Here is a 144,179-nt window from a genome sequence, read left to right on the forward strand (position 1 = left end):
GGGTATTTACCCGTCGTCCATATTGCCGCCATTTTTCAGGATCCATCCGCGACCCAGTTGCCGTTGCCGGCGGGTACTCGGTATGGGTCCGCTCTGATGGCGATATCCGTCTCCCACAGATCATGCAGATGGGTGGACTCGTGCAGCTTTGGGCCTTATGACCTTCAGCGCCGCATCGCTTACACAGTTTGCGCCTGTCGGGGCCTTTGCAGTCCCACGACTTGTATCCTGGTTCCAGATACCTGAAGCAAACCTCTGGTGGCTCGTGGAATGTCAGGTTACATACACACCAACCTACCTTTATGTTCCCTTTCTTAACGGACTTTTCGACGTCCGCCACAGGTAGCTGAACCAAAGCTATCGGTGTCCCTGCTGGCCCTTTCCGTAGCATAACGGCTGCGGTGGCCACATGCACATCGCACTGTTGCCGCAGTGCCGTGACGAGGTCTTCCACTTCGGTGATCTCATCAAAGTCCTTAACCTTCAGAGTCGCCTCATGTGTAAGAGCCCTCACCTGCTCACCCTCACCAAGGACCTCTTCTGCCAGCCTCTTGTAGGCGGCGCCCTTGTGTTCCTTCTCGCGCTTCAGCTCCAGGATCATCTCGCCCGTACGAGTACGTCTAATATTGCGTACGACGGCTCTAAGACCCTCAAGCTTGGCGTCGCATCGCATCGTCTTCAGAACGTCCGAGTATTTGGACTGTTCCGTCTTGATGACGATCGCGTCGCCTTTCTCACGCTTGGCACCTGCCCTGCTACGCCTTGGCTCTGCGTCTTGCACTACTACCGGCGGATTCACCTTCTTCTTCCTCTTCCGCTCTACCTTCGTCCAAGGGGGGTCCCCCCTTGGATCACCCTGCTCTCTGGCTGCTGAGGGCCCGCCAGCGGTCGCAACCCCTTGTTCCCATCGTTCCGGGACGGGCCAGCCTTTTCAGGCCCACCCTTCCCAGCTTTCCGGGAACCCTGGCTGGGGTCCGACCTTCTGGCATTGTTACCGACTTTCTGGGTAATTATTCGCCTGACTTTGCGGGCACCGCCAGGCACTTCCTCGCCTGACGGCTGTCTCGCCCACTTCTGAGAGTACTTGCCCCGTTTGTCGCGAGCAGTCGCTTCCGCCTATTTCGGACTTCCTGCGAAGGAGAAGGCCTCCGTTTGAGTAAACTTCGGCACTTTCTCCTTTGCAGGCTCCGCTGCAGCAGCAGTCAGTAACGCAAGTCCGCGTGCTCCTGCTTGGCCTCGTCAATCGACACCCTAAGTCGAAGCAAGGCCGTTTTCAGGTCCTTGCTTATATTCGACTTAGTGGACGCAAAGCCGATGATTTTGCCAAGCTGCTGCTCAGCCACCTCTATTGCGGACCGTCCTTTGTTTTCTTGGTTGACGGCCCTCAGCAACCACGTTCCGTCCATAACCTCCACCGGCTGGCTTGCCGGGAAGTGGACCGGAGCTCCCACGCTTGAGCTGCGTACGCAGCTCCCAGTGCCTACCTCCTCGCTCCTCCTTGTCGGAGACCTCATCAACCCGCTTCTTGCGAAGGGGTTGATCGCACCACTACTTCCACCTATGTTTTGATTTTTATTTGTTTTATTCATGATTACATTCCACGAGTCGCACGGGAAAGAATGTCCACCACGCCAGGGCCCTGCATTAACGTCGGAAAGTCGCCTCTGTTTGGGCACATCTGCGCATAGCCATTCTGAACGTGTCAGGGCTAGCCTCGTTGGCCGCCTTTATGGCTACCGTCGAGATACCGTACTGCTATCCCAGATCATCTTCCGTCGTCTTTCACCTAAAGTAAATGAGTTCGTGGGAAGTTACCAAGCCGGTTTCATCGACGGCCGGTCGACAACGGACCAGATCTTCACCGTACGGCAAATCCTCCAGAAATGCCGTGAATACCAGATCCCAACGCATCACCTGTTCATCGACTTCAAAGCGGTATACGACAGTATCGACCGCACAGAGCTATGGAAAATTATGGACGAGAACAGCTTTCCCGGGAAGCTGACTAGACTGATAAGAGCAACGATGGACGGTGTGCAGAACAGCGTAAGGATTTCGGGTGAACTATCCAGTTCATTCGATTCTCGACGGGGACTACGACAAGGTGATGGACTTTCCTGCCTACTATTCAACATCGCCCTGGAAGGTGTTATGCGACGAGCCGGGCTCAACAGCCGGGGTACGATCTTCACGAAATCCAGCCAATTTGTCTGTTTTGCGGATGACATGGATATTATTGCTAGAACATTTGGAACGGTGGCAGAACAGTACACCCGCCTGAAACGTGAAGCAGCAAAGGTCGGACTGGTGGTGAATGCGGCTAAGACAAAGTACATGCTGGTAGTTGGAACTGAGCGAGACAGGACAAGCCTTGGCAGCAATGTTACGATAGACGGGGATACTTTCGAGGTGGTAGAAGAATTCGTCTATCTCGGTTCCTTGCTAACGGCTGACAATAACGTGAGCCGTGAAATTCGAAGGCGCATCATCAGTGGAAGTCGTGCCTACTTCTTCTTCTTCTTCTTCTTTGTGGCTCGACGTCCCCACTGGGACTTGGCCTGCCTCGCTTCAACTTAGTGTTCTTTGAGCATTTCCACAGTTATTAATTGAAGGACATTCTTTGCCTGCCATTGCATGAATTTGTATATTGTGAGGCAAGGACAATGATACACTATGCCCAGGGAGTCGAGAAAATTTTCCCGACTGGAACGGGAATCGAACCCGCCATCTCCGGATTGGCGATCCATAGCCTTAACCACTAGGCTAACTGGAGACCCCACGTGCCTACTATGGGCTCCAGAAGAAACTGCGGTCAAAAAGATTCATACCCGCACCAAATGTACCATGTACAAGACGTTAATAAGACCGGTACGGTGGTTCTCTACGGACACGAGACATGGACGATGCTCGAGGAAAACCTGCAAGCACTCGGAGTTTTCGAGCGACGGGTGCTAAGGACGATCCTCGGCGGCGTGCAGGAGAACGGTGTGTGGCGGAGAAGGATGAACCACGAGCTCGCTGCACTTTACGGCGAACCCAGCATCCAGAAAGTGGCCAAAGCCGGAGGGATGCGATGGGCAGGGCATGTTGCAAGGATGCCGGACAACAACCCTGCAAAGTTGGTGTTTGCTAACCATCCGGTTGGTACAAGAAGGCGTGGAGCGCAGAGAGCACAATGGGCGGACTAGGTGGAGCGTGATCTGGCGAGTGTTGGGCGTGACCGACGTTGGAGAGCTGCAGCTGCAAATCGAGTATTATGGCGGCAAATTGTTGATTCAGTATTATCATGAATTTGATGTTAACTAAATAAATAAACGAGATACCGTACGGACCACGAGCCTTGTACAACTTAAGCGACTTCGGTATTGCGATGAGCTCGTCGTTCGTGACCGTGACTCGCTTTGGCCGATTTGATCATATGAGACGGTAGTCTATGGTCTTGTATCGTGACGCGGTAACAACGTTTCCACGATATTCTTCAGCATCTCGGGGAAGCGTTCTGGGGGTACTGACGTTTAGCTATGAACATAATATGTACATATTATGTACAGATATATGTACATGAGACAAAGTACAAAGAAGCAGAAAAAGGACGAGTCAGGGATTGAACCCAGTACTTCTGCTTGTGAATCAAGAGCGATAGCCACTAGATCATTAGGCCCGTCCCACTTTTCAGTTGAAATGATACTGTGGGAAAAAAAACAATATGGGAAGATTACCTGTTCGACATTTTGTTCAACTCTAATTGATAACTGCACCACCATCTCCCCTAGTAGTGGTGGTACCGTTGATGTTGGACGGTGAAGAAGCTGGATAACCTGCCACCGCACCGTCGGATCGATGAACTTGACTGTTTTATTATTAACTCATGCACTCATTTATAATTCATTCGAATCTGGTGCCAGCTGTAGGACCCCACCCCCTCACGATGAGCTTTCCCGAACGAGCGAGGGTGTGGTTCGTCCGCTCGTTCGTTCGCTTCATTCGATGCCACATCTTTTCGTGTGTTATTGAAAAAGTCCTGAAAAATGTGGAAAACGAGTTTTTTTTTCGTTCAGCTCGTGCCAACTCGAAGCAATGCAGACAGTATAAATCATATGATTTAAAGCTGCTACACAGGAGTGCGAAGGAGGAGGGAGGCAGAGCCCGAGCCAAAAGAGCACGACCGATTAATGGAATTCAGATCTCGTGCGAGGATTTTAATGAATAATAAATCCACCTTGACACTAATAGTATTCCTCGGGAGGGAGTTCGCTTCGGCGGCGCTTGCTGCTCGCTTTTAGCCGTATTTATGCATGAATGCCACCAGGAGAATGAAGGTGTAGCAAGTTTTTGGACTGATTTTCCGGTATTTTCCGACAGGCGAGCCAAAAGTTGTTCCGCCGCTTCGAGGGGCACTTTGTCATGGCCGGTCCATTGAATCTTTGCATGTACCTAGCTACCTGCCTACGCTGGGATAGGTGACGATGAGCGGGGGTCGTATTTTGTTCGTTTCTCTGGGGACCGATCGTAGCAAATGAAGTGGAACTACTTGAAGCTAATCATATGGAATGGTTGAAGACTTTTAACTTTTAAATGGGCTCGAAATGCGGAGGGTGAATTTTAAAAAGTTGTTTGGATATCTTAATAATTACCTACGCACAGCATATCGGGTAGAATCCCCGAATTAGGGGGGCTGCCTTCAACAACGCAGCTGAGAGCACTGTTGTGTACGTGGCATAAAATCGACCAAACGATTGCTGAAGAGTGCAGAGTGGTTTTGGAGAAGGAGAACGCAGCGCGGGCGGTGATGCTGCAGCATGGAACCCGGCAGAATGCAATACGATATAAAAGCAAATCGGCCGAAGCCATTTCGCCGTTTTTTGGGCTCATAAGGCACGAAGGCACGAGGAAATGGAAATGTTTTGTCGTTTCTGATGGTAGACTTTCCAAAAGCTCTTGTGCTAATGGTTCTAAATAGTCTTTTAATACCGAATATAATAAAAAAGAAAGTTGTACTTTTCTATATATTGTTGAAAGAAACAAAATAAAGCTCGGTGGGATAAAAAAAAATGAAAAATGCTTTTATCAAATTTCTTTTCAAAGTTTCACTACCCGAATGTAAGCCACAGATTAGATTTCAGGAAAAAGTTGAAAACGCAATAACAGATTGCTAAAAAAAAGTTTTATAATGAAAATAATTAATTTTGAGCGTTGCCCACTTCTGACATACTGCTTTCCATCACATCAATACCGAACCTTACTTGTGCGAACGCAGTTTTTTGTGTAGGCCACTGGTACTTCATCTCATCGCAATTTTAATTTCCTCGGTCAACATGACCCAAAACGAGTGGTTGAAAAAAATAATAAAATTCAGCTTTTAGGGAGAAACAATAACAACAAATTTACGCCACGGCTTCTAACAAAAAACCAAACCAGTTCGCAAAAAACAATCCCGATGCCCTGCTCTAAACCAACTTGGTTGAAATATTTTAAACAAAGCTGCTGAAAAAACAGAACCCGGTGAGCCGAAAATATCCGCTGAACTCACACGGGACCGAGGATTTGGGTGGGCTTTTTTTTTGTCTCATGGCTCCACTCCACACCGTGTGTAGTATGTACAAACTGTTTCAAACGATTTTGTTCTACTGCTTCCACACCAAGCTCTCGCGCGCCTCGGAGGGAAACTCTCCGTTGTTCCGTTGTCCCCGGTCCCTACTGCATCTTCTCCTGCAATGAGGAGAGGTCATATTTTATCCAAACCACCTCCCGCAGCAGAATCGACCCTTTCGTCGTATCATCCGTCTCGGAGAGAGGTGGAGCTCCGCTTGGGTGGATTGTTAGATGCACCCGTAGAATACGTTGAGCTTGAACTTGATTGATTGACCGTAGTTGCTACTCCGGTTCAACCAGATTAACTCCACTCACACAACGAATCAATGAGATAACTGTTTGAAAATTAGAGGCATCTCCCTTGTGTGAATGTTTGCTTAGATGAAAATGGTGTCTGCTACGTCAAATTGTTAGTCGAAAAGGGGAACGGGGAGAAAGGAATGATACAATTGGATGGCTGTTTAGCAGAGGTTCACGTTGGTAGGTGGTTGCCGTATAGATTATGAGTTAAGCGGAGCGGATCTGGTGTGATGGTTATAACACTTGACTATCACGCCGAGGACCTGGGATCGAATCCCACTTCCGACAAACTCACTAAGCGTGGGTTCTTTTTTTCTTTTGTTGGGTTCGAGGGACTTTAACCCGAAGGTCATTCGTCCCTTAAGCGTGGGTTCATCCTTCGGAAGGGAAGCAAAGCGTGGGCCCCGAGATGAACTAGCCCCGGGCTAAAAATCTCGTTAATAAAGATTAAAAAAAATATATGAGTTAAGATTACCAGAAAGATTATGTGGCACAGTTCACAGGAGGCTGATTAAAAGGCTTATTATAAAAGACAGACTCACTATGCTATGTATTCAGAGAGAAGGGAAATTCATTTTTCAATTATATTCTGGTTATAGTAATAGCTAAGATTTTTTTTTTGAAAGGAATAATAAGTGGAGAAAGTGATGTTTGTGAACGAATTTTTGATCAAATCTCCTCCACGAAGATTATTTTTATAATTGTGAAAAAAGCTATTATTATTACTGTATCATACAGTCAAGACTTCAGTCAATAATCGCAAAATATCTTTCACTTTTTGGTACGTGCCCTGTCACAACCCGATACGCGGGAACAAGCCAATGTCACCATCCCCTGCTGTGAGTGAAAAAGGGTGGAAAAAATTGGAACCGTGTTGCAAAGAATGAAAGCAAAACAAATTCAAATATCTTAATCAAATAATTCAACAAACGAGCAATAGGTACCGGTATAGGTACCGAACTGACGGCAGTCAGTGGTGAGACTGGAGCGAACGAATGCCCACTCACTGTGTGTATGCGAGAGTGAACGGGACCGTGCGTTTCGGCGTAATGTAGCTCGCTGCCTGGGATGTGACCCTTCAGAGTTAGTGGGGATTTACAGGGGCGTTATCAGGATGTTTATCTAAGGTCTCTCAAAACCTCAAAGGCGATTTCCCGATACAGGAAAAACTTGTAAATAGAAGGTACGAATTAACAAATTGAGATTAAATTTGTGAAAACAGCGTTCTGGTGGGATTCGAACCCATTACTCCGTATTCGCTAGACCGGCGCTTTAACCAATTAAACCACAGAACAGGTAAGGGGCTGTCCATAAACCACGTGGTCATTTTTTTGGGACTTTGCAAAACACACCCCCCCCCCGTGGTCATTAGTCCATACAAAAAATTTTATTTGTCCCCCCTCCCCATGACCACGTGGTTTATGGACAGCCCTAATGCGGAATAGAAAGCCAAATTGACTCCGAAGCCGAATTCAAAGGAACCGTACTTAACCCGATTTTCTTTTATTTACAGATATTCCCCTAACAAGCCCAGGTTAATCATCATCCGAAGCCACACCATGCACACTCCCTTTTCACAAACCTATCTCTCTTTCGGTTTAGATGCCAATCCACAACTGCACAACCACTGACGACAAATGTTTGTCAATTAGCAACATTTCGTGCCATCTAATTACAAGTTTTTCCAGTATGTTTCAGACATACCAGCAAATCTGGTAAAATGCCAGTAAAGGGAAATATGTATTACTGTACGATTTCAAGATCATAGGTTATCTCCGATGCCTAACAGGGTCTTCAACAAACGCCCACATTTATTGATGATCATTGATGATTTCCAAGAATTTTATTAAAGAATATCACAGGTTAACAATTTCCATGGTTTAGTCCTACTCACGTCGATGTCGACGTGGATGGTGCTCTGCATGCGAGTTCAAATAACTCCCATCCAGTATGGGGATTTCCTGTGTAGCATACCAGTGAAGGAGGGAAAAACGAAATTGGAAGAAATGTCAACAATACTGCAGCGGCAATCCAGAAACGCTTCGGGATATGGAAATGAAGATTTTTTTTCAGTATTATATCAAAATGTGGTAGAAACAATTATTTGGAAATTGTTAATATGAAAGGGCAGGTTCAGAAACATTTTCCTATAATGTAGTTTCGAGGATGGTTTAAACTACTCGAACAATCTTGTATGGACTATTTGAATCCTCTAAGCACCACGATGTCGAACCTTGCTTAAACTTTGCACATAAGCTCCAGCAAGGCTCATTGTTTTAGCCTCTTAAGAAGCTTCAAAACTACTTAAGATGTTACTTGGAACTTCTTAAGTTTTTAGAAGTTCATTACAGTTCTTTATAATAAGACTAGCTGTCTCGGCGAAGTCGTACTGCCTGCCTACTGAGTTTTTTTACATACAGTAGAAGTGCCCCGCAAATTCGTCTGTATGGGAGGCTCTCTTTCCAGAGGAGAGGGAAAATTTTCACGTCAATCGATCTAGTAGTTTCTGAATCCATAAGACAGACAGACAGACAGACAGACAGACAGACAGACAGACAGACAGACAGACAGACAGACAGACAGACAGACAGACAGACAGACAGACAGACAGACAGACAGACAGACAGACAGACAGACAGACAGACAGACAGACAGACAGACAGACAGACAGACAGACAGACAGACAGACAGACAGACAGACAGACAGACAGACAGACAGACAGACAGACAGACAGACAGACAGACAGACAGACAGACAGACAGACAGACAGACAGACAGACAGACAGACAGACAGACAGACAGACAGACAGACAGACAGACAGACAGACAGACAGACAGACAGACAGACAGACAGACAGACAGACAGACAGACAGACAGACAGACAGACAGACAGACAGACAGACAGACAGACAGACAGACAGACAGACAGACAGACAGACAGACAGACAGACAGACAGACAGACAGACAGACAGACAGACAGACAGACAGACAGACAGACAGACAGACAGACAGACAGACAGACAGACAGACAGACAGACAGACAGACAGACAGACAGACAGACAGACAGACAGACAGACAGACAGACAGACAGACAGACAGACAGACAGACAGACAGACAGACAGACAGACAGACAGACAGACAGACAGACAGACAGACAGACAGACAGACAGACAGACAGACAGACAGACAGACAGACAGACAGACAGACAGACAGACAGACAGACAGACAGACAGACAGACAGACAGACAGACAGACAGACAGACAGACAGACAGACAGACAGACAGACAGACAGACAGACAGACAGACAGACAGACAGACAGACAGACAGACAGACAGACAGACAGACAGACAGACAGACAGACAGACAGACAGACAGACAGACAGACAGACAGACAGACAGACAGACAGACAGACAGACAGACAGACAGACAGACAGACAGACAGACAGACAGACAGACAGACAGACAGACAGACAGACAGACAGACAGACAGACAGACAGACAGACAGACAGACAGACAGACAGACAGACAGACAGACAGACAGACAGACAGACAGACAGACAGACAGACAGACAGACAGACAGACAGACAGACAGACAGACAGACAGACAGACAGACAGACAGACAGACAGACAGACAGACAGACAGACAGACAGACAGACAGACAGACAGACAGACAGACAGACAGACAGACAGACAGACAGACAGACAGACAGACAGACAGACAGACAGACAGACAGACAGACAGACAGACAGAAATATTGGAAAAATCATTTAAATAATTTCATTTGACAGATCACACACTTGATAGATAAGGCAAAACATTCGTTGAAGGAACAGAATAAGGAATGAAAGTGTAAAAACTGCCCTGTCGAAGGAGACGTGAACTGACTTCTGATTGCCTGTTTATCACTAACATAATGTGTCGTTCATTCATCACTCAAGCTCAGGTACTACCGTTGTTTTCAAAAACGTTAAGAGATCACTTCGAAGCTTCGTCCTCCAGGTTTTCCAGCGCAGATATGACCTACACTCAGCGAAAAAAACTAGCGAAATTCATCGAAATACCTTATGAAAATTTGCTATAACTAATTCTTATGGATGACAAAAGAATACCTTATGAAAATTGATCGTGCTTGCTATGACAAATTTCATAAGATAGACTTATGAAAAGAACAAAAAAATCTTAAAATGGTGCAGACTGGATTCGATCCATGAACGTCGGGGTCACCGAGCCCGTGTTTTATCCACACGGCTACCGACGCTTGAGAATACCATGTTGCTAAACATGAATAAAAGCCAACCCATGAGACGATTTTACGTCATAGAGTGACCTTATGAAATTCATCCGAATCATTATGAATTATTTAAAGGCCGTTTCATAAGTTGGGGCTTATAGAAATCTTAAGGTTATTTGTCTGAGTGTACAACTACACGCAACCTGAGATTGGCAGATTCTAATACATTTGGGTATGAAACATATACAAATATTGTATTAGGGCCTTGCATATACAAAAATTGGTAGGTGGCAGTATACCAAAAATTGTATTGGCTTCCTAGAATCTGGAAAAGAAAAATTTCGCATGTGTGCGTGTGCTCTGTCGCACTGGTTTCTCATTATTTGTTCTATTTTTAGACTGATCATGGCAGCAGCGGCGGCATCAAATACCAATACATATACAAAAAGAAATACGGGCGGTGGCGGGAATCGAACCGAGACACAATCATGGTGATACACAGTATCCTGCGCTCTAACCAGCACGACTATAACTGCACATGATTAGACAAGAGGCTGAAAGCCATCATGATCAACACAAACGTGGCTTGGTGATGGAAGTGATACAGCCGCCACACTGCATAATGGGTCCAGAGCCGTATTTGCGAAGACAAAACTGTTTATGCTTCAGCCTTAAGTTTTTAGACACATATTGTGTTTTAGAAAGTTTATTTTCAATTGTTGACCCTATTCCCTATTATTGTTGTGTTAGGGTGGTTCGTCTGGTTAAACTGATTCAAAAATCTGCTTTCTAATAATTTTATTTGCGATGCCATGATGGATGGTGATGGATCGTTTAATTAGAAATTCCACCAATAAACGGCAAATTCTAAATTTCATATATCTCAGGACTCTCACCACTTAGAAAGTTGGTGTCTTCGACAACGTTGTTAAGTGAGTCAAGGGCTTACAGTTAATGGTCCACAAGGCGGCGCTAGTTACACATTTGCAAAATCATTCAAATGATTGATATTTTTTCGTGAAGTAATCAACAAGCTGTAAGTTTGTTTTCTTTGAACGTGTCTAAGTCAAGTCAAAGGTTTTTCTAAGAGCTATGTATTAGTCATAATTGTGCAATGTCGCATTTCATTCGGTTCACTTGATCCAGAGATATAGCAATTAAACGAAGAACTAGTTTTTGACTTCCGTTTATCAAATTACTGTACCTTAGGACTAAGCGAACCGAATTAAATTAAATTTTGAAAGTTTGTGACTAATCTATTGGTCTTCATGTATCGTTGGACTCGACTAAAATATGACCAAAGGCAAAAAAGTTGCAATTTATTGAAAACTTTTCGAAAAGATCTAATGATTCGAATGTTTTATCCAGGCTTGATAATCCTCCTCGAAATCAAAAGAGTTTTGCAACATGCTCTAGAGCGGTGTTTTGCTTTTGCCTCGTCGCGAGGGAGCGAACGCATCCCAAACAGAGAGGCAATAAAAACTGAGCGAGGAAGAGGGGAACGAAAAAAGAGCCGATGATTATTTCGGGTTTTTGAGTGCGATTTTCGCCTCGGGAGTCTTTCTTTGTATGGGAGTGGAACTCGCGAGAGCTTTTTGAGTGTGAGTGGACGTGAGAAACACAACAAGAAATTATGAGTGTTGGACGAACTCCTCGCTGCGCGGCAAGCTCGCGCTCGGTGCTGTTGAGGATTTGCGTTGTGATTTCTGAGTTTTATTTTCACTCCTCAGAAAATCGCCAAAATCGCTTCCTCATTTTCTCGCGAGGGAGTTTCTGTCAAGCCTGGTTTTATCCAAGGGCTGAAAGTCTCTTGAATAAAGACAAATCAATCAAATCAATCAAATGTTTTATTTTTGTAAATTTGCTATAACTTTGTAAAACATTCTGATATTGTATAGAGAATAATTAATCAGCAGATTTTTGGATAAGCCACACTTGATTGACCGTAATCATTTCACAATAATGAAAAAAAAAAAGAAATGACAGAACTTGGCAGAAACATTTTTGTCTTCGTAAATACGACTCTAGACCCATTGTGCACTGAAAAGCCCGCATCCAGCAGGTTGCTGTTTGCAAGTGGAAAATTCCATGTAGACAATAGGACGCGAAGCTCAGCAGCGAAGCGAAAGTTATTTTTAGACGCAAACCGGTTCAACTTCTCGGGTTTCAATGGAGGTGTTTGTGTGTAGTGGTATGGAAGCTATGGAACCGTGTAGCGCATCTTAATACAACAAATGGATTATGATTTATCACATTTTCTGTACGTTTTTAATACATAATTTGGTAGAAAAGGCATATCTCAATTTTTGGTAGCTTTTCTTGTTTTGCGTGTAGAAACTTTCTTCCACTTCTTCTTAGGACGTTTCTTGATTTATTTGTGAAAAATAGGTTTTATTCTATTATACTAATAATTATCATTCAAAAAACACTCCGATTCAGCTTCATCATTACAACGCGATTTTCATTGAAAAGAGCATTTAATGACTCCAACTCAATGGTCACAGTTTTCCTTCCTTGTTCCCCCGGTAATGAATATTTAATTTCACGCCACTGCACTGGAAAGAATCCCACCAAAAGCGCCTCGTAGGTACACACGCTGACTGCCATGCCGGTTCACCCTCTACGACTTGCTTACAGCAGGGCTACACGGAATGCCCACTATGACCATCGGGCGCACCCATCCCAGAAGAGAAAGTTCCAGCGAGCTTTCAGGAAATCATAACCTCGCACACACGCACAGCACGCCCACCAGCGCATAGAAAACTGCTTTCCGGACAACCCCCGCCCCGAAAAGGATGACAAAAGAGTTATAACTTTTGCCTTTCCTGGATGCGCCGCACAGTTCTGGTTCTTCCTGTTCCTCCATAGCGAAGGCGAATACCGGCACCGCACCGGTTTCGGCGAAGAGAGGAACAGGACAAAGTTTTCGCGCCAAGTGGATCTCTCGCTGTTCGGCTGCTAAGGTTCACGACACACATTCGCGGGAATGGCTAATGAATGGTCCAAAGTTTGCTCCGGGCCAACCCAGTCAACGCAGCCAACCAGCCAGCCAGCGGTAGGTCGAACTTTTCGGCGATGGTCTTTATGCACCGAACCCGTCCGTTGCGTCGCGTCGTGGCCTTGCTGAAGGTGCAGCAGTCGAAGGCATGCAGCGTGAATTTAATCAAAATTGTTCGGAAGGAAAAAGTCTCTTGTTGATCGGGGTGAACTGTGGGTCAGAAATGGGAATGTTTTGACGGAATTCACAGTTCACTATGAGACATTTGATTTCCATGTAATTTGCTGTGACAATTTCATTTCTGTCCCACAGTTAGACGCAGCACGAGAAATGGTAGGAGGATTACATCCGCAATGTTGTCGTTCGCGAGTAACTTCCTTCTCCATGATGTGATGGCAATTGACCGCTTACAGTAGTGGACGGGCGGCCCCAAGTTTGTCGTGTTCGGCATTAAGCGCCATTAAAATTAATTGTGAGACACTTGCCCCGGGCACATCGGGGAGGAAATTGACACTTTTGAAAATCCCGAAAATGGTGCCACTTACTTTCTAGTGGTAACTTAGCGTGAAATGAGCACTAATTCACCTCCTAAAGCCATTCGACTGTGGTAATGAGGGTGGGGTTCTGTAAATTGTGGTGCAAAACATCCAATTGTCGTGGCAGTTCCTTAGTGGCTTACAATGTTACGGATATGGCCAGGGGCGAAACCGAGCAAAGATAGTCGTCATGCCTGCCAATTAATTTAATTGCTGTGACTTTCCATATCTCTGTGATTTCTTTTTTCCCGACGGCTGTTGTTGTAAGTGCTGGAAACGTAAATATTTCCTTGTAATTTAAAATAAACCTTCTTGGTAGTAATTAACGATACATAAAATAGAAGTTTCCTTGGCTCGGCGTTAGCGTCAAGCTTTACAGCACAACAATTCGGGCTAATTCCGCTACTGTTGATCATTACTTACTACTTTCAGTCCTAGTCACCAACGGTGGTGCAAAAGGCCGAATTTAAAGATCTCTATCCTGGGCGATTCCCATTGGCGAAGCTAGGATTTTTTTCTGGAGGGGGCCCAGGGGGGCCTGACTTGTAATGACTTTTAAGCGGGAGGGGCGCCCGATATGTGAATATGCAAATCGGCATTGCAGTTTTGAGGAATCAAAATGACAGTTTTAGATTTGTTTATAGTTTCGTAAAGGAATTCCTCATGGGGTTTCTTCAGAAATTTCTCCAAGAATTCCTGCAGGGAATCACCCGCGAATTCCTTATATAATTCTTTCAGGAACAACTTCCGGAATTATTTTAAAAACGCCTGCAAGAACTCTTCTTGGGATTTCTTCATAAACTCCTCCAGGAATTAATCCAAGATTTCAGGATTTCCTCAGGAATTTCAGCAATTTCTTCAGTACTGAGATTTCCTCAGAAACTCCTTCTGGAATTCCCTCAGAAATTGAACTTTGTATTTCTTCTAGAAATTTTCCTGGGATTCCTACGGGAATTTCTCAAGGGACTCCTCTGGGAACTGCTCAAGAGATTTCTCCAAATATTCCTGTAGGAATTCTTCCAGGATTCCTCTGAGAATTCCTGCATGGATTCCTCTAAAAAATTCTACAGGGATTCGTCCAGGAATTCCTCTAGAGATTCCTGTAGGGATTCCTCATGCAATTGTTCCAGTGAGTCTTTAGGGAAAATCTTCAGGAATTCCTCCAGGGTTTGTAATGGAATTTATGCAGGGAGTCCTCCAGGAACCCCTCTAGAAATTTCTTAAGGAATTCCTCCATAGATTCCTCCAGATCCTAGAGGCATGTCTCCAGGCATTCCCCCAGGAGTTCCTCCAAGGATTTCTATAGGGATCCTCCAGAATTATCACAGGAATCCCTACAGAAATTCCTGCAGAAATAATTATCGCAGTTTCTCCAGGAAATCCTCCAGGGATTCCTTAAGAAACTCCCCCAAAAATTTCTCACAGAGTTAGTCCAGGAATTCCTTTTTTCCTTTTTCCTCCTTTCATCCGAGCATTTCTCCATGAACTCCTCCAGGAATTCCACCAAGAATTTCTCCAGGAACTACCTCAGGTAAATTCAGAAATTTCTTCAGGAAATTTTCCAGGGATTCATCAGGAATTTTACCAGGAATTTCTCCTCCAGGGATTCCTCTAGAGATTCCGCCAGGATTTTTTTTCATGAATCCTCCAAAAAATACCCCAGGAATACACTAGGAATTCTTCAGGGATTCCTCTGAGGATTCCTCTAGTATTTCGTCCAGAAATTCCTTCAAGAACTCCTCCTGAAATTCCTCCAGAAACTGCTCTAGCAATTCTTTCTGGAATTCCTCGGAAAATTCCTCCTGGAATTCCTCCAGATATTCATTTGGAAATTCCTCTAGGAATTTCTTCAGAAATTTCTCCAGGGATTCCTTCCAAAACTCCTTTAGAGATTCCTCCAGGAATTAATTCAAAGATTCCTCCAGGAATTCTCCGAGGGATAGTTCCACGAAATTCTACCAAGAATTCCTCTATGGATTTCTCCAGGAATTCCTCCTAAGATTCCGCCATGATTTAGTCCAGAAGTTCCTCCAGGAAGTCTTCCTGGGTTTCCGACTGAAATCTGTCCAGAAGTTGCTCTAGGCATTCCTCCTCAGGTTTCTCCAAAAATTGCTTAAGGGATTCCTCCAAGGTTTTTTTTTTTCAAGAATTCCCACAGAGATTCTGCAAGAATTTCTCTTGAAATTTCTCTGAAGATCCCTCCAGGAACTCATCAAGAGGTTTCTTCAGTATAACCCCAGGTATTCCTTAAAAAAATCCTCCAGACATTGATCCTGGAGTTTCTCCTGGAATCCTCCTGGGTCCCAGGCCCCCCCTCTAGCTACGCCAATAGTGATTCCTGCCAACTTGCTTTATTTTCTTGTTGAAGCTGCGCCGCAATGTACTGTTGTATTCTAATCTAACGCTTGCTTGCAGATTACGTCCCAAGTAACAATTTCTATGCTTTCTACTCTTAGACATTATTTATGGAGGTTTTGTCATTGATTTGCAAAACCCTTTCAGGTTTAATGAAGCATTTAATATTGTAAAGCAGTTTTAATAACACTTGCAACTTTAAAACACTTTATAGACACCTACAAGTCTATTAACTAAAACTAGTTTGCTTGGCCTTTTGCCGAGCAAAACTTTTATTCTAAGCGGGCTGTTAAGAACATATTAAGACTTAACCCTAAAACTTGTTTTAAAGCCGCTTGTATGGTGTATTGCTTCGGCCTTAAAACGTAATAGACTGCATAAAGTCATAATAAAGCAATCTCAAACCTTGTAGGAATTTCTAGTGTAAGCATTAAAACAAGCTCAGGATTGTAGCTGCTATGCGATCTTCCCTAGGAAAAAAAATTAAGACGAACGCCGAACGAAAACGTATGATTTCTCTCTTCACTATTTGAACTAAACACCTTATTTGTCATTATTGTGCTTTCTCACACCATATACCTACCTACCTAATACTCGAGGAGATAAAACAGCAGCTTAAAAAAAGCACGAAACACCCCAAAGAAACTTGCGAAAAAAAACTTTCTGTTTGTTTACATTATTGACGGCCGAAGAGTTCTTAAGAACATTCAGTCTGTAGACGCCTTCCTTAGAACCAAATAGTGTTTAGGTAGCGCAAATAATATGTGCTAAGTAGAAGAGGGCGTATGCTGGGCTTTGTTTCGTATTCCTCAAGAACAGCAACTCTAGAGTATGTTACTTGTACACAAACTGGTCTTAAACAATCTGAATCAAAACCAAGAGGGTTTAACTTGACAGCATCCATATTTTTCGTCATGATGTTCTATTCCTGCTTGCAAATTGTATACGCCATGTTGATATTTGCATGCATAATGTTGAGGGTGGGATTGAAATTTTTATATTTGATATAACAAAAACCGCAAACTGACGAGGCGCTTCATACATTCAGTTTTAATTTATTGCATTATACGAGAAAACTTTTATGGCATGCGCTTTTCTGTTATGGAAACAGAGATGTATCCGTCGAAATTTGCGAATTAATATTATTGACATGGCTGGCTGACATAATTTTGTTCCTATTTCGTCATAATAATTTGCAATTTACTCCAATCCATTTGATTGTTTAAGTTTCGGATTCATTTTTAGGCTCTAATCGTTCATTCAAGATGGTTTACCAACTTTGATACGGCTTGTTGCTCTTTTTGCTACCTACACAACATATCTTATCTATGCTGTATAGTAAACTTCAGGAATGTGTCATAAAGCCAAGTAGCATGTAAAACGTTTTAAGGAATGGTTTTAACGACCTCCTGTAGGGTGGGCCCTTTCAAGCTTTAAAGGGTTTTATCATGGTTTTATCAGAGCTGTTAGGATTACTAAGCTTTAAAATTAGTTTTTTTGTTTTGAATTTAACACCACCTTGTAGGCAATAAAAAAACTAAAAATGTTACTTGGGGTTCCCGCCCTTCAGTTGATTCCACTTCCGCTCCCGAATTTTCGTTGCTATCGTCTTTTGATGACATCGATGATGGAGCTCCACGTTGGAGATCCAATTGTAAGGCCACAAAGCACGAATTATATGACGATCTGCAGCCGTTGAGTGTTCTCCCCTGATACACACCAAGTTTCACTGCCGTACAGCAGCACAGATTTCGACTACTCTGATTCTCCATATATTTCTTAAACTCGTAAAAGTAGTCTTCGCCTTCTTGATCCGTGCTCCTATGTCGATCTTGGTGCCGTAGTCAGCCGCCATTTGGCTTCCAAGATATTGCAGGCTTTCAACATTCTTCACTGTTTGCCCAGCTGCCGTAAACGTGTTGACCATGTTTACATCCAAAGATTTGGTCTTGTTGACGTTGATGGAAATTCCTGCCACCGAAGTGCATTCGGCAAGATCATCAAGCTTACTTTGCATATCAGAGTATCGTTGAGAGCAATGTCATTAGCCAGTTTGAAGACATTTAGGTGCTCCATGGTAATGGGCTGCCACAGCAACCCACGATCAATCGCTTCCACCAGGATCTCGTTGATTACGATGATGAGCAGTAGTGATGATAGTATCCGTACTCTTCCTCCAGGAATGACTCGGATGAGAACGGACAAGACACCCTCCTGCAGTACTCTGCACGAATATGCCTTGTACTGTGCTTCAATGAGGCCGATGATTTTCTCAGGGACACCCTTACGCACGAAAGTTTCCTATATATTTTCGTGATTGAGACGGTCGAATGCTTTTTCGTTATCAATTAAAACCAGGTAAAAAGAATCTTGGGCTGCAAAACGGTGAGTCGATAAGGAGAGCGTCCAACATACCTCTGGTCCTCACAAGTTCCTACCTCATGCTTCAACGGGTCAAACGATGACAAAGACCGCCGGCTAAGAGTTGTGTGCTTAACTGGTAGTGCAGCCTGGGCTCTGTTGTCCTTCTGACTTCAGCTAGATTGCGGAGGTACGTCCCGAGCGTCTGTTCACCAAGGAAGTGCGGCTCAAACAGCGTCTGTTCTGGCATCCAGCAACTGAATATGAAACACTGTATCACGTCACCTATACCTATACCTGGCTGCTATACAGGAAATCCGTCGGCCCAAAACTGGTGAACGTGAATTTAGGGCGGTGGATCCCGTCGCCAACACATCGTTCAAATATAATATTTACCACAGCGGCAGCGATAAGGCAGAACATGGGGTCGGATTGATAGTGATCGGGAAACAGATGAAGCGAGTTATGAAGTGGAAGCCAATTAACGAGCGAATCTGCGTATTGAGAATCCGGGGCAAATTATTTAACTATAGCCGACAAACGAGAAAACCATTGATGTGAGGGATGCGTTTTATAAATGACTTGACAAGACCTATGGAGAATGCCCAAACATGCCCATGTCATCGGTGACGCCAACGCGCAGGTCGGAAGAGAGGACTTTTTCCGTCCAATCATCGTTACGGAGAGCCTTCACTCCGTCACTAGTGACAGCGGACTGAGATTAGTCAACTTTGTTGCCGCCAGGGGGATGGCCATTAGCAGCACCTACTTTGCACGCAAGGATATCCGCAAGCACACCTGGAGACAACCAAACGGCGATATTTGCAACCAAATCGGTAGATGGCCGACATTTCTCGGACGTAATTGATGTTAGAACTTTTATAGGTCCCAACATCGACACAGATCACTATCTCGTAGTTAGTGAGATTCGAGCTCGGTAATTAGCCGTGTCGAACTCTAGGAACCGGCGATCGATGCGTTTCAACATCCAGCGGTTTTCAGCAGACGGTACGGTAGCTGACTATCACCAGAAGCTGGACGAGCGGATAAATGAGAGCAACGAGAGCGATAATCTCAATACTCTGTGGAAGTCTATCCACGGAGCGATGAGTACAGCAGCGCGAGAAGTGATAGGTACTGCTTAAAGACGACCTTAGAGCATTTCGGCTCATTGCGATTAACCCCTGGGCCCTGTTTGACTTAATGCTAAGGATGGCTGTTTCTGTCTTCTGCACTGATGGAGCTTCGCGGTGTTGACACGGGTAATAAATCGAACTCTTGGCGGATCATGCTGAGGTTTTGGTGACGTAAACGACACTTGAAAAGGGTTTCCAAAGTGCTCGAATCGGTGTTTCAGCTGATCAACCGAGTCGGTCAATAGCTGTCCAGATGTATCTTTCACGGGCATCGTAGCATTCATCTTAGTCCCACTAAGTATGTTACACATCGTAGAGAAGACGAATATCGCCGGTGGTTGCAGCTTTCTCGCCTTGGTCGGCTAGGGAGTTCGCCCACCCTTTTTTGTCCTGCCTACATGAGAGCTTCACTTCCTTCTCGTGAGCTGAATAGCACTGACGGTCTACGGCTTTGGGTCCTCGTGTTTTCGCTTGCTCTATCGCATAGCGACTTTGGCGGTCCTTCGCTTCTCTAGCTTCCTCCAGGTGTCATCTGTGATCCACTGCTCTCCCAGAGTGCGTAGCTCACCAAAATTATTCTCGCCGTTGACGATGAAGGCATTCTTGATTGCACTCAATTGATCTTCAGTCATTCCACTTTCAGGAATATCCGCAGCATGATTCTCCAGCTCCTCGACGAAGGACTTGTCGCTGTCCATAAACCACATAGTCATTTTTTGGGAGATTCCGGAAACACCACCCCCCAACTGGCGATGAAACTGGCTTGATAACTTCCCACCAACTCATTTACTTTAGGTGAAAGACGACGGAAGATGATCTGGGATAGCTTTTTGTAGGCGGCATTCAAAATGGTGATCGCTAGAAAGTTCTCACACATTAAATTGTCGCCTTTCTTGTGGGTGGGACAAATTATTCTTTCCTTCCACTCCTCAGGTAGCTGTTCGGTTTCCCAGATCTTGACTACTAACTGGTGCAGACAGGTGACCAATTTTTCCGGGTCCATCTTGATGAGTTCTGCTGCTATTCCGTCCTTACCAGCCGCTTTGTTGTTATTGAGCTGGTGGATGACATCCTTAACTTCCCTCAGTGTGGGAGTTGGTTCGTTCCCGTCCTCTGCTGCACCAACATAGTAATTTCCTCCGCTGCCTCGATCCCTTCTGCCTACATTCTCTTCGCCATTCAGGTGCTCGTCGAAGTGCTGCTTCCACCTTTCGATCACCTCACGTTTGTCCGTCAGGGGGCTCCCGTCCTTATTCCTGCAAATTTCGGCTTGCGACACGAAGCCTTTGCGAGATGCGCTTACCTTCTGGTAGAACTTACGTGTTTCTTGTGGACGGCACAGCAGTTCCATTTTCTCGCACTCCGCTTCTTCCAGGCGGCGTTTTTTTTTCTCTCGGATGCTGCTTCCGCTTCTGTCTGTATCGCTCCACATTGTGTCGGGTTCCATGCTGCAGCATTACCGCCCGCGCTGCGTCCATCTCTTCCAGAACCGCTCTGCACTCCTCGTCGAACCAATCGTTTCGTCAACTACGTTCTGTGTACCCCATAGTGCTCTCGGCTGCATTGTTGATGGATGCTTTGACTGTACTCCAGCAGTCATCTAGAGGGGCCACATCGAGCACACCATCGTCCGGCAACGGTTGCTTCAGTCGCTCTAGATCGTACCGGGGCGGCCGCCGGTACTGTACATTGTTAATAACGTAGAGTTTTAGGCGTTATCTTTCACCAGGTGGTGATCAGAGTCGATATTTGCGCCAAGTCGCCCTGACGTCGATAATGTCGGAGAAGTGACGTCCATCAATCAGAACGTAGTCGATTTGCGATTCCGATTTCGTGTGTGTGGTGATCTCCAGGTGAAACAATACGGGAGGCTTTGCTGGAAAAAGGTGCTATGTATGGCCATGTTTTTGGAGGTGGCGAAATCGATGAGACGTAGGCCCGTTTCGTTTGCCAGCTGGTGAGCTCTGAACTTTCCAATTGGCGATCTGAATTGCTCCTCCTGGCCTACCTGAGCGTTTAAATCTCCTAAGATGATCGTGACGTCGTGGCTTGGGCAGCGGTCGTACTCGCGTTTGAGCTGTACATAAAACGCGTATTTGTCATCATCAGTGCTTCCGGAGTGAGGGCTGTGCACACTTATTATGCTGATGTTGAATAATCGGCTCTTGATTCTCAACCTGCACATTCTTTCGTCGATCGGTCTTACAAAAATTATTGAAACGAAATATTTCCCATAAATATGGGCTCATGCTGAAGATAAAGGTTTCGCATTTCTCCGAAATCAAGCCTCCCAGGAAAGCCGACGAGTAGTGGTTCGTATTGTTCAATAAGTCTCAATCTATTGGGAGCGATTGCTTTTTTTTCTTATCCGGTTTTATCAATGGAACATTCTCTTTTGCATTCAATGAATTTGTGAGTGCTGTGTTGAGGAATAGCTGAGCTGGATAGACCGTCCACTGAACAGAGAAGCCTCCACGGGTAGATACCCGTGGGGTAGTAGGCGGCACTCCAGATTCCAATTACTCCGCCAACTTTATCGTTTACTGCGTGTAACAGCGTAACCCAGAATCGAACAGCATTGTTACCTACCGAACAAACCAAATGACGTCGATTCGCCACCCAGTTTAGCTTCGATTCGACACGTGGATCCGTCCCGAATTGCTGCGAAGGAAGTTGAAGTTGGTGCGCTAATTTATTCCGCCTAGAATCGCGCGCGCATTTTCTGGGGCTTGAAATACACACGCGTTGGTTGACCCGGATTGCTGTGCTGGGCTGGTTGGTGCCGGGAGGCCAATTTGATTTATTTTCGATCGATTTGGTCCGCCGGATGGTGGGCTGGAGGTGGGTGTAGAAATTGAATTTTTAAACAACTTCCAAATTGGACGAGGGTATCGGGATTGTCTGCGTGGCAGAGATTTAGAACAAATTCCGTTGCGAGTTCGCATTTTTAGAGTTGTAGATTGGGGGTGTGCTGGGTTGTCGTTGGCTATTGACTGGACTCGTAGGAAGGGATGACCGTTAATTATTGAACGTTTTAATTCTACAATATAGCGATCGGAGCATACTCGCCGTCATACACTTCGTAGTAAAAGTATGATTTATAATAAATTATAGACGATCTCATGTTTATTTGAATTCATTGGAGAATCAGGCCCTTTTTTGGTGTTGCCCTATTCATGTCAGCAAACTTGACAATATGTAATGCTAAACTCACTGTTAAGTGTCCAACCTGACCCAACGGGGCGATAAGAAAAGAAGTTGAAGCATCTGGAGATCTCAAGCAACCCAATCCCTTTGAAGGACAATCCTACACGAGTGCTTATGAAATCTCTACCAAATATTTTATGGAGTGACCCAAATCTTTTGCTCGGGAGTGTAAACTGAAGCTGGATAATATAATGGAAGCGATTTCCAAATCCAATAAATTCAAGCCTTTGTGTTAGTGTTTTTACTAAATTTATGTGATTCTGACATTTCTGCAGATGGGAGCCTGTTCAATGGATACAGATGAAAAAACAAAATTCTTCTGAGTAATTGAGCTTTCTGAACTAGGCGGTCGGAACATATTCCATGACAACCGGTACAGCTCCCCAATAGACCTAGATGCCGCCAACCGTCGCTTGACAAATTATGCCTTCTGTTTCCCACAATAAGAAATATAAATCAGAACCCGCATAAAAAGTCACTTTTCTCCAGAAGCCACAAAAGCAGTGTCGACATCGTCGTTCCGCCGGAATGCCACTTCAGAATATACATTACCATTCAAGTCGCTCTCGCGAGGTCCCCCACCCCAATATCAATGTTACATACCACCGGCATTTATATTCCGTTCTGTCACCCCCTGCCCCACTTCCGCCCACAGCATCAGAATATCCCCATTAGCCAGCAGCATAACCTCCCTCCCGATCAGTCGCGCAACATACACCACCAGCGCAACCACATTATCCGTGGGCTCTCAGCCAGTGGCACCGCAACGAATCGACAGAACGAGAGCAATACCACCAGCCAGCAACCAAAGCAACCGGTATACTGGCGTGGCGGGTGAAATCCTATTAGCATAAATCGTGGTTTTTGTCGGAGATAACGGCCGCAGCCAAAAAAAAATCACTCGCCCGCGATGGGTTTCCTTTGAAATGTTGCAATCCATCTTTCGCGGAACCGTTTTAGGGATATGAACTTTGAGACGTGGGAGACGATCAGCAGTACACAGGAAAATTTATCGGTTTTAGTAGGGGGAACTTTATGGTATTTAGTGCAATCTGGGGGCTTTTTAAGGACAAACGTCTTGAAATCCCGCTTCAAGAGTACATCAGAACTTCAGACGCACAAATCTCAAGAAGCACGATTCAAACAACAGTGCATTTTATTATTCTGTTCTTGCTCACTTGTAATAAGCATAAAATAAGAAGATCAGATGCGCTGGTTTTGTTTACGGAGAGATTTGCGCTCTCTAAATCGTGAGTAGGTACCAAAGTCGGATATTTTGGGATTCTAACAAGTCTGTTCTTAAGGAAAAACAATATTTGAAAATTGTTTCGTATATATTTCGTATAATTATTGTTACATACCGTCCTTCTGCACGCCGCCGAAGATCGTCCTTAGTACGCGTCGTTCAAAAATTACATATACTTGCAGGTTCTCTTCGAATAGGGTAACTTGGGGTAATACGCACCCCCGGGGCAAAACGCCCTCACGCTATTTCACTATATAGGTGAAGTTCCGTCAGATGCAAGCAAACTAGACGTAAAAATGAGCCGAACAAGCCCAAGAATGACAAGAATATTCGAATGAAAAGCGTGGAAAACGATGATTTTCCACATTTGGAAAAATTGTCCAATTTGAAGCGCACGCATTTAAGCGATTGCGCGCCTATTAGGGAAGGTGGGGTAATATGCACCCCCTAAGGAAACGTGTCCCTTTATAACTAAGATTAAGATGATTTTATGGGTGTCGGAGAACATCCGACCGAAATAGTGTTCGACCTCCACACGACCTTGCCCAAAAACGTACCTTCCTTGATCGAGTACAGCCCAATCCTTTCTTCCTTCGATTCCGTCCTACTTGATCCTTATTCCTTATGCTTCCGTCATCCGTGGACCATTCCTCCGTGCATGCAGACCAAACAAACACATAATTGCTTCACAAAACACTTTAATCTTCGCAAAAACTACACAAATTTATTTAGACTTAGAACTACGAACATTTATTCTTAACACTAAACATTACACAAATTAAAATCAGGCAAGGGTTCGCCCCTTGCGACTGATCGCGATGACGTACTGAGGATCAACTAAACTTCTCTGCTACTCTCTGCTCCCGCTGACCGATGATGACCATCCACTCCTTAGTGGTAGTGGACCGTACCGATGTCCACGTAGATGTGAAGCGGTTCACTACAACGACCGCAACAGCAACAGTAGCGCAATTCGACTGGTGGAGTACCTGAATGTAGCGAGCATATCCAGCCGTTGGCTGCATCCGTAGCAATATATGATGTTGTTTGCAGACAATGGGTGTCTTGCGTAATGAAAGTTAGTTTACTTATTCATCTAAGAGACGCCAACTTTTGGTCCACGTAATATCAATTTTACCAAATCAAATTAACAATTTAAAAAAGTGTTACGTTTTGGGTGCTGACAAACTGTTGGGGGCAAAACGCACCTTAAGGTGGAGCAATATGACCTCTGGCATTTCCCGCTTTGAGTTCTAATAAAATACCAGGCGGCTCCATCTTATTATTTACGGCAGCAAATGGAAGGTGTAGGAGGCGGATGGTAGTTGATAGATAACCACTAAGGGGATTCAGGTGGCCAAAAATCGAAAATCGACTTTATTCAATTTAAGATTTAGGTTCGGTAGTTGAAAGTAGACCACTTGGACTAGTAAAACCCTCGAATATTAGTTTGCTAATCCCAATACTTATCGAGATATTGTCAGCAGAATGAGACCATTGCCAATTTTTGATACATACATACTAGCGTGGTTCAAAAAATCGTTTTTGCTCCACACCGCTCATTCGATTCCTAACCAGATTATATGCCTTCTCACAAAATTTGAGCTCATTTGGTTGAAAATTGAGACTGCACAAGCCCGTCAAAGTTTGTATGGGAATTACTATGGGAAAACGATGTTTTTCATTCAATCAACCGTAGAATTTCCCCAAGTGCCCTAGTGGGTTAGTTGACCCTTGGTAATCCTAGGCTACTCTATCAGCTACAACTTTGCCGAAGACCACATTCAAATCGGACGCCTCATTAATTAGTTACTGATTTTTATCCAGAATCGAAATCTTTACTCATGATGGTTAAACTATTCGGTGGGCATCACTGCATTCTGCAGTGGAACATAGTAGCCATGATTTACAGTGTGCTATCTTTGGCGCCATATGCAGCAATGTTGCCTGCTGGGAAGCTGGAGGATCATAGTAAAAGTTTGCCCAGTTGGATACACATCGATAACTAATTACACTAGTTTACAGCATTTTTGAACTCGGTAAGCTGATGATCATTTTTGGTGTAGAATCATGCCCTGAGTTCGAAAACACGAAAGAAAAAAATTACAGTAGAGCGGAAAATTTTTCGACTTTCTATACAAGGTTGATGATTTGAAATCGATTTTTGTTCTATTTTTAAGTAAAGTCGCTCACTTCAAACATCTCATTCTCCGTAACCAATGCTCCGATTGAGCTGAAATTTTTACTGTAACTTGCCTACATATGATATGTCAAATAAACGTAGAGAAAGAATTTTTAAGTTGTTTTTTTCTTTTTGAAAAAAATACATTTCTTCAAATTTTTTTGGAAATTTTGCTAAAATTTAAGAAGATCGTCCCTAAAACTTGCCAATATCTTGAATTTCATCAATCTGACACAAAACCTGTATTCAGTTGATCGAATGGTATTGTATTCAGCTTTTAATTTATGGAAAAAGATTTAAAATTGGTTGAACAAAACGCAATATATTTGAATTTTAGTAAATTACATATTAAGAAAAGTTGCAAAACTCGATATTGAGCTAAAACTCAAAAACTGTTCTACTTAAAATTTTTTGAAGGTCGGTTTCGAAATCAGCACTAAATTGTGCTTCAAAAATTTTGGTCGTTGACAGAAGTTCACGACTTTCGTTTTATTTTGTAAACTTGTGTTAATGAGGCGTCCGATTTGAATGCGGTCTTCGGCAAAGTTGTAGCTGATAGAGTAGCCTAGTGTTACCAAAGGTCAACTAACCCAATAGGGCACTTGTGGAAATGCTACGGTCGATTGAATGAAAAACATCGTTTTCCCATAGTAATTCTCATACAAACTTTGACGGGCTTGTGCAGTCTCAATTTTCAACCAAATGAGCTCAAATTTTGTGAGAAGGCATATAATCTGGTTAGAAATCAAATAAGCGGTGTGGAGCAAAAACGATTTTTTGAACCACGCTAATACATACATTTATTTGTTCATCATCACATTTAAGACAAGACATAATCAACAATAGTACGCCACAATACTCGGTTTGCGGCTGCCGCTCTCCATCCTCGGTCGCGCCCGATGCTCGCCAAGTCACGCTCCACCTGGTCCGCCCATCGTGCTTTCTGCGCTCCACGCCTTCTTGTGCCAACCGGATCAGTTGCAAACACCAGCTTTGCAAAGTTGTTGTCCGGCATTCTTGCAACATGCCCTGCCCACCGTATCCTTCCGGCTTTGGCCACCTTCTGGATGCTGGGTTCGCCGTAAAGTGCAGCGAGCTCGTGGTTCATCCTTTTCCGCCACAAACCGTTCTCCTGCACACCGCCGAAGATCGTCCTTAGCACGCGTCACTCGAAAACTCCGAGTGCTTGCAGGTCCTCCTCGAGCATGGTCCATGTCTCGTGCCCGTAGAGGATTACCGGTCTTATTAGCGTTTTGTACATGGTGCATTTGGTGCGTGGGTGAATCTTTTTCGACCGCAGCTTCTTCTGGAGGCCGTAGTAGGCCCGACTTCCGCTGATGATGCGCCTCCGAATTTCACGGCTCACGTTGTTGTCAGCCGTCAGTAAGGATCCGAGGTAGACGAATTCCTCCACTACTTCTAAAGTATCCCCGTCTATCGTAACATTACTACCCAGACGTATCCGGTCGTTTTCGGTTCCGCCTACCAGCATGTACTTTGTTTTTGAGGCATTCACTACCAGTCCGATTTTTACTGCTTCGCGTTTCAGGCGGGTGTACAGCTCTGCCACCGTTCCAAATGTTCTGGCAATAATTGTCCGGATTTTGTGTAAATCGTTCCCCGGCTGTTGAGCCCGGCTCGTCGCATCACACCTTCCAGAGCGATGTTGAAGAGTAGGCATGAGAGGCCATCACCTTGTCGCAGTCCCCGGCGAGATTCGAATGAACTAGATAGTTCACCCGAAACCCTTACGCAGTTTTGCACATCGTCCATCGTTGCTTTAATCAGTCTAGTCAGCTTCCCAGGAAAGCCGTTTTCGTCCATGATTCTCCATAGCTCTGCGCGATCGATACTGTCGTATGCCGCTTTGAAGTCGATGAACAGGTGATGCGTTGGGACCTGGTATTTACAGCATTTCTGGAGGATTTGGCGTACGGTGAAGATCTAGTCCGTTGTCGACCGGTCCTCAATGAAGCCAGCTTGTTCGGTTTCCCAGATCCTGACTATCAGCCGATGCAGACAGGTGGCCAACTTTTCTGGGCCCATCTTGATGAGTTCAGCTGCGATACCATCCTTACCAGCTGTTTTGTTGGTTTTGAGCTGGTGAATGACATCCTTAACTTCCCTCAGCGTGGGAGTTGGTTCATTTCCGTCTTCCGCTGCACTGGCGTCGCCGTTTCCTCCGTTGCAGTGGGCTCCCGTGCCTACGTTCTCCACGCCGTTCAGGTGCTGATCGAAGTGCTGCTTCCACCTTTCGATCACCACACGTCCGCCCGTCAAGAGGCCTCCGTCCTTATCCCTGCATATTTCGGCTCGCGACACGAAGCCGTTGCAGGATGCGTTGAGCTTCTGATAGAACTTCCGTGTTTCTTGGGATCGGCACAGCAGTTCTATTTCTTCACACTCCGCTTCTTCCAGGCGGCACTTTTTCTCCCGAAAGAGGCGGGTCTGCTGTTTCCGCTTCTGTTTATAACGTTCCACGTTCTGTCGAGTCCCTTGCTGCAGCATTACCGCCCTCGCTGCATTCTTCTCCTCCAAAACCGTTCTGCACTCTTCGTCGAACCAATCGTGGTGCTCTCGGCTGCGTCGTTGATGGTTGCTTTCACTGTACTCTGTACTGTACTGTACACAGTCCTTTAGAGGGGCCTCATCGAGCTCGCCCTCGCCTGGCAACGCGGCCTTGAGATTCTGCGTGTATGCTGAGACGACATCCGGTTGTTTCAGTCACTCTAGGTCAGGGGTTCCCAACCTTTTTGAGGTGGCGACCCCCTTTCAGAATAGTCAAAACCTCTGCGGCCCAATGATTTTTTTTAGAAAAATGAAACATGAATTAAATGAACGAAACCGAGTTTTTTGGGTACAATGACGTAGCCCGAAATTTACTGTTGGAGGGATTTTCGACGATCAATGATACTTTTTTTTATTCGACACTCACATTTCGTAATGGTGGGTCTCCAGTTAGCCTACTGGTTAAGGCTATGGATCGCCAATCCGGAGACGGCGGGTTCGATTCCCGTTTCGGTCGGAAAAATTTTCTCGACTCCCTGGGCATAGTGTATCATTGTACTTGCCTCACAATATACAAATTCATGCAATGGCAGATAAATAAAGTCCTTCAATTAATAACTGTGGAAGTGCGCAAAGAACACTAAGTTGAAGCGAGGCAGGCCAAGTCCCAGCGGGGACGTCGATCCATAAATAAGAAGAATTTCGTAAACAATGATGTCATGTACATTCAATTTGAGTCGTAGTTGAAAAATAGCGGCGCAGCCGAAAAATTTTTCCTTCTGAAGGCGTTTCATTCTGAAAATTTATTCCGCAAATTGTGGCTTTTGGGGGGTGGCGGTATACCAATATAAAAATTGGTAGAATTTGCACAAAAAAACAATAAAATTTTAACATTTTTTTAATAACATCGCGGCCCCCCTAGACTGGCTTTACGGCCCCCCAGGGGGGCGCGGACCACCGGTTGGGAACCCGTGCTCTAGGTTGTACCGTGGCGGTCGCCGGTACCGTACATTGTTGATGACGGAGAGTTTTGGGCGCAATTTGACCATCACCAGATAGTGGTCGGAGTCGATGTTGGCGCCACGATAGGTCCTGTCGTCGATAATGTCGGAGAAGTGCCGTCCGTCAATCAGAACGTGGTCGATTTGAGATTCCGTCTGCTGTGGCGATCTCCAGGTGTAACGATACGGGAGGCTGTGTTGGAAAGATCGTCCTGAAGATATTGGTTTGGAATACCATTGCGTAGATATTAATCTGGTCTGGATTTCTGATGACAAGGGTGTCGAGGAATGGGAGCCTTCCGTCGACCTCCTTCTCAAAGGTGAACTGCAGGTGTTGGTTGTAGCTATTGAATATCCGTAGCGTAAGTTCTATTTGGTCTTCTGGTAGTGCTATGAACAAATCTTCCACATATTTTTTGATGACTGGGAGTGGGAAACTCAATCTATTTGTGACAGTCCTTAAAAGTACTTCCATGACTATTTCCGCAAGTATTGGCGAAAGAGGACTGCCCATAGCTGTACCAAATGTTTGTTGATAGAACTTGTCCCGGAATTTGAAGTAGCTTGCTGTCTATGCAAAAACTCACCATCTTGAGGAAATCCAGGTTGATATTTGTTGCTTTTCCTATGGTGTCCCAGTTTATTATGATGTCGCGAATAAACAGGTCCTTCGCGATGTTCGTGAAGAGGGAGACGACATCAAAAAATACTAGAATGTATCTTGCTGCAAGCGTAACAGCGGTGATGTATTTGACAAAGGAAAAACTGTCGATGATGTTGTACGCGCTTTTGAAACCTTTCGACAAAACGTCTAAGTACAACGTACGCAGGAGTATTCCACACAATCAAACAGTCCTCCTCACGTAGGCAAACCCCAGCCATATCAACAATGCAACCAATTCCACACCTCCTAAATGAAACCGGTGAACGTGATCCATAATCGCCACAACATTCACCAACACTTCTGAAACGATCGTTACCAGTGCTGTGAAGTCCAATCAACTCCAAACATATTAAAAAACCTTTTAAAAAACAGTAAGTTAGGTAAAATTGTACGCCAAATCAAAAATAGTAACCTTTTTATAACAGACAGGTAATGAAAAGGCAGGCCAAACACAAATGGTTAGGCAACTATCTACACGGGAGACGATAGACACGAGTGAGCAGTTATATGTTTTATGTTAAATATTATATGTTAAGTGTTAAATACATGTTCTAGCGACCCTTAAGAAAGGCTAAAACCCTTCGGCCGAAACGTCGGGAGAGTAGAAAAAATTCGTTCTTGACTTAAAGACTGAGAAAGCCACCCGAAACATCGATCAAACATCCAGGCGAAACCCTCATAAATCTGTAAAGAATCAATGAAAATTCTCGATGAAGGAATTCTGGGAGTAATTTCAGAATGACTTATAGGAACAATCCTCGAAGAAAGCTTTTGAGAAGTCCCTGTAATAAATCCGGAAGAAAGCACAAGGAAAATATTGAAGGAATCCCGGCAGAAATAACCTCGAAAAAGTCATATTCAATAACCAGAAGAAGATCCTAAAGAAATCTCGGGAGAGATCTTTGAGACGACCTCGGAGAAAACTCTGAAGGACTCCCGGAAAAAAGAAATTAAAAAATCCTTGAATGAATCTCCGGAAGAAGAAATCCTGGGAGGAATTCCTGAAGGAATCGCGGGAGGAGTGCCCTAAGGCATCCAGAGAGGAATTCTGGAATTCTTGAAGGAAACCCGAGAGAAAACTCAGGGATTGTTGTGGCGAAATCCCTGACGCAATCTCAGGAATAATTCGTGAAAGAAAACTAGAAAATCCCGGGAAAAAGTCTTTAAAGAATTATAGAAAGGTTTTCTGGGTACATGCTTGACAGTATCCTGGAGGAATCCCTGAAGGAATCTCAAGAGAAAACCCTGAAGAAAACCCAGAAACAAATTCTGCATGAATCCTGGAAAAAGTTCCAGCGGAGAAATCGACGATGGAATCCCTAGTAAAAAAAAAAACAAAAAAAAAATCCATAAAAAAGTTCTCCGGAGAAATCAATAAAGAAAACCCTCGATCAATCTCTGAAGAAAATCTAGGGAAAAATACCTAGAAAAATCAGGAGGAATGACTCTCGGGATTCCAAAAGAAATCAATGCGAATCAATGAAAACATGTCGGAAAGAAGTCTGGGAGAAATGTCTAAAAGAACCCCGGAAAGAATCTCTGAAAAAATTTTGAAATGAATATTAGGTAAATTATCCTAAGGAAACCTGGAAAAAATCAATGAAAAAAAAATCTGGGGAGGTATTAATAAATGAATTCCGAAAGAAATTCCTGAATCAAATCTGATTGAAAACCCAGAACAATAATAGTTGGAATCTCGGCAAAAGTCCAAGAAGTAATCCGAAATCATTCCCCAAAAGGAATTCCGAGAGAAATGAATGAAGAACAAATCCCTTAAAAAAAACGAGAGGGAATCCCTTTCGAAACATAAAAAAAAATTTGACAAACTGCTCGCTATGTGTCGAGCTCTCACTTAGAACTGTTGAGTATTTGCATTGTCATGATAGAGTTCTATTGACTTACCTATGAAAATCGGCTGAAATCGGCTCCTTATTCATTTGCGAGGGAGTTTCTGTCAATCCTGATTTCAACCATCTCTCTGAAACCCTTAAAATTTCCCATGAAGACATTCTTAACCCTCTTTATGCATTGAGCTCGTTTTTTGACCCAAACAGTACACTACGGCAGGGAGCTGTTCCCAACGTGATGCATTAGGAAGGTTAATCACATCAGCTCTGCTTTCAATGGTCATAAATATTATATTATATAACATTCATGGATTGCCATTTAGTAGGGAATTTTCATTAGAAGTGGGAAATATCCAAAAGGCAATTAAGGATTGCTTTTGTAAATTGAAGAAATGCATGAAAAAAAAGCAAAATAGTTGACGCATACAAATTCGAATATGCGTGAAATCTGTACTGCAGTAGGGCAGTGAAACCTGGTGTGTATCACTGGAGCACACTCAACGATTGCCTGCAGGTTTCATAATCAATAGTTGCTTGCAGTATATAAGCTGTGCATGGTGGCCTCACGGCTTGAACTCCAACACTATGCTCCATCGGAGATGTTATCAAAAGTCGATAGCGCCAGAATTCGGAAGCAAAAGTGGAGATGGGTCAGCCCACTCTACCCAGAGGCTCTACAAGCACGCGATAGACTAGAACCCAGCAGGCAAAAAATCAAGATGAACATCTAGGACGGTGCTTTAAAACATCATAGGTACACAGGAATGCAGGTAGCAAACAACAAAAACTTATTAAGCATTCTAATAAACATCCACCCATGTTTCTCAACCGGACTACAACTTCTAATATGCAATAAAGCTACCATGTTCCAGGTTGCCATCTTCTCAGATTACCCATAAGTGGCACCGGTTGTCGGAACCGTAATCCACGTCAACTGCACCACAGCGGTGAAATGTTGTTAGAGATTAAACAAATTTAATTAGAACAGTATACACACAAGCAAGCGTGCACCAACCAGCAGCAGTAGCCGGCCATCATCCTTCTGGAGCGGAACGGCCTTGTTGGAATTCATGATAATCATTAACAACAGTAACGTTGTTGGGAGTCATGAAAGTGCACTGAGCAACGACGTGGGTGGACATCCCAACGCAACGGTGGTGGATTCGAAACCGGTCCAGTTCTAAGTAACGACTGCAAAAGCATCCACGGATGAAATCAACTCGAGTTACAGATGGATCGTAACACCATAGAAACCGGCAACCACAAGAGCAAGAGGCATTGCGTCGTTGCCCCGGTTTTCATCGTCATGGTTGCAAGCGAACCGAAACCACCCAGTTAGCGAGTGCATCGCCGTGCTTGCATTGCCCAAAGGCGCCTCGTCCTAATAGGGCCGTATTAGACAAGTTTTTCGGGATTAGAATGCGAGTGCGATTCAGCACAGCAAGGCTCTCGCATTCTGAGATGTCATCATTTGGGTTCCGTGTACTCATCGTCGTCATCGGTCGTCCTCGTGTTCCACCATACATCATTCGGAGGCAGCACCTAGAGAGCTACAGAGGAAACTGTTCGGCGGTGCATCACATTGGTATGCCATTTTCTGGAAACCGTTTTCCGTTAACTCCTACTCGTAGCGAAATGTATGCTAGGTTGGGGCGCATAATATGTGTGTACGATGAGCTTTCGCTGGTTCTGAGGTGGATCAGTCGTCGTCGTCGTTGTCGTCGCCTTGCTCCAGGCGTTTATCTTGGTGTTTTCCCAAACCACAACAGCAGCGCGCTGCAAACCGACGACCCGACGACTGTCGTCCTCGTTGGAATCCTGCTACGGCGGCTCCCACCCAACCGATCTTAACCTTCATCTCTTCATGTGGTGCCCCAAAGTGGAGTGGATTTGCAATAGGCGGCGGTAATGATGGTAGTAGATGAAAGGCGGTGTGCTCCAATGAGGATAATTGTGATCAACATAATTTGCCTGTTATATAAGTTCCTTTTACTTATGTGCTGTTTTTTTTTGTCGATTTTTGTTTCATGATGTTTGTTTCTGCTTTCTGGTGCTTGCTCTCATCTATCTGTTTCTTGAAAAGTCTATGTTCTGTTTTCTGACTTAACCTTCCTGATTCCTGTAGTGTGCTTCCAGGTTCCTACTTTTTTCTGCATAATGTTGTATACTCTACTATATGCTTTTGATTTCCATCAGGCGTCTTTTTTGTTCTTAAAAGACTTAAGACATTAGCTTAGCTTTATCTGGTGATTGCTTGTTCCTGAATTCTGATTTTTTGTTTTGTGCTTTTCGATTTCTGCTCCCTGCTTTCAAATTTTACTTTTCTACTATCTTGTTTTTTTTTTTGTTGTTAATCTGCCTGGTTCTATCAGTTTCCAGTACTTGTTACTATTTTCTGATGTTACCTTCTAATTAAAGCTTTTGGATGCTACTTTCTAATTATGTCTTTCTTTTTTCACTCTTAATTTTTCTTTTTAGGGAAGGGTAGCGAGTTCAATAACTGTTTATTGTCTTCAATAGCTCTCTTGAGTACAGACCATTGAACTTACTGAGGTAACTGGTGATTGATCGCTATATTGACGATCTTGCGCCAAATACGACGCAAAGGAAAATAGAATTGTCCCACCCCAAAATGTTCACACCGGCTTCATCATATGTACATTGATTGAAGTCACCACTACAGTTTTTCAACAGTGGGTGCGTATTTTGGGATCGTGTTTCGACTAGTCGGTTTGTTTACGCGCTGTTTCCTTTGTTGTTGGATGTGTGAACATTGTGCTTTCTGGGATTGAACAATTGCATTGTCGTGGAATCCTTACAATGCTCAGTATTACGAATACAAATTGTACTCACCCCCTGAAATTCGCTTCTTCTTCTTCTATTTCTTCTTCTTCTTCTTCTTCTTCTTCTTCTTCTTCATGGCTCGACGTCCCCACTGGGACTTGGCCTGTCTCGCTTCAACTTAGTGTTCTTTGAGCACTTCCACAGTTATTAATTGAAGGGCTTTCTTTGCCTGCCATTGCATGAATATGTATATTGTGAGGCAAGTACAATGATACACTATGTCCAGGGAGTCGAGAAAATTTTCCCGACTGGAACGGGAATCGAACTCGCCGTCTCCGGACTGGCGATCCATAGCTTTAACCCCTAGGCTAACTGGAGACCCCTGAAATTCGCAGAAATGCCTTGCACCTGAACTGAAGCCCGATTGGTACCTCCAGGAACCATCCAAAACTTCACGAACCGACTTGGAACGCTTTGAGAACTTTTTTTTAAATTCCTCATAATTATTAAAGCCCTCTTGAAGCCCCCGTAGACTGAAGCCCGCTGAAAACCCCCGAAATCCTTGAAACGTATTAACCCTTTAGGACGCATGTCGTTGTAATAAGTACAAAACTGTGAAAAACCTCGCTCATCGTACACAGAGCGAGCGTGGTGCAGTTTCAGATTCAAACAGGCAAGCGTCCTGAAAGGTTAAACCCCCTATGAGAACCTCGCAGACTTCCCTTAAAGTTTACTGCAGTATCATAATGTTTCCTTGAAAGGCTTTGAAAGGCTTTGATGTCCCTGAGTCTCATCCCGCAGAATTCCTTTCAAGGCTACTGAAGCCCAATGAAACCCGTTTAAACTTCTCGAAACCTACTCAAAATTTACAAAAACAAAATGAAGTGCCACGAAACACTTTGAACGCATTAGTAATCCCAGACTCCCGTAGGCTTCCATCAAAATTACTGAAACTTTTCTAAGCTTCCGGAAATTTCCCGAATCCTAAACGCCTTGGAATGTCCTGCAATGCCTTGAAACTCCATAGAAGAACCCCCCGAGGCCCTCGTTAGTTTTCCTTAAACCCGTACACGGAGCCGCCAAACTACCCAAATTTGAGTTCTTTTGACGCAACCCCATAGTTTGGCCCAATAACTCAAATTTGAGTAAATCGATTAAACTGACACTAGGTAGTTTGCCTTTAAAAAGCAGAAAAATATACTCAAGAGTAGGTGAAATACATTCTAAATGTGAGTTTATTCTATCCAATTTAGAAAAAAAAGACATTTACCCAAAATTGGCTTATTGAGCCAAAGTACTCCCGGTGGGTCGATGCAGCTCGCTTTGTTTTTGGAAACATCGGTAGGAGAGAAAGAAAAAAACAACCTAATTTTGGGTATAATGTTTAGCCGAGCCTACTTTTAAGTAGAATAAAACAAGAAATAGGTAGTTTTAGTTCTCCGTGTAGTCGGTCGGCTCTAGAGGTATGTTCTCCCACCTTCCTTAAACCTTACTGAAGCTCTATCAAGCCCCTAAAAAAAAACACACACACACACACACACACACACACACACACACACACACACACACACACACACACACACACACACACACACACACACACACACACACACACACACACACACACACACACACACACACACACACACACACACACACACACACACACACACACACACACACACACACACACACACACACACACACACACACACACACACACACACACACACACTTTGAGACCCCCTAGGCTTGTTTTAGACTCTACCAAAATCCCTCCAATCCTCTGAAACGAATTGAAATGCCTTGAAATTGATCACATAACCTGAGGCCGTCGTAGATTTCCCCATCAGTCTACTGAAACTCGTTGGAGTCCCATGAAGCTAACTGAAACCAATCTGAACGCATGAAAACCCCTAAAAATTCCGCTCAAAGCATTTGTATCTAGGGTCAAAGGGGAGTTTCTTGATTATATATTTAGGATTTATTAGTGTGTGAAAATTCTATTTATGATGTTGTACTGACTTTTAGCCATCATTGGATCTCTATTACTCGATGTTCTTACCACCAGTGTGACTTTACCTACTACTGATTTCTTGAGTGTTTCGAAGGGCAGCTTAGTCTATCCTTATACCTTACTGAAGCCCCTGAAACCCACTGAAATGCCTTTGCAACCTTTCTAAAGCTCTTATGAACGACCCCGAAAATTTCCCTAAACCCACTTGAAAAGTCTTGCAATGTCTTGGAACCGTTCCGAAGCCCCCTTAAATATCAGAAACTGCCTCTTATACTCCTTTGGAGATTTCTGGAATAGTCCTGGAGGCATATGAAACACCCTGATACCCATCCTGGTAGGCTCCTGGGCAGCTCCTGAGGAAATGACCCGATATGATACTAAGCAAAACTCTATTATGCGCCATGTCAAGTCACGCAGATTTGTGTAAGTTCGTCATTCTTGGTAAATGAATTTGGTTAGGCGTTCAAAAGCGGTGCGTGAAAATCCCAAGATGGTGGTGGACCTCTAGATGATGCATTTCTGCGGTAACGCACAGTGAAGCACCTAGTACATCAAAACTGATCAAAATTATTTTGACGCATTTTCACAACCCAAATGCAACCCATATTAGTAATGAAACATATTTCATAGTTTTCGTATTTTTTTATTTCGTCATTAGGGTGACCAATTTTATGATTGTAAAAGTCAAGATTTTTCGAAACCAAAATTTTTCAAAAAATGACAACTTTTGAACCAGTTGACCGATTTTAAACGTCTTTTTTTTTGCTTGTTGAGTTCTAGTTTTCAGCAAAAATACGTTCAGAGGGCCAAATAGTGTTTTAAGGCAAATAATATCATATAATAATATAATTATCACGATTTTTTCAAAGTGTTGCAACTTTTGAAATCGGAAACATCCGGAAGGTTTTCTTTCTGCATTTGAAAGACGGACAATAGTTTCATCATACACTAAACACAGATTTTCCGGAAACAGCCGGAAAATCAACTTATTTCATTTTAAATGTACGGTAAAGGATTCCATCAAATATTTTTTTCAATATTTTCATATATTGTATGTAAATTCAACGTCAATTTGTTTGGGTTTCAAATTAACAGAATAACAACATTAACCTTCTTTAACAAACTGCATTGTTGAATTGATTGACTATCAATTTCATTCACTTTGTACGGTCAAAACTAGCACGCGCTGTGAGTTATATCAAAGAAAACGGCTAAACTACAGCTTCACTTAACCTCTTCTGATAAGCGTAAATAAAACATTTGTACACTGCTTAGCTGTCAAACGATTACACGATAACTACACTTGGCAAAAACACAACGGAAAACCCAATTTACTTCATTTTGAGTTTTTCCACTTATGATCAGGTTTTGATGTGATTTACTCCAATGTGTGACGGACAAATAATTAATTAATTATTTACCGATTTTTGCGGCTTAACCAGTCGAGTAAAAGTTTTACTTAATTCCAAAAGCTATGCTTTACAAATACTGGCGTGATGGACAAATTGGAGTGGAATTTACGAAAAAGTTACTCGTCCTCTCGGTGAGACTCGAACTTACGACTCCTACTCACTAGAAAGGCGCGTCGCTAATTACACCACGAGAAGAAGTTTGATGGAAGTTGTAGTGACTAACCTGAATTCAAGTTCACAGTTCAGAGAGTGCATTGTTTTTAGTGTGTTGGAAGCTCACACACCTCTCACCGACGACGGTGTCAAAGAGAACGCGTGGTGAGCGGAAAGCTTCCAACGGGTCGCGACGTTCTCAAACGACCGATTACGGAACATGAGTCGCTTGCTCGATGACACATTCAATTAATCATTTGTCGATTTTGAACGGTCGAGCATACAAACTGCCACTATGAAACTAGATTGTTGTGGCGGAGTGAGTCGCGATATGGCGGATCTGCAGATCATCGTCTTATCCGTCTCAAGCGGAAATTGCGTAAGCATCCGAAGCTGCAGACGATTTAGATTGAAGATACAGATCTCCCAGCAATAGCTACGTTTACAAAGCTATCCTTACGGACCCATGAAAACCAGGAAATGGGCGGTTTATCTGGTACGCGGCTGCCAATGTCAGAAAAGTGTCCCGGAATGTCATGATTTGGAAGAGTGATCGTTGATAACATTCGCTCATCATCAACTAAAGAAAAGAGAGGAGGATCGACAATTTCAGCGGTTTGTTTTTCGAAACGGCTCCTTTGGTAAAGCCACAGAATTTCCTGGTGGATTCATCTAACTTGAAGTAAACTTGTTCGCCCTGTGCAGCGAATTGCGTGAAGAATACAAACGTGGTGGAGTGGAAGAACGAATATCTACTTCAGTCGCTTTCAGTGCTGAGCACCCATGATAGTCCATCTTGGGTGATTGCCAGCTTTCGCCTGTGGCCAGGTCAAATTTCTGTCGACTTCTATTATTGCCTAGTTAAGGCTGCGCCGCCATAAGCTTCTGGGTTTGCCTCTGACGCGATGTCCTGCTGGGTTCCAATCTGTTTGCAGATATCGTTTCCACCCCTCCATAGAGTGTGGTCCACACAGCTCCACTTCTGCTCCCGAATTTCTGTCGCTATGGGCTTTTGATAACATGACCAATGACCACCATGCGCGCATTATATACCGCAGGCATCTATTGATGACGACCTGTAGCCGTTGAGTGTTCTCCACTGATACACACCAAGTTTCACTGGCTTATAGCAGTACAGATTTCACGTTCAAGTTACATCCAGTGTTTACATCCAACGATTTGGTCTTGTTGACGTTGACGATGAGACCTGGCGCCGAGATCTTAGAAGCTCCATGGTAGTGGGCTGTGTAGTGATATAGATTGGCAGAAGAAAATGTTTCAATTTAAATTCAATCAGCTTACACAGTCGTGTTTTATTGAGTGTACCTACATAGAGAGCAACGACGCACAGCCTTCTCAGAAGCGAGCACAACATCGTGGCATGTTCGGAAAGCTCTTTTCTGCTCCGTTGACGACTCGATGTGGTGACAAGGAAGGTGAGATCGAATACAAACGAATGAAAGAGCAGTAGGGCGTGAATGAGCATGCACAGCACAGCGGACGGGAGAAAACAGTTTGTGAACGAAGCTTGTCGCGAACGGATGGAATGTGAAGTGGATTGTGCGATTGTGAACGGTTTTGCTTGCGGTTTTTGTAAATAAATTGTATTTTAGAAACGAATGTGGAGTTGGTGATTTATTTATTGATAGGTTGTGTACAGAAAGAATTGGAGACGTGACCAAAGGCAGGGTAAGTTTGATGATTAATTTATGAATTATTGATGTCTTCTTGATCGGCGTGAAAGAGGTATTCTTCCGTAGTGGGGCGATAAATTCCCGTTCATTCTTGCGGAACACGCACTGAATGTCCTTGACAGATCCGAAAAAAAACCTACGTACACACTAAGAATAAATCACAGAATTCTGTGAAATTTCACCGAAATCTCAACAGCAGAATTTTCGGTGAACTGTTCGGTGATTTTTTGATTCACCGAACATACTGTAAAAAATTAAAATGCTCATCTGCCAAATCCACCGAACATTTCGGTGATATGTTTTACAGATTTTTGTGGTTTGGTGGTGTATTTGTGTGGGCTTCGCAGAACTTTCGGTGATTTATTCACCAATTTTCGGTGTTTTTTTTTCAGTTGGATGGCTAGCGGTTCACCGGACTATATTGTATATTTTGCAGTTTACTCAAACCTAAATCAAAATAAAATTTGCTTCTTCTCGATGTATTTGAAAATGTACGATTTATTAAATATATTAACAGGACTTAACAGGTTGTTTTTTGCATTAACGTTCGGGATGTTGCAACAGGATACTGCAACGCGATGACATATGCGGATGCTTCAACTTCTACCCGGCAGAATCAGCATACTGCAAGAAAAAAACAAATATTGTTAAAATTCAATCAATACTTACGGAAAATATCGAGTAAATACGAACCAGCAACAGGAGCAGAAGCTGTTGAAAATCGTTAATTTTTTCTGCTGTTTTCACTTGATATTCACCATCACGAAATAACAACAAAAAACTTGTCAATCTTCGGCATCCCGCGTTTGTCAATATGGCCGACTACTGGCTTTACAGAAATTCGGTAAAAATCACAGTGTACGGTGAAAATGTTGATGTTCGCCGAACAGGAATGTAAAAATTTCACAGAATTCGGTAATTTGTTTGCCTTTACCAAATTTTCGGTGAAATTTTGACAGTTGGATTGGAAAACGTTGAGTTTAACCGAAAGATCTGTGAAAATATATTTTACCGTTTTGATTCGGTGAAATATTTCACAGAATTCTGCGATATATTCTTAGTGTGTACACTACAGGCTGCTACAGCAATCCACCGTTTGGCTCACGATCACTCGGACCTACCAGGATCTCGTCGATTACGATTAGGAACAGTAGCGGTGATAGTATACATCCTTGCCTCGCTCGAGCAACGACCCGGATGCGATCGGACAAAACACCGTTGGGCAGTACGAAAATGCCATGTACTGTGCTTCAATGAGGCCGATGATTTTCTCTGTAGACACTCTTAAGACTGAGGCTTCCCACAAGTTTTCGTGATTGAGACGGTCGAAAGCATTTTCGTAATCAATGAGCACGATCTAGAGGGACTCATTCATTGATTTACTCCAGAATGCGGATCGTGACAATATGGTTCACACAGGATCGTCCGCCACGGGATCCGGCTTGCTGCCGTCGGAAAGTGCCATCGTAGGTGGAGCCTCGTAGCCGTGCGGTTAGGGTCACCAAGCTTATAATCGCACCATGCTATGGGGTGAGGGTTCAATTCCCGCTTCGGGCGTTGGAACTTTTCGTGAGAATAGTTTCTTCCCCGTTTCCACTGGTGCATGCTCCGTTGTCCGTTGTCTAATGTTAAGTTTAAAACAGTCTGTACAGCCGAAAGCTGAAGACGTTGTCCGTGTCTTTTTTAAAATTGTGTCAATCTTCTCCTGTATCCGGTTAAGGATCACTTTGCGGAAGACTTTGAGAACGATACGCAGCAGAACGATGCCCCGCCAATTATCGCATACAGTCAGGTCACCCTTATGCAACGCGAAGCAAAGATAACCGCACACATCGTAGTTGCTACTCCGTGATTGACCAGAACAATCGAAGTTGCACAGAGATCCAACGAATGGTGCTTGGGACTAGCTACACACTCTCAATGTGCAGAGTCAATATTTGAAAGTCAATAACGGCGCCGGCCACGTCCTTACGATCATCGGGAAAGAGGAAGGAATATTAGTTCGACAACCATTGCTACTAGAAACCGTGGAATCCACAGCATCCTCACAGTTGTCTCGGGAAGGAGTATTTGTTAGTATGGTAGGGTAGGGTATGAAACTGGGTGTCACCTATGGTAGGTGATATGATCAGGACTGAAAATCGTCGCCGTACGAGCAGTAAAGTCAACGACGAAAACGAAAACTAGACCGTCATCGTTGCTCGTTCCACATCGGACTCATTTTAGTCAGCGAATCGTCGTGAAGGGCTTGCGTCGTGACGAAAACAAAATCTTCATTTGTTTTGTTTCGCTCTTCGTCCAAGTGCGCCCCTAGCCGACGAAGTCAATGTAGTCACCTGCAACACACAAAAAAAATGAATAAGTACCTAATTACTCCTGGTCCTGGAATCAAACAACGAGCCTCTAACGCCAATAAAAGCTATTCCCTGTTGGTGTTCGCTTGGCCCGTCGTCGCTCGTTTCCAAAGTACAAAGAGGACAACGAAAAAGTTGGTGGGCGACCATTTATGATTGAGCTTCACCGTGAAGCCCGCAGTCGGCGACGAAAAGGCTAGTCGTCACCGTTGTTCTTTTGGACGGAGATTATTTAATTGTTATCTTCACGCTGTGGTGACGAGAAGGACGATTTTCAACCCTGGATATGGTCCACACCACTGGTTTTATGGAAATACGCGTCACAATAATCGTAGAACAACCACAGTTCCGATATTACTGGACTTTATGTGGTTTTCCACTCACGCTTTTTTGTCACGCCTACATGAGCGCTTCACTTTCTTCTCGAGAGCTGCATAGCGTTGACGGGCTACGGCTTTGGCTCCTCGTGTTTTCGCTCGCTCTATCGCAACTTTAGCGTTCCTTCGCTCCTCTATCTTCCTCTAGATGTCGTCTGTGATCCACTGCTTTCTTCGGATGCGTAGCTCACCCAAATTATTATCGGTGATGATGAAGGCATTTTTAATGGCGCGCCATTGGTCTTCTACGCTTCCACCTTCTAGAATACCCGAGCATGGTTCTTCAGCTCCTCGACGAATGACCTTTTCACCGCAGCGTCTTCCAGTCGGCATGTGTTGAACTGGCGCCCGATTTCATCCTCCTGGCTGATACATATGTGGCCGTTTTGATTTTCCGCGACGCCATCGCGGAAATCCCATGTCACTTTGTGCACTGGTCGATGAGGAAAGAGCGATCCCACAATCACCATGTCATTGTTGCCACAAATCTCTGCAAACAGCTCTCCCTTCTCGCTTATTTCTCCGACACCATGGCGTCCCATGACGTGCTCATGGTCCGAAGCAGGCTTGTCCGCACTGAACGCATGAAAATTCTGCTCTTTTGATTTACACCACCAAAACCATCGTATTTATGCAATCTTCCTATCTTACCCGATAGAAGGATGTTGAAATTACGTAAATGACATTTCGAACTGTCAAAAAATCGCACCGCAGTGCCACACGGTGCGCGCAAAGAGAATTTCACCCGGGTGAATTCAACCCAGTGAATTTCTCTTTGCGCGCTCAGTGCGGCACTGCGGTGCGATTTTTTGACAGTTCGAAATGTCATTTAGTATATTTAAACATCCTGCTATCAGGTAGGATAAGAAGATTGAGCATGAGCATGAGCATGAGCATGATTGACCGCCCGCGGTTGCTCCTCTGTTATTGCAAGGACAACTGCATTTACACAAAGAACCAACAGATGATGCTTGGGATTAGCTTTCTCTTCATTGTGTAAATACTGGAATCCCAATACTTTTCAATAAGCAATACCAGCGCCGGCCGCGTCCGAATGCAGGTCAATTGAGGATGGGGAAGGAAGTGATGACGTGATTCTCGCTTAGGCCAATAACCGAGGAATTCTCTGCGTTACTACGAGAAATCACTAGGAGTTTGGACAGGGTAAATGGAGATGTATTAAGGAATTCGTCGTAGTAAACGAATGTAATGTTTTGATTTTTGATGTTAAACACCGACGCACCCGTAGTTTGCGTTTCCGCCCGAGACAATGCTGAACGCGATCGATTCACAAGTATTTACAAAATTACACGTGATAAATAAATCAGAAAGACCTTACCGTATGGTTCGCCGTCTATCTTTTACCATTTATTCATTTGGACTAAAATATTACAAATGTCGACACCGAAGATGACGAACCATTCAAACTTTTGTGTACATGCAAAAAATGAAAGAAACATATTTATCATCAACTAAATGTGCTTTTGGAACTAGCGCCGACACATGACGTGACGAACTTTTCAATATTTGTTAGATAAATACACAAAAAACCAGAGCAGAATTTTATACATCCTTTAGCATTAATTATTGTGATAAAATGGAACGAGCTCACCAATAAACATCCTTCGAAGTCTCCAGTGCGTATGTGCTGCAGCATCTTCCACTAACTGGCCACGAAATCACACTGAACCGCTACAACAACACACTGGTACGACGATGTGCACATTCAAATTGTCGACGACGACGCGGCCGATCCGAATGAAAAAAAAAGCGGCACTTCCACTTTGCCTCCAAAAACACACTAAACCGCCCCGTACGAAGATGAGCACGCACGCAGAACGACGACGCGATGCAACGACAAATCAAGACGGACTGAAATGTCATCCGCTGCTGGCATCACACGACCGACTCCCTGCTATCAGGTAGGATAAGAAGATTGCTTAAAAACGATGGTTTCTGTGGTTTAAATCAAAAGAGCAGAATTTTCATGCGCTCAGTGTGGACAAGCCTGGTCCGAAAGGAACCAACCTTCGCGTTGAATTCGCCCATGAGGATCTTGATATCACCTATCGGAGACTTGTCCACGACAGCATTCAGTTGACTGTAGAAGTTCTCATTATCTTGCAGTTCGGCAGCATCGGTTGGCGCGTAAAATTGGATCATGGTGAGGTTTCGAATCTGTGTTCTGAATCTGGCTACAATTATCCTCTCATTAAAAGGTTCCCACTTCATGAGCGCAACGTGGGCGTGAGCGCTAAGCATGAAATCAACTCCACGGTGACGAGGAGCGTGTTCACCTCGTAGGCCAGAGTATATCAGAATTTGACCCGACGCCAATCTGTGTTCTCCAAAGTTCGGCCAACGGACTTCGCTCAGCCCTATGATCTCAAGCTTCATACGGCATGCCTCATTGGCTAGTGCCAGTTTACTCTGCTGGGCTAAGGTTAATAAGTTCTAATTCTCGTTTTGTGTTGCGCAGCGACCTAGGTGGGTCAATCAAGTGGATGACATGGAGAAGGAAGTGCGGACCCTTCTCAGAGTGCGGAACTGGAGATACACAGCCATGGACCGAGTAGAATTAAGACGACTTATATATACAGCAGAGGTCACTTAGGCTTCAGTCTGACCGATAAGGTGAGGTTAAGACCAATTCTTGTCCGTTGTTTCGCGCTAAGAGTCGTTGCCGTTAAATCAGTTCGTAATCTTTCATTTCAGTTTCTGTAACGGTTTTTTGGGTTTCGGAAATATGTAATAAGCTATTGGCCTAAGGTTCCCTATCCACCGTGGTGGGACTGCCAACATAGGTACAGCTTCCGGTTGAGAAGCATTTTATACTCAGATGCTGCATGCTAGAACCGACGCTGTTTGAGCCGCACCTCCTTGGTGATTAGATGCTCGAGATGTACCTTCTCATTCTAACTGAAGTCAGAAGAACTTTTTCCTTCAGGATTTTTGCAAAAATCTACTAAATTCTGGATAAATCAACTGAGCGTGCTGATCAGCTGACACTTGTGCTGATTTTATTCCTTATAATATCCACCTTTATCCTCGTTACAGCACACCGCCATCGACGGCAGCCAGCGCATCTCCAAGGCAAAGCCGCCTCTCGTCGCACATCACCATGGCCGCAGGGTGTTTGGTGGCGGCGGCTGGGAACATTTTCATCCCAAACTTAGTAGACTAGGTATGTACCAATGTGAGTTAGGAAACGACGAGCAGGAAACCAACGCCGCCTGGGATGAACAGGTTTCCCCTTAATGCGAATCGTGCCAACTAGAGCGTGAAGAGTTTGGTTTCTGTGCGGGTGGATCTTCTTCCCTTCTGAGTTCTGAATATCTGCTGCATCCATCCATGCTCGGTCGCTCGTTTCGTCTCGTTTTGCAAGCACAAATAACATACAGCACACATCAACAAGAACAGTCAGGGTGAGCAATTTGGACTGGGTCATCTGTTATCTGGGAAAGGAGAATACGATCGTATTCGCCATGTTCAAGGTTTTATTGGTTCCATTCAAGGTCCCAAATAATTGAGCAGTTTTTGGCCCGATGTACAATCATAGAATTACTTTGCAGTCTTTGTCAAAGTTTTTGTTTTTTTTTTTCTGAACGTCATAGGCTGAACTTTTACATCATCGGTTTCATAGATTCAGACAAATGTGAGCCCCTTATGTAAAACATATCAGAAACAGTCGATATGGAATGGATATAGATCACAATGACCCACCCTAGTGAGCATACGAACGGAACACCGTCGTCGTCGTCGTCGTCGTCGCCGTCGGTGGCGCGGCGGCGTGGTGGCAGATCGTCAACAGCCATCGTCGCGTGAAGAGCAAAAAATATAAGCGGATGTTCAAACGAACAAACATAACATCATTTCGACATGTTTTGCTTTCAGTAAACGACGAGCAGCGCGGAAAAGATAACAGGGATTCTGAAAAGATAAACGTGTTTGCTTTAGATACTCGAAACTATTTATGTTGAAAGGAACGAAAAGCAACAAAAAAATGCCTCGCAACTCGAGCGCGGTTCAATTGATGGAAGAAATTGATATATTTATTCCCGGGCCGTTATTTATTTCCGATCTGAATCCGAACGCCGCTGTGTATTGTAATCCGGAGCTTACTGTCGCGCTTCATCGGTTCCCATGTAACTTTTTGCCAACTCGTAATTTCGCTCAATGGGTCTCATCATCCACCAGAAAAAAAAAAGAAAAGAAAAATGTCCCCAAAAGATATTCTAATCCGAGATTTTCTTGTCTTGTGTTGTGGTTTTATCCGACCCTCAATGGTAATCTCCGCCGGACGGGGCAGCAAGCAAGGCGACAGGCGACGATGGCGGAAAACTTTCTTCTCGAAGATGGCTTTGAGCGATGGAAAAGTTGGCATTCAGTCACATCATACGTTTGATACATCAGTCTGTCGAAGAACCAACCACAACCAACCGCTCCTCAGCCGGCGCAAAATTATTTCTGTAACAAGCGACAGCTGAGGTCGGGGACGCCCACGAATCGGAAACTAATGGCACCATCATTAAAAAGCAATATTAAGCCGATTCGATTGGAAGGGAACTGGAAGGTTGGCACTCGAGAGAAAGATTTGACATGCTGGAAGAAAGTGGTTGAATGCCACGTGCTGAAGCATAGCTATTCGACATTGTCATGGAAAGACACTTAATGCAGCTCTCGTCATGTACGGAAAAGGATGCTTTGGTCTATCGGGAGTTTTGGTTGGTGTGGGATTCTCCAGTTAACGAAATATAAAAGATGCCCCGGTGATCTTCCGGACTCCCGCGAAAACTCCACAACACTATGAACAGTTCGCAACACCTTCGGACTTCCTCTCCCTACTACTCTACACACTTATTTTGCACAACTCAGTTAGTGTTAACGTCATCCTAAATGTCACGATATTTATATACTCGTGACAAGGTTTATACATATATTCAGTAGCGCTTAAGGTGATTCTGCTTAGCAGGACATCACATTTGGTATTGTCAGGCCAAGGCGTAGGAAAATTGAAAATTCAATGGAAATCATTTGCAAACCGATACTTACAATTGTACGACCCTCAAAAGCGCTTTACATCAGGTCGAAACCGACTGGGTAGTCGTCGGCAAAACCATAAGTAGCAAAGCTACTATTATTAAAGGTGCCTCAATAGCGTACTGTCTACCCCCGTTGCGTTGGTTCGAACGACACCTCATGCAAGCCAACGGGGCTCATTTTTTTTTTAATTTGAACTTCTTGTAACCATGTAGGCATCGAAAAAACACACTGAAGGTAACCCGTTTTGCTGTTCTGTTTTGATTCTGCGTTCCGTTTCACTCCGTTCCATAAGCAGAATGACGCTTGAACCATTTTTAGTTTGAACGATGTGCAGATTAGAGGGGGTGAAATTAAAAAGTGTTCAGAATAGATGAGAAACCAACGGGGGTAGACGGTATCTGCCACGAGATTCTACAAAAGTAGTTGTTTGTTTGTTTATTTCCGACATTTTACACCGGAAGGGTGCATTCATGTCGCAACACAAAAGTAGTGACAAACTCTCAATTTCCTAATCGCTGCTTAACACAATGTCGAGAAGAGATGCCGGTTTTTGAGTTTTTGGTAAATCTAATTGGAAATCATTGGATACATATCATGATTTGGTGCGGCTTCCAATATTGCATCGAAAGGCACGTTGTCAGAAGCACGCTCAATATAAAAAGAAACGCATAAACTAGCTTTTGAGCGAATGCCTTCTTGATATCGCAAAAAAAAAACACCTTTTGTAAAAGAGTCACAGTGGACTTTCCAGATTGGTGAGCATTATGGTTCACATGAAGAGGCACGTTGTTCAAGCGACTGACTTCACTCAAATTGGAAACATTCGTACGAAGGTTTTTACAGCCGAATTGTTCAACAGACCGGAGGGCTTTCCTGTAGGCCTTGCGAGCCGATCTGCAAGCCTCTGAACCAGCCGAACTTCGTCTGTTCCAACTCTTTCTATGTTGTCCCCTGTTGGGGACCTTGACCAGCCTTCGATAGTGGGAGTAGAGTGTTTCTCAAGGCCCAACACGATTTGTTCCGGAGGGGGATTATATCCTTGGTTATGTTGGGTCAATCTGCCTATCTTCCGTGGAACCCTCGTTCCGGACACATAATAGCACACCGTTTACACTTGCATGTACATTTATTACAACAGAACTATTTACAAGCGCGCAGAGCGCGGTCCCGGAGACCGCCACTCGTGATGGTGTTTCTAGCACTAAAGTCGAAAGGTGTTCTTATTCTATTGTCGATCCTAAAGAATATGGATGGTTGGTCATAGATGTAGCCAGGGTGGGCAACCTTACTCCTAAACATCCCCTAATTTTCGACACATTAAAGTTTCACCAAGGGGTTCCTTCGACTAACATCTTCAGTTTATTTATTTATTTATTAATTTATTTCGTCAAACAATAACGTAGACTACATTTTCACTTATAGCTATATTCTATGGTTTCTCAAGGAATTAAAGTATTTTTTAAATATTTGTTCGAGACATGGTTATATCTATAGAAGGAATTGCAGGAGGAATCTCCGAGGAAATAACAGGAGGAATCTCAGAAGGAATTGCAGGAGGAATCTCCGAAGAAATTCCAGGAGGAATCGCCGAAGGAATTCCAAGAGGAATCTAGGAAAGAATTCCAGGAGGAATCTCCGAATGATTTTCAGGACGAATCTCCGAATGATTTTCAGGAGGAATCGCCGAAGGAATTCCAAGAGGAATCTCCAAAAGAATTCCTGGAGGAATCTTCAAAGGAATTCCAGGAAGAACCTCCGAAGAAATTCCAGGAGAAATCTTCAGAAGAATTCCAGGAGGAATCTCCGAAGAAATTCTAGGAGGAATCTCCGAAGGAATTTCGGCAGGAATCACCGAAGGAATTCCAGGAGGAAACTAGGAAGGGATTCCACGAGAAATCTCCGAAGGAATTCCAGGAGGTATCTCCGAAGGAATTCCAGGAGGAATCTCCGAAGGAATTGCCGGAGAAATCTCCGAGGAAATTCCAGGAGGAATCTCCGAAGGAATTACAAGAGGAACCTCTGAAAGAATTCGCGGAAGAATTTTCGAAGGGATTCCAGGAAGGACCTCCGAAGAAATTCCAGGAGGAATCTTCAAAGGAATTCCAGGAGGAATCTCCAAAGGAATTCCAGGAGGAATCTCCGAAGGAATTCCAGGAGGAATCTCCGAAGGAATTTCAGGAGGAAACTAGGAAGGAATTTCAGGAGGAAACTTGGAAGGAATTCCAGGAGGAATCTCCAAAGGAATTCCAGGAGAAATCTCCGAAGGAATTCCAGGAGGAATCTCCTAAGGAATTCTAGGAGGAATCTCCGAAGGAATTCCAGGAGAAATCTCCGAAGGATAAATTGTCCGGGAAATTTCTGTTGAAAAAAACTTTGGAGGAATCCATGGAGAATTGTTGAAGAATTTCATAAAGAAATGCTTGGAGAAATTACTGTAACAATTCGCAGTAGAATTCCTGGAAGAATTCGTAGTAGAATTCCAGGAAGAATTCGTCGTAGAATACTTGGAGGGATTCCTAGTGGAATTACTGGAGGGATTCCCGGTGGAATTTCTAAAGGGGTTCCTGGTGGAAATCCTGGTGAAATTCCTGGAGGAATTCCGGGTGTAATTCCAGATGGAATTTTTGGAGAGGCATCCTGATGAAATTCCCGAAGGAAATCCGGGAAGAATTCGTAGTAGAATAACTGGAGGAATTCCTGCGGGAATCCTTGTGGAATTACTAGAGGGATTCCTGGAAGAAATCTCAAGTGGATTCCTAGTGAAAATACTGGTGAAATTCCTGAAGAAACTCCGGGTGTAATTCCAGGTGGAAATCTTCGTTGAATTTCTTGAGGAATTCCTGGTGAAATCCTCGGAGGAATGCATTGTAGAATTCCTGGTGAAACTCTCGGAGGAATTCCTGATAGAATTCCTGGAAGAATTCGCGGTAGAACGCCTTGAGGAATCAAATATTTCAAGTGATTTATGACAGAATGTCTTCTGGTGAAATTCCTAATAGAATTCCTTACAGAATTTCTAGTGGATTTCGTGGAGGAATTTCTGATGAAATTCCTGGCTGAACTTCTGGAGGAATTCCTGGTGAAACTTCTGGAGGAATTCTTGGTTGAATTTCGGGAGGAATTCCTCGGAGGGCTTCCTGCTGTTATCATTGGAAAATTTCCTCAAGAAATCTTTGGAAGCAAAAAGCAAAGATTCTTTGGAAGAACAAATGGTAGAATTCCGTTAGCTTCAGCCTTGAGGAATCTTTGTAAAAATCCTGCAGAATTCCTAGGAGATATTCCTGAAAAATGCCTGAAATTGTTTTTGAAAAAAATTACGTTACTTACCTTACCGATCAGGCTAAGGCCCGGTGTGGCCTCTGCTGTACATAGTAGCCTTCTCCATTCCACTCGGTCAGTGGCTGTTTGTCTCTAGTTCCGCACTCTGCGTAGGGTCCGCAGATCATCCTCTAAGGCATGTCACGTGAGTTTGCTATTTCATGTTTATTGAATGTAGCAAACACCGGATTCATAAGGTTTCCTAGATAGAGATTCCCCTTACGAAAGTAAGGTTTTTAGACTAAGGCAACTTGGGTTGCACCGTCTTGCATCAGTCTATAAAGTCAGTTGCATGAAATGGAAAAAATAACACAGTTAACCAAAGTTTTGCACCATTTCATTGCAGAAACGAAGAACTTACGTTCTCACTATACAAACATTCAGCTCATTACTACAAATCTAGTACTTCACCGTTCGTGCCCTATTCCAACGTTTCGACCATTGGACTCAACCTTCTTTAATGGCCGAAACGTTGGAATTAAACAGACTCCGTTAGTGGTTAGGATTTTATTAGACCCCCTAGCTATTCATTCCTAGACACGGTAAGCATATAGCCGCATAACACCATGAATTAGGGGTCACCTGTTTATTGAACTCTTGCCACCGGAATATTCGGTCCGTAGTGTTATTCTTAGCCAAATGAGACAATCGCTACCGATACTACACAGTAATCTAGGCTGATCGAGAAAAGAATTAGTATTTATTGATCATCAACTTCATTCGGCCTCGAAAAGCGGATAAATTACTAGCTGTCCCGGCTAACGTTTTATTGCCTGCCTACTATGTTTTTGACATGCAGTACTGGAGAGAAATGGTCCAAAATGAAATTTCAAATTTTCCCATTTTTATATATTTCCCGATCGATTTTCTGCACGAATGAAATAGTAGAATAATATCGTTATTCTGTTGACCCGTGCCCGAGCCTATTTCTGACATACAAACACCATTCTATTTTGATTTATAAAGATAGATAGATGCATTTGATGATGCTGCACAGGAGGCCTGGCCGTTTCAATACTTGTCATGCCTCCGATGCACTGTAATCAGTGCTGAAATAGTTATTTATGAAACGAACTGCAAATAGTTGATTTTTTCAGCACGAGTCGTACATTTATCCAACGAGGCCTGTCGAGTTGGATAATTACGAAGAGTGCTGAAAAAATCGAGTTTTGCAACGAGTTCCATACAAAATTTTATTCAATGATTTTTTGCCTTTCTCGTACACTAAGTGTACTGGAAAGGCTATATGTTCACTCCAAAAAATACTTTTCGATAGAAGGCCCGGAGTGTCGAGTCACATATACCAATCAACTCAGCTCGACGAATTGAGGTGATGTCTGTGTGTATGTATGTGTGTGTGTATGTATGTGTGTGTGTATGTGTGTATGTGTGTGTACAAAAAAAACTCACATCACTTTTTGGCAGTAAACCTGAACCGATTTTAATGACCGACGGTTCATTCGACGGGGAATCTGGTCCCATTGTTTCCTATTGAAAATGGTTCGGATCGGTCCAGCCGTTCCGGAGTTATGGTCATTTAGGTGTTCCGGATCGGTACCCCAGGAAGGGCCAGATATGAAAACTCTACAAACCCATCCATGCGACACATCAAACTACGGCATATTCGATAACTTCATGAACGGTAAGCAGAAAAATAGTCTCATACCATATCTGAACCGGTAGTGTCTCGGAACCGGTTCCGGGTGTCCCGCCGGAAGTGGCCAAACATAAAAGTGCACTAAACCCATGCATGCGGCATATCAAACCGCAGCTATATCGATACCCTAATGAACAGTAAGAAGGAATACATTCTCAGACCATATTGGAACCGGTAGTATTCCGGAACCGGTTTCAGATGTCCCGCTGGAGGTGGACAAGTATAAAAGTTAACCAAACCCATGCATGCGACATATTAAATAGTGGCATTTTTGGCATCCTGATGAAAGGTAAGCAGGAAAATATTCTCAGACCATATTTGAACCGGTTGTGTTCCGGAACCGGTTCCGGGTGTCCCGCCGGAAATGGCCAAATATGAAATTGAGCTAAAACCATGCATGCGACATATCAAACCGCGGCTTTTTCGATAACCTGATGAACAGTATGCAGGAAAGCATTCTCAGAACATATCGGAACCAGTAGTGTTCCGCAACCGGTTCCAGATGTCCCGCCAGAGGTGGCCAAGTTTAAAAGTAAACCAAACCCATACATGCGACATATCAAGTAGTGGCTTTTTTTATATCCTGTTGAACGGCCGAACAAAAAAGTGAACCAAACCCATGCGACAAATCAAATCGCGGATTTTTAGTTTCCGGCCATATTTGGAACAACCGGTAGTATTCCTCACCGTTTAAGGGTACCCCATCGGAAGTGATCAAATGTAAAGGAGAACCAATCCCATAAATAGATGTTTTGGTAACCTGATGAACGGTTAACAAGAGAAACAATTATAGACCACACTTTGGAAAACCAATAATGTGCCGAAACCGGTTCCAGGTGCTCCGCCGGAAGTGGTCAAATGCAGAACGGAACCAAACGCATGCACACCGCGCATTTAATATCGGCTTTTTCGATGACGCGCAGAACGGCAGCAAGAAAAGTCTCAGGGCACATTAAGACTACCGGTAGTGTATCGGAACCACTTTCGAGTGTCTCGCCGGAACTGGCGAAATGCACAAATAAGTGTTTGACAGTACATCAAATAGCAGCTTTTTTGAATACACGATGATCGATTCGTAAGAACATAGCCTCAGACCATATTTTAGACAACCGGTAGTGTCCCGAAACCAGTTCTGGGTGTCACACTGGAAGTGGTCAAATGTAAAAGTGATCTATACCCACCCATGCATGAGATAAATCAAATCGTGTTTTTTTGGGTAACAATGAAATAGTCTTTTTTTTTTGTCTGTATTAACGAGATTTTTAACCCTAGGCTAGTTCATCTCGGGACCCACGTTTTACTTCCCTTCCGAAGGAAGAACCCACTTTTTGTGAGTTTGTCGGGAGTGAGATTCGATCCCAGGTCCTCGGCGTGATAGTCACAATGAAATAGTCTCAGACTATATTTGGGAGGCCCAGTGTGCTCCGGAACCTGTTCCGGTACCGCATCGAAAGTAACCAAATGTACCATTCAACATATTACATCACGGCTTTTTGAATAACCCGAGGAACGTTTAACTAGAAAATAGGCTCACATCACATTACAGACTACCGGTAGGGTTGCACAACCAGCGTTTGGTGCTTCGCCAGAACTACGAAAGTAAATAAAATCAGTGCAAGCGATAAATATGTGTAAGAGAACAAAATCTTACAAATTAAACCCACATACACTACATAGCACTACGGACCACCTGTTCCGGGGGTAAAAGTCCACCAAACAGGTAACCCCAATCCAAGGTGTCAGGCGACCCGTGCTGAGGGATGAATGGTTGAGGGGGTTTAAAACATGCTCGATCTTTAACGGAGCCCGTAGCGTGGGTAGATCGCCTTTTTGGGTTGCGTTGCGGTGATAGATCTACCAAACCGAAATCTAGTGTCGTCCTATTTTTCAATTTTGGGATATGTGTTCTGGTAATTCAAGGAATTATAGTATTTAGTCCTTGCTACTGGTGTTGTGATGACTTCCAGTCTTTGAATAAAAGTAAGTTTACCAACTTTACTTTGCATATAGTTAAAAACCTCACCATCTGAGGCTAAACTCAATGCAAAGGAAATCAAATTGGGATAGGGATCCATGTATGTAGTAACTCTTCGAAGACTGGAAAGTGCTAGTACGCAAGGAACATACTAGAATCCTTATTACTAAACACATGTCCCATTATTGGAATGATATTGCTGCTAATGTTAAAACCCGGGTCCTAAACCTGGGGAGAATTTAGCAGTAAAACTAGGGTGATGCTAGGTTTCCGATGCATGGCCAATATCAGTACTCTTGTTTTGTTTTCTAAGAAAACAAAACAAAAACTGTATCAAAATCGATACTTTATTGCCCCTCAATGGCAATTGAGTAATGCGACATGCACTACACTAAGGATACGGGTAATGTCACAATAGATCTAAAAACTGGTCGCAGTGACAAACCCGAACAGGAATAAAAAAAACCCACATACAAACAGACGTCGCACTATACTCACTACCTATCGTTCTTGTTTTCAACGGTCAATAAGATGTAGCCCACATGTTCAGAAAAACATTTTGTGATCTGTGATTGTGTAAAGAGTTATAGCTTAGCTTGTTAGTCTCTCTCTCTTCTTGGCGTAACGTCCTCACTGGGACAAAGCCTGCTTCTCAGCTTAGTGTTCTATGAGCACTTCCACAGTTTTTAACTGAGAGCTTCCTCTGCCAATGATCATTTTGCATGTGTATATCGTGTGGCAGGCACGAAGATACTCTATGCCCAAGGAAGTCAAGGAAATTTCCTTTACGAAAAGATCCTGGACCGACCGGGAATCGAACCCGTCACCCTCAGCATGGTCATGCTGAATACCCGTGCGTTTACCGCCTCGGCTATATGGGCCCTCAAGCTTGTTAGTATCGTCTTGATATTGATCAGCCTCCAGTGTTAGTGAAGGTGCTCAACAAAGTGCTCAAGCAGTCAACTGAGAAGTCTGATATTTTTCAGCCCTGCTTATACGTTGAACATAACGTCGGACTTTGTGCAATCAATTAGTTTTAAGTCAATTCAAAGATGTCTTTGATAAAATGCTTGCTTTTCTATAAAAATATTCGGATTCAGAAACACTTTGACTTACGTTGTCGGAAAGATTGTGAGAACATGTTCGACGAGAAAGGCACTATCACCACTAGGTGGATTAATTTGGGTTTTTCATAATGCAACCCATTTGAGTTGCATAATGTTCATAATGCAACTCAAATGAGTTGCATTATGAACATTATACAACTATTTTTCATTATGAGCGATTCCAAGCAACAGCATCAAAATTTAGGACTTTTTTTAATTCATGATTTTCTATTGAGCTGAAACTTTGCACAGTTTTTCAGTTCCATCTAAATCACCATTTTTCGATATCATATCTTCATGTTGAGTCACGACTAACTTTTCAAAAGGGTGTATATGAAAATGGTTGAAAAATATTCAAAAAGCTGCACAGCAAAAACGGTTCGTTCGATTGTTATGATTTTTTCAGCAAAGTTAGATAACTAAATGGTGATTACTAAAAAAATATACACTGTAAAAAAAATATTTTTTTTGCATTAAAAAATATAATTTTTGTCACAAAAACTTAAATATCTCAAAACCCTATCTTTTTACCAACGTCATTTTTTTAGGGAAAATGGTCCGTTATTTTAGCTATCTACCATAAAAATTTGGTGATGGTAAACTAATAAACAAAAAAGTTATGACATTTCAAACATTTCACAATTTTTTACATTTAGTAGAAAAAAAATTTTTTACCGTGTAAATTATTTCGAGAATCACAGTTTGGTGCTGTTTTTTTTTGTTAAGGGTCTTGCGGGAGTTAAACAAGTTGTTTTTACGATATTCAATATTTGTGTATTCATTTGTATTATGTATATTATATGTATAAATATTATATGTATTTATATTATATGTATATACATGTAATATATATACATATAATATATATACATATAATATTTATACATATAAATGAATTCTCAAATTACACAACAATAATCATAGATTTGACACAATAGGGGTAAGAGAGGGCTAAGAGTTTTGGGTTTGGATTTTATTATGGGTTATGAGATCATGAAAACAGTTTTACTTATTTTTTATTTGATTTTATTTATTTTTTTACGATATCGAACACTTTGGCATTATTGTCAGAACAGTTTGAGTATAGTTTTGCTTTAATTTTATTTTCTGACAATGGAATGAAACAATGGAATTTTTGGGTTCCTTGGATCGTTTTCGCGTTATTATATTGCTCGCTGAGCTCTGAAGCCTTTATTTCGTACTCTTCCGTAGTAGTAAAACAAAATGATAATTTGGTTAAATCTTCTTCTTTTCTACGATTCGCCCATTCAAAAAGTTCTTTCGCAGTTTTAATTGGATGCTCACGTTCTTTGGCTAAACTTGCTCTTGTGGCCATGCGCTTTATTGTTCCTCCAATAGCATCACAAGGACCTTTGCCATGTGACGTAGCAAAAAAATGCCATTCTGCATCAATTCCGTACATTGATTTAAATTGACATAGGCTCGAAAAATTCTTACGGTTTTTGTACTGCGACGCTGCTCCATCAGACATAAAATATATCTTTTTGACTTCTTTATGTTTATCAACGCGTAAAAAGTTAATCATTTTGGCAATGAACAAGTTTACGGATATTGAATCGTGCCTTAAATCTTCGGAAATTACAATGAAACTAAAGTGTTCAATTTGCGAACTTCCATTAAAATAAATAACGAATGGATGAATTGTAGCTTGTTGCACGTTCCAGTGATGGGACTGAACTTCATCTTGCAATACAAAACTGTAATTTTCAGAAAAATCACAAATGACTAAAAATTCACCATTTTGTAACGTATTTTTCGTATTTTTTAAAAAGCTGGATTGCTCTGTTTTAATGAAATCGTGAGGGATTAAACTTTCTAATTTCAAGCAAAAATATGACACAAACTCATCTACAGGTTTTACAATTGTTTCTAGGTCACACCTATCCGTGGTTACCCATTGCTCAAATGATAACTGATCAATATATTTTTCTTCAAACTCACCGAATAAAGTATTTTCCAATAATGAAGAATCTGGACAATCCGAACAAGATCGTAGATAGCAATTTGATGTTGTATTTTCACACAAAAGACTACCAGTTAACATTTTAATATCCTTTGTTAAATTTATTCTTTTCAAACTATGTAAAATAAGGTTAATATTCTCATGGGTTGTGCACACACAAACATTATGTGTTCCTGAATTGGAAAGAAGCTTGCATTGCCTTGGCCGAAGGCTTGCAAATGAGGAAAAACCTACTTTAATATTATTGTGAATTTCCTTGAAGCGTGTGTAAGCTTCTTTCAATGTCGTCATCATTAATAGTTTTTGGATTGCTTGACGCTTTCCATCTTGTTTTACTGATACATAATCTTTCTGGCCAGGCATAGCTCGACTTACTTCATCATCTTCAAAATATTGAACTACTATTTCTTTTGCCTCGTCTGTTAACGCATTACTAGACCTAGTATTTTTGGTTGAAAGACAGTTATTCTTAAATAGTTTTGCCTCTTTTACTGTATATCTATTGGTTTCGAACTCATCAATGGCATCTTGAATAGACCACGAACTTGGCAGCATCGACAAAATCAATAATTTTTCTTTCCTTGTCGTGGCTGGATTCGAGAACCTTTCCTTCATATTCATAATTACCTCATCGTAGTCTGTATTTTCCACATCCTCAGGTCCTAATTTGAAGAGGTTTCTACGTACAGCTTCGTTTATTTCACGGTATTTTTTCTCTGGATAATAAACGTAGTCCATCTTCGTCCATTTAATCGGAGTCACTTTTATCCCAGCTATGCCCTCGTTAAAGCGTTCGATGTTTACCTTTTGAATACACTCATCTTCCGATTGATTTGTTGAAACAGATGTCGCTGATGGTACGGTGGCAAGGCTCTCTGCACTTGGAACTTCTAGTAATTCCTCAGTTGTTGTCGTTTTCGAACTTCCTGCGCCCTGCTCTTCCGATGATATACAGATTGCTCGTTTGTCAACGTTTAGACGGCAGGACGTGCAAATGCGTAAATTTGTATTCAATGTGGACATTGGAGCATAACCTGTCGCTTTCAGTTTATCTATGGTGCTTTCGGTGAGATTTCGTAACTCTTTTGAGCACTTTTTTTCTGCAAACGGCCTACAACAGTTGAGAAAGCGACTACTCATGTTGTTCGTTAGATTTCAATAAACAAAATCACTTTCAAGTTTTTACTGACTAGTTTGGTGTCGTTTACTTGACTGAAGAAAACTTTTACTTTACAATCCTTAATAACCATAGCGGTAGTAATTTTTTGCTTTTTCGTGAGCATTGTCATGGTACCTATCATGCATTTGTTGTTGTTGAAGTTACTCGTTTCCTCCCGATATTTATGATTCTATTCTCTGATAGGTAAATTTTTGCAGGTAAACTAGACGTCTAGAGCATTGTCGTGGTATGCACCTATTATGTATTTGTTGGTGTTGCAGTTACTCGCTTTCTCTCCATCATAAAATCTATTATCTAAGAGGTAAGTTTTTTGCAGGTAAACTAGACGCATTCGTCTATATAAAACTTTTGTTTTGCAGCTTTTATCTTAAAAATAATATTACTTATGTTTCTTATTATCAACAGGTTTTAACCCTATTAACAGAATTTTTCGCCAGTCACGTACAATAAAAATAATGACACTATCAATACTTTTGATCACTACACTGGATCGCGTCTAAGTTTCTAATAGATGCTATAATAGTTATGAATAATTAAATAAAAATATCATGAAAATAACTTGTTTAATTCATGCGGTAGCCTTAACAATAAAATCAGCATCATAATGCGATTCTCTGAATAATGTACACGGTAAAAAAAAACATATTTTTTTTACTAAATGTAAAAATTGTGAAATGTTTGAAATATCATAACTTTTTTGTTTATTAGTTTACCATCACCAAATTTTTATGGTAGATAGCTAATATAATGGACCGTTTTCCCTGAAAAAATCACGTTGGTAAAAAGATAGGGTTTTGAGATATTTGAGTTTGTGTGACAAAAATGATATTTTTTTAATGCAAAAAAAATTTTTTTACAGTGTATATTTTCTTAGCAATCCCCATTAAGTTATCTCACTTTGCTGAAAAAATCATAACAATCGAACGAACCGTTTTTGCTGTGCAGCTTTTTGAATATTTTTCAACCATTTTCACATACACCCTTTTGAAAAGTTAGACGTGACTCTATATGAAGATTTGATATCGAAAAATGACGTTTTAGATGAAATTGAAAAACTGTGCAAAGTTTCAGATATTTTTGAAATGGTCGCTCAGGATCGACTTGCGTGCCTCCGTGGAATCCCTCTTATGCAACTCATTTCAGTTGCATAATGAACCAGTTGGGAAAAATTGGCCATTATGATACCAAAATGAGTTATATAAAATGTAAATTATAATACTGAATTGCATAAATTTCATTTCGATGTACATATCTGTATTCAATCACTCACAGCTTATTTTAGAAGCTGAACATGAAAATATGGTTTATAAAAACTTGTGCAGCTAGACCAGTTCTACAGAAGAAGTAATGGAAAATCCGCTCTTTTTCGAATGTTGAAGGTAAATGTCAACGGCTACCTTCGAAAAATGCCAGTTGATATTCTAAAAAGAGCAGGTTTTCCGTGACTTTTGGAAGCGATTCAAAGCGTTGCAAGATGTTTCAAGGCGTTCAGGATACATATATCATGCCGTTTCTGTAGGTTTCCGATAGGCTTTAAAACGTTCCAGACTGATAACGCTTGTAGAGCCGATGGCGTATACCCCAGGGAATTCTGAGATACTTAGTAGGTCTAGTAGGTAATTATTATATTCATAATTTTCTCTATAGTTGCTGGCTTTCCAAATCCCATTAGGTATCTAGAAAAACTTTAAACGTATGGCAAGCGTGCAGACTCGTCTATCACGATGCCCATCGCCACCGTCGGTCGTCCCTCGACCGTATACAATCATCTACATCATCATCCGAAATCATACGACCATCGTTGTCCGTACTACCGTCGCCACACCACCGTTGAAATGAAACAAATGGTTGTTTACCACGCCGTCTCCTGCCAAGTGGAAAAATTGGCCAATTTTCGCTCGGTGTTTTTCCCAACTCCAGCCAATGCCGAAGGAATGCTCTAACCTCGTTGGCGTCGGATTTATAAGTATCGGAGGAAATTGCTTGTCTGAATTGAGGGTGAATGGTTTTTACGACAGTTACGATGAGCGATCAAAATGTATCATAGTTGAAAAAGGCTGACTTTTAAACCTCAGATAACAGTAACTGCTTCTTAAATACCTGCAAAACTGTTTTTTCAAACCACAGAAAATTTTGCAAAATCACTCGAAATGGTGCTTTTAAGTAAGCAGTTCCAAGGCTGACTCTGCTCCAGACTGAATTACTGTACCGTCGAATTGCACCGTTGGAATTTCGAGCGGAAGTTGCTCTGCCCCTCTACACGACAGGGGTAGACCGATCTTTCAACAGTTTATAAATTTCATCCAACACTAGTGTGAGACTGTGCAGATAGCAAATACCTACCAGGCCAATTCTTGACCCTTCCTCCCAAGTGGAGCTTGGCTAGGGTCTTGGAATGCTGCCATTGGTGGTTTTAGTAAAATTAAACTCTTGGTGCTGCATCGGTATCTCAAGCAATTTCGGTACTGATGGAGTATATTTCTTCAAGAAAAATTATTCGTTTCCCTAGACCAAACTGCAACCGCATAATTTTATTAGTTTTTGAGGCCACCTTCCCAAGAAAAAATGAACTCTGTCTCGCCTGAAAATAAAAACCCCCATTCACGGCAGCGATTATCAAACAAAGCTTTTCAACCGTCGCCAGAAAGAGGTCAATCATGGATTGGAAATTGACCGTTGAAAACTCGGTTCGGATTGGCACAAATCGGTTCTGAATTCAGGTGAAAAGATCTGCTCTAACTTGGTGGATGAAATAGAGAAGAGCAACAAAAAAACGACAAACAGACAAAAACTAACTCGCAGAAGCATTCCGTGGATGACATTTCCGGCGGGCAATTTCCCGGCGCTTTCGGGATGCACAATTGGAGAGCGTGGAATTTTTCCGCTCTTTGAGCACTCGGTGTGCACTACTGAACTGAACACAAAGCGCGCGGGGGTTTTTATGGAGTGCATCGGATTATGATGGTCGAGTTTCAAATCCGGGGAGCAGAAATTGAGTTATTTTTTCGCGTTATCAAACATTCAAATAGGCAACTTTTGGATGACGATTTAGGGCAGAAAAAAACACAGAGAAGAGTTTAAAATGATTGACAATGTGAAGAGAGGTTTAACGACTTCGGATGCGCAGGGCGTTTTTCGTAACAGGTCAACTACGCACTGAGGCTGGTAGCAGTAAAGTAAATTTCACAAAATAAATAAATTGAAATGAAATTGCTTGTTTTAAATATCAAGCTATTTAGTTTCAGATAAAATATTAAAATATTAGGCATATCTAAAAAAGGGCTGCAAAATGGTGAGTTGACAGCTTGGAGCGTCCAACACATCTCTGGTTCTTAAAAGTTCCTACCTCGCGCTTCAACGAGTCAATCGGTGACCGCCAGCTAAGAGTTGTGTGCTTAGTTGGTAGTGCAGCCTGGGCACCGTGGTCCTTCTGATTTCAGATAAATTAAGAAAGTACGTCCCGAGCGTCTGTTCACCAAGGAGGTGCAGCTCAAACAGCGTCTGTTCTGACATCCAGCGGCTGAGAAAGAAATGCTGCATTATGCCCAGCTAGATCCAAGGTGTGGTGGATGCTGTTAGAATTGTAAATTAAACATTGTGATTTATTTATGTGTGTATTGAAAACAGCGTGCAGAAAACAGCGTGCAGCGTGGAAACGTGGCGAACACGCAAAACTTAACGAACGTTTTCTTCGACCTGAAACGAGACAATGGAACGAGTCAAGATCGTGGCATGGACTGTGAATGTAGTGGTATCGGATTGAGCCGAGTCAAAAAGGTTCGCGTGTTGGAAGAAATACAGATGAATGTTTCTAGTAACCAAAGTTGTACCGATCGGATGTGTTTTTGAAATCATCCTTCGTTACGACACAAGGTGGCCCGTCGGTGTGATCATCCCAGTATTGGTTGGGACGTTAAATAAAACTGGCACGACAGCCCTCCGGCGAGACTGTAGTGTTGGCGTAGGCCCAATAAGCCACTCGTAAAAATCCCCATCACTACACGGGTAAAAATCCGGAACCCAAAACATGACGAAAAGTTATGAAATCATAATCTATGCCACTTCATGATAACATGACTTCAAGTCATAGAACCATGCCGCTGAGTCATAGGATTAACCCGCTGACTCATGAAAACATAAAACAGCGGCATTTTCCCCCGCCCCCTCCGTAGATTTTTGTCCATACAAATATTTGTATGGAACTTAGACCACAACCATCCTCTCACAGTCTACGTAGTTTATCATCTAGGAGATCAAGAAGTACGTGCGGTGGATGAAAGACTTCTGTCCCTTGACCTCCAAGAGGTTGAAAATACGGTGGAGAAGAACTGATGAGAACACTACACTGGGTCATTACCAAGATTTGGGAGGAGAACGTATTACCAGAGGAATGAATGAAGGTATCGTGTATCCCATCTACAAAAAAGGCGACAAGTTGAATTCCACGAGCAACCTCGCGATCACACTACTGAGCATTATCTACATATAAGGCAGTCTCTCAAATGCTATGCCACCGTCTATCACTGATTGCAAGAGAGTTTGTGTAACAATAACAGGCTAGATTTATGGGTGAACGCGCTACAACGGACCAGATGTTCGCCATCCGTCATGTGCTGCAGAAATACCGTGAATACAACGTGCCCACTAGTATATCTTTTATTTTAAATCGACGTATGATACAATCGATCGAAACCAGCTATGGCAAATTTTTCATGAATACGGCTTTGCTCTGTCTTAAACTCACCAAAACAGTCACTAGTATTTTATATGAATATCTCATATATGTACTTCTAAAGGATTTTTGCCAAGGAACATCGTTAAATGTGTGCATTCTGTAATAACTACCAAAGGCGAACAGAGACGAAGTGGAAAAACCAACTAGTCCTTAGCAGGATTGGTAAGATTTCTGATGAAAATAAACTCTTGTCTAAAACAACTAATTCGTCTGACGTACAAACAAATTCTCCCTTCGTTCTTCGATCTGCTTCATGACACAGTATTAAATTTCCCTTTTCTCTCTCAAACGATAGGCTCTCTTCGGAACGTGCACTAACACAACACATCCGATATGTTTTATTCAATTATCATTATTATTAGTATTAGGTAATAAATTCTCAAAGAATATTGTATTTGGGAGTTTCTTGAGGAACTTCTTAGAAAATTTTTCAGAAATCCTACGAAAATATATTGCAGAGTAAGTTTATAGAAAGTCAATACTTCATTATCTAAACTAATGCATTTTTCCGCAATCATAGCGAATTTGTGAACTACATTACTTGTAGCTTCTACTCAGAAGCACGGAATGAAATAATCTATCAGGAACACTCCGTCACACGTATTATCAGCGAAAAAAGACGTGCGATAAATTCAGACACGAGTTTCTCCCGAGAATATTCTCGCTCGTTCCGTAGCGCCGAAAATGGATTATCATCGGCAATGAAAATTTGACTGGTTTGCTTTCTGCTTTGTGTTCGGCTTTCCGTATTGCCGTCGTCACCGACAGTAGCTTTCATGTATCAAATTTCATCTCCGTCTCGAGCAACTTGTGTGGTCGCGTGGATATGATGCGTGGTAGGACACGATTGTGTAGACCCTATACAAGTTCGAATCCCGTTAGCGGCATTTTTTTGTTATTTGCTTCTGCTGATTATCGTGGTTACTTTGCAAGCGATAAAGTTGGATAGCAAAAATGAAAAGTGTGTTTTCCAGTTTTCGGCTACCATTGATCGTGAACAACAGCAATGACTGATAAACATTTCTCACAAACAACATAAGTAATAATAGGTACACGCAGAGCTATGACGCTTGTTTAAAATAATAAAACGCTTGATTGATTTTCAAACTGAGCATTTGTTTACTCCAAAGTTATATTTCTTTGTTCTTACTTAGAGTTTATCGATAAAAACCATCAATCACAATCCTTCTATATAACGTTAGAAACTTCACTTCTTTCAACAAAATCGGGACGACAAACATGGCCCGGAGGCACTCGCACATCTTTAAAATTCTAACCCTAACATCTTCCGGAACTACTAAGTGCAGTTTTGGCCGTGATGGATAACGCGCAAGTAACTCAATACATCCAGCATCTACAAATAGCTGGTCGGTTTCGCCATTTTGTTTATTTTTTATTCGTTCTTATTTCCATCCGCTTGCCGAGTATCTTAAAATAGATTTGCAAGCTGCCGTTACCAAAACAAACGCAATCCGGCTTTTTAAATGGCAAAAGTGCAGTCGGTTAAAACAACCCATTATTTTATGTTGAAACTACCAAATCTCAGTTTGGTCTAACAAACTGTCAAAAATGTCAACAAATGAAAATATTTGTATTATCAAACAATAGAACAGTTCAATTTAAACTGAAAATTAGTTTGTCGCTATAGCAAACTGAAAAATCGGTTGATTTGAATTAGAATTTGGTTATGTTTGTAATTTATTGTCAACATATATGAGGCCACAAAAAATCGTTAACGTTTTCTCTATTCAAGAGGACACATTTCTATTACGTATGATGCACACAAATTGTAATAACATTCATATAAATTATAGCTCTATGTTTGTGAGAGCGCCCAACTAAAAATTGGAAGTCACAAACAAGCAAGCTTGCTGAATTGTTGCTCAATAATGGTAATGATTGCTGAACAAAAATGATGCTGAACACATTACTGTTTAAATGAGTTTTCAATTGAAAAAGTAGTCAATATTCGACTTTCCTCAGCGGTATTAAAAATGATAAAGATAAATTAAAAAATTGTGTAAAAGTTTAATATGAATTTTATTCGACCAGAATTAATTCCTTTACAAAACAGTTTAACAAAACATCTGCCCGCTTCTTAATAAGCTGATGTATCAATAAACATATGTTCCTGTAGGGTAAACAGGTATAATATGCCCCCCTAAGCAGAAATGACAATATATCTGAAACTGGCGCCTTATTCCATCTATTGTTCACTGCAAACCGTTGTTAATAAAGTTAGTGAAGGGTTGCATGTGAACTTTGCCTTTGGAGAGGTGGCTATGGAAGCTTTGAAACGTTTTTCGAAAACGTTCCAAAATTTGCCTTTTCAAAACAAACTGGGCAATACGTCCCATCAAAAGAAAAACGTCCAGCCCCGTGGTAAAACTGTCCCAGAGGATAATTCCACCACATGCTTATCCTAGGAGGGTCTTCCAACAAGTGTTTGACTGCATAAAAGTTGCAAAGTAACACAAGCGAACAGAACTAGCTTCGTTTACAATGAAGTCAGCTTACAAGAGGTAAAATATTACGCCAAAAGCCTCGATTTCAGACTTTTTGATATTTTTATTGCTTTTCTGTACCAATCCACTAACGGACCAGCTTGATGGCAATTATTCTTCAAAATTTGAAATTTCTAATCGATCATGCATGCGAAAAACGCTTGAATCGCTAGAAAATGAAGGCGGGCGTTTTGCCCCGGTGGGGCGCATTATACCCTTTTACACTATAATGTGCTTTTCACTTGTCGAATAAACAATTTCAGTCCGTCATACTTCGACTCGCAACTTTGTTAGGATAATGGGACAAATTATGGCTTAAACTGTTTAGACAACCAAGTTATCATAGAACCAACATTTTAAACTAATCACTTAATGGAAAATATAATACAATTATGTAGCTCAACATAGACTGCCAAGAAACGTCATCAACGTAATTATGAAGCATTTATGTCTGTAACTTGATAGACTGTACCTTGATTTGTTTTAATCTTCCACAGCAGTTCAATTGTACGAGACGCTTGGCTAGATGCATTTGACATTTCAGTGCTTCCGTGTTTACTAACTATTGTTTCTACAGATTATGATGATGCAGGTATGAGTAGATTACCTGCACAGATGTTGTGAATTCAACATGCTGTACCACTATTGCCATACATGTATAATGATCGATATTAAATAATCAAAATAAAAATACATTCTTTTTGCAATTTGTACATCAGTTCCAGTGTCTGGAAACAATATCTTCAATTGGCTTCTTTAGCGGTGTTGAGATAATTCCATATTCAGAATCTGCATGCAAAACTGAGCCGAAATCCAAATTTTCAAGAATTTTGGTGCCCGGGAACCTATTTAAAAATCAGTTTGAAGTTTGTATGAGGCGATTTGTCGAATCACCCCTTGTCGCATTTTGTACTGGGCGGAGCTGTCAAGCAGTTGGTCAGCTGTCAAAAGGTGATTTCGAAAAATGTCTTCGACAGCGATTTTAGGTATCAAAATGAAGCTCTAAAAATCTGAAAAAAATCATGGTGGTTCAGAAAAAGGTGCTCTTTTGTATAAAATCAAAAAATCAATACATTTTCCTTAATTTAAAAACCCAATTAATACCAAAACGTTTTTTTGCCGTATTTGATACAAGTTTTCTCACCGTGCGATAAAAATACTGACAGCGAAATCAAATAACACGTGTTTTGGGCTAAACAGCTGCTGAAGTATAAGCCCAGACAACCAGGAGTCGCATAAGAAACCACGTTGTACATCGTATAAAGTACTATTTTAAGTCACTATCATCACATATATGTACGCTGACTGACAAATTTAATCGCATATGATGTTATTTTTTGAACTTATTACGATGTATCAGGTAAAGTCATATAAGAATACAAATTAACTTTTATAAGGTATGAGCACATCGTAGTAGATGATATTCTGATGTTTTATTGCGATAAACTTTACTTACTCGCAAAAGCGTGCGAGTGAACTCGCAAAGTGTCAAATGAATTCACATAATTGCGTACTGCGATGATAATACGACTTCGCTTGGTACTTTTCTTGTTGTGTCAGTTTACCTCGCATTGGTGTATGGATAAAATCGCATAAAGTACAAATAAACTCGTTGAAGTGTGCATACAAACTCGCATAAGCTAGAAGCGTAAGCGTTTATGTTGGCATTACGCGATTTGATATGTCATAACAATTAAAGAGTTTCTGTTGCACTGTGGATGCAGTGCCAAAAAGCTACAAGAAATTTAACAGCCATAATTATGTTTGCAAAGTCATCATTATTTGTTTAGTTGGCTTGATAATCAACAATGGGAGGTGCTAGCCAGCAGAACTCATCAAGATGGGCCCGGAAAAGTTGGCCACCTGTCTGCACCAGTTAGTAGTCAAGATCTGGGAAACCGAACAGCTACCGGAGGAGTGGAAGGAAGGGATAATCTGTCCCATCCACAAGAAAGGCGACAAGTTAATGTGTGAGAACTTTCGAGCGATCACCATTTTAAACGCCGCCTACAAAGTGCTATCCCAGATCATCTTCCGTCGTCTCTCACCTAAAGTAAATGAGTTCGTGGAAAGTTACCAAGCCGGTTTCATCGACGGCCGGTCGACAACGGACCAGATCTTCACCGTACGGCAAATCCTCCAGAAATGCCGTGAATACCAAGTCCCAACGCATCACCTGTTCATCGACTTCAAAGCGGCATACGACAGTATCGACCGCACAGAGCTATGGAAAATTATGGACGAGAACAGCTTTCCCGGGAAGCTGACTAGACTGATAAGAGCAACGATGGACGGTGTGCAGAACAGCGTAAGGATTTCGGGTGAACTATCCAGTTCATTTGAATCTCGACGGGGACTACGACAAGGTGATGGACTTTCCTGCCTACTATTCAACATCGCCCTGGAAGGTGTTATGCGACGAGCCGGGCTCAACAGCCGGGGTACGATCTTCACGAAATCCAGCCAATTTGTGTGTTTTGCGGATGACATGGATATTATTGCTAGAACAATTGGAACGGTGGCAGAACAGTACACCCGCCTGAAACGTGAAGCAGCAAAGGTCGGACTGGTGGTGAATGCGGCTAAGACAAAGTACATGCTGGTAGGTGGGACTGAGCGAGACAGGACAAGCCTTGGCAGCAATGTTACGATAGACGGGGATACTTTCGAGGTGGTAGAAGAATTCGTCTACCTCGGTTCCTTGCTAACGGCTGACAATAACGTGAGCCGTGAAATACGAAGGCGCATCATCAGTGGAAGTCGTGCCTACTATGGGCTCCAGAAGAAACTGCGGTCAAAAAAGATTCACCCCCGCACCAAATGTACCATGTACATGACGTTAATAAGACCGGTGGTTCTCTACGGACACGAGACATGGACGATGCTCGAGGAGGACCAGCAAGCACTCGGAGTTTTCGAGCGACGGGTGCTAAGGACGATCTTCGGCGGCGTGCAGGAGAACGGTGTGTGGCGGAGAAGGATGAACCACGAGCTCGCTGCACTTTACGGCGAACCCAGCATCCAGAAAGTGGCCAAAGCCGGAAGGATACGATGGGCAGGGCATGTTGCAAGAATGCCGGACAACAACCCTGCAAAGTTGGTGTTTGCTAACCATCCGGTTGGTACAAGAAGGCGTGGAGCGCAGAGAGCACGATGGGCGGACCAGGTGGAGCGTGATCTGGCGAGTGTTGGGCGTGACCGACGTTGGAGAGCTGCAGCTGCAAATCGAGTATTATGGCGGCAAATTGTTGATTCAGTACTATCATGAATTTGATGTTAACTAAATAAATGAAATGAAAGGTGCTAGCCAGAGAGGGGCAGTGAAAACTGTACGGGAAACACTGAGGTGAATTAGAAAATCATGATAATAAATCAGCTTGTTTCAAACATTTTTTGCATTTATTGTTGTGTGTGAAGTGTGGCTCGACAATCCAGAGATCGTTAGTTCGATATCGAGCTGATAGAATTGTTTTTTTTTTCTAATATTTTTAAATCGCATAAGATGCTAAATTGCGTCGCAATAGTGCACGCGGTGCATCGCATAAGATATCGCTTCAAGTCATATAGCGTTATTATTGTTCCGTCAATGCACGTATAGCGCCTCCACTTTTGTACCCATAAGGCACTTTTGCTGCATAAGATAACTTTAACGCATAAAAGTACATATATCATGAACATAAACTTCATTATACGTGCAAATTGGTTGTTTGGGAGGCGTTGTTCAGTTGATTGCCACGTTCTGTGCTAATTCACCACTGCTGAAGTCGGGGCTCGTGGCGCAGTGGTCCACACGTTCGCTTCATAAGCGGATGGTCATGGGTTCGAACCCAGCCCCGGCACTTACAATTTTTCGTCAGTTGCCCTTCCCCCCGAGAGCAGCTGGCACCTGACCCTCTTCGGAGCATATATCTCTAACGGACCCGGAATTTGGATATCGGCGAACCGCAACTCATAATTGGACCCCCAATTGGATTGGGAAAGGAACAGCAGCCACACATCAGCATAATCGTGCTCATCAATCTACCATGGACAGGGTAGAAGAGTGAAAGAAGCACAAAGGCAACCAGTTCAATAAAGAAGAATAGAATAGAATAGATTTAGGGGCTGTACAAAGTGGAAGTGCAGCGTCCAATTGGAATCGCTCACGTAGTACCCCAGTGGACAAAAGAGCTGTAAATTAGGGTAAGTGATTAAGAATAAAAAAACCACTGCTGAACACAAGTTCAGAAGTGATCATTATTGAGTCATGAGAAGTTAATGTTTTGCTTTGGGTGCTGCAATTCACCATCTCTAAGATGGCGCAGATAGGTAGGCATGCGGTTGGTAATCCACAGGTCTCGAGTCCTAATCTGGAATTAGGTAATTTTGTATGTTAATTCTTATTTGATAAAAGGTGTTCTTAACATGAGAGCAAACAATTACTCTCGAGAGAGTTCAACATTATGCATTTTATTTATTTTCAGAATTTTTTGCCAAAGCTCAATAAAAGTTTTCTTGTATATTTGTAAAACGCTTTTCGCAACAAACTTTGAAGTTGGTGTACAACACTATGCTTTACAACTTCTCCAAATTTGCGTGAACAAAATCCGAACATATGTTGAACGGGGAAATAATTCAAATGTTATTCAAAATTATGCTGAATTAATTCGTCATAATGGTGTCTGTTAAATGAAAGATTGTTAGTTGGGTGCTTTAAAGACTAGAAAAATAATATAGGTGATTTTATTTTATGCAGGAGGGCGGAATAAAATACTGTTGTATGAAAAAGGTGTTTATTCTTACAAGCTTAGGAGCACAACATTTTGAAAAAACCCAAATTAATCCACCTAGTGGTGATAGTGCCTTTCTCGTCGAACATGTTCTCACAATCTTTCCGACAACGTAAGTCAAAGTGTTTCTGAATCCGAATATTTTTATAGAAAAGCAAGCATTTTATCAAAGACATCTTTGAATTGACTTAAAACTAATTGATTGCACAAAGTCCGACGTTATGTTCAACGTATAAGCAGGGCTGAAAAATATCAGACTTCTCAGTTGACTGCTTGAGCACTTTGTTGAGCACCTTCACTAACACTGGAGGCTGATCAATATCAAGACGATACTAACAAGCTTGAGGGCCCATATAGCCGAGGCGGTAAACGCACGGGTATTCAGCATGACCATGCTGAGGGTGACGGGTTCGATTCCCGGTCGGTCCAGGATCTTTTCGTAAAGGAAATTTCCTTGACTTCCTTGGGCATAGAGTATCTTCGTGCCTGCCACACGATATACACATGCAAAATGATCATTGGCAGAGGAAGCTCTCAGTTAAAAACTGTGGAAGTGCTCATAGAACACTAAGCTGAGAAGCAGGCTTTGTCCCAGTGAGGACGTTACGCCAAGAAGAGAGAGAGACTAACAAGCTAAGCTATAACTCTTTACACAATCACAGATCACAAAATGTTTTTCTGAACATGTGGGCTACATCTTATTGACCGTTGAAAACAAGAACGATAGGTAGTGAGTATAGTGCGACGTCTGTTTGTATGTGGGTTTTTTTTATTCCTGTTCGGGTTTGTCACTGCGACCAGTTTTTAGATCTATTGTGACATTACCCGTATCCTTAGTGTAGTGCATGTCGCATTACTCAATTGCCATTGAGGGGCAATAAAGTATCGATTTTGATACAGTTTTTGTTTTGTTTTCTTAGAAAACAAAACAAGAGTACTGATATTGGCCATGCATCGGAAACCTAGCATCACCCTAGTTTTACTGCTAAATTCTCCCCAGGTTTAGGACCCGGGTTTTAACATTAGCAGCAATATCATTCCAATAATGGGACATGTGTTTAGTAATAAGGATTCTAGTATGTTCCTTGCGTACTAGCACTTTCCAGTCTTCGAAGAGTTACTACATACATGGATCCCTATCCCAATTTGATTTCCTTTGCATTGAGTTTAGCCTCAGATGGTGAGGTTTTTAACTATATGCAAAGTAAAGTTGGTAAACTTACTTTTATTCAAAGACTGGAAGTCATCACAACACCAGTAGCAAGGACTAAATACTATAATTCCTTGAATTACCAGAACACATATCCCAAAATTGAAAAATAGGACGACACTAGATTTCGGTTTGGTAGATCTATCACCGCAACGCAACCCAAAAAGGCGATCTACCCACGCTACGGGCTCCGTTAAAGATCGAGCATGTTTTAAACCCCCTCAACCATTCATCCCTCAGCACGGGTCGCCTGACACCTTGGATTGGGGTTACCTGTTTGGTGGACTTTTACCCCCGGAACAGGTGGTCCGTAGTGCTATGTAGTGTATGTGGGTTTAATTTGTAAGATTTTGTTCTCTTACACATATTTATCGCTTGCACTGATTTTATTTACTTTCGTAGTTCTGGCGAAGCACCAAACGCTGGTTGTGCAACCCTACCGGTAGTCTGTAATGTGATGTGAGCCTATTTTCTAGTTAAACGTTCCTCGGGTTATTCAAAAAGCCGTGATGTAATATGTTGAATGGTACATTTGGTTACTTTCGATGCGGTACCGGAACAGGTTCCGGAGCACACTGGGCCTCCCAAATATAGTCTGAGACTATTTCATTGTGACTATCACGCCGAGGACCTGGGATCGAATCTCACTCCCGACAAACTCACAAAAAGTGGGTTCTTCCTTCGGAAGGGAAGTAAAACGTGGGTCCCGAGATGAACTAGCCTAGGGTTAAAAATCTCGTTAATACAGACAAAAAAAAAAGACTATTTCATTGTTACCCAAAAAAACACGATTTGATTTATCTCATGCATGGGTGGGTATAGATCACTTTTACATTTGACCACTTCCAGTGTGACACCCAGAACTGGTTTCGGGACACTACCGGTTGTCTAAAATATGGTCTGAGGCTATGTTCTTACGAATCGATCATCGTGTATTCAAAAAAGCTGCTATTTGATGTACTGTCAAACACTTATTTGTGCATTTCGCCAGTTCCGGCGAGACACTCGAAAGTGGTTCCGATACACTACCGGTAGTCTTAATGTGCCCTGAGACTTTTCTTGCTGCCGTTCTGCGCGTCATCGAAAAAGCCGATATTAAATGCGCGGTGTGCATGCGTTTGGTTCCGTTCTGCATTTGACCACTTCCGGCGGAGCACCTGGAACCGGTTTCGGCACATTATTGGTTTTCCAAAGTGTGGTCTATAATTGTTTCTCTTGTTAACCGTTCATCAGGTTACCAAAACATCTATTTATGGGATTGGTTCTCCTTTACATTTGATCACTTCCGATGGGGTACCCTTAAACGGTGAGGAATACTACCGGTTGTTCCAAATATGGCCGGAAACTAAAAATCCACGATTTGATTTGTCGCATGGGTTTGGTTCACTTTTTTGTTCGGCCGTTCAACAGGATATAAAAAAAGCCACTACTTGATATGTCGCATGTATGGGTTTGGTTTACTTTTAAACTTGGCCACCTCTGGCGGGACATCTGGAACCGGTTGCGGAACACTACTGGTTCCGATATGTTCTGAGAATGCTTTCCTGCATACTGTTCATCAGGTTATCGAAAAAGCCGCGGTTTGATATGTCGCATGCATGGTTTTAGCTCAATTTCATATTTGGCCATTTCCGGCGGGACACCCGGAACCGGTTCCGGAACACAACCGGTTCAAATATGGTCTGAGAATATTTTCCTGCTTACCTTTCATCAGGATGCCAAAAATGCCACTATTTGATATGTCGCATGCATGGGTTTGGTTAACTTTTATACTTGTCCACCTCCAGCGGGACATCTGAAACCGGTTCCGGAATACTACCGGTTCCAATATGGTCTGAGAATGTATTCCTTCTTACTGTTCATTAGGGTATCGATATAGCTGCGGTTTGATATGCCGCATGCATGGGTTTAGTGCACTTTTATGTTTGGCCACTTCCGGCGGGACACCCGGAACCGGTTCCGAGACACTACCGGTTCAGATATGGTCTGAGACTATTTTTCTGCTTACCGTTCATGAAGTTATCGAATATGCCGTAGTTTGATGTGTCGCATGGATGGGTTTGTAGAGTTTTCATATCTGGCCCTTCCTGGGGTACCGATCCGGAACACCTAAATGACCATAACTCCGGAACGGCTGGACCGATCCGAACCATTTTCAATAGGAAACAATGGGACCAGATTCCCCGTCGAATGAACCGTCGGTCATTAAAATCGGTTCAGGTTTACTGCCAAAAAGTGATGTGAGTTTTTTTTGTACACACACACACATACATACACACACACATACATACACACAGACATCACCTCAATTCGTCGAGCTGAGTTGATTGGTATATGTGACTCGACACTCCGGGCCTTCTATCGAAAAGTAATTTTTGGAGTGAACATATAGCCTTTCCAGTACACTTAGTGTACGAGAAAGGCAAAAAGTACAAGATCGCAAATAATTTCGAGAAAAATCACAGGAACAATCACCAAAGATAACAAGTCTTTCCGCCATTTGAAAATCATAAAGCTGCTAAGGAATGGGAGCTTAAACAAAAATGTAAATATCAGTAAAGAAGTTTTTCTTTTAAAGACTAGCGGTTATCCCAAGAAAATATATTCTAAAAATTCAAGGAGGAAATCCTCTAAGATATATTTCGGGAGGAACTATGAACAAAATTCCACGGAAAATTCAAACGGAAGTTACAGAAAACACAATATAATTCGCCTTAAAGAGTTAACATCGCTGATTTTTAAGGTGGAAAATTGGTAGTTTCCGATAGGAAATTTAAAAAATCGGTAGTTTCTTCCTTGTTATCTGTGTATCGGTAGGCGTGTCGAAAATTGGTAGGACTACCACTGCCCAGCCCATTTTTTCCGATTAAACTGGACAACTGAATTCAATCAAATGAACCATCATTTGGACAACCATTTTCGAATTATAATTTGTACGATACGATCCAAAGAAATAGAGCATATGTACCAATGGACATTACCCGTCGTCGTGAGTCGAATTCTGTTTAGTAATGCGTTTCAAGTAAACTTTTTTTTCCGTCAGCTGGTTCCAAATCGCAGAGATTCTGCAAAACATAATGCGAAACATTTTCCCCCCTACGCTCGAAATATGTATGACATTTCCGAGCGAACATCTTTATTCCGTCGTTTATTTCAGTTACTACTGCTGGCGGTGGAGAGTTGCAATCTTGGTTCGCCTTTGGGTTTGGCCCGAAATGCAACTGTGCAGCTGGTGCTGCTGTTTCTGCCATTTTTCTTGCCGGTTGGAGAGTAAAGAATAAAAGATCTCCCACCGCCTTCACACCGCAAAGCTGCCACAACTTTTACCCAACAGCAATCTGAACGAGGACGAGCGGAGGAGCAAGGACAGTCTGTGGGAGTTGTCGTAGAAATTTCTAAATAGAAAAGAATCGTTGCTCTGGGGGGCGAATGTGAAACCATACCCAACAGTAGTAGTCGTCGTCGTCGTCGTTGTCGTCAGAACCTGAATAACATATGCAAGCGATGTCCTTTTTGTTCAGTTTTACGTTTTTTTCTTCCTTCTTGGAGGTAGATAGTACAGTTGAAAAATTACACTTTTGATAGGATGGGTCTTTTGTTGGGAGAATGCATTTTCTTGCGAATCCATCGAACAGTAAGTATATGTGCCCTGCATGCGGGGGTTCTTTGTGCTGAGAGCATTCTGAATAGACTGGAACAGCGAGGCGCAATCGATCATATTTCGGAAGCGACAAAGCATGTGATTTGTCATAGTCTTTTAAATATTTTGACTTGGAAAATGCAGCTTCGTGATGTTCATTGCTGATATAAATATATAGTGTTTGAGAATGAACTGTAAGTAAAGTAATGTGTATACCATTTCTGAATGCCTAAAACCGTCCATAACACATTGAAAATTAATGCAGAAATAGGCACCTTAAGTTTAGTACTTTCAACTGATCCTACCATTAATTAGTCTCCAGACATGGATCCACCACCAAAAGTATTAGCAGCTCTTTAAAACCTACTTAAACGACGTAATCGAAGCGGAGTGTCACAAACAACCATATCCCATGTGGCATATGCATTCATTCAGTAATCCCCATCCGCTCAAGTAGATTAACGTAAAAACGAAAACTTTTCATTTTCAGCTCATTTCCAAGCCATTTTACCATCATCATCGGCTGGGCCGCCACCACCACGCTGCTGACTGGTGGAAAGTCATTCACCCTACTGCTTCTGCTGCAGTTGAGGCAGAACGACGACAGTCGGAAATAATCCGTACTAATGAATTTCCCTCGTCACCACCCACCTAGCAGCAGCAGTCATCATCGAACCCACTGAAGAGAGCTAGTCCAGGGAAAAAAGTGCTTCCTGTTTCAACGGATAGAACGCGCGCGCTGTCACCGACTGTCTCCTAGATTAGTTCACTTTTCCACCTCATTTGGTCAGCTCTCTGTTGTACCACTTTCCGAAATGACAGCGAATTATCCCCGAGCTGGTAGGAACGGGTCGCCAACACGTAAGTAAGTTGCTCGGCTTGAGTTCCCACTCACTCCTTGCTTCCCCATCGCAGCCAACCAATTCAACAACGATTGATGGAGCCCAGAGTTCACCGGAAACTGGGAACTTTTTCTTCTGCCCTCAGTCAGTGCCATTGCCATTTGAAACCTTTTCCGCGTGCTGAATCGATTTCCGTCTTTTTTGCTTGGAAAGAAGGAAACACGTCCTCCTCTCACCAACTTGGGCGTAATGGAGGTTGTTGTCTAGTATACGGTTCAGGGTTGACAAGCGTGCGAGTGTTTTGCGAGACAGTTTTCTCGAGGAGAGGAACCAAGGGCACATCCGGAGATGTTTACTGGAAGACGAAGAGTGACAGCTGGAAGCTACTCATGGGGCATGATGTATTTATGCTGTTTGATGGACTGGAATCGAATGGATTGATCAGAGGAGTAATTTCACTCTAAAAAGTTCTGTGTTAAGTATAGCTCAATAATCGATTCTGAATTTTGAAACATTAACTGTTTGAAATAAGGGGGTTAGGCAAAATTTACTCAACAGACACCTGATCAGATTACTCAGGGTGGGGAACTATGATTACCTCCAACACCAACGAAAGAGGTAGAATAGACAAAAGAGTCGAGTTTGGCAGCAGAGAATCATCCGATGTGACCTGTACCACCTGTTTGTCATGACTAGATAAGCCACTGCTCATTTGCACGCACCACCACCACCGCTGTAGCTTCGAGATGATCTGAGCAACTGCCAAACTGACGGCGATCCAGCCTATCATTTGTTGGACAAAGTGAAAAGGAACACAGAAGAACTACGTTACGTACTCGGAAAAATTAACGGAAAACACGGAAATAAAAAATAAACTTTGTTAACCCACTACAGGAAACCTTAAATGATGGTCCATTTCGAAAACCTGGGGTCCATTTGGACCCCAAATTCGATCTTATGTATCGCTTGATCCTGATTTATTAGAATATGGGAGTCTTCAATAAAGTTGTTGGGTTGGCCAAGGACTTACAGATGCTGGACCGTTTAATTCGGAATTATCAAGATCCTGATCACACAGAATTTTGGTGTCTTCAGCAAAGTTGTTTATTAGCTAAAGTGTTTACTAATTATGGAACTTTTGTTTGAAAATTTCACATATAGATGGCGCTACTGAGCATGCAAATTTTATATTAATATATCTCAGGATCCTGATCACCTAGAATGATGGTATCTTCGGCAAAGTTGTTGAGTTGCTCAAGGACTGACAGATGCTGGTCCGTTTGATTCAGAACTTCACACATGGATGGCGCTAGTGAGCATGTAAGTATTGAGTATGATCACATGAGGAATTCCACTGAGTCATGTTAGTCGATCCTGAACGACCATTTCAAAAATATCTGAAACTTTGCACAGTTTTTCAGTTCCATCTAAATCGCCATTTTTCGATATCAAACCTTCATATTCACTCTCGACAAACTTTTCAAAAGGGTGTATGCGAAAATGGTTCAAAAATAGTCTAAAAGCTGTACAGCAAAAACGGATTGTTCGATTGTTATGAATTTTGCAGCAAAGTTAGATAACTAAATGGTGGTTCCCAAAAAAATATACACTGTAAAAAATTTCTTTTTTTACATTAAAAAAAATATGATTTTTGTCACAAAAACTCAAATATCTCAAAAGCCTATCTTTTTACCAATGTATTTTTTTAGGGGAAACGGTCCATTATATTAGCTATCTACCATAAAAATTTGGTGATGATAAACTAATAAACAAAAAAGTTGTGACATTTCAAACATTTCACAATTTTTACATTTAGTAACAAAAAGAAATATTTCTGTGTAAATTATTTCGAGAATTATAGTTTGATGCTGATTTTATTGTAAAGGCTACCGCCTGAATTTAACAAGTTGTTTTCATGATATTTTTATTTGATTATTCATAATTACTATAGTATCTATAAGAAAGTATTAGAGACGCGATCCAGTGTTGTGATCAAAAATATTGATAGTGTCATACTTTTTATTGTACGTGGCTGGTGAAAAAATCTCTTAATAGTGTTGAAAACATGTTGGTAATAAAAATCATGGACAAAACCTTATTTTTAAGACAAAAGCTGTAAAATAAAAGTTTTAAATGCGCGTATACGTCTAGTTTATCCGCAAAAAAATACCACTTAGAGGACAGACTTTATGATCGGAAGAAAGCGAGTAACTTTAACAACAACAAATGCATGAGAGGTTCATACCACAGACAAACAGACGAAACACCTAGACCAATTTTCATGAAAATCCATCGTCCAGTTCACACTACCACCACCTGGTGGAAATGTTTCACGGAACACTGCGTTGTGCAAGTGTGAAACGTCAAACGCAAAAAAAAACGATGTGCGCGCTTCTGGTTATGAAAGCCACAACCAACATTTCAAATGATCGTTAAAGGCATGGTCAATGAAATTTTCGCTAGTGTTACGTTCGTTTGTCTGTACCATGACAATGCTTACGAAAAAGCAAAAAAATTACTACCCCTAGGGATATAAAAGATTTATAGTAAAATATTTCTTCAGCCAAGCAAACGACACCAAAGTAATCAGTTAAAACTTATAAGTGATTTTGTTTATTATAATCTGACGAACAACATGAGTAGTCGCTTTCTCAACGGTCTACAACTCGACGCTCTCTTGTAGGCCGTTTTATGGAAAAAAAATGTTCAAAAGAGTTACGAAATCTTACCGAAAGCACCATAGATAAACTGAAAGAGACTGGTTATGCCCAAATGTCCACATTGAATACAAAATTACGCATTTGCACGTCCTGCCGTCTAAACTTTGACTAACGAGCAATCTGTAAATCATCGGTAAAGCAGGGCGCAGAAAGTTCGAAAACGACAACAACTGAGAAATTGCCAGAAGTGCCAAGTGCAGAGAGTCATGCCACCGTACCATCTGCTATATCTGTTTAGACAATTTAATTTCGCCCTTTTTCAAAAAGGCTTTGAAATATTCTTCAAAATCTATTCGCATTTTTAGTATTTTTAACGTTGCAAAAAACGCTTTCATCATTCATCTTGAAGAAGAGGAAAAATACTTGTCCTCAAATATAACAGCAAATTAATGAATAAACGACTGATGCGCGGAGGGCGCGATAAAATCGAAACATTACTGTACATATAATATACATAATACATAAACAAACAAATTATTCAACTCACGCAAGGCCATTAACAATAAAATCAGCATCAAACTGCGATTTCCGGCCGAAAAAATTTACACAGAAAAAAAATTACCAAATGTGAAAATTGTGAAATTTTCGAAATGTTAAAACTTTTTTGTTTATTAGTTTACCATCACCAAATTTTTATGACAGATTGCTTATACAAGGGACCGTCTGCCCTAAAAAAAATACGTTGGTAAAAAGATAGGGTTTTGAGTTATTTGAGTTTTTGTGACAAAAAATATATTTATTCATGTTGAAATAGATTTTTTTTCACAGTGTATATTTTCTTAGGAAGCACCATTTAGTTATCTAACTATACTGAAAAATTCATAGCAATCGAACGAACCATTTTTGCTGTGCAGGTTTTTGAATATTTATGAACCATTTTCACATACACCCTTTTGAAAAGTTAGTCGTGATTCAACATAAAAATTTGATATCGAGAAATGGTGATTTAGATGGAACAGAAAACCGTGCAAAGTTTCAGTTCAATATAAAATCATGAATTAAAAAATTTCCTTAATTTTGATGCTGTTGCTTGGAATCGCTCACATTTATGTCAAGATCCTGACCACATAGAAATTTGGTGTCTTTGGCAAAGCAGTTTATAGGGTCAAGTGTTTATTAATGGTAGGCCATTTGTTTGAAAGTTTCTCTCATAGATGGCGCAACTAATCGTGCAAATTTTATACTTCATATATCAGGATCTTGAGAACCTAGAAAGATGATATCTCCGGCAAAGTTGTTGGGTATGTAAAGGACTTGCAGGTGATGTACCGTTTGATTTGGAACTCCACGTAAAGGTGGCGTTACTGAGCACGCACATTTCATATATCTCATATATCGCGGAACTCTGATCACTTAGAAAGATGGAGTGTTCGGAAAAGTTGTTGCGTAGGCCAAGTACTTATTGACCATGGGCCGTTAAATTTATAGAAATTCGCCATGCGTAGATGTCATTGGTCAGCATGCACATTGTATATGCCATATATTTCAGGATATATCAACGACTTACAGTTAATCGACCTATAATTCGGAGCTCCACATGTAGGTGGCGGTATCGAGCATGCAAATTAAATAGCTCATTTATTTCAGAATTCATTGATATACCTCTCAGGTTTACCCATTTTGTTAAACAAGTTACTTTTTGCGTCGTGAGAACAACATGTACAATGAGTACAATTTATGTGTGGGTATATGTTTGTTCTACTTACATGACAAACTTGTGGCCGTGCGGATAGCATCGTCAAACATACTCGATAGTGTGGCATACTGTTTGAGCAACAGAGAGAGCAGTGCTGCGTGATTATTTCGCACCCCAGATGGTCTAGGTTCTCTCGTAATTTAAAAATATCTGTTCACGTCTTCCTTTGGATGTACAGTAGTTGGTCCCGATCAGTGATGGAAAACAGTGAGGAATGCAGCTGAGTAGACACAAACGCAAAGCTATCTTACTCGTGAACAACAGAAGCCAGAATATATTCGCACTTCCTTCACTCGCGAGCTAACGGAGCTGGTCGCACTCGTGATTGATTCGCGAAGCAGCTCTGAACATTTTTCAATTTTGTAAAAAAACGAATTTACACGGCCGACAGATTAACTTTTCAGGAACAATAAAGCACAAAACACTACTATCTGATGGATAATTACTTGTTTTGCTATTAAAATCGCACTAAAATGCAATTCCCGCATCTCCACTTGTTCTTCGCGAATAAAAATTCATGAGTGTTTTTGTTTTTGTTTTGCTTCATACTAGTGAAGCAAGCGGGTGTGAATAAACTCACACACGGCTTACTCTCGGCACCGTGAGTAAACCGTTTGTTGCTTTTACACTCGCGAGTTGATTCACGATGAGAGTGTTTCCATCTCTGGCCCCGGTCCATGTTTTGATGGGTTTGAAATGTAGAGTGGCATGTGTGTGTGTGGACTTTGGGTTAAGTCAATCAATCCAAAAACTGTACAAATTAAAGCTAACCAGTTGGGAAACCAGCAGTCAAAATTTGAGAGTTTTTGGTGCATTCAATAAAAAGTTACATCTTGTTGAAAACTTTCTAGCCCATAATAAAAATTGGCATGCCCATGCAAATTTATAACTAGCGTCGCCTAGTGGCAGAAACTCGAATCAAACAATAATTCAAATGGATGCCCTTGATCTACTCCACATTTTGCCGAACACATCATATTTCCAAATCATTAGGATCCTGAGATATGTACAGTTTGAAATTTGTTTGCACTCTAACGCCGTTTAGCGATGCAATTTAGAATCATTCGTACCGTCATCTGTAAGTCCTTTACCAACCAAACAACTTTGCCGAAGACACCAAAGCTCCATGTAGTCAGTGTCCTGACATATAGTCTTGAGATACTAGCGTCATCAAGTGACAGAGGTTCGAATCAAACGGTTCATTACACAAGTTTACAAAATAAAACGAAAGTCGTGAACTTCTGTCAACGACCAAAATTTTTGAAGCACAATTTAGCACTGATTTCGAAACTGACCTTCAAAAAATTTTAAGTAGAACAGTTTTTGAGTTTTAGCTCAATATCGAGCTTTACAACTTTTCGAAAAATGCAATTTACTTAAATTCAAATACACTGCGTTTTGTTAAACAAATTTTATTTTTTTTTTTCCATAAATTAAAAGCTGAATGCAATATCATTCAATCATCTGAATACAGGATTTGCGTTAGATTGATGAAATTCAAGATATTTCCGAGTTTTAGGGATGATCTCCTTAAATATTAGCAAAATTCCCAAAATGTTTTTGAAGAAATGATTTTTTTAATAAGAAAAAAACAATTTAAATTTTTTTTCTTGACGTTTATTTGACATATCATATATAGGCGAGTTACAGTAAAAATTTCAGCTCAATCGGAGCAATGATTACGGAGAATGAGATGTTTGAGGTGAGCGACTTTGCTTAAAAATAGAACAAAAATCGATTTCACATCATCAACCTTGTATGGAAAGTCGAAAAAATTTCCGCTCTACTGTATTTTTTTTCTTTCGCGTTTTCGAACTCAGGGCATGATTCTACTCTTAAAATGATCATCAGCTTACCGAGTTCAAAAATGCTGTAAACTAGTGATAATCTTTAAATTCTTGACTTACCAAACATCTTTGCTGAAGGTAGTAGAGACGGTAAGAGAGTTAGAACCCTGGGATATTTGAAGTAAAAAATTTGCAAACTCAGTGGCGCCACCTATGTGTGGATTTCCGAATCAAATTTTGCATCACCTGTAAGTTCTTGACCAATGAAACAACTTGTAATCAGAATCTTGAGATATATGAGATGTAAAATTTGCATGCTCACTAGCGCCACGTATGTGTGGAGTTTCAAATCAAACGGTCTATCATCAGGAAGTAATTGACAAAAACACCAACTTTCTCGAAGGCGTCATCTTCCTAATTGATAAGGATCCAGTGATATATGAGATACAAAATTTACATGCTCACTAGCACCACCTAGTGGTGGAATTCAGAATTAATCGGTCAATTATTTATAAGCGCTCGACTTACTGAGAAAATTTCCCGAAGACGTGATGCTTCTACAAGCTCTAGATCTTCCGATAATTGCGTTTGAAGACATTATATTACTAAATTGTTTATGCGCCATCTAGTGAGGAAATTTCGAAATAATCAATTCTCCGCCAGGTGGCGCATGACTTATCGAACAAATTTGGCGAAGACATGAATATTCTAAAACATCAGAATCAAAAGTTATAGAGAATTCAATTTGGAGTCCAAATGGACCCCAGGTACATATACAAAATCGCCCGGTTCAACTTTGACATGGAATAAAAATCAAAGTATGCCATGAAATCAACTTTATTTTTGCTTAAATAATAGAACTTGGTTTAGTTTGAAGGTATTGAATAAATAAACTCCAAAGTTGCCTGGGGTCCAAATTGCAAAACTTTCTCTTCTTAGGACTGATCACACTACCTTAAGCCTTTGGATTTATATCTTTGATATCATCTCTATGACTTCCAGAAACTTCGTCTCCTACATCTGCTCTGAATTTAATTCTATTAGTTGAAATGATATTCATCAACCCCCACCAGCGAATCCTTTCAAGGTACTCACATTACCCCCGTCTCTCTAGTTAACTGCAAGCCCCAAATGAAGCCTCGTCTATTGAAGTCGGCCAAATTATGTGGAAGTAATGTCATTCCATCGGAATGCATAACACTCTTCGAGCAAGGCGAAACCATTTTGGCTCGGCATGGCCTGTGCGGTTTTCGCATGGTCGTCCGTGTCGGCGTCGCTATCGTCGTGGGTAGTCATCATCACACTAAAATGCACACACACCTACACGAGCACCTTTACACAGTTCTTCCCGCTTCCGGGGGACTACTGTAGCCGGCGATGCTACACTACATAAGAGCTCGGAACCCGCTTCGAAACGGTGTGGTGGCGAAAGTATGACGACGACGATCGTCCGCTCTCAGTTGATGGAGGAAACTATCCACCCGACACCCTCAAGTGGTAACAAGGACTCCCATCTCTACAGACGACTATGGCGACGACCACGACGACATCCAGTTGCGCTGCGAGTTCCTACGAGCTGCCGAAGCGAGAGTGGTGCTAATGAATTAAATTCGTAGTGAAAATTTATGCACTTTTGCTCGCAGCTACCGTCGTCGTCATCGTCCAGGATGCGGTTCGCTGGATTCAGCGTACGTTGTTGTCACACTAAGGGAGAAAGCCTACCGAAGGGAATGTCCTGGTCCTTGTTGAACGTGTTCAGTTACACTGCTTTCTGTATTGATGGTGTCTCCAAAAATACACAACAATTAATACGAAAAAATATCTTTTTACAGATTTCTAAGAAGGTTCACTTATGGGATTACACCAGGGTTTCTTTCACATTTTCCTCCAGCAGTTCTATCAGGCATTCCTCCAGGAAATCAACCATAAATTCGTTCCGACAAGAAGTTCTCCAGGGATTCTTTCTTGGATTCCTCCTGGAATTTCTTTTGAAATTCTGACTTTGAACAGAATCCTGAGAGGATTCTCCACAGAATCCTGAGAGGATTCTCCACACAATCCTGAGAGGATTCTCCACAGAATCCTGAGAGGATTCTCCACAGAATCCTGAGAGGATTCTCCACAGAATCCTGAGAGGATTCTCCACAGAATCCTGAGAGGATTCTCCACAGAATCCTGAGAGGATTCTCCACAGAATCCTGAGAGGATTCTCCACAGAATCCTGAGAGGGTTCTCCACAGAATCCTGAGAGGATTCTCCACAGAATCCTGAGAGGATTCTCCACAGAATCCTGAGAGGATTCTCCACAGAATCCTGAGAGGATTCTCCACAGAATCCTGAGAGGATTCTCCACAGAATCCTGAGAGGATTCTCCACAGAATCCTGAGAGGATTCTCCACAGAATCCTGAGAGGATTCTCCACAGAATCCTGAGAGGATTCTCCACAGAATCCTGAGAGGATTCTTCACAGAATCCTGAGAGGATTCTTCACAGAATCCTGAGAGGATTCTTCACAGAATCCTGAGAGGATTCTTCACAGAATCCTGAGAGGATTCTTCACAGAATCCTGAGAGGATTCTTCACAGAATCCTGAGAGGATTCTTCACAGAATCCTGAGAGGATTCTTCACAGAATCCTGAGAGGATTCTTCACAGAATCCTGAGAGGATTCTTCACAGAATCCTGCGAGGATTCTTCACAGAATCCTGAGAGGATTCTCCACAGAATCCTGAGAGGATTCTCCACAGAATCCTGAGAGGATTCTCCACAGAATCCTGAGAGGATTCTCCACAGAATCCTGAGAGGATTCTCCACAGAATCCTGAGAGGATTCTCCACAGAATCATGAGAGGATTCTCCACAGAATCCTGAGAGGATACTCCACAGAATCCTGAGAGGATTCTCCACAGAATCCTGAGAGGATTCTCCACAGAATCCTGAGAGCATTCACCACAGAATCCTAAGAGGATTCTCCACAGAATCCTGAGAGGATTCTCCACAGTATCCTGAGAGGATTCTCCACAGAATCCTGAGAGGATTCTCCACAGAATCCTGAGAGGATTCTCCATAGAATCCTGAGAGGATTTTCAACAGCGCTGATGTTTGGAAGCCTTGATTTACCAGCTCTTATTTTACCATGACAACACTGTTCCATAACCATGTGTTCGTATATTTTCGAACAACCGTGTGTAAGTACCGGGCAGCTTCGGCTCACTCCTATTTGCAGGCCACCATTATTTTCAGAGATTGCACAAATTTGTTTATACCCACTGCCGCCTTCTGCCGGAGATTTTCACCGTTTCACAAAGAACTGTCGGGTCGTCGTCGTCATCGTCCGCTGCCCGGAGCATACGAGACAGTGATTTTTGATTTGTACCTGGGCGAGCAATTATTTGGTCGGAGCCAAGCACTCTCTCCTGGCGCGACGAGTGGATTCGCTTTCTGAAATGGAGCTGCATCTTTGCCATCAGGCAGAGGTTCGGTCGGTGTGTGAAATCGTTCCCTGCAGTCAGAGTCGGGCGAGACGAGTCCGAGAGTGGGACATTACGGATCCCCAAAATGTGGCATGTTCGCCTCGGATCATTAGCGCGATTATCGGAGGATACCCCAGCAGCAGACGTGCACTCAAAGGCAGTGGCAGTGACCGAGTTCGGAGCCCTCAATGCAGTCCGTAATGGCGCTAACGGGGAAGCTTGGTGGTGGGCTCCCAGTGAAACAGCAAATATCAATTAGTAGGGTAAGCTCTGTTGGATGCCCTCTGGGTTGGCACTGGCATATTATCGACACAGAAAGAATGTTGTTTGGCAGGAAGCTGTCGTTCAAACGGTTCAGAAAGTCTTGTGCACAGTTTGCAGTATTTCAACAAAATGATACCTATTCAAATTATTAAAAGTTTACACCACCGTTCTACGCATAGTTGACCCACGTTACTTAACTACATAAACACCTAACCCGAGCAGAAGGGCATACCTTACAAATACCATGCGAAGAGCAACATGGGCTCTAATACCTAAAATTATTATTGCTGCGTAATGTTATGAGAACATCACAATAACAGTTGGAGGTATTTGAGCAGAGTTTGGTATTGATGTAGTATTTGTTGGTTAAGGAGTGAAAATAACCGAAGAACAAGATTTGCTATTACATCATGAAATCATCAAATAAATGAAACATTCAATAACAAGAAATGTTATTAATTTGTTATTCAATGACTTTGGAATAACAAATACAGCATTTGAAATTTTAGGTATGCGTCCATTATTGAAATAAGAAGATTTGTTATTTTCTAGGTGTTATTTATACAAAATGTTGGTATTCATTTTTGTTATTTTGCCTCTTATGACCACCTAATGAAGGTTATATCAAGGTATGGTAGTATTTAAGATAAATACCTTGATATGTTATTCACTTGTTATTTTCTTCTGCTCGGGAAGTGAATAGCAAGGTGAATAGATTTTTCAGTTGCCCATCGTTCGCTCTTCTATCAAGTTGTTTCCCAAAAAAGTTCCCTTCCAGAAACAACCCCCATCAAGTAGTACAATCAGAAAGCAAAAGACGCTTAGCCCTTCGGAAAATTCGATTGCAATCAATTTAAATTCAATTCCGCTGGCTGCTCATAAATCTTCCAATCAAAAACGGTTCCTCAACGAACGTTTCCCACGTCGCGTCGGTCTGCTGATCTCGCTGATCTCTTCGCTGCCCCGCGGCCACTATCGAAGAACGAAAAATCGGATTCCATCACCTCCCGCCTTTGTCCTCCGTCGCAGCCAATAATGGAACATCCCCGATTGGGAGTGAATTAGATGAGCTGAGAATATTATTAGCTTGGAATCGGAACACTCAGCTCCTTCTGGGAACTAGAACTTGAGGAAAACGAGAAAATGGTCAATCAGGTGTTGTTGTTGCTGTTGTTCTCAGTCGGGACACAGTCAGTCAGCCAACATCAACGTGAGGGTCATCAATTTTCCATTTCGGGTTTGCAAACTGTTGGCACTTGGTGTTGCTTCGGGCGAGATATATCTACTATTGTTGGATGATGGTGTGAGATTGAAGCCTCCGACATGATTTGCATTCTTAATAAGTTGTTGGAATGATGTTTGCTTGTTGTTTCGTTAGGTGGTGTGAATAAATTCTGAATTGGGCAATAAAATGTAGAACAATTGGTTATTCACCTTCCCGAATCCTCTAGGATTTTTCCAGGAAATCCTCCAAGATTCTTACAGAAATTCCTAAAGGATTATTCCAGGATTCCTCCAAAAATTCCTCAAGGATTTCCCCAGGCTTTTGCTAGGGACTCCCCTAGAAATTCCTCCATTATTCCTCCAAAAATTCCTACAGGATTCTTCCAAAAATTCTTCCAGGAATTCCTCTAGGAATTCTCAAGGAATTCCTCCTGGAATTCTCAAAGAATTCCTCCTGGAATTCTCAAGGAATTCCTCCTGGAATTCGCAAGGAATTCCTCCTGGAATTCTCAAGTAATTCCTCCTGGAATTCTCAAGAAATTCCTCCTGGAATCCTCAAGGAATTACTCCTGGAATTATCAAGGAATTCCTCCTGGAATTCTCAAGGAATTCGTCCTGGAATTCTCAAGGAATTCCTCCTGGAATTCTCAAGGAATCCCTCCTGGAATTCTTAAGGAATTCCTCCGGGAATTCTCAAGGAATCCCTCCTGAAATTCTCAAGTAACTCCTCCTGGAATTCTCAAGGAACTCATCCTGGAATTCTCAAGGAATTCCTCCTGGAATTCTCAAGGAATTCCTCCTGGAAATCTCAAGGAATTCCTCCTGGAATTCTCAAGAAGGAATACCTCCTGGAATTCTCAAGAAGGAACACCTCCTGGAATTCTCAAGGAATTCCTCCTGGATTTTTCAAGGAATTCCTCCTGGAATTCTCAAGAAATTCCTCCTGCAATTCTCGAGGAATTCCTCTGGGGATTCTTGAGGAACTCCTTTAAGAATTCTCAAGGAATTTCTCCAGGAATCCTCAATGAATACCTCCAGGAAATCTCAAAGAATTCCTCCAGGAATTTTCAAGAAATTCCTCCAGGAAATCTCAAAGAATTCCTCCAGGAATTCTCAAGGAATTCCTCCAGGAATTCTCAAGGAATTCCTCCAGGAATTCTCAAGGAATTCCTCCAGGAATTCTCAAGGAATTCCTCCAGGAATTCTCAAGGAATTCCTCCAGGAATTCTCAAGGAATTCCTCCGGGAATTCTCAAGGAATTCCTCCAGGAATTCTCAAGGAATTCCTCCAGGAATTCTCAAGGAATTCCTCCAGGAATTCTCAAGGAATTCCTCCAGGAATTCTCAAGGAATTCCTCCAGGAATTCTCAAGGAATTCCTCCAGGAATTCTCAAGGAATTCCTCCAGGAATTCTCAAGGAATTCCTCCTGGAATTCTCAAGGAATTCCTCTTGGAATTCTTACAGAATTCCTCCTGGAATTCTCAAGGAATTTCTCCTGGAATTCTCAAGGAATTCCTCCTGGAATTCTTACGGAATTCCTCTTGGAATTCTGAAGGAATTCCACTTGGAATTCTCAAGAAGGAATTCTTCCTGGAATTCTCAAGGAATTCCTCCTGGATTTCTCAAGGAATTCCTCTTGGAATTCTCAAGGAATTCCTCCTGGAATTCTCAAGGGATTCCTCCTGGAATTCTCAAGGAATTCCTCTTGGAATTCTTACAGAATTCCTCCAGGAATTCTCAAGGAATTTCTCCTGGAATTCTCGAGGAATTCCTCTGGGGATTCTTGAGGAACTCCTTTAAGAATTCTCAAGGAATTTCTCCAGGAATCCTCAATGAATACCTCCAGGAAATCTCAAAGAATTCCTCCAGGAATTTTCAAGAAATTCCTCCAGGAAATCTCAAAGAATTCCTCCAGGAATTCTCAAGGAATTCCTCCAGGAATTCTCAAGGAATTCCTCCAGGAATTCTCAAGGAATTCCTCCAGGAATTCTCAAGGAATTCCTCCAGGAATTCTCAAGGAATTCCTCCAGGAATTCTCAAGGAATTCCTCCGGGAATTCTCAAGGAATTCCTCCAGGAATTCTCAAGGAATTCCTCCAGGAATTCTCAAGGAATTCCTCCAGGAATTCTCAAGGAATTCCTCCAGGAATTCTCAAGGAATTCCTCCAGGAATTCTCAAGGAATTCCTCCTGGAATTCTCAAGGAATTCCTCTTGGAATTCTTACAGAATTCCTCCTGGAATTCTCAAGGAATTTCTCCTGGAATTCTCAAGGAATTCCTCCTGGAATTCTTACGGAATTCCTCTTGGAATTCTGAAGGAATTCCACTTGGAATTCTCAAGAAGGAATTCTTCCTGGAATTCTCAAGGAATTCCTCCTGGATTTCTCAAGGAATTCCTCTTGGAATTCTCAAGGAATTCCTCCTGGAATTCTCAAGGGATTCCTCCTGGAATTCTCAAGGAATTCCTCTTGGAATTCTTACAGAATTCCTCCAGGAATTCTCAAGGAATTTCTCCTGGAATTCTCAAGGAATTCCTCCTGGAATTCTTACGGAATTCCTCCTGGAATTCTGAAGGAATTCCACTTGGAATTCTCAAGAAGGAATTCTTCCTGGAATTCTCAAGGAATTCCTCCTGGAATTCTCAAGGAATTCCTCTTGGAATTCTTACAGAATTCCTCCAGGAATTCTCAAGGAATTTCTCCTGGAATTCTCAAGGAATTCCTCCTGGAATTCTTACGGAATTCCTCCTGGAATTCTGAAGGAATTCCACTTGGAATTCTCAAGAAGGAATTCTTCCTGGAATTCTCAAGGAATTCCTCCTGGATTTCTCAAGGAATTCCTCTTGGAATTCTCAAGAAATTCCTCCTGAAATTCTCAAGAAGGATTTCCTCCTGGAATTCTCAAGGAATTCCTCCTGGATTTCTCAAGAAATTCCTCTTGGAATTCTCAAGAAATTCCTCCTGAAATTCTCAAGAAGGATTTCCTCCAGGAATTCTCAAGGAATTCCTCCAGGAATTCTCAAGGAATTCCTCCAGGAATTCTCAAGGAATTCCTCCAGGAATTCTCAAGGAATTCCTCCAGGAATTCTCAAGGAATTCCTCCAGGAATTCTCAAGGAATTCCTCCAGGAATTCTCAAGGAATTCCTCCAGGAATTCTCAAGGAATTCCTCCAGGAATTCTCAAGGAATTCCTCCGGGAATTCTCAAGGAATTCCTCCAGGAATTCTCAAGGAATTCCTCCAGGAATTCTCAAGGAATTCCTCCAGGAATTCTCAAGGAATTCCTCCAGGAATTCTCAAGGAATTCCTCCTGGAATTCTCAAGGAATTCCTCTTGGAATTCTTACAGAATTCCTCCTGGAATTCTCAAGGAATTTCTCCTGGAATTCTCAAGGAATTCCTCCTGGAATTCTTACGGAATTCCTCCTGGAATTCTGAAGGAATTCCACTTGGAATTCTCAAGAAGGAATTCTTCCTGGAATTCTCAAGGAATTCCTCCTGGATTTCTCAAGGAATTCCTCTTGGAATTCTCAAGGAATTCCTCCTGGAATTCTCAAGGGATTCCCCTGGAGTTCTCAAGGAATTCCTCCTGGAATTCTCAAGGGATTCCTCCTGGAATTCTCAAGGAATTCCTCCTGGAATTCTCAAGGAATTCCTCCTGGAATTCTCAAGGAATTCCTCTTGGAATTCTTACAGAATTCCTCCAGGAATTCTCAAGGAATTTCTCCTGGAATTCTCAAGGAATTCCTCCTGGAATTCTTACGGAATTCCTCCTGGAATTCTGAAGGAATTCCACTTGGAATTCTCAAGAAGGAATTCTTCCTGGAATTCTCAAGGAATTCCTCCTGGATTTCTCAAGGAATTCCTCTTGGAATTCTCAAGAAATTCCTCCTGAAATTCTCAAGAAGGATTTCCTCCTGGAATTCTCAAGTAACTCCTCCTGGAATTCTCAAGTAATTCCTCCTGAGATTCACAAGGAATTCCTCCTGGAATTCTCAAGGAACTCATCCTGGAATTCTCAAGGAATTCCTCCTGGAATTCTCAAGGAATTCTTCCTGGAATTCTTAAGAAGGAATTCCTATTGGAATTCTCAAGGAATTCCTCCTGGATTTTTCAAGGAATTCCTCCTGGAATTCTCAAGAAATTCCTCCTGGAATTCTCGAGGACCTCCTCCAGGAATTCTCAAGGAATTCCTCCAGGAATTCTCAAGGAATTTCTCCAGGAATCCTCAATGAATTCCCCCAGGAAATCTCAAGGAATTCCTCCTGGAATTCTCAAGGAATTCCTCTAGGAATTCTCAAGAAATTCCTCCGGGAATTCTCAAGGAATTCCTCCTGGAGTTCTCAAGGAGTTCCTCCTGGAATTCTCAAGGAACTTCTCCAGGAATTCTCAAGGAATTCCTCCAGGAATTCTCAAGGAATTATTCCACGAATTCTCAAGGAATTCTTCCTTGAACTCTCAAGGAATTCCTCCAGCAATTCTCAAGGAATTTCTCCTGGAATTCTCAAGGAATTCCTGCAGGAATTTTCAAGGAATTCCTGCAGGAATTCTCAAAACATTCCTCCAGGAATTCTCAAAACATTCCTCCAGGAATTCTCAAAGCATTCCTCCAGGAATTCTCAAGGAATTTCTCCTGAAATTCTCAAGAAATTCCTCCTGGAATTCTCAAGCAATTCCTCCTGGAATTCTCAAGGAATTCCTCCTGGAATTCTCAATGAATTCCTCCTGGAATTCTCAATGAATTCCTCCTGGAATTCTCAAGGAATTCCTCCTGGAATTCTGAAGGAATTCCTCCTGGAATTCTCAAGGAATTCCTCCTGGAATTCTCAAGGAATTCCTCCTGGACTTCTCAAGGAATTCCTCCAGGAATTCTCAAGGAATTCCTCCAGGAATTCTCAAGGAATTCCTCCAGGAATTCTCAAGGAATTCCTCCAGGAATTCTCAAGGAATTCCTCCAGGAATTCTCAAGGAATTCCTCCAGGAATTCTCAAGGAATTCCTCCTGGAATTCTCAAGGAATTCCTCTTGGAATTCTTACAGAATTCCTCCTGGAATTCTCAAGGAATTTCTCCTGGAATTCTCAAGGAATTCCTCCTGGAATTCTTACGGAATTCCTCTTGGAATTCTGAAGGAATTCCACTTGGAATTCTCAAGAAGGAATTCTTCCTGGAATTCTCAAGGAATTCCTCCTGGATTTCTCAAGGAATTCCTCTTGGAATTCTCAAGGAATTCCTCCTGGAATTCTCAAGGGATTCCTCCTGGAATTCTCAAGGAATTCCTCCTGGAATTCTCAAGGGATTCCTCCTGGAATTCTCAAGGAATTCCTCCTGGAATTCTCAAGGAATTCCTCCTGGAATTCTCAAGGAATTCCTCTTGGAATTCTTACAGAATTCCTCCAGGAATTCTCAAGGAATTTCTCCTGGAATTCTCAAGGAATTCCTCCTGGAATTCTTACGGAATTCCTCCTGGAATTCTGAAGGAATTCCACTTGGAATTCTCAAGAAGGAATTCTTCCTGGAATTCTCAAGGAATTCCTCCTGGATTTCTCAAGGAATTCCTCTTGGAATTCTCAAGAAATTCCTCCTGAAATTCTCAAGAAGGATTTCCTCCTGGAATTCTCAAGGAATTCCTCCTGGATTTCTCAAGAAATTCCTCTTGGAATTCTCAAGAAATTCCTCCTGAAATTCTCAAGAAGGATTTCCTCCAGGAATTCTCAAGGAATTCCTCCAGGAATTCTCAAGGAATTCCTCCAGGAATTCTCAAGGAATTCCTCCAGGAATTCTCAAGGAATTCCTCCAGGAATTCTCAAGGAATTCCTCCAGGAATTCTCAAGGAATTCCTCCAGGAATTCTCAAGGAATTCCTCCAGGAATTCTCAAGGAATTCCTCCAGGAATTCTCAAGGAATTCCTCCGGGAATTCTCAAGGAATTCCTCCAGGAATTCTCAAGGAATTCCTCCAGGAATTCTCAAGGAATTCCTCCAGGAATTCTCAAGGAATTCCTCCTGGAATTCTCAAGGAATTCCTCTTGGAATTCTTACAGAATTCCTCCTGGAATTCTCAAGGAATTTCTCCTGGAATTCTCAAGGAATTCCTCCTGGAATTCTTACGGAATTCCTCCTGGAATTCTGAAGGAATTCCACTTGGAATTCTCAAGAAGGAATTCTTCCTGGAATTCTCAAGGAATTCCTCCTGGATTTCTCAAGGAATTCCTCCTGGATTTCTCAAGGAATTCCTCTTGGAATTCTCAAGGAATTCCTCCTGGAATTCTCAAGGGATTCCCCTGGAGTTCTCAAGGAATTCCTCCTGGAATTCTCAAGGGATTCCTCCTGGAATTCTCAAGGAATTCCTCCTGGAATTCTCAAGGAATTCCTCCTGGAATTCTCAAGGAATTCCTCTTGGAATTCTTACAGAATTCCTCCAGGAATTCTCAAGGAATTTCTCCTGGAATTCTCAAGGAATTCCTCCTGGAATTCTTACGGAATTCCTCCTGGAATTCTGAAGGAATTCCACTTGGAATTCTCAAGAAGGAATTCTTCCTGGAATTCTCAAGGAATTCCTCCTGGATTTCTCAAGGAATTCCTCTTGGAATTCTCAAGAAATTCCTCCTGAAATTCTCAAGAAGGATTTCCTCCTGGAATTCTCAAGTAACTCCTCCTGGAATTCTCAAGTAATTCCTCCTGAGATTCACAAGGAATTCCTCCTGGAATTCTCAAGGAACTCATCCTAGAATTCTCAAGGAATTCCTCCTGGAATTCTCAAGGAATTCTTCCTGGAATTCTTAAGAAGGAATTCCTATTGGAATTCTCAAGGAATTCCTCCTGGATTTTTCAAGGAATTCCTCCTGGAATTCTCAAGAAATTCCTCCTGGAATTCTCGAGGACCTCCTCCAGGAATTCACAAGGAATTCCTCCAGGAATTCTCAAGGAATTTCTCCAGGAATCCTCAATGAATTCCCCCAGGAAATCTCAAGGAATTCCTCCTGGAATTCTCAAGGAATTCCTCTAGGAATTCTCAAGAAATTCCTCCGGGAATTCTCAAGGAATTCCTCCTGGAGTTCTCAAGGAGTTCCTCCTGGAATTCTCAAGGAACTTCTCCAGGAATTCTCAAGGAATTCCTCCAGGAATTCTCAAGGAATTATTCCACGAATTCTCAAGGAATTCTTCCTTGAACTCTCAAGGAATTCCTCCAGCAATTCTCAAGGAATTTCTCCTGGAATTCTCAAGGAATTCCTGCAGGAATTTTCAAGGAATTCCTGCAGGAATTCTCAAAACATTCCTCCAGGAATTCTCAAAACATTCCTCCAGGAATTCTCAAAGCATTCCTCCAGGAATTCTCAAGGAATTTCTCCTGAAATTCTCAAGAAATTCCTCCTGGAATTCTCAAGCAATTCCTCCTGGAATTCTCAAGGAATTCCTCCTGGAATTCTCAATGAATTCCTCCTGGAATTCTCAATGAATTCCTCCTGGAATTCTCAAGGAATTCCTCCTGGAATTCTGAAGGAATTCCTCCTGGAATTCTCAAGGAATTCCTCCTGGAATTCTCAAGGAATTCCTCCTGGACTTCTCAAGGAATTCCTCCAGAAATTCTCAAGGAATTCCTCCGGGAATTCTCAAGGAATTCCTCCGGGAATTCTCAAGGAATTCCTCCGGGAATTCTCAAGGAATTCCTCCGGGAATTCTCAAGGAATTCCTCCGGGAATTCTCAAGGAATTCCTCCGGGAATTCTCAAGGAATTCCTCCGGGAATTCTCAAGGAATTCCTCCGGGAATTCTCAAGGAATTCCTCCGGGAATTCTCAAGGAATTCCTCCGGGAATTCTCAAGGAATTCCTCCGGGAATTCTCAAGGAATTCCTCCGGGAATTCTCAAGGAATTCCTCCGGGAATTCTCAAGAAATTCCTCCTGGAATTCTCAAGGACTTCCTCCAGGAATTCTCAAGGAATTACTTATGGAATTCTCAAGGAATTACTCTTGGAATTCTCAAGGAATTCCTCTTGGAATTCTCAAGGAATTCCTCCTGGAATTCTCAAGGAATTCCTCCAGGAATTCTCAAAAAATTCTTCCGGGAATTCTCAAGGAATTCCGCTTGAAATTCTCAAGAAATTCTTCCTGAAGTTCTTAAGGAATTCCTCCTGGAATTCTCAAGGAATTCCCCCAGGAATTCTCAAGGAATTCCTCCAGGAATTCACAAGAATTCCCCCAGGAATTCACAAGGAATTCCTCCGGGAATTCTCAAGGAATTCCTCCGGGAATTCTCAAGGAATTCCTCCGGGAATTCTCAAGGAATTCCTCCGGGAATTCTCAAGGAATTCCTCCTGGAATTCTCAAGGAATTCCCCCAGGAATTCTCAAGGAATTCCTTATGGAATTCTCAAGGAATTACTCTTGGAATTCTCAAGGAATTCCTCTTGGAATTCTTAAGGAATTCCTCTTGGAATTCTCAAGGAATTCCTCCTGGAATTCTCAAGGAATTCCTCCTGGAATTCTCAAGGAATTCCTCCTGGAATTCTCAAGGAATTCCTCCAGGAATTCTCAAAAAATTCTTCCGGGAATTCTCAAGGAATTCCGCTTGAAATTCTCAAGAAATTCTTCCTGAAGTTCTTTAGGAATTCCTCCGGGAATTCTCAAGGAATTCCTCCTGGAATTCCCTAAGGATTCCTCCTGAAATTTCCTCCAGGTTTCCTCCAGAAATTCTTCCAGAAATTCTCAAGGAATTCTCAATTCTCATGGAATTACTCCAGAATATCTCAAGAAATTCCTCCGGGGATGATCCAGGTATTTCGCCAGGAATTCTCAGGAATCCCTCCATGGAATGCTTCAGGGCTTTCTGTAGGAGTTCCTTCAGGAATTTTTCCAGGGATTCCTTCAGGAGCTTCTCCTACGATTTCTCTAGTTGCTTTTCCAGGGATTTATCTCGTTATTTCTCCAAGGTTTCCCTCAGGAACTCTCCCAGAAATGCCTTTAGCGGTTCTCCCATGGAGTTTTTCAGGAGCTTTTCCAGGGATACCTTCAGCAAAATCTACCAGAAATTCCTCCAGGAATTTGCCCAGGAATGCCGTCAGCGATTCCTGCAGAAATTTCTCCAGGGATTCTTCCAGGAATTCCTTCAACGATTTTTCCTTTGATTTCTCCAAAAACTCTTTCAGGGATTTCTTCAGAAACTCCTCAAGGGGTTACTCCTGAAACTTTTTCAGTGAAACTTCTTCAGGGATTTCTCCAGGAATTACTCTTGGGATTGCTCCAAGCATCCCTTCAACGATTCCTACAGGAATTGATTCAGGGACGTTTCCAGAAATTCATCAAGCGATTTTTTGCAGATATGTATTTAATTTGGAATTTCTTCAAGGGCTCCTTCAGTAATTTCTCTATGTATTCCTTCAGAAATTCCTCTAGGGACTCCTCCTAAGGATTACTTGAGGAATTCTTCCATGGTTTTCTTTAGGAATTTCTCCAGGGATTCTTTCGGGTAGTCCTCCCGGAATTCCTCTGAGAATTTCTCCAGCGATGTCTCCCGGAATTCCTCCAGAAGTTTCTCATTCAAAACCAAATGAATTTGCAGATTTCACGCTGCTGTGAAGTACGTTTTTCGTTGCCTCTCCACGGTGGCGCACCTTCACACACACTCTGTCCCATGTAGCAAAAATGCTGGGCAACAACCTGCAAAGGCGGTTTTTGCAACAGATCTGGAAGTTAGCTTTATGTTCTAAACTGAGATGTTCTTTTTAGTTTTCTTCACTGAAGCAACAGAGGACCCTCAGGTTTTTGTTTTTTGAAAGCTGAAGAAACCTCGGTTCAACTAGATAGAAATAAATATTACCAATGACAAGGATTCTCTCCGTTGGCTGCTGTTGGCCAACGCTGGAAAACCCACATAAATAGAGCAGAAAAAATGAGTTGCACACACCGTTACATACACCCACCACCACCAGTTATTCTGAAGACAACCATGGAAAACCATTGCTGAGGCTATGGTTGCATGGGAAAAATGCTCCCCTCGGAATCTCCGAAGGGGACAAGTGAGCTCAAAGTGCACGACGAAAAAAAAAAGAACACACAATCTCGTCTCCGGGCGAAGCCGACTTCTACCTTGTACCGACGCTCTACTGTGTGGTGGCGGCGCATAAGCGAAGAAAGGATCCTGAATGGAAGGAAAATTTATGTGCTCGTCTTCCGACTTTGTAGCGATGCGATCGCTGGCCGGATCGGATGGCTGACTGCCTGCCTGGGAACAAGTGTGAATATAAATAGTGTCAAGAGTGAGGCGGGGGATGTATGAGGGGAGACCGGTGTTGAATGCACAGTTTGTGCAGAACTACTCATATCTGACCATTGAGAATTGAGAATTGAGAAACTTACTGAGCAGGATTAAATTAAAATTTGAATTGTGAAAAAAAAACACGTGCTTCGGTGGGAATCGAACCCACAGCTCCCAATTCGCTAGACGGGGGCTTCTATTACTCCAAGCCACGGAGTCAAAAAAGGAAGATCATCTGCACTTATACACTGAAGATGTCCGTTAGTTCCAAAAAGCTATCTTATTGGTTCCTTGTGTATTTACCTATAACTGATCTGAGGATACTGAAGCAGCAACTATAAGTGAGAAGTGAAGCTTATCAAGCGAAGCGTTCATCAAATTCCACTACTGCAATTGCTGCATTATTGTTTCCGTATTCATAAAAATACTAAAATATTTTTTCTTAAAGCGCATTCCATCCCACCCACATCTTCTTTCAGTGACGACGAATGATGGCATCTTGGGATAGTACTTGGATTTTCTTCCACTTGGATTGCTGCCACTACTGTAGAGCCGGGCCAACCAAACCGGTCCGTTTGAGGCAGGAACCACACGGTGGTGGCGGCCAGCGGTTGACTGGGCAAAGAATATAATCTGTGGGATTTCTTTTCGTTTACTCATATGCATATAAGCAAGCATGCAAGCAAACGCTTTCCCAATGTGGCGACAACAACGGAAAACGACAACAAGCATCCGAGCAGAAGCAATGTCACCCGGTTGACATGACAAACTGTGTGTGTCTCTGGGCTTGTGGGGCGGACGACGGCAGGACAGGATCAGGACGAGCGAGTTGAGCCATTTCTTTTTCCATGGAAGCAGATGATGCGGCGGGCCATCCATAACAAGTGTGGAGTGTTATTTTTGGACCCACAGCACAGAATGCTGCCCCGGTGATGAGCGGATATAAAGGAGAGGCACTTGAGTTAAGAATAAGGAATATTGCCGAGACTTGCCGAGAATAATTCATGATCAGTGAAGTAGAACTTGGTTTGGGGTGTGTTCAGTGTGGTTTCTTCGACATTTTTGCTTGGCATTTCACGTACACTCGGGAGAACTGCATTACAGAAGAGTAATTCACTAACGTTGAGGGGCGTTGTTTTTTTTTTTCAGTCGAATGAGAACCAGTATGACATGAAATTTTTTGTCATTTTATTTGTGGTTTTCATTTGTTTAAACTTTATTGTCAAAAGATATCTACAATGTAAATTACTAACATTGTTAAAGCTGAATCTATAAGAATATATCATCTTCAACTGCATCTGATCATTCGAGGTCATTAGTGCTAAGCGCCAAATCCACCTATTTCCTCCTCAACTTAAAAATCAGTATTCTTTGCTGGGTGGCTATCTTCTCTCGTTGCTCTTTGACTTTTTGACGACGTGACCAGCCTGAGAAGATGCCAGCTGTGATTTATATCAACTTAATATAAGACATTTCTCTATGAACTAGCGTTAGACTCCTGAGTACTTGATATATGCCATTAGCTGAGTAGTTTGGTGCCATTTTCAGGATAGTTTATTGTTTGTAGCACTAAACGTGTTCTACAACTTCTTTAAATTGACTGAACTTATGGACGTGAGGGGAAATCCTATGGGTTATTATTTATTGCATCGTTGAGTTTCCTGGAAGAATCCCTGGAGCAATACTAGAGGAACTCATAGGGGAATCTCTGGAGGAACTCCAGGGGGCATCTTGGAGGAATTTCTGGAAAAATTCCTGAAGGAATTCCTGGAGGAATCCTGAAGGAAATCCTAAAAGAATCTTAGAGGAATTTCAGAAGGAGTCCTGGAGGAATCATGGAGGAATCCTGGTGGAAATCCTGGAAGAATTATGGAGGCATTCCTGATGAAATCCTGAAGGAATTCCTGGAGGAATCCTGGAGGAAGTCCTGAAGGAATCCTGGAGGAATTCCTGCAGAAATCCTGGAGGAATTCTTGGAGGGATCCTGATTAAATCCTGGAGGAATTCCTGGAGGAATCCTGGAGGAATTCCTGCAAAAATCCTGGAGGAACTCTTGGAGGAATTCCTGGAGAAATCCTGGAGGAACTCCTGGCAGAATCCTTGAGGAACTCCTGGTGGAATCCTGGAGGAACTCCTGGCAGAATCCTTGAGGAACTCCTGGTGGAATCCTGGAGATGTTCCTGAAGAAATCCTGAAGGAATTCGTGGAGGGGTCCTGAGGAATTCCTGGAGAAATCCTGGAAAAATTCCTGGAAGAATCCAGGAAGAATCCTGGAAGAATTCCTGGAGGAATCCTGGCAGAATTCCTGGAGGAATCCTGGCAGAATTCCTGGAGGAATCCTGGCAGAATTCCTGGAGAAATCCTGGCAGAATTCCTCGAGGAATCCTGGCAGAATTCCTGGAGGAATCCTGGCAGAATTCCTGGAGGAATCCTGGCAGAATTCCTGGAGGAATCCTGGCAGAATTCCTGGAGGAAACCTGGCAGAATTCCTGGAGGAATCCTGGAAAAATTCCTGGAAGAATCCTGGAAGAATTCCTGGAGGAATCCTGGAAGAATTCCTGGAGGAATCCTGGAAGAACTCCTGGAGGAATCCTGGAAGAATTCCTGGAGGAATCCTGGAAGAATTCCTGGAGGAATCCTGGAAGAATTCCTGGAGGAATCCTGGAAGAATTCCTGGAGGAATCCTGGAAGAATTCCTGGAGGAATCCTGGAAAAATTCCTGGAAGAATCCTGGAAGAATTCCTGGAGGAATCCTGGAAGAATTCCTGGAGGAATCCTGGAAGAATTCCTGGAGGAATCCTGGAAGAATTCCTGGAGGAATCCTGGAAGAATTCCTGGAGGAATCCTGGAAGAATTCCTGGAGGAATCCTGGAAGAATTCCTGGAGGAATCCTGGAAGAATTCCTGGAGGAATCCTGGAAGAATTCCTGGAGGAATCCTGGAAGAATTCCTGGAGGAATCCTGGAAGAATTCCTGGAGGAATCCTGGAAGAATTCCTGGAGGAATCCTGGAAGAATTCCTGGAGGAATCCTGGAAGAATTCCTGGAGGAATCCTGGAAGAATTCCTGGAGGAATCCTGGAAGAATTCCTGGAGGAATCCTGGAAGAATTCCTGGAGGAATCCTGGAAGAATTCCTGGAGGAATCCTGGAAGAATTCCTGGAGGAATCCTGGAAGAATTCCTGGAGGAATCCTGGAAGAATTCCTGGAGGAATCCTGGAAGAATTCCTGGAGGAATCCTGGAAGAATTCCTGGAGGAATCCTGGAAGAATTCCTGGAGGAATCCTGGAAGAATTCCTGGAGGAATCCTGGAAGAATTCCTGGAGGAATCCTGGAAGAATTCCTGGAGGAATCCTGGAAGAATTCCTGGAGGAATCCTGGAAGAATTCCTGGGGAATCCTGGAAGAATTCCTGGAGGAATCCTGGAAGAATTCCTGTAGGAATCCTGGAAGAATTCCTGGAGGAATCCTGGAAGAATTCCTGGAGGAATCCTGGAAGAATTCCTGGAGGAATCCTGGAAGAATTCCTGGAGGAATCCTGGAAGAATTCCTGGAGGAATCCTGGAAGAATTCCTGGAGGTATCCTGGAAGAATTCCTGAAGGAATCCTGGAAGAATTCCTGGAGGAATCCTGGAAGAATTCCTGGAGGAATCCTGGAAGAATTCCTGGAGGAATCCTGGAAGAATTCCTGGAGGAATCCTGGAAGAATTCCTGGAGGAATCCTGGAAGAATTCCTGGAGGAATCCTGGAAGAATTCCTGGAGGAATCCTGGAAGAATTCCTGGAGGAATCCTGGAAGAATTCCTGGAGGAATCCTGGAAGAATTCCTGGAGGAATCCTGGAAGAATTCCTGGAGGAATCCTGGAAGAATTCCTGGAGGAATCCTGGAAGAATTCCTGGAGGAATCCTGGAAGAATTCCTGGAGGAATCCTGGAAGAATTCCTGGAGGAATCCTGGAAGAATTCCTGGAGGAATCCTGGAAGAATTCCTGGAGGAATCCTGGAAGAATTCCTGGAGGAATCCTGGAAGAATTCCTGGAGGAATCCTGGAAGAATTCCTGGAGGAATCCTGGAAGAATTCCTGGAGGAATCCTGGAAGAATTCCTGGAGGAATCCTGGAAGAATTCCTGGAGGAATCCTGGAAGAATTCCTGGAGGAATCCTGGAAGAATTCCTGGAGGAATCCTGGAAGAATTCCAGGAGGAATCCTGGAAGAATTCCTGGAGGAATCCTGGAAGAATTCCTGGAGGAATCCTGGAAGAATTCCTGGAGGAATCCTGGAAGAATTCCTGGAGGAATCCTGGAAGAATTCCTGGAGGAATCCTGGAAGAATTCCTGGAGGAATCCTGGAAGAATTCCTGGAGGAATCCTGGAAGAATTCCTGGAGGAATCCTGGAAGAATTCCTGGAGGAATCCTGGAAGAATTCCTGGAGGAATCCTGGAAGAATTCCTGGAGGAATCCTGGAAGAATTCCTGGAGGAATCCTGGAAGAACTCCTGGAGGAATCCTGGAAGAACTCCTGGAGGAATCCTGGAAGAATTCCTGGAGGAATTCCTGGAAGAATTCCTGGAGGAATCCTGGAAGAATTCCTGGAGGAATCCTGGAAGAACTCCTGGAGGAATCCTGGAAGAACTCCTGGAGGAATCCTGGAAGAATTCCTGGAGGAATCCTGGAAGAACTCCTGGAGGAATCCTGGAAGAACTCCTGGAGGAATCCTGGAAGAATTCCTGGAGGAATTCCTGGAAGAATTCCTGGAGGAATTCCTGGAAGAATTCCTGGAGGAATCCTGGAAGAATTCCTTGAGGAATTCTGGAAGAATTCCTGGAGGAATCCTGGAAGAATTCCTGGAGGAATCCTGGAAGAATTCCTGGAGGAATCCTGGAAGAATTCCTGGAGGAATCCTGGAAGAATTCCTGGAGGAATCCTGGAAGAATTCCTGGAGGAATCCTGGAAGAATTCCTGGAGGAATCCTGGAAGAATTCCTGGAGGAATCCTGGAAGAATTCCTGGAGGAATCCTGGAAGAATTCCTGGAGGAATCCTGGAAGAATTCCTGGAGGAATCCTGGAAGAATTCCTGGAGGAATCCTGGAAGAATTCCTGGAGGAATCCTGGAAGAATTCCTGGAGGAATCCTGGAAGAATTCCTGGAGGAATCCTGGAAGAATTCCTGGAGGAATCCTGGAAGAATTCCTGGAGGAATCCTGGAAGAATTCCTGGAGGAATCCTGGAAGAATTCCTGGAGGAATCCTGGAAGAATTCCTGGAGGAATCCTGGAAGAATTCCTGGAGGAGTTTATATAATAATTCCTGGAGAAATTTTTGGAGGAATTCCTGAAGTAATCCTTGGTGAAATTCCTGAAAAACACCCTGGAAAAAATCCTGAAGGAACCCCTGATGCAATTCTTGGAGGAATACCTAAGGTTATTCCGGGAGGAATCCCTGAGTTTATTCCAGGAATCCCTGCGAGATTTCTGGAGAAACTCTTTGCGGAATTTTTGGATAAAATCCTAGAGGAATTCCTGAAGAAATCTTGAAGGAATTCCTGCAAAACCCTGAAAGAATTCCTGAAGAAATCCTGAAGGAATTCCTGAAGGAATCTAGGAGGAATTACTGGAGGAATCCTGGAGAATTTCTTGAAGAAACCTTGGAGGAATTCTTGGCTTTTCGGAATCCTGAGGAATTCCTGGTGGTATCCTGGAGTAATTCCTGGAGTAATTGCTGGAGAAACAAAGTAGGATTTTCTGGAGGAATTCCTGGGGGAATTCTGGGGAATTCTTGGGGGAATTCCTGGAGAAATCCTGGAGAGAATTCTGGAAGAATCCTGTAGAAATTCCTGGGGGAATTCTTGGAGGAATTCCTGAAGGAATCCTGGAGAAATTTCTGAAGGAATTCTGGAGCAATTCCTGGACGAATCGTGAAGAAACTCCTGGAGGAATCCTCGAGGACTTCCTGAAGAAACTTCTGGAGGAATTTCTAGAGAAATTTCTGGAGAAATTTTTAGAGGAATTCCTGGAATAATCCTGAAGGAATTCGTAGAGGGATTCTGGAGAAATTCCTGGAGGAATCCTGGAGAAATTCCTGTGGAACGGTCTGGAAAACATCTTGGAGGAATCCCTGAGGCGATTCTCTGAGGATTACCTGAGGTTATTCCGGAAGGATGGTTTTAGAGGAATTCCTAGAGGAGTTCCTGGAAGAGTTCCCGGAGGAATTTCTGAAGGAATTCCTGGAGGGATTTCTGGAGGAATTCCTGGAGGAATTGCTGGAGGAATTCATGGATAAATTCGTGGAGCTATATCTGGAGCAATCTCCGAGGAATTTCAAGAGGATACCTGGAGAAATCCTGGAGGAATTCCAGGAGGATACCTGGAGGAATCCTGGAGGAATTCCTAGAGGAATCCTGGAGGAATTCCTTGAAGAACTCTGTTGGAATTCTTAGAGGAATCCTGGAGGAATTCTTAGAATAATTTTGGAGGAATTCCTGAAGAAATCCTTCAGAATTTTTGAAGGAATTGAGGAATTCCTGGAGGAATCGTGAAAGAATGCCTGGAGGAATCCTGGAGGAATTCCTGGAGAAATTCTGTAGGAGTTATTGAAGGAATTCCTGGAGGAATTCTGGAGAAATTCCTGGAGAAATTCTGGAGCAACCCCTGGTGTAATTCTTGGAGGACCGCAGGTAAGGTTATTCCGGGGATTCCTGGAAGAGTTCCTGAAGGATTTCCTGAAGGAACATCTGGAGCGACCTCGAGGATTTCCTGGAGGAATCCTGGAGAAATACTTGGAAGAATCCTGAAGGAATTCTAGGGTAATCATGGACGAAATCCTGGTGGAATCCAGGAGGAATCCTAGAGGAACTCCTGGAAGAATCCTGTATGAATTCCTGAAAGAATCCTGGAGGAATTCCTGGAAGAATTTCTGGAGGAAGTGTTGAGGAATAATGGATGAATTCCTGAAGAAATCCTAGCGAGGTTCCTGCAGGAATCGTTGAGCAATCATGATTGAATTCCCAAAATTCTTTGTGGAATTACTGGGGAAATTTCTTGTGGTATTCCTGGAGGAATTCCTGGTGGAATTTCTGGAGGAATTCCTGGTGGAGTACCTTGAGGAATTACTGGTGGAATCTAGGAGGAATTCCTGGAGGAATTCCTAGAGGAATCCTGGAGGAATTCCTAGAGGAATCCTGGAGGAATTTCTGGAAGAATCCTGGATGGATTTCTGAAGGAATCCTGGAGCAATTCCTGAAGGAATACCTGAATATTTTCCTGGAGGAAATCCTGAAGGAGGCATTTTTGGAGGAATCTCTGGAGGAATTTCTGGAGGTTTGCCTGAAGCAATCTCTGACGGAATCCCTGGAGCAATCTTTGGAGGAAGTCATGAAGAAATCCCTGGAGGAATTTCTGAAGGAGTTCCTGTTGGAATCCTTGAAGAAATCACTGATGGAGTTCCTGAAGAAATATTTGGAGGAATTCCTGCATGAATCTTTGGAGGATCCCCTGGAGAAATTCCTGGAGGATTTCTTGGAGGTTTTTCTATACATAGTAATTTGTGATGAAATCCTTGGACGAACTTTTGAAAGAATCCCTGGAGAAACTCCTGAAAGATTCCCTGGAGGAATCGCTTAAGAAATCATTGGAAGGATTCCTTGATAAATCCTTGGAATAATTCTGCAAGAAATTCCTGAAGAAATTTCTGAAGAAGTTCCAGGAGGAATTGTTGAAGAAATCTCTAGAAAAATGCCTACATGAATCTCTGCAGGAATTCCGAGAGGAATCTCTGGTGGAATTCCTAAAGGGCTTCCTGAGGGTATTTTTGGAGGAACATCTCGAGGAATCCCTGGAGAAAACCCTGGAAGAATCCCTGGACTTGTCCCTGGAGAAAGTCCTGTGGGAGTTCCTGAAGAAATTTGGAAACATTTCTGAAGGAGTTCCTGGAGGAATTCTTGAAGAAATCTGTAATGGAATTCCTGAAGAAATCTCTGGAGGATACTACATGAATCTCTGGAGAAATTCCGGAAAAAAAATCTGTGGAGGTCCCCTGGCGGAATGTCTAGAGAAATTCCTGGTGAAATCCTTGGACGAATTTCTGAATGAATCCCCGAAGGTATTCCTGGAAGAACCCATGGAGAAATTCCTTAAGAAATCATTGGAGATATTCCTTGAGAAATCCCTGCACAGTGGTTCCATTTGTTCAGGGAAGCGGTCATAAATCGTTTTCTTCGTTTTTTTAAGGGTAGAATCATTATAAGTGACCAGAAATAGCATGTAATGACTAAAAAAGGATGTCCCAGTTCATTTTCATGAGCATCACTTGAAAAATATGAACTTTGAACATTTTTATTTATGATAAATGAAAATATCATTAAAAAACTTTTATTCTGCACAGAAATCAGTAATCAAATATTTTTAATTATTTTGAAGAGTGGGTCGAATTCTGAGGAATTACTGCTAAGTATTGCACGTTAAAACATGTATAGTACGACAGTATCATAATAGATTCTTGTGAATAGAATCAGTATTAGCATTATAATTGTGATTTTATTAGTACATAGGTTCTATTTCTACTGCAATAAAATAAATATACGAAACTGAACATTTTTTCTTCAGAAATAAGCTAGTTTGCATTGTTGAAACACAGCAAAAATATCATATATCGAATTAGTATGTATAACTACAGTACCTAATGCCCAAAAGCGATAATCCTGAAACAATAGTAACAATAGTGCAATTACAGAATCAATTACTTCTGAAATTACTTCAAACAAATATTCAGGATTAATTCACAAAACGTACGTTATAGGAAATTTTTCAACCATAAAAATATAGCTTTACACAGTTATATGTCATATAATTCATGGGCCTGCGTTTTGCACAATAAAAAAGATTCAAGTATCTGTCCAGTCGTATTTGTTTCTTACAATTGCATTGCAACTGCTATCCAGTAATATAGTACGTGGAATTTTAATCATGTATTAGCTCTAACCCAATGAAAAATAAAAATATATACAAATACCCCTCGTCATTGCAATTTATTCGGCACCTGCTATTTTAAAAGAAATCAATTTGTACATTAAGATTTAACGTTAATGAATTTATCAAACATTTCGATTTAGGAAGGAAATATGAGAAGTAAATACGCTCTTTTAGTAAATACTACTAAAAGAGCGTATTTACTCCTTCTTCTTCCAGCACTACAGTTTTAGGTACTGAATGGATTTTGAGCAAATTTTTTAAATGTTGGCAGCAAATGCAAAAGTTCTTCTGATCAAATTCGACAATTACAGAGGTAAGTTTTGACGAGGCCAAACAAGAATAGTTGTTATGCAACTATTGAGGTATGAATACCTCAATACCTCCAGAAGTGTAAATTTTGTTCATAATTAAAAAACACATTTTCAAAGAATGTTTTGAAATAAAATATCCCTCAATTATTGTAAAAAGCTTTGAAATATCTCCTGTAAAAATTTCAGTCATTTTGGTACGCATTTCAGACAATTACAGAAATACTAGTATATATATAATGTTGTAGTTATTTTAATACATAATTTTTATAAAAATAACGGGTAACTTCCAATACATCCTGCAAGCTTGTATGCAGATGTTTGCAGCTACAACCTTCACAGATTAATTCTCCTACTCAAATCTGATCATTTGCTGGCGGACGATTGATTAAATGTGGTTAAGAACATGTTTGAAATGTTACATGAATTTTTATTATGTATATATTCTATTGGTAAAATTATGTGCCCATTACTCACATCCCCATTGGTCCAAAAACATCGAGATCCGGTTTTTTGCGCTTAGAATTGGAAGATAAACATCTATTCTGATTCTCTGCGTTGAAAACCAATTGAAAATCTACTTGGTTTTGTTATACGAAGACGCAAAGTACAACTCAAAAGTTATGTGATTTTTCGACAAATTTTAAGGACAAGGTATTTGGAGTACATAGCTCAAAATTTCTAGAGCACCGTTTTTTAGAACCGTTGAACGGATTTGGATGAAAATGCATCACGCTAATTGTTCAGTGGTTGTCAATAGCGTGATGCATTTTAATCCAAATTCGTTCAACGGTTCTAAAAAACGGTGCTCTAGAAATTATGAGCAATGTACTCCAAATACCTTGTCCTTAAGAATGTAAAATTGCATAACAGTACCCACGCTCTCATGCAAAATATGCAACAGAAACTTACATAAAAATGGATTTTCTGCATTCTTGGGAACATTATTGATTTGTAAAAATTATACAAACTCATAAATTAGGCAATCAATTTTTCGATTTTTGGCCTATGGCGGTACCACTGTGCCCTAGAAGAATTCCTCAAGAAATTGCTGAAGGAATTTCTGAAGGAGTACCTGGATGAATTCTTGTAGTAATCGCTAGATGAATTCCTGAAGAAATCTTAGGAAGAATTCCTCCATGAATCTATGAAGGAATTCCGGAAAGAGTCACTGGAGGGACCCTGAAATTTCTGGAAGAATTTATGGAGAAATTCTTTAAGAAATGATTGGAGAAAATTCTTGAAATGCCTGGAAGAATTCCTCAAGAAATTCCTGATGGAGTTCCTAGATGAATTCTTGAAGAAATCTCTAGAGTAATTCCTGCATGCATTTTTGGAAGAATTCCTGTAGAAATCATTGGATGAAACCATGGAGGAATCTCTAAAGAAATTCTTGGGGAATTCCCTGGAGGCCATCTTTTTTTTAGAATCAGATTGTCTGAAAATATCTAAAGAATCGATGTGGATCGAAATAGCACCTAACCCTTTCCTGTAACATCGTCCCACTACTGCTCGGTAGCAACACCATACAATCCTCAGCATATCGTGCATATGTTGTAGCGGAGAAAAATGCTATTCAACTGGAAATATGAGAAATTGTTCTCATTCGACAGACAGATGGGAAACTATATTTACGCCCCCACATATGGTTTGACCTGTTTTATTTTTTCCTTCTCCAGTCTCGTTGTTCAGTGTTCATGTCATGCCACGCCGCCGGCTGCTGAGAGGGCGCGGGAGGGGAACTGGTATCAAGTTGTCACAATTGTTGAGATGTTTATGCGCAGAGGAACTTTTACAGCCCTCTACCCCACAATGATTTCTGTTTTTTTTTTTTTTTTCATTTTATTTTCCCACCGATTGGAGCTGGAATTCGATTTCGAACAAGTGCTGCTTCCGGAACACTATTTCCATTCTGCTAGATGGAAGGGTTGATAAATTTTATGAATAAATAAACTCGTGTCACATTTGTTCGAGTAATTTGGGATGACTGCCAAAGTTGAACTCATATGCATTTGCATTACAAAAAGTGGGGTTAGGAGAGTTGCAAATGGGACAGCAAAAAATTGTATCGGGATTTGTCGGTATAGGGCAAAATGTTGTTGGGTCGATGGTTTGACGATGTGATTTGGTTTATATTGTAACGGTTGAACGGTGGTTTACTTCGTTGTGGTAAAACTGATTCAATCTCAAATATGTTACGCCAGGATTTTGATGTAGAATGCTATAAATCATTTTCAAAACTTGCTACCGTGCTTCAGGGAAAGCAAATCAATTTATTATTATTGTACAGCAGTAATGACAATGTCTCAATTTCCACTCGTTGTAACAATATAACACCGTAACGTAGGTTTGTCCGAAACAAATATGACAAAGATTGTTTTTCTTGTTTTAATATTGCGAATTTCAAGAAGAAAATTTGAGAAGGTAAACATTGTATCACTTTTGAAGAACCACCATCCAAACAGTTTTGTTTTTGTATTTATTTTCGAGATCATTTCATTGTCTCTATATGTTAGTGCTAAGGACAAACGCCGTGTCTTTTTGTCGTTATTATGTATATTTTAGTCGTTTTGTGTGCGATAATTCATTCCACTGATCAGAGGTGATTTTGGGTGGTTTTAGGCCATTCCATTTTTTTTTCTGCACATAAGGTGTGGCTTATCGTGCTGAGGAGCGTGGTTTCGATTCCCGCCGCAGCTGTCACGAAAAGTTTTCGGCTGTGGTACTGGGTGTTGCATGCTAGTCCGTTGTCCAGTGTCGTGCTTCCTTCAAAGAGCGAATAGCTCACTGGAAGCATTAAACGCATCCGTGTCTTTTTTTTTTTAATTTTTTAAGCATTTTGAACTTTATGACAAACGACAGGAGAAAATAGGTAAAAAGAAAATCGGGTTAAGTACTGTTCCTTTGAATTCCACTAAGAATTTGCATCCTTTGACAGATACGTATTTATTTCGACCTCAACTGTAAGGTCGTCTTCAGTGTCTTGTACTTGACTCGACTCAAGTACAAGACACTGAATACGACCTTACAGTTGAGGTCGAAATAAATACGTATCTGTCAAAGGATGCAAATTCTTAGTGGAATTCAAAGGAACAGTACTTAACCCGATTTTCTTTTTACTTACAGATATTCCTCTAACAAGCCTAGGTTAATCATCATCGATAGGAGAAAATTTGCTGAGTAGATTCAACATTCAAGGTGCCTGACTACTCAAATAGGATTTGATAATTTTATACAAAACAGCTTGCTGAAATTTAAAGTACCGACTCAACGCTGCTATCCCACCTTTTTTCTCACCCAAGATGCATTTGCAAACAAACTGCCATTATTTGTTGCTCCGGCGAACAATAGATATGAGTCCTCCCTCCTCCACTAGTCGTATTATTTTTCTTTCTTTATTTTGCGTTACGTTTGCATCCAGAGCCCTGCTATTTATGTGTGATTCTGAGCTCCAGAACATGGAAAACATTTCAATTTGTGTGCACCCGGGCTTCCGATTGCCGCCATCTCCGGATGTAGGTCGACCAAAGCAGTATTCTTTCCCCCGGGGGAGATGGAATATGTCGTAACATTTCAGAAGGGCTAATCGGGTTGATCTCGCAAAATCATCAACGTCAAATGGCAAGCATCGGTTGTCTGCATATATCACTGAATAGTACAAATACACTTTTCTTTGAAGTCATTTTTGACTTTAACACCATTTGTAATGTTTGAGCGTAAATCTTCTGTATGACAAGCTGTTCGAGTGTATTCTCTGTCATATCTCAAGTTTTGCTTTTGCTAGTGTCTTGCCAGTAGTGATAGCACTCGCTTGGAGTGCATTAAATTAAGAAGCTTTTTTCGTTGACCTCTCCACCAGACAGCAGTGCAGCTCTTTTGCTCCGTGTCCGTTTCCTTTCCTCGCACGGTTTACGGTGCAACAAACAAATGACATCTGACACTGGCTGTCGAACAATGCATATTTTGCACGAACATATGTTTTGACCTTGTGTACAGTTGTTTTCGGTTTTATTGGAATTGTCGAGTCGATAGAAGGTTTTTTTTGTTTCTGTAAGTTCACATACAGTCATCTCGAAAAGGATATTTTAGTCTCATTTCCTTTTTGTCATTTTCGTGCATCAAAGTGTACCTACCTAACTAACAATCACTCATTTCCCGAGCAAATGCGAATACCAAAATGATAACAAGTTCTGTTACCTGGTTATCATTCGTTTGGTTGCTGAGTTTGTAATCATTAATGTTGAACCAACATAACAAAAATGATAACTCAAATTTACTTCTCGAATATCAGCATGATAAGAAGTTAAGTTATAATTGAGTTCAATTTGTTCAACATTGCATTTAGTTATCAACATGAAAAAATAAAGGGTGAGTCGATAATTATTGTGCCATTTTCAAAATAACGTAACTTTTTTCCAACTTCACCAAAATCAACCAAATTTGGTATAGTTTCTCCTTATATTCTATTGTTTACATATATTGAATTGAGCAGTTATCAGTGAGATTTCGGTCGATATAGAATAAATTTAGTTAACAGTTCTAAAAAAGATGTTGTATAATCACATACTAAAATCTAAAATCTTTGTATCGCGCCTTGGAACAATTAATGATTATACATAATCGGATCATCTTAATGCTCATCAATAGGTTTCAAGAACGGTTGTCAGTGAAACATAAGCTTGGAGCTGGGTGAAAACCAGGCACGATGCGCATAAACAAATCAGAGGGCTTTAATTCTTTGATTCAAGTGGAGCCTGAACATGTCCATATGGAGGGCGTTAATTGAAAATGTCGTGAATTTCACTAGAACGCATCCTAAATTTGAACCGATACCAAAAAGTTGAAATACATATGTATACTAAACTACTGTAAAAATTTGGTTTCATTTCGTTAACTGTAAACAATTTGCGAATCAGTTGAAGGTAGGGTGGCACAATAATTAACGACTCACCCTTTACAGCTGATTGATAACTGGATTTGTGATTAATTAGTTATCATTCAGAGCAAAAACACACTTTACCGACATCGTCAGAATTGAAGAAAGGTTCTTATGATTTACAACCCATGTTTTCAACTATTGCGCCCAGCGGGTCTCGAACCCTGATCGAGTGATTGCCGGTCGCAGCCGGTAGCCCCTATACCAACGCGTCTCAGTGAAAGTGAGAGGAATTGGAAGCAACGCTTTCGTACTGCAGTCGCATTGAAGGTGGAAAGCGGAATCTATTTTTAGATTCGAGGTTGATAAGACTCTCAGTTTGGGAAAAGCTTTGATGTGTGCGTTTGGAAACTGATAACATATTTAGTTATCATTTAGTATTTTTATGTTATCGCGATAGACCAAAATTATCGATAACTAAGTTTGTTATCATCTGATTATCATCAATTGCAAAAGATGATAACACCAACAACACAGTTTATTATCAAAGTGATATCACTTTGTTATCCGCCTTTGCTCGGGTTAACAAACACTTTTATGACGAATCAATTCAGTATGATGCTGAATAATATTTGGATAATTTTCAGGTACAACCTTTGTACGGGTTTTGTTCACACAAATTTGGAGAAATTATAAAGCATAGTGATAGTGTCCAACAACTGGGCTGCTGTTCAAGAAAAAAACTCCGAAGTACGATGTAACGAAAGCGCTTATTCGACTTGTGAAAAACACATTATACAGATCCATACATACATACATACATATATTTATTTGTTCAACATCATTAAGACAAATCGCTCACCTCCACCTGGTCCGCCCATCGTGCTCTCTGCGCTCCACGCCTTCTTGCGACAACCGGATCAGTTGCAAACACCAGCTTTGCAGGGTTGTTGTCCGGCATTCTTGCAACATGCCCTGCCCACCATATCCTTCCGGCTTTGGCCACCTTCTGGATGCTGGGTTCGCCGTAAAGTGCAGCGAGCTCGTGATTCATCCTTCTCCGCCACACACCGTTCTCCTGCACACCGCCGAAGATCGTTCTTAGCACGCGTCGCTTGAAAACTCCGAGTGCTAATACAGATGCATATGTGCCAATTTGTACTAAGGCTTAACAAGATGCAGAAAAAAAGTATTATTGAACTATTTTGTAAAGGAATTGCTGCACATCGAATAGGAAATCTCATAAAACGCTAGAAAAGTGCTTAAAATTACCATTGTTTACACCGATACGATTTCAGATGAAAAGCATTTGTAAAGTAATGTGTACAGCATAATTTTAGTTCAGCTATCATTCCTGTTATAAAACAACAATTCAGCATTCATGCTTGTTTGTGGCTTTCGATTGTTAGTTGGGACGTATGTTGTTCACTGTAGAAAGAAATTTCGATAGAAGGGTTGAGCAGTACGCCCCCTCTCCTCGTCTGCATGGCCGTATGGTGTCCGCGGTCAAATCGTAGGCTCGTGTTGAAGTAACAACCCTTCAACGATCACTTGCAGCTTTCAGTGGGTACCACTGGGCCTTTGATTTTGGCCATCGCAACTTTATAAGCATCTTTTCTCGGGTACCAGTGCTCCCGTTACTCCTCTGGTCTCAAATTCTACCCTGTATCTGCACTTTAGAGAGCTTCGATGAAGCGGTTTTTGATGAATTGCTTTGTCTTCCACATTCGATCGCGAGGTTGCCTTAAAGATTTTATACTCTGTCCGTACATCGATACTATACCGGACCTCCTGATGATCTCTGTGAGTGTATCCGTAAACGTCTCAGTTCATGTTTCCCGCGAGCACGGAGCTATAGAAGGTGACATTGATCGATTCTGGACCATACCTTCAGTAGGTGCTGATGCTTCCTTCGTTAACCAAATCTAGGTACGTTGAGCTTTGCTTATGACACATTCCACGCACCTCTACGACAAGGGTGTGAAATATCAAAGTGATTGTTTCGCCCCAAGCTTTCCAGCATATGAAAAAGGATAGATTCAATCTTAGGAAAACCATTTGTTTTACTTAAAATTTGACTGGGGACGTATTTAAATAGCTAGGTGAAGTAATAGCATTTAATGTAAGAAAAATGAAATTTTTCATTGATTATTTTCAAATATGCCTGCTGGCACGGTAAAATTCGAAAACATTATACCTATTTTTTATAAATATAGTATAATAACGTATATTTTATACACCCAAAGGACACTTTTCATAAAAAGGGTTTTGATATGTTTTAAGCACTTTTAATGGTGTCCCGTTACGAAAATAGTGTATTTGTTGTAATAACGAATTTATTACTACACGGAACTACAAATCAACCCAAATTTAAGTTGTTTTGACGCAATCCCGGTCTTCCGTGGAATTACTCAAATTTGCGTTAAACAGCGAAAGTGGTGAGTGAGTAGTTCTCGTTTGAGATCGGCAAAAAAATTAACCCAGTGGTAAGTTATTTTCACCCAACGGAGGCCTCAAATGACGCAAATTTGGGTTAATTCAAGAAAACCCAAATTTGGCTTCTTCCACGGAAGAGCATCGGATGCGTCGGTGCTTCTCTTTTTGTTTTCGACAACATTGCGGTGGGGCGAGGGAGAAAACAACCCAACTTTGAGTTAAATCTTTAAGCAGTTTAGCCAAATTTGAGTTTTTAAAACTTATTCTTTGGGTTATACTATTCTTCCGTGTAGCTTCAGAAAAATGTTTTTCAGGATTCTCTTAGTACTCGTGCAGACCTTTCTTCCAACATATGGGTTACCTTGATCGACGCGTTATCTTAGGCGTTACAATGGGTGCGCAGATATGGTGTCCCGTTACGAAAATTTTGAAGACATTCATAAGTGGATAAATAAGTTTGGTTTGATCAAATATTCAACCAAAAATCTGTAAGCATGATGAAATGATATTATAGGGTGTATATATTTTCATTATCCTTCTTGGTGTAACGCCCCTACTGGAACAAAGCCCACTTTTCAGCTCTCCACGGAAACAGGCAGGTATTCTGGTGGATCAGTATAAGAAGTGATGTTTTATTAAGTTTTGTGATGACAGCATACTCTTTAAAAGCTATAACCTTTTTAACATGTCCTATGAATTACCACCATGATGTATAAAAAGGTTTATAGAATCACACAACTTGAAGATCCCGAAGTGATGGTTGGCATTCTTTCTTTACCCTATTCATCACCGTATAATTTACTCTTATAATGACAAACATATTTTGAAGCTTATGTTCTCATTGAAAAAAAAAACGTAAAATGCATCACGAAAATGGCGTAGCATTAGTAACCGTTGATTGAAAGTCTAGCAACCTCCTTCTTGTCGTTTTGGTTGACAACTTTTTTTTCTTCTCGAAATCCGTTTGTTTGTATCGTTACTGGTTGTCGTTAGCTAAATATCAACGGAAAGCCCCCATAATCCCATCTCCTCCAAAAAAAAACTTTGTTCTCTCTAACCTCGACCAAACGACAAGTTCAACGGTTCCCCAAAACTAACAAAAAATAAAAGAAAATTCCCCTTTAACAATTATTTCAACGAAAATTGGCTCCTTTATTCCCAAGGCGCATGAGCCTACCAATGAAGGATTAAAGCAACATGCGACATATGCTTGAAAAGACTGTCTTGGAAGAAAGTACTATAGATATCATTGAATCTTCTTTGGATCTTTATAATGTAGAATGTGGAAAAAACCGAGAAGATAGATACGTCGCACAACCATAGTTTTGGAGGTACAATTAAACTTCACGTACCCGACCTCCGATACCTAACTCATTTTCAAAATGCTGGCATTTCGTCAATTTTCATTCGATTTTTTTCTGAAGTCGCTCTCGATCGATCATAAATTTGTGCTTATTTATTACACTCAAATGGCCATGTAGTATCCGAAACCATTCCGGAGATATTCCGGATTATATTGGGGTCAGGGGGTGGGGAAGCGATCTGTTTTGCCAAATGGCTAAAAATGATTATTTCGTGTGTGTTGTGTTTGAGAGGCCCTCGCGGAACCTGCTCCAGATGTTACGAAGCGGCCATATCAGTTGATACATACTTAAGTCAATTTCTTCTATCCCATTCTTTCTAAATGAAGATTGATACGTCGCTTGGCATGTTTTGGTTACAAACCAGAAATGTTCCCGATGACACCCCCGTGGAACCTGTGCTAAATGTTCCGAGGTGGCCATTTAGTTGATACATACTTCAGTCTATCTACAGACAAACAGACGTAACACCTAGAACAATTTTCGTGAAAATCATCGCCCAGTTCACACTACCATCACCTAGTGGAAATGTTTCACGAAACACTGCGTTATGCAATATCGTCAACAGAAGGCGCTAGTGTTAATCATCGAACGCAAATAAAAATGACGTTGGTTGTAAAATGGTTGTGAAAGTGACAACTATGAAGATATAAAATGAACGTTAAAAGCAAGGCCGATAGAAATTTCGCCAGTGTTACGTCTGTTTGTCTGTGGTCCATCGTTTCTGACTCAGTCATTCGAAATCATGAAGATTGATATGTCGCACGGCATGTTTAGGTTGAAAGCCAGAAGTTTCTCCAATGAGGCCCCGCGGGACCTGTCCCGGGAATCCGGATGGGCCAACTGATTCAAATCTGGTTATAGCAGTTGTGTTTCACTATTCGCAACAAAAATTTCGTTGAAAATCGATGGTTCAAACACAACAACATACGAAATAATCACTTTTAGCCATTTTGCCAACCCCTTGACCCCAGCACAATCCGGAATATCTCCGGCATGGTTCCGGATATTGCACGGCCACTTGAGTATAATAAACTAGCTCCAATTTCTGATCAATTGAGGGCGACTTCAAAAAAAATCGGATGAAAATTGGTGAAATTCCAGCATTTTAAAAATGAGTTGTAGAGGGTCGGATACGTGAAGGGTAAATAAAACTCGAAACAGGTTCCCCAGGGCCCATTCCGAAGGCCACCATAGGGCCAGAGTGGGTTTGAAGGACTATTGGTGTCCTTCCGGACAGCTACTATCTGTCTGAAAAATATTGTCGAAGACACCAACATTCTATCTAGCAAAGCATTCAATCTACAACTAGATGTCTTTGCCGTAACGGGACACCATTTGCAAAACACTGTTTTCACGCAAGCGTAACGCTGGGCTCCCAAAACTAAATCAAGAATATTTCCAAAACTATACATTTCTTAGTAAAACTCACTTCGGCAATCTTGTTCACATCAATCCAAAGAAGAAATGTCTAGAAGACTCTATTATTCAAAACTTCATAACAGAGCTAATATACGCATTTCAGATTGAAAATTTTAAAAAGAAGAATTCTGCGATGGTGGCCCGTTACGAAATGTAACATGTTATATAAAGTAAATTGGAACCAAAACCCCATTGAACAAGTATTGCATCAGCAAGTACATCTAATAAGCTTGTTTTAAATCCTGTTAAACCATATGATCATGAACATTATAATTGATTGCAGACGTCATTTGTTCACGAAAGTTAGTTCCTCGCGGTGTCCCGTTACGCTGGAATGTGTCAAAGCACTTTCAGCCCAAAACACTAAAAACTATGCCATTTTTGACTCGATATTTATCAATTTGAATGAGATTTTGTTCATGAGCTGGTTTTGTGAAGCAACTACAGCGGTGTATCATATTCAGTGCACCAGTCAAAAGTTTCCTCTACTCTATACGCACAAAGGTTTCACAATCAATTTCATTCTAAGCGCTGTACCCAAACAAAAATATTATTTCAATTCCGCTAGCAAGATAAATCCCAGAATTGTTCCAATCTCGCACACCGGAAACTCAAAGGCTATTGAAATATCTGCTCGTCGTTCCATACTCCCCACTAAGAATAACAATCGGCAATCGGATGTTGATCGAACCGAACTACTAACAGAACCAACCGGAACACCACATTCATGTAAATTCAGTGCCGATCTAGTAGTACCAATCCCTCCTCATCTGGGGAAAGTCAAACATCGGTTCCACACAAACGAATAAATCCATTCCTGCAAGCGCAGTGCACTTGTAAGTCTGAACGAGCCCTCACACCTACCACAAGTTTGTAATTAAATTTTCTGTTCACATTCAACACACACAGAAAATACAAACACTCCACCTGGTGAGAACTTACCCAACGACGACGTCCTCGACGACGATGATGATGATGATGCTGATGGCAAGATACGTACTTCGGGAAGATACACACACTTGAGGTCATACCAGCCCTCTCTGCCGGCTCACGCAGCACATGTGTGTATTGTGCCTGGAGTGCTTCCGAAGAGGATTTGTTCTATGCCTTCCGATATTTGTGGAGCCTTGCCTACAGGTTAGCTTAAGGGGAAGCTTACCGGGCGGGCCGGTAAAACCCGACTTCGGCGCACGTTTCGATTTTTTAAAAATTAACGAAAAGAGATATCGAAATATAAAACAAATCACGCTGTAGCTGAGATGTTGGGCTTCATTTTCATAAAAAAATATTTGATTTTACTCAAAATTTGAAAAAGTTGGACTCTCGAGAACACCAAAATTTTTGGTAGGAAAACCGCTCCCATGCCGCAAATTTTTGTGTTTGCACAACGATTTCTCCCGTAAAAATGTGTTTTATCATATAACTATGTACGGTCATTTTGCTCAGAAACTAAAAACGAGTCGAATGGTATATAAATATTAGGGGGTTTCATACAAAAATCTACATTGAGAGGCATTTGTATGAAAACATTTCCAAAATTATTGCGCGCCACCGCGATCGAACAGCAGCTAACGGTTTCTTGGCTGGCCTGCGGTGGGCACCCGTGCGGATGATGCAGCGAAACAAAGCAGCAGATTTGCCTCACTGACGTTGATCCGGTAAAATAGTTGGACGCAAATTGATTTCAGAAAAAATATGTAATTGATTGCATGTTGGTTAATGCACGTGCAGTACACGGATGATTTTGTAATAGGAATAATGCATCTAGACAAATAAACAATGGTTACTCAAATATGGTGTTTCAGGAATGGTACTCGTATTTATATTGCAGTACAATATTGAAAAAAAAAAACATTTTTATTATTGAGTAGGCTGAGAAAGGAATGCGCGGTATTTCTGATGAAAAAAAACGCGATATCTCGCGTAATTCGTGATAAGGGCCTAAAAGCCATTGGTAACCAAGTGTGTAGCACTAGCACGATGCTACCGAGTAGATAAATGAATAAACAAAAATTTAAACGCCAGCTTGATCAAGAGGAGACTGTCCTCTATGTGCCAATAGGTTAAATTTTCATGTTTACCTGCTATTCTGCACAGAAACAACGAGCTACACACATGGTTACCAATAGTTTTTAGGGCGAGATCATAAGTTACACGAGTTATGATGATAAGTTCAGCTGAGGATCATTTTGGGGAATATAAATAGGATTGGAGAAATCTCGCAGCGGTAAACGCGCGGTTAACCAATATTTAGAAGGATCATGCTGAAAGTACTGGATTCGATTTCCGAACGGTCCAGGATCTTTTTTGTGATTATTTGTGATTATTTAGGAATTCTAATGAATATTTGAGCCTGCTGAGCTTATTCGAGGATTCTTGAAGAGGTTTAGAGTATTCCCCGATATTTTGTGATTATTTAGACATTCTAATGAATATTTGAGTACACTGAGCTTGCTCGAGAATTCTTTTTTTTTTGTAATTTGTTGTTTTATTGTAAACGTTAACCTTTTAGTTGTTACTTTAAATGAGGTCAAGGATTCTTGAAGAGTTTGAGAATATTCCTCGACTTTTTGTGATTATTTAGGAACTCTAATGAATATTTGAGCCTGCTGAGCTTATTCGAGGATTCTTGAAGAATGTTAGGAGTTTTCCTCGATTTTACGATAATTGAAAAATTCTGATGAATATTTGAGTTAACTGAGTTTGCTCGAGGATTCTTGAAGAGTTTTAGAGTATTCCTCGATTTTTTGTGACTATTTAAGAATTCTAATGAATATTTGAGTACACTGAGCTTGCTCGAGAATTCTAGAAGAATTTGAGAATATTCCTCGACTTTTTGTGACTATTTAGGAATACTAATAAATATAGGAGCCTGCTGAGCTTATTCGGGGATTCTTGAAGAATGTTAGGAGTTTTCCTCGATTTTACGACAGCTGAGAAATTCAGATGAATATTTGAGTACACTGAGCTTGCTCGAGGATTCTAGAAGAGTTTAAGAGTATTCCTCGATTTTTTGTGATTATTTAGGAATTCTAATAAATATTTGAGTCCACTGAGCTTTCTCGAGAATTCTTGAAGAATTTGAGAGTATTCCTCGACTTTTTGTGATTATTTAAGAATTCTAATGAATATTTGAGCCTGCTGAGCTTATTCGAGGATTCTTGAAGAATGTTAGAAGTTTTCCTCGATTTTACGATAATTGAAAAATTCAGATGAATATTTGAGTACACTGAGCTTGCTCGAGAATTCTTGAAGAATTTGAGAATATTCCTCGACTTTTTGTGATTATTTAGGAATACTAATAAATATAGGAGCCTGCTGAGCTTATTCGGGGATTCTTGAAGAATGTTAGGGGTTTTCCTCGATTTTACGACAGCTGAGAAATTCAGATGAATATTTGAGTACACTGAGCTTGCTCGAGGATTCTAGAAGAGTTTAAGAGTATTCCTCGATTTTTTGTGATTATTTAGGAATTCTAATGAATATTTGAGTCCACTGAGCTTGCTCGAGAATTCTTGAAGAATTTGAGAGTATTCCTCGACTTTTTGTGATTATTTAAGAATTCTAATGAATATTTGAGCCTGCTGAGCTTATTCGAGGATTCTTGAAGAATCTTAGAAGTTTTCCTCGATTTTACGATAATTGAAAAATTCAGATGAATATTTGAGTTCACTGAGCTTGCTCGAGGATTCTTGGAGAGTTTAAGAGTATTCCTCGATTTTTTGTGATTATTTAGGAATTCTAATGAATATTTGAGTACACTGAGCTTGCTCGAGAATTCTAGAAGAATTTGAGAATATTCCTCGACTTTTTGTGACTATTTAGGAATTCTAATGAATATTTGAGTACATTGAGCTTGCTCGAGAATTCTAGAAGAATTTGAGGATATTCCTCGACTTTTTGTGATTATTTAGGAACTCTAATGAATATTTGAGTACACTGAGCTTGCTCGAGAATTCTAGAAGAATTTGAGAATATTCCTCGACTTTTTGTGATTATTTAGGAATTCTAATAAATATTTGAGCCTGCTGAGCTTATTCGAGGATTCTTGAAGAATGTTAGGAGTTTTCCTCGATTTTACGATAATTGAAAAATTCAGATGAATATTTGAGTACACTGAGCTTGCTCGAGGATTCTTGAAGAGTTTTAGAGTATTCCTCGATTTTTTGTGACTATTTAAGAATTCTAATGAATATTTGAGTACACTGAGCTTGCTCGAGAATTCTAGAAGAATTTGAGAATATTCCTCGACTTTTTGTGATTATTTAGGAATACTAATAAATATAGGAGCCTGCTGAGCTTATTCGGGGATTCTTGAAGAATGTTAGGAGTTTTCCTCGATTTTACGACAGCTGAGAAATTCAGATGAATATTTGAGTACACTGAGCTTGCTCGAGGATTCTAGAAGAGTTTAAGAGTATTCCTCGATTTTTTGTGATTATTTAGGAATTCTAATGAATATTTGAGTCCACTGAGCTTGCTCGAGAATTCTTGAATAATTTGAGAGTATTCCTCGACTTTTTGTGATTATTTAAGAATTCTAATGAATATTTGAGTCTGCTGAGCTTATTCGAGGATTCTTGAAGAATGTTAGAAGTTTTCCTCGATTTTACGATAATTGAAAAATTCAGATGAATATTTGAGTTCACTGAGCTTGCTCGAGGATTCTTGAAGAGTTTAAGAGTATTCCTCGATTTTTTGTGATTATTTAGGAATTCTAATGAATATTTGAGTACACTGAGCTTGCTCGAGAATTCTAGAAGAATTTGAGAATATTCCTCGACTTTTTGTGACTATTTAGGAATTCTAATGAATATTTGAGTACATTGAGCTTGCTCGAGAATTCTAGAAGAATTTGAGAATATTCCTCGACTTTTTGTGATTATTTAGGAATACTAATAAATATTTGAGCCTGCTGAGCTTATTCGGGGATTCTTGAAGAATGTTAGAAGTTTTCCTCGATTTTACGATAATTGAAAAATTCAGATGAATATTTGAGTTCACTGAGCTTGCTCGAGGATTCTTGAAGAGTTTAAGAGTATTCCTCGATTTTTTGTGACTATTTAGGAATTCTAATGAATTTTTGAGTACATTGAGCTTGCTCGAGAATTCTAGAAGAATTTGAGAATGTTCCTCGACTTTTTGTGATTATTTAGGAATACTAATAAATATTTGAGCCTGCTGAGCATATTCGAGGATTCTTGAAGAATGTTAGAAGTTTTCCTCGATTTCACGATAATAGAAAAATTCAGATGAATATTTGAGTACACTGAGCTTGCTCGAGAATTCCAGAAGAATTTGAGAATGTTCCTCGACTTTTTGTGATTATTTAGGAATACTAATAAATATTTGAGCCTGCTGAGCTTATTCGGGGATTCTTGAAGAATGTTAGGAGTTTTCCTCGATTTTACGACAGCTGAAAAATTCAGATGAATATTTGAGTTCACTGAGCTTGCTCGAGGATTCTTGAAGAGTTTTAGAGTATTCCTCGATTTTTTTGTGATTATTTAAGAATTCTAATGAATATTTGAGTACACTGAGCTTGCTCGAGAATTCTAGAAGAATTTGAGAATATTCCTCGACTTTTTGTGATTATTTAGGAATACTAATGAATATTTGAGCCTGCTGAGCTTATTCGAGGATTCTTGAAGAATCTTAGGAGTTTTCCTCGATTTTACGATAACTGAAAAATTCAGATCAATATTTGAGTTCACTGAGCCCTCACGAGGATTCTTGAAGAATTTGAGAATATTCCTCGACGTTTTGTTATTATTTAGGAATACTAATGAATATTTGAGCCTGCTGAGCTTATTCGAGGATTCTTGAAGAATGTTAGAAGTTTTCCACGATTTCACGATAATTGAAAAATTCAGATGAATATTTGAGTACACTGAGCTTGCTCGAGAATTCTTGAAGAATTTGAGAATATTCCTCGACTTTTTGTGATTATTTAGGAATACTAATAAATATTTGAGCCTGCTGAGCTTATTCGGGGATTCTTGAAGAATGTTAGGAGTTTTCCTCGATTTTACGACAGCTGAAAAATTCAGATGAATATTTGAGTTCACTGAGCTTGCTCGAGGATTCTTGAAGAGTTTTAGAGTATTCCTCGATTTTTTTGTGATTATTTAAGAATTCTAATGAATATTTGAGTACACTGAGCTTACTCGAGAATTCTAGAAGAATTTGAGAATATTCCTCGACTTTTTGTGATTATTTAGGAATACTAATGAATATTTGAGCCTGCTGAGCTTATTCGAGGATTCTTGAAGAATGTTAGGAGTTTTCCTCGATTTCACGATAATTGAAAAATTCAGATGAATATTTGAGTTCACTGAGCTTGCACGAGGATTCTTGAAGAATTTGAGAATATTCCTCGACTTTTTTGTTATTATTTAGGAATACTAATAAATATTTGAGCCTGCTGAGCGTATTCGAGGATTCTTGAAGAATGTTAGAAGTTTTCCTCGATTTTACGACAGCTGAGAAATTCAGATGAATATTTGAGTACACTGAGCTTGCTCGAGGATTCTTGAAGAGTTTAAGAGTATTCCTCGATTTTTTGTGATTATTTAGGAATTCTAATGAATATTTGAGTACACTGAGCTTGCTCGAGAATTCTTGAAGAGTTTGAGAATATTCCTCGACTTTTTGTGACTATTTAGGAATTCTAATGAATATTTGAGTACATTGAGCTTGCTCGAGAATTCTAGAAGAATTTGAGAATATTCCTCGACTTTTTGTGATTATTTAGGAATGCTAATGGATATTTGAGCCTGCTGAGCTTATTCGAGGATTCTTGAAGAATGTTAGGAGTTTTCCTCGATTTTACGATAACTGAAAAATTCAGATGAATATTTGAGTTCACTGAGCTTGCTCGAAGATTCTTGAAGAATTTGAGAATATTCCTCGACTTTTTGTGATTATTTAGGAATTCTAATGAATATTTGAGTACACTGAGCTTTCTCGAGAATTCTTGAAGAATTTGAGAGTATTCCTCGACTTTTTGTGATTATTTAAGAATTCTAATGAATATTTGAGCCTGCTGAGCGTATTCGAGGATTCTTGAAGAATGTTAGAAGTTTTCCTCGATTTCACGATAATTGAAAAATTCAGATGAATATTTGAGTACACTGAGCTTGCTCGAGAATTCTTGAAGAATTTGAGAATATTCCTCGACTTTTTGTGATTATTTAGGAATACTAATAAATATAGGAGCCTGCTGAGCTTATTCGGGGATTCTTGAAGAATGTTAGGAGTTTTCCTCGATTTTTCGACAGCTGAGAAATTCAGATGAATATTTGAGTACACTGAGCTTGCTCGAGGATTCTTGAAGAGTTTAAGAGTATTCCTCGATTTTTGTGATTATTTAGGAATTCTAATGAATATTTGAGTACACTGAGCTTTCTCGAGAATTCTTGAAGAATTTGAGAGTATTCCTCGACTTTTTGTGGTTATTTAGGAATACTAATGAATATTTGAGCCTGCTGAGCTTATTCGAGGATTTTTGAAGAATGTTAGAAGTTTTCCTCGATTTTACGATAATTGAAAAATTCAGATGAATATTTGAGTTCACTGAGCTTGCTCGAGGATTCTTGAAGAGTTTAAGAGTATTCCTCGATTTTTCGTGATTATTTAGGAACACTAATGAATGTTTGAGTACACTGAGCTTGCTCGAGAATTCTAGAAGAATTTGAGAATATTCCTCGACTTTTTGTGATTATTTAGGAATACTAATGAATATTTGAGCCTGCTGAGCTTATTCGAGGATTCTTGAAGAATGTTAGGAGTTTTCCTCGATTTAACGATAACTGAAAAATTCAGATGAATATTTGAGTTCACTGAGCCCTCACGAGGATTCTTGAAGAATTTGAGAATATTCCTCGACGTTTTGTTATTATTTAGGAATACTAATGAATATTTGAGCCTGCTGAGCTTATTCGAGGATTCTTGAAGAATGTTAGAAGTTTTCCACGATTTCACGATAATTGAAAAATTCAGATGAATATTTGAGCCTGCTAAGCTTATTCGGGGATTCTTGAAGAATGTTAGGAGTTTTCCTCGAATTTACGATAACTGAAAAATTCAGATGAATATTTGAGTACACTGAGCTTGCTCGAGGATTCTTGAAGAGTTTAAGAGTATTCCTCGATTTTTTGTGATTATTTAGGAATTCTAATGAATATTTGAGTACATTGAGCTTGCTCGAGAATTCCAGAAGAATTTGAGAATGTTCCTCGACTTTTTGTGATTATTTAGGAATACTAATGAATATTTGAGCCTGCTGAGCTTATTCGAGGATTCTTGAAGAATGTTAGAAGTTTTCCTCGATTTCACGATAATTGATAAATTCAGATGAATATTTGAGTACACTGAGCTTGCTCGAGAATTTCAGAAGAATTTGAGAATATTCCTCGACTTTTTGTGATTATTTAGGAATTCTAATGAATATTTGAGCCTGCTGAGCTTATTCGAGGATTCTTGAAGAATGTTAGAAGTTTTCCTCGATTTTACGATAATTGAAAAATTCAGATGAATATTTGAGTTCACTGAGCCCTCACGAGGATTTTTGAAGAATTTGAGAATATTCCTCGACGTTTTGTTATTATTTAGGAATACTAATGAATATTTGAGCCTGCTGAGCTTATTCGAGGATTCTTGAAGAATGTTAGAAGTTTTCCACGATTTCACGATAATTGAAAAATTCAGATGAATATTTGAGTACACTGAGCTTGCTCGAGGATTTTTGAAGAGTTTTAGAGTATTCCTCGATTTTTTGTAATTATTTATTAATTCTAATGAATATTTGAGTACGCTGAGCTTGCTCGGGAATTCTTGAAGAATTTGAGAATATTCCTCGACTTTTTGTGATTGTTTAGGAATACTAATAAATATTTGAGCCTGCTGAGCTTATTCGAGGATTCTTGAAGAATGTTAGAAGTTTTCCACGATTTCACGATAATTGAAAAATTCAGATGAATATTTGAGCCTGCTAAGCTTATTCGAGGATTCTTGAAGAATGTTAGGAGTTTTCCTCGAATTTACGATAACTGAAAAATTCAGATGAATATTTGAGTACACTGAGCTCTCTCGAGAATTCTTGAAGAATTTGAGAGTATTCCTCGACTTTTTGTGATTATTTAGGAATACTAATGAATATTTGAGCCTGCTGAGCTTATTCGGAGATTCTTGAAGAATGTTAGGAGTTTTCCTCGATTTTACGACAGCTGAGAAATTCAGACGAATATTTGAGTTCACTGAGCTTGCTCGAGGATTCTTGAAGAGTTTAAGAGTATTCCTCGATTTTTTGTGATTATTTATTAATTCTAATGAATATTTGAGTACATTGAGCTTGCTCGAGAATTCCAGAAGAATTTGAGAATATTCCTCGACTTTTTGTGATTATTTAGGAATACTAATGAATATTTGAGCCTGCTAAGCTTATTCGAGGATTGTTGAAGAGTTTTAGAGTATTCCTCGATTTTTTGTGATTATTTAAGAATTCTAATGAATATTTGAGCCTGCTGAGCTTATTCGAGGATTCTTGAAGAATGTTAGAAGTTTTCCTCGATTTTACGATAACTGAAAAATTCAGATGCATATTTGAGTTCACTGAGCTTGCTCGAGGATTCTTGAAGAGTTTAAGAGTATTCCTCGATTTTTTTTTGTGATTATTTAAGAATTCTAATGAATATTTGAGTACACTGAGCTTGCTCAAGAATTCTTGAAGAATTTGAGAATATTCCTCGACTTTTTGTGATTATTTAGGAATACTAATAGCTTATTCGAGGATTTTTGAAGAATGTTAGGAGTTTTCCTCGATTTTACGATAACTGAGAAATTCAGATGAATATTTGAGTTCACTGAGCTTGCTCGAGGATTCTTGAAGAGTTTAAGAGTATTCCTCGATTTTTTGTGATTATTTAGGAATTCTAATAAATATTTGAGTACACTGAGCTTGCTCGAGAATTCTAGAAGAATTTGAGAATATTCCTCGACTTTTTGTGACTATTTTGGAATTCTAATGAATATTTGAGTACATTGCACAATGGGTCCAGAGTCGTATTTACGAAGACAAAAATGTTTGTGCCTAAACAATAAGTTCAAGATACACGGTGTCTTCGGGAAATTTTCTTCTTATTTTTCGACCTTTTTTCTCATTATTGTGAAATTAGGGTGGTCCCTCTAGTTTGGCTGATCCAAACATCTGCATTTTAATAGTTTTATGTACGTTTACAAAATGTTCTACAAAGTTGTAAAACAACTTATTTGGAGTAAGTTTGCCGAGGAAACCATTATTCTATCTCTTATGGTTCCTAACTTATATTTTTTTTAAAGATTCATGTTAGGGTGATCCATGAAATTCTGTTTTCTTGAAATAACTTTTAATTCGTTCGTTTCTCGTAAAAACTTTGTTCCGAGCACTTTTAGAACTATCAACGACGCATATTTTTTCCAAAGAGCTTAATGTTCTAACTCTCAAGGTTAAAAAGATATTGGTATTTTTCTTTGAAAAATCACTTATTTTCAAAAAGTCATATCTCAAAAAAGAGCAAATTGTTTTTTAATCTCTCGGTTGCATTGGAAAGATCGTACTCTGTTCTATTTATGGTGAAAAAACTGCAGGTACCTTTTTTGTTTGAAGCTTTTTATTAAATTTTAAAAACACGATTTTTTTCATGGAAAAGCAGTTGTAACTTTGAAAATCGATGAGATACAAACTTGGAGTTTTCGACAAAATTGTGAGTTTTTGGCTACCCTAAAAGTGCTCATAGCAAATTATTGCGAAAAAATCAACTCATAAAATTATATTGAGTAAAAACAGATTTTCATATGAAAAACGATACACTTCACGCAAATTCAACTCGTCTTTGTTAGATAGATCAAAGTAGCTTGGTAAATGGTCATCCATTTCATTAGAACCAATGTTTATTTATACTGTCATCGCCATTAAGACACAATGTTGATAAGATATTGTAAATCATGTAACTTTGATAAGCTTTTACGTTAACATCAACATATACTAGGGATTGACATTTTCGCTATCCATACATTAAAGTGATAAATTAAAATTAAATTGATGGAAATCAGCTTAAAATCATATTTTAAGTTGCGTTCATTGACAAAATATGGATAATAAACAAATTTAAACATTTTTGACATGGTTACTTCGATCTATCTAACAAAGACGAGTTGAATTTGCTGAAATTGTTCCGCTTTACATATGAAAATCTGTTTTTATTCAATATAATTTAATGTGTTGATTTTTCCGCAATACTTTGTTTTGAGCACTTTAAGAGCAGCCAAAAACTCACAATTTTGTCGAAGACGCCAAGTTTGTATCTCATCGATTTTCAAAGTTACATCTGCTTTTTTATGAAAAAAATCGTATTTTCAAAATTCAATAAAAAGCTTCAAACAAAAAAGGTACCTGCAGTTTTTTCACCATAAATAGAACGGAGTACGATCTTTCCAATGCAATCGGGAGATTTAAAATCCATTTGCTCCTTTTTGAGATATGACTTTAAAAAAAAAAGTGATTTTTCAAAGAAAAATGCCAATATCTTTTTAACCTGGAGAGTTAGAACATTGAGCTCTTTGAAAAAACTATGCGTTATTGATAGTTCTAAAAGTACTAGAAACAAAGTTTTTACGAGAAACGAACGAATTAAAAGTTATTTCAAGAAAACAGAATTTCATGGATCACCCTAACATGAATCTTTTAAAAAAATATAAGTTAGGAACCATATGAGATAGAATAATGGTTTCTTCGGCAAACTTACTCCAAATAAGTTGTTTTACAACTTTGTAGAACATTTTGTAAACGTACATAAAACTATTAAAAAGCAGATGTTTGGATCAGCTAAACTAGAGGGACCACCCTAATTTCACAATAATGAAAAAAAAGGTCGAAAAATAAGAAGAAACTTTCCCAAAGACACCATGTATCTAAAACTTATGGTGCAGGCACAAACATTTTTGTCTTCGTAAATACGGCTCTGGACCCATTGTGCATTGAGCTTGCTCGAGAATTCTAGAAGCATTTGAGTATATTCCTCGACTTTTTGTGATTATTTAGGAATACTAATGAATATTTGAGCCTGCTAAGCTTATTCGAGGATTCTTGAAGAATGTTAGGAGTTTTCCTCGATTTTACGATAACTGAAAAATTCAGATGCATATTTGAGTTCACTGAGCTTGCTCGAGGATTCTTTAAGAGTTTAAGAGTATTCCTCGATTTTTTTTGTGATTATTTAAGAATTCTAATGAATATTTGAGTACACTGAGCTTGCTCAAGAATTCTTGAAGAATTTGAGAATATTCCTCGACTTTTTGTGATTATTTAGGAATACTAATGAATATTTGAGCCTGCTGAGCTATTTCGAGGATTCTTGAAGAATGTTAGAAGTTTTCCTCGATTTTACGATAATTGAAAAATTCAGATGAATATTTGAGTTCACTGAGCTTGCTCGAGGATTCTTGAAGAGTTATAGAGTATTCCTCGATTTTTTGTGATTATTTAGGAATACTAATGAATATTTGAGTTCACTGAGATTGCTCGAGGATTGTTCATTGAATTTAAATATTCACCAGAATTCCCAGGTCATCATAAAAATCAACAAATATTCACAAATACTTCAAGAACCCTCGAGCAAGATGATTGAACTCAAATACTCACCAGAAATCCCAGGTCATCATAAAAATAAATAGAAATTCACTAATACTTCAACAAACCCTCGGGCAAGCTCATTGAACTCAAATATTCACCAGAATTCTTTCCATTAGGAATTTCTTTTCGGAATTTCCTTTAGGAATTTCCTTTCGGAATTTTCCATAGGAATTTCCTTTCGGAATTTCCTTTAGGAATTTCCTTTTGGAATTTCCTTTTGGAATTTCCCTAGGAATTTCCTTTCGGAATTTCCTTTAGGAATTTCCTTTCGGAATTTCCTTTAGAAATTTCCTTTCGGAACTTCCTTTAGGAATTTCCTTTCGGAACTTCCTTTAGGAATTTCCTTTCGGAACTTCCTTTAGGAATTTCCTTTCGGAACTTCCTTTAGGAATTTCCTTTTGGAATTTCCTTTAGGAATTTTCTTTCGGAATTACCTACAGGAATTTTTTTTTCGGAATTTTCTTTAGGAATTTCCTTTAGGAATTTCCTTTAGGAATTTCCTTTCGGAATTTTCCTTACGAATTTCCTTTCGGAAATTCCCTTACGAATTTCCTTTGGGAATTTCCTTTAGGAACGTCCTGTAGGAATTTTCTTGGGGAATTCCAATGCTACCCCGGATTACGGTAGTACGAATTTTTCGGTCAACTGTGCTCATGCTAATCTGATTTTTTTTCTGACTATTGATAACTCAGGATTTCCTTAAAAATATTTCAGTAGGCCATGAATTCCAAGAGAAATTGCGCATTTTTGAAAAATCTGAACCTGATTCCGTTGCGGTAACGATATGGTAGGCTGATTTTGAAGAAGCTGTTACATAATTGCCACTTACCTTTAAATTTCCAAAGAACACAATTTTAGGGATCTTCGCATATTGGTTGATTGTGATAGGTTTTTCTACGCTTTTTTTTTCATGCGCACGCATGCCAATTTTATATTTGCTTTCAAGGGCATAGCCAGCTTTTCGGCCAGGGGGAGGCGAGCACCCTTACACTGAAAACCAAATTGCAGTAACAAGGAGTTCAAATACTTCATCATTAAAAAAAAATAAAAGTGAAGTATAAAATATGTGTGATTAACAGGAATGGTTCAATGGAAGAATCATATATGACTATAATCCTGAGGAATTCCTCAAGATATTGCTTCAGGAATTTCTTAACCAATGCCATCATGAATTTGAATTTATCCAGCAGTTTCTCCAGAAATTTCTCTATTATTTTTCCAGGTTATTTTAATGTAGATATTCCAGCAGAAATTACCTTCGGAAAACTTGCAGTAATTCCGTTGGCAATACCTTCAGAAATTTTATCAATAATTCCTCCAGATGTTTTATTACGAATTTCACCATGCATTCTTTTGAGAATATCTCCAGTAATTTTTTACAAATATCATTCTTAATTCCACCAGAAATCCGTTTGAGAAGCTCCAGAAAATACTTTAAGAATTTCTCCGGGAATTCTTTCAAAAAATCCAATCAAACTAAGATTCCTTTCCTTGAGGAACACCCTTAGAATTTTTTGGAGAAATTTCTTCGAAAAACCCTTTAATGAATTTCTTAGAAATTACCCGAAAAAAATCTTTGAAAATTTCTAAAGGAATACCTTCGGAAATTCCTGGAGGAATATCTTTGGAAGTTGCTAGAGGAATGCATTCGGAAATTTTTAAAGGAATCAATTAAAAAATAATTTCAGGAATTTATTTCGAAAATCCTTGAATAATTCCACCGAAAATTCCTTGACAAATTCTTCAGAAATTTCTTGAGGAATTCCTTCATTTCTAAAGCTCCTTGAGAAATTCCATAAAACATTCCTTCGAGAGTTCTTCTACGATTTCCTTTAGAAGATTCTTCGGGAATTTCTTGAGGAATTTCTTTGAAATAGATATAAAATATTCCTTGAGGAACTTCTTCGGAGTTTTCGTGAGAAATTCTTCCGAAAATTCTTGGAGGAATTCATCCGGAAATTTCTGTGAGAATTATTTCCCAAATTCCTGAAGCAATTCTTTCGAAAATATTGAAAAAAAACACTAAAAGTCTCATGAGATATCCCTTCTCAAATTCCATAAGGAATTTCTTTAAAATTATTTCAAAACTTCCTTGAAAAAATATTTCGGAAATTCCTGAAGAAATGCTTTTTGTGATTTATTATTTCCTAGGGGAACTCATTCGGAAATTCTTTGAAGAAGTCCTTTGAAAATGCCTTGGTAAGGAAAATTCGGAAATTGTTAAAGGAGTTTGCTTGGAAATTTTTTTGACATATGTCTGAAATGTCTTATGGAATACCTTCGGAAATTTCGTGAGAAATTGTTTGATAAGTTCGTTGAGGAATTTTTTCGTTTTTTCATTAATCTTTACGAAATTCCTCAAGGAATTCCAGCGAAAGATCCTTGAGAAGTTTCTTCGGAAATTTCTCAAGAAATTTCTTAAAAAATGTATTGCGGAACTTCTACGAAAACTTGAGAAACTTCTTCAAACATTCCTTCAGAAACACGTTTGGGGATTATGTGAGAAAATCCTAAGGAAATATTTTGAGGACAACCGTCAAAAATTTTTGAAGAAATTCATTCGGAAATTTTTGAAGGTATCTCAAGGCAAATCGATAAGAAATTTCTTTGGAAATTCCGGGAGGGATTTCTTTGGAAATTCGTAGAGGAATTCCTTCGGAAATTCAGGAGGAAATCTTTTGAAAATTCCAGGAGAAATTCCTTTGAAAATTCCTGGAGGAATTCCTACGGAAATTCCTGGACAAACTCCTCCGGAAACTCATGGAGGAATTCTTCGGGAAAATTCTGGAGGAATTCCCTCGGAAATTCTTGGAGGAATTCCTTCGAGAATTCGTGGAGGATTTCCTGCGGGAATTCCTGGAGGAATTTCTTCGGAAATTACTGGAGTAATTCCTTCGGAAATACCTGGAGAAATTTCATCCTGAAATTTCTGGAGGAATTCCTTCGGAAATTAATGGAGGAATTCATTCAGAAAATCCTTGAGCGATTCCTTCGCAAAAGTCCTGGAGGAATTCCTTCTGAAATTTATGAAGGAACTCCTTCAGAAATTCGTGATGGAATTCCTGGAGAAATTCTTTCGGAAATTCCTGGTGGAATTCCTTCGGATACTCATGAAAGAATTCCTTCGGAAATTCCGGCAGGATATCCTTTGAAAATTCCAAGTGAAATCCCTTTGAAAATCCCTGGAGGAATTCCACCAGAAATTACTGCAGGAATCCCCTCGGATATTCCAGGAGGAATTCCTTCGGAAATTGCTGGAAGATTTCCTTCGGAAATTCCTGAAGGAATTCCTTCGGAAATTTATGAAGGAATTCCTTCGAGAATTCCAGGAGGAGTTCCATCGGAAATTGCAGAAGGAATTTCTTTGAAAATTCCTGGAGGATCTCCTTCGGAAATTTCTGGAGAATTTCCTCCAGAAATTTCTGAAGAAACTCAGCAGGAAATTCATGGAGGAATTTCTCAGGAAATTCCTGGAGGAATCCCTTTGAAAATTCGTGGAAGAATTTCTTCAGAAATTCGTGAATGAATTCTTTCGGAAAATTTCTGGAGCAATTCCTTCGGAAATTCATGGAGGAACTCCTTTGGAAAATGCTTTAGGATGTCCTTCGCAAAATTCCTGGTGGAATTCCTTCGGAAATTCGTGGAGGGATTCCGTCAGAAAATTTCTGGAGGAATTCCTTTGGAAATTCATGTAGGAATTCCTTCGGACATTCATGGAGGAATTCCTTCGGAAGTTCCAGAGGAAAAAAATCCTAGAAGAATTTCTTCGGAAATTCGTAGAGGAATTCCGTCGGAAAATTTCTGGAGGAATTTCTTCGGAAAATCCTTCTGAAATTCCTTGGCAAAATTCCTGGAGGAATTTATTCGGCAATTCATGGAGGAATTCCTTCGAAAATTCATGGAGGGATTTCTTCGGACATTCATGAAGGAATTCCTTCGGAAATTCCAGGAGGAAATCCTTTGAAAATCCTAAGAGGAATTACCTTGAAAATTCCTGGAAGAATTCCTTCGGAAATTCCTTTAAAAATTCCTCCGTAAATTCCTAGAGTAATTCCTCCAGAAATTTGTGGAGGATTTTTTCTGAAATTTCCTGGATGAATTTCTCCGGGAGTTCCTGGAGGATTTCTCTCGGAAATTCCTGGAGGAATTGCCACGGAAATTCCTGAAGGAATTCTCTCGGAAATACATGGAGGAATTCATTCGGAAAATCCTTCGCAAAATTCCAGACGGAATTACATCGGAAATGCATGGAAAAATTCCTTTGGAAATTTCCAAAGGAATTTCTCCAGGAATTTCCGACAGAATTTCTCCTGAAATGTCTGAAGGAATTCTTCCTGGAATTTCCAAAAAAAAAATCCTTCAGGAATTTCCAAAAGAGTTTCTCCAGGAATTTCCGAAAGAATTTCCAAAGGAATTCCTCCAGGAATTTCCAATGGAATTCCTCCGGGATTTAAAAAAAAATCCTCCAAGAATTTCCGAAGGAATTCCTCCAGGAATTTCCGAAATAATTGATCCACGAATTTCAGAAGGAATGCATCCAAGAGATTCCGGAGGGATTTCTCCAGGAAATTCCGAAGAAATTCCCTTAAGAATTTCAGAAAGAATTCCTGCAGGAATTTCCAAAGGAAATCCTCCATGAATCTTCAAACGAATTCGTCCAGCAATTTCCGAAGAAATTCCTCCCGGAATTTCCGAAAGAATTCCTCCAGGAATTTTTGAAGGAATACCTAATGGAATTTGTAAAGCAATTCCTCCATGAATATTCGAGAGAATTCCTCTTGGAATTTCCAAAAAAAATCCAAAAAGACTTTCCGAAAGAACATCTCCAGGAATTTCCGAAGGAATTCGTCCAATAATTTCCGAAGAAATTATTCCAGCAATTTCCGAAGGAATTCCTCCTGGAATTTCCAAAGGAAATCGTCCAGTAATTTCCGAAGGAATTCCTCCAGGAATCATAAAAAGCATTCCTCTAAGAAGTTTAGAATGATTTTTTTTTCCAGGAATGTCCTAAGGAATTCATCCAAGGATTTTCTCAGGAATTTCTCTATAGATTTCTGAAAGAATTCCTCCAGGAATTTCCGGAGGTATTCATCCAAGATTTTTCGAGGGAACTCCCCAAGGAATTTCCGAAGGAATTCCTGCAGAAATTTCTGAGAAATTCCTTCAGGAATTTCCGAACGAATTTCTTCAGGAATTTCCGAAGGAATTCTTCCAGGAATTTGCGAAGGGATTCCTCCAAGAATTTTGGAAGGAATTCCTTCTGGATTTTTTTAAGGAATTCCTCCAGGATTTTTTTGAAGGAATTGCTTCAGGAATTTCCGAATGAATTCCTCCAGAAATCTCCACAGGAATTCGTCCAGCAATTTCCGAAGGAATTCCTCCCGGAATTTCTGAAAGAATTCCTCCAGAACTTTCCGAAAGTATTCATCCAAGATTTTTCGAAGGGCCCCGACAAGGAATTTTCGATGGAATTCCTCCAGTAATTTCCGAACGAAGTCCTTCAGGAATTTCCGATGGAATTTCTCCAGAAATTTCCAAAGGAATTCTTACAGGATTTGCGAAGGGATTCCTCCATGAATTATGGATGGCATTCCTCCAGAAATTTCCAATGGAATTCGTCCAGCAATTTCCGATGGAATTCCTGCAGGAATTTCCGAAAGAATTCATCTAGGAATTCCTAAAGGAATTTCTCCTGGAATTTCTGAATGAATTCCTCCCGGAATTTCCGAAAGAATTCCTCCAGGAATTTTTGAAGGAATTCCTAATGGAATTTGTAAAGCAATTCCTTCATGAATATTCGAGGGAATTCCTCTTGGAATTTCCAAAAATCAAATCCAAAAGGAATTTCCGAAGGAATTCGTCCAATTATTTCCGAAGAAATTATTCCAGCAATTTCCGAAGCAATTCCTCCTGGAATTTCCAAAGGAAATCGTCCAGTAATTTCCGAAGGAATTCCTCCAGGAATCATAAAAAGCATTCCTCTAAGAAGTTTAGAATGATTTTTTTTCCAGGAATGTCCTAAGGAATTCATCCAAGGATTTTCTCAGGAATTTCTCTATAGATTTCTGAAAGAATTCCTCCAGGAATTCCCGGAGGTATTCATCCAAGATTTTTCGAGGGAACTCCCCAAGGAATTTCCGAAGGAATTCCTGCAGAAATTGCCAAAGGTATTCCTTCAGGAATTTCCGAACGAATTCCTTCAGGAATTTCCGAAGGAATTCTTCCAGGAATTTGCGGAGGGATTCCTCCAAGAATTTTGGAAGGAATTCCTTCTGGATTTTTTAAAGGAATTCTTCCAGGATGTTTTGAAGGAATTGCTTCAGGAATTTCCGAAGCAATTCCTCATGGAATTTCCGAAGGAATTCCTCCAGGAATTCCTAAAGAAATTCCTTCTGGAATTTCCGAATGAATTTTTCCAGTAATCTCCACAGGAATTCGTCCAGCAATTTCCGAAGGAATTCCTCCCGGAATTTCTGAAAGAATTCCTCCAGAACTTTCCGAAAGTATTCATCCAAGATTTTTCGAAGGGCCTCGTCAAGGAATTTTCGATTGAATTCCTCCAGTAATTTCCGAACGAAGTCCTTCAGGAATTTCCGATGGCATTCCTCCAGAAATTTCCAATGGAATTCGTCCAGCAGTTTTCGATGGAATTCCTTCAGGAATTTCCGAAAGAATTCATCTAGGAATTCCTAAGGGAATTTCTCCTGGAATTTCCGAATGAATTCCTCCGGGAATCTCCAAAGGAATTCGTCCAGCAATTTCTGAAGGAATTCCTCCCGAAATTTCTGAAAGAATTCCTTCGGAGTTTCCTGGAATCTCCGAAGGAATTCCTCCAGGAATTCCGCTAGGAATTTCCGAAGGAATTCCTGCAAGAATTTCCAAAAATAATCCAAAAAATATTTCCGAATAAAATCCTCCACGACTTTCCGAAGGAATTCCTCCAGGAATTTCCAAAAGCATTCCTCCAGGAAGTTTGGAATTATTTTGTCCAGGAGTTTCGTAAGGAATTCACCTAAGGATTTCCTCACGAATTTCTCTATGGATTTCTGAAAGAATTCCTCCAGGAATCACCGAAGGTAGTCATCCATGATTTTCCCAAGGAACTGCTCAAGGAATTTCCGAAGGAACCCTTCAGGAATTTCCGAAGGAATTTCTTCAGGAATTTGCGAAGGGATTCCTTCAGGAATTTTGGATGGAATTCCTTCATGAATTTCCAAAGAAATTCCTCCAGCTATTGCCGAAGGAATACCCTCAGGAATTTTCGAAGATATTCCTCCAAGAATTTCCGAAGGAATTCCTGCATACATTAAAAAATACAAGGGTGCAGGAGAATTTTATTTTTACTAGTCAAAAACAGCTCTGATCATCTAAGTTTTTCGGTTAAGTTAGAATATAGTTGCTCGGTCAGGGGTTTTTGGGGTAAGACTTTAGATTTTAATAGTTTTATGTTTTCCATATATACATATACATCGCGTCGGTTTTGTCGGTTTTGGATATGTACGGCGGAAATAGGAGTCAAAATGGCATGATACCCTATATGTTGAACAATCCCGACAGATGTTTCACATTCATTTTTTATTTCTATATATTACTGAAGGTTAAATCGGACAGAATATATTCGACAAATGATTTCCCTCGGTATTTATTCTGTATAAAAATTAAAAAAATCTCTTATCATAAAAGCCACCAAAATTGTTCAATGAACATTATTAGGATTCTTTCAAGTTTTCCTGCTAGGGTAAGTAATTCAGGCTCCTCTTGAAATTTTCAAAATATTAAGTCAGTAATTCCACAGAGAACAGACATCCAGGCTAGAACAAATTTCGATCAGAAAGTTGTGTAAGGATTTGAATCTTCACTTGAGTAAGGTTGCAAACCAATATACGATGACAACACTAACGCCGCCAAACACCATATTGCCACAGTCAGTGGTGAATTGAAACATTTCAAGTGGTGAATTTAATTTGTATGAGAAATTAACCGATTGCAGCGCCACGGTATTGCCACTTGTGTTGCCGATTTCAAATGGCCGTTTAATTCCTTACACAGTTTCGGAACTGGACTTGGATGTCTGTTCTCTGTGGTAATTCTGACATGTTTTTTTAGGAATTTTGTCAACAACTCTGCTCTTAGTGTTGTATAAAAAAAATCATTTGGGAGTAACGTATGAGGAGTATTTTAATTTATCCTTCCCAAATTATGCCACACGACGGCTGGTCGCGACGATTATGGTCTAACAAATCAGCAAAACTTTCAATATACCTTTATAGCACATCACCATCACATGTTCCGGTTTGAAAACTTACTTCGCTATTTCTTAAACATTTTGTGTAGAAAATGTGACACAACGGAAAAAACGTTAAAATATGCTATGTTGACCAATACAAATTATCCCCTAGCTCTAGCATCTTTATTACATCCGCGAACTATGCATTTGTTCCATGTGAGCATAGCGACAAATCTTTTATATTATTTTACCGTTTCATGTTGTTTCCCATCATCCGCACGGGTGCCCACCGCAGGCCAGCCAAGAAACCGTTAGCTGCTGTTCGATCGCGGTGGCGCGCAATAATTTTGGAAATGTTTTCATACAAATGCCTCTCAATGTAGATTTTTGTATGAAACCCCCTAATATTTATATACCATTCGACTCGTTTTTAGTTTCTGAGCAAAATGACCGTACATAGTTATATGATAAAACACATTTTTACGGGAGAAATCGTTGTGCAAACACAAAAATTTGCGGCATGGGAGCGGTTTTCCTACCAAAAATTTTGGTGTTCTCGAGAGTCCAACTTTTTCAAATTTTGAGTAAAATCAAATATTTTTTTATGAAAATGAAGCCCAACATCTCAGCTACAGCGTGATTTGTTTTATATTTCGATATCTCTTTTCGTTAATTTTTAAAAAATCGAAACGTGCGCCGAAGTCGGGTTTTACCGGCCCGCCCGGTAAGCTTCCCCTTAAAGGAGAAGCGTGAGGAGGAAGCGACAATCGAAACAGTTATTCGAACGTGTGTGGTGCATCCTATAAGTTGCATTCTCTTCGACAGCGATCCCAAGTTCTCTGCAAAGTTCAAGTTCAAACAAGATTAGAATATGCGGGTGAACCAAGCCCGTGCACAAGGGGGGGGGTTTTGGGGGTTAAACCCCCCCCATAACCGACTATTTTTACACTAGGCGCCCCTCCGCCTTTTACCGAAATTGGCAAAAACCCCTCCCTTGGCGCCATTTCTGTGCACGGGCCTGGGGTGAACAATCGGTTTTTGAGGAAGGGGGGATGTGGGAAATCGGTAGCTCAATTGTGGCAATAACAAGCTTGGAATTTATGCCATTTGTGTAACATAAATTAACACTATGTTTGCACGGGTGCGTACGTGTTTGGGGGGAAAATTTGGTTTGGTAAATAGGAAGAGCGCTGTTGAAAGTGTTGTTTCAATTACTTTTGCAGCAGATGATTAAACTGTTCACCGTAGAGTAATGGTTATGCCCAAGGTGACTGGTAAAGTTTTCAATAATAATTTTATGAATTAAATGAAAGTTTGAAGTTGTTTAATTTACCCAAAATCCTCCTTTAACATAACTTCATTTCTTTATCTAATTATTTACAATACTGGAGGCACAAGTGTATCGTTTCGTTTCAATTATCATAAAAACAACTACGCACGCAGTCTTACATTAACACACGATGTTTACTACTCGCCCAATGCATCAACACGGGTACCCCTGAAGAAAACACTAACCCCGGATTCTCCAGTTATTCTTTCATAGATTACTTCAGGATTTTCTCCTTGAATTCTTAAAAAAAAAACTCCTCCAGGAATTAATCCTCAAGGAACTGTTTAGGGATACTCTTGGGAATTCCTATTGAAATTGCTTCCGGGATTCCTTCTGGGATTTCTTCAGAAATTCATATAGAGAACCCTCTAGAAATCCCGCCAGAAATTCCTCTAGATATTTCTCCAGGAGTTCCTCTGGAGATTCCTCCAGGAATTCTACCAAGCATTCCTCTAGGATATCCTAGACAGGAATTATTACCCCAGGAATTTCTTCAGAAATTCCTCCAGGAATTATACCAGGCATTAGTACAGGTATTTCTGCATAAATTCTGTAAGAATTCATCCAGGAAATCGTTAAGGAATACCTTGAGGAATTTTTCAGATATTCCTCAAGGCATTCCTCCAAGAATTCCTTCAGAGATTCCTCCAACGATTTCTTCAGGAAATCCTTCTGAAATTTCAATCTCCAAGGATTCTTCCAGGGAATCCTCCCGGAGTTTCTCAAGGTTTTTTTTCAGAAATTTTTACATAAATTCCACCCAGAACTCATCTGGAGATTTCTCCAGGAATTCTTCCAGGGATTCCTCCAAAAACTCTTTCAGGGATTGCTTCAGGAATTCCTCCAGGAATTTGTCCAGAAGTACATCCAGGCATTCTTCCAGGATTCTCTTTAGAGATTTGTCCAGGAATTTCGTCAGGAACTTCTCCAAGAATTTCTCCAGAGATTTGGTTGGTGATTAACCCCCCCATTACCGACGCTTAATACACTAGGCGCCCCTCCGTCTATTGCCGAAATTGAAAAAAAAAACCTCCCTTTGCGCCACTTCCGAGCACGGGCCAGGGCCACACCCTCAAAAAGCCAAAATTGTTACTGAGTTATGGCCACAATTGTGAAAATGATCATGTATGCCTATATCAGATGGTCATTTTCACAAAATTTGCCACAACTCAGGAACGAAAATTAACTTAACTTCGACATCGTGGCGTTGCAGGAACTTTGTTGGACTGGACAGAAAGTGTGGAAAAGCGGGCATCGAGCGGCTACCTTCTACCAAAGCTGTGGCACCACCAATGAACTGGGAACAGGATTTATAGTGTTGGGCAAGATGCGACAACGTGTGATCGGGTGGCAGCCGATCAACGCAAGGATGTGCATGTTGAGAGTTAAGGGCCGTTTCTTCAACTACAGCATCATTAACGTCCACTGCCCACACGAAGGGAGACCCGATGACGAGAAAGAAGCGTTCTACGCGCAGTTAGAGCAAACATACGATGGTTGCTCGCCGCGTGACGTGAAAATCGTTGTCGGCGACATGAACGCGCAGGTAGGAAGGGAGGAAATGTACAGACCGGTAATCGGGCGAAACAGCCTGCACGCCGTATCCAAGGCCGTATCGAATGATAACGGCCAGCAATGCGTAAACTTTGCAGCCTCCCGTGGTATGGTAGTCCGAAGCACCTTCTTCCCCCGCAAAGATATCCACAAAGCCACCTGGAGATCACCCGACCAACAAACAGAAAACCAAATCGACCACGTTCTAATCGACGGTAAATTCTTCTCAGATATAACCAACGTCCGCACATACCGCAGTGCGAATATAGATTCGGATCACTACTTAGTCGCAGTATGCATGCGCTCAAAACTTTCGACAGTTATCACCACACGTCGAAGTCGAACGCCACGGCTCAACATCGAGCAACTTCGTAACGTAGAAGTGGCTCAAGACTACGCGCAGCAGTTAGCAGTGGCCCTATTAACGGAAGAGCAGCTTGGCGCAGCTACACTTGAAGATGGCTGGAGGGACATCCGATCCGCCATAGGTAGTACCTCGGCTACAGCACTAGGCTTCGCGACTCTGAATCACAGAAACGACTGGTACGACGGCGAATGTGAACAGTTGAAAAACGAGAAGAATGCAGCATGGGCGAGAATGCTGCAACCAAGCATGGGAAAACTCATTCGCTCACCCGAATGCCGGCGATGCATAATAGCAAAAAGAACGCCAACAACCCAATGCTGAGTGAGAGCCCTGCGCACTAAGAACGAACGCAACACGAACGGCTCGCCACCGACGCCACCGAAGCGAATCAGGAGAGAGACAAATAGAGTTCGAAACGAATCAGCTTGCATCGGTGTATACGAAAAGAACGTTCGCTCTCTCAACTACCGAGTGGCATTGAGCTGATTGAATCAAAACGCACTCACTGATTCAATTCCCAGTACTGAATGCTTCCACTGAACGCTAAGTGAACGTTCCAATATGAATGCTCTCGCACCCGACTCAGTACGCGAACACTCGTTCAATCTTGCTTCGTTCGCCTTCGGCACTCACTCTCTAAAACAAAAGCTCTCATTTTTGAGTAACGCCCATGCCGCACAGGGACTGTGTTGGAAACACACATTTTTTAAAATTGCTCATACGCTCACATTTTTGCAAAATATCAATATTTTTCGGTATTTAAAGGTGGTTTATAAACCCAGTGAGGTTGCCATGTCGAAATTATTGCAAAATACATGCTCATGTGAGCGTACGAGCAATTTTAAAAAAATGTGTGTCTCCAACACAGTCATGTGCGGCATGGATGTTTACTAAAAATGTGCAGGCCGAACACATTTTTGAGCGAAGGCGTTTTTGCGTGCAGATTCGGTAGCGATTTATTCGGCGGTCTTTGCTTGCTTCGCCCGGTGCTCGGCGATTAGAAAGAATGGGCAATGAAAGTGGAAAGATTTTGCATGGCTGGGGGAAAAGCACATTCGCATCAGATTGTGCGTGGATGTGAGTGAGGCATACGCAATAAATGAATGATTTTTCCCATCCTTGGCTGCAACACCGTACGAGAGCGAATGAGGCACGTTACAAACAGGCGCGGAACAGGCAGAACTCAGTCTTCCAGATGAAGAAGCGCCAGCAGGAAGAACGAGATCGCGAAGCGATGGAAGAGCTGTACCGCGCTAAGGACACACGAAAGTTCTACGAGAAGCTGAACCGCTCGCGCAGAGGCTTTGTGCGACAAGCCGACATGTGCCGAGATAATCACGGGAATATTCTCACGAGCGAGCGTTAGGTGGTCGAGAGGTGGCGGCAGCATTACGATAAGCACCTCAATGGCGACGTTGCAAGTACCGAAGGTGGCGTGGTAACAGATCTAGGAGTATGTGCACAGGACGAAAGACTTCCGGCCCCTGACCTTCAAGAGATTGAGGAGGAGGTTGGCCGGTTGAAAAACAACAAGGCCGCTGGAGCAGATCAACTACCAAGCGAGCTTCTAAAATACGGTGGAGAAGCTGGTGAGAGCACTACACTGGGTCATTACCAAGATTTGGGAGGAGGAAGTATTACCGGAGGAATGGATGGAAGGTATCGTGTGTCCCATCTACAAAAAGGGCGACAAGTTGGATTGCGGGAACTACCGCGCGATCACACTACTGAGCGCTGCCTACAAGATACTCTCTCAAATTTTATGCCGCCGTCTATCACCGATTGCAAGAGAGTTCGTGGGGCAATATCAGGCTGGATTGGGTGAACGCGCTACAACGGACCAGATGTTCGCCATCCGCCAGGTGTTGCAGAAATGCCGCGAATACAACGTGCCCACACATCACTTGTTCATCGATTTCAAATCGGCGTATGATACAATCGATCGAGAACAGCTATGGCAGATTATGCACGAATACGGATTCCCGGATAAACTGATACGGTTGATCAAGGCGACGATGGATCGAGTGATGTGCGTAGTTCGAGTATCCGGGACACTCTCGAGTCCCTTCGAATCTCGCAGAGGGTTACGGCAAGGTGATGGTCTTTCGTGCTTGCTGTTCAACATTGCTTTGGAGGGTGTAATAAGAAGAGCGGGGATAAACACGAGTGAGACGATTTTCACGAAGTCCGTTCAGCTGCTTGGTTTCGCTGATGATATTGATATTATTGCTCGTAAATTTGAGACGATGGCGGAAACGTACATCCGACTAAAGAGTGAAGCCAAGCGAATCGGATTAGTCATTAATGTGTCGAAGACAAAGTACATGATG

Source organism: Aedes albopictus, chromosome 3 (assembly GCF_035046485.1).
Source record: "Aedes albopictus strain Foshan chromosome 3, AalbF5, whole genome shotgun sequence".
NCBI classification, from domain to species: Eukaryota; Metazoa; Arthropoda; class Insecta; order Diptera; family Culicidae; genus Aedes; species Aedes albopictus.